Below are 144,179 nucleotides of genomic sequence, written 5' to 3' on the forward strand. Positions count from 1 at the left end.
TTGGTGGTAATCGAGTAGCGATCCACAACTATGCGCTGCTAGGCCCCATGCAAAACTGACTCAGACATCACTTCGTTAAAAGTTTAATAACTTCTTTTACCAAAGCCGGAAAAGTTGTAGGTAATTAAATTATTTTTCTTATTTTCACTTACAGTGATAATACGATTCATATAGTGCCACCTAGCGGCGAAAATGCGAGTTAGTGGGTTTTCTCCATATAAATTGTCGAAAAATCCCATACAAACTTCAGGCACGTTGGTCCGGTAGCTAGACTTGTCCGATTTGCTTCAAATTTGGAGCAAGTACTCCTGGTGGGACTAGGAATCGACTCAGGGGCGGGCCGATTGAGTTTTCAAAAATTAGTTATTTTTCTGGGCACTCAACTGTACATGTATGTGTCAAACTCGGCTGTTCTTAGGTGGATTAATTCGGTCGATTTCTGTGATTGCATTAGTACCGAGTCAAACCAGCCTGGCTAGTTTCTGCCGAATTGCAGACTGGAACCAGCCGGAATTTCGAATTTTTGTCTGAGTAGGTCGGATTGCGCAAAATTTTTTTAAAAATCTATGTGACATTGTCGGATACGTGGATCCAAACCGTACACGCAGAAAAAAGATTTGTAGGTTCAATAAAAATATGGATTAAATTCAATAAATAAAATTATTGGTCGGGAGACAATAAATTTATTTATTGAATTCAATAAAATTTATTTATTGTTTCAATAAAAAAGTTTATCGTTTTGCTTTCTAATAATTTTTTTTATTGAAAATAAAAGAAAATTATTGAAATTAAAAATGTTTTTATTGAAAGCAAAAATACATTGTTTTTCTAATAAAAAAATAATGTGAAATTAATAATTTTGTTGGTTAAAGTGATAAACAATAATTGATTGAATTTAATAACACATATTTTTGGTTTAAATATGCTAAATTTTTCTGCGTGTAGTTCTTGCTTCCCGTACAGAACGGGAAGGATTGTTTATATTTTGTGCAGTCGCTACTTTGCTATGGATGTTCGTATAGAAAAGCGATTTCAACTCAACACGACACGAAACATTCCACCACTATTTCGAGTCGGTTTTTTGTTCAACTGTGTTTTATAGGACCGAGTGTGAGCCGATCTGCAAATACGAAAACGTATCGTGTAGTGAGAAATGAAAACCTTCATTGTCCACAACGTGGACAATGAAGCCTTTCATGTGGACTCCACATTATGTTCGTTTTGCATGATGCGCAATACAAACGAAATGCAAAACAAATTCACACTTCGAGAAGATCCGAAGCGTTTATATGTATTGAATAAGAATTGATGAAAGGCGAAGCATCTCATAGTCCATATGAGTGCGGATGCGGTTGAATGCGTTGATATTACCGTTAAGAAATTTTTTTCTTGGTACCATTTTAGTATTTAAGGTCTTGAAGTTAGAGATTTTTTTCTTATTGTTGTAAAGGTACTACGGACTAGTTTTGGGCGCACAGCATAAAGTTATATCCAATTTAACATATTATTAGCTAACAGTTACTAATAAAAGTTGGGTATTTTTGAAATTAGGTTGAAGAGTACATGACAAAAATCGATGCCTGAAGCCTGAATTTTGAAATCCAAGATGGCGATTCTAGTTTAGAGAAAATCTCTATAACATCAACAATATAAGTATTTCCTGGGATGGGGCTGCCGAATGCATGACGGAAATCCATGCCCGAAGCCATTTTGAAATCCAAGATAATCAATAAACCGAAGCTGTTGAAATATTATTCTTTAATCCCTAGACATTGCCTTATAACCTTTTCCGATTATTTAGCATAAATTTCTCCTAAAAGCTTTTATTTTTGCATCTTTGAGATTAGAAAAATATGCTCAAGAAAGGATTTTCGACTTGGCACAAAACATCCATTTCCATCATCTACTTGTCAAACTCTTTGCAAGAATACCCATAATGTTAGGATGATTAAAAATATTGCTCAAGCAGAAGTCGCCATCCTGAATTCCAAATGGCACAACAAATACATTTGCATCATCTAATTTTCAAGCCCATTCCAAAAATATAAATATTCTTTGGGATATCGCTATCTTGATTCTCAAAAGGGTACCAAACGTCCAGTTTCATCATCTACTTGCAAAGCCCGTTCCAAAAATATTCATATTGTTGGGGTTAACGAGAATATTACCCAACCAGAAGTCGCCATTTTGATTTTAAGACAGGTACCAATAGTACACCCAAGCAAGCAGAAGATCGGATAATACTTAAAAAGCACACTTCAAAGTTCACATAAAGTTCTTAGCGAGCTTTCAAGCTGCTTGAATGGAACTTGGTTTAAGTTTTAATGGAACTTGGAAGCTGCATAAGCCGCTATTAGCATATAAAACGTTTTGCAAAATTACCTAAAACGGGAAGCTTATGTAACTCCCTTATACGAACTTTTGGTTGATTGGGCACTTTCATTATCTACTTGTCGAGCCCGTTGCAAAAATACCCCATTGTTAGGGTTATGGAGAATTTTAATCAACCAACAAATTTCAATAAGGATGTAAATGTTTTGCGAACTAAATCCCTAATAAAGAACACTCAACCCCGGTTTGGTTCGTCAACGGAGATACCAGTGCACAGTATTCGGAAACGCCAAAAACGTGAACTTAATTCACTGGAGGCCGAACCATCAAATATATTAACAGGGTGTCTTTTGAGGAATTGTTCGTATGAATATTCCCCAGAATGTGATAAAAATTGAAATTTATGGAAAAAGTCAAAAAACATGATAAAGTAAGCTTACCCTATTCATAGGGTTCTCGAGTGCCACGGACCTTTATTGTGCATAGTTTACACAAGTGAAAAAAGTGCATGTACGTGCATTTTGGTTTGCACCTTTCCTTCTTATATGTAGTTGAAGTTGGTGTAAAAAATGTAAAAATCTTCAATAACTTTGAAACGCATGAGTATTTTTACATGCAGCCTTCGACAATATTATGTAGTTTTGATACCTCCATATTTGTCTTGAAGATTGTTTTCACGAAAAGTCACAATGAAAAAAGTTATATTAAAAAAAACTAGATTTAAGGGGGTTGCCATAGAAAACGCCTTATAAATCGATAACCTCTAGTCCTACAAAGTCAAGTTCTTCGACAAAATTCTTCCCTATGAGCATTTCTAAAACTTTGTCGAAGACACTAACTTTCTACCTTGTCAGTATACAAAGTTAATTTGTCTAGCTCGGTCATAGTAAGCCATGCCAAAATTCAATTTTTATCAGATTGTAAGGAATATTCATACGAACAATTCCTCTAAAGACATCCTGTGAATATATTCAATGGTTTGGTCTCTAATGAATTAAGTTCACGTTTTCGGTGTTTCCGACCACTGTGCGTACTCACAAGTTTCCCATCTCATGCCTCCACATGAGTCTATTGATAACATTTGGTCATCAGACCGGCAGGGGCTGGGTCCTATCAGCCTTTTGCTGTGGCAGCGTAATGAGAGGATGCCAATGGACGGGCCTGAAAACCATCCGTATTACGACCCAATCAAAGGTGTGACGCGAATCGTACCGAGAGATGAATGGCGATGAGAAAAGGGAGGAAATCAACACATCGAATCTCAGTGATAGTTTTAAGTGGAGCCAAGCACGCACGGAGCCTGTGGGGCACCAGAGCGCAGCCAACATCAGGTACAATAATACCCTGTCAAACGGGGCTCTGACTTTCTTTCCCTAGCTTCCCTAGCTTCATGACAACAAAACGGAAATCGACTTTAGGAGAGATTGCGGTGATGGAGGTGGAAGAGAAGAGTTGCGCAGAAAGCAAGCTAGTGGAGCTGCTGAATAATGGCTCATTGGAGGATGTTGAGTCCTGCACTTCGTTCATCCACAACTCTTAGACTGCCACAAAAAAAAAACTGAGCAGCGTCAAATCTTCACCGAAAAGTCGAACTTGATAGACATTCCAGTTGGGTACACTTCGAATACCCTGGGCCATGAACCGCTGAATGCTACTCGATGGGCACTGATCGATAGCGTATCTCGAAATCGCCTGTGCAAACAAGGAGACGGCTGAGAATGCCACAGCTGCGATCGACTTCTGGTAAAGCACTTCATTGGAAGCCGTTGAAGCATCGCAGATTCCAAGCAGACACTGTACATCGGGTTTGATGGAAAAATTCTCCGCCTGGTACAGAATCAGAACAATTTCTGCACAGAACGATGTGAAATCGTGAAGAGAAGGACGGTCCTCAAAACGGTAGAGCTCCTGTTGGCGGTATATGAGACTTATTAGAAATTATTAGAAATATTAGCCCTTACATTATTCAGCGCTCAAATAACGGAAAAGATAAATTCAATGGCGAATATTGTGTGTCTGTGATCTGACAGACTAGGTTCATCAGAATCGTGTCTCTAACGAACCCATCCAGGTAACCAAAAAGCACGGAAACAGTCCGTTATCAGCTGCATATGCTTCTTTACTGCAGCCTTTGTAATGCTATTCAGCATTTAAGTCACCCTTGATGCAAATTAGGCAAAATATACGGATGCAATTTTGCGCCGCTAATGTGCTGAGATTTGACACATACACTCAGGTTTTTTTTTACGCGGGGGATACGAGCCGCGTAAATGAAAACCGCGTAAATGAAAACCGCGTAAATTTCAAAATCCGCGTAAATGAAAACCGCGTAAATTTCAAAATCCGCGTAAATGAAAACCGCGTAAATTTCAAAATCCGCGTAAATGAAAACCGCGTAAATTTCAAAATCCGCGTAAATGAAGACCACTTAAATTTAAGAATCCGCGATAAAGGGAACCTCATTGATGGATACCGCGTAAATTTCAAAATCCGCGTAAATGAAAACCGCGTAAATTTCAAAAACCGCGTAAATGAAAACCGCGTAAATTTCAAAAACCGCGTAAATGAAAACCGCGTAAATTTCAAAATCCGCGTAAATGAAAACCGCGTAAATTTCAAAATCCGCGTAAAAAAAACCGCGTAAAAAAATACCGCGCAAAAAAAACCGCGTAAAAAAAAACTTGAGTGTGTTGGTATCCCTAAATGGTAACGATATAACATTTAACTGGCATTTTAAATGCCAATTTAATGCAATAAAATCCTGCATTCAAAATGCTATATTATACGGCTTTGAACAAAAATATAAAAAACGCTTTTCGCTATGGTTTTTGTGACACATGTTTTCACATCAGCCAGCAATGTTGTGGTTTTAATAACCGCTCGAACAGGGATCTGTTTTCACTCGGAAACGCAATCTTTGTGTGTTGCGGATGTGAAGACAAATTGAATGGTCGAAGTGTTTCCTCCTACATCAAGGATTCACTCGAATCACACAAGGCCCAACCGTCGAACTTGACTAATCTTCCTGCTCCAGTACGCCAGCTTTTTAATCTGATTGAAGCACTAGACAAGCATGTTGAAAACATTGTATCTGAGCGCCCTGTTGGTGGACCACAAGTAGTTTCTGATTGGCTAAAATTAGGTGTAAAACGGCGCCGTGGTAGTAATGGTCAACCGATGCAAGCTTCTGCCGAACGTGATACGAAGCCTACTGACTTAAGTGATTTGTCAGTTCCGTTCGTTGTCACACCTCCACCACCATCACCGAAGTTTTGGCTGTACTTATCGAGATTTCAACCATTGGTAACAGTCGATGACGTACAGAAAATATTGTTCGCTGCCTTGATTTAACCGATGCGCGACGACGTGGTTCATCTAGTTTCGAAAGAGGCGAATGTTCCTAAAATGTTATTCATTTCGTTCAAAATGGGACTGGATCCTGTTTTGAAGGAACAATCCCTCGATGCTTCAGCATGGTCAAGCGCACTTCTATTCAGGGAATTTGTGGAACAGCCCATAAAACGTGTTTCAGCTGTAACGACAATCCCTTTAGGCGCAGCAGCAGAGACGAAGCAAACATCTTCAGCGCAGCTTCGGATACGTGACAACCAATAACAAGCACGCCACTCGCCCGAATCGTGCTCTCCATCTATATCCCTCTTCAAAATCGTCCCGGTCCTGAGGTCGGAGATGGCAGCGGGGGCTTCCTACCTGCTATCCCAGGTGAGAATAATCATACTTTTGAACCTGCTGTTCCTGACGATTACTCTCATTCCAGTTGTGCGGCTTCTAATAACCTCCGCATATATTATCAAAATGTGCGTGGATTAAAGACCAAATTCGACACATTTTTCTTGGCTGTTTCGAAAGCTGAATACGACATAATTTACCTAATTGAAGCGTGGCAAAATGAGCAAATCTATTCTGCTCAACTTTTTGGACATCAATACGCCGTATTCAGACTCGCGGCTGAAGCTTTTTGGTGGCAGTATCACTTCAGTATTAAATTCCTACATTAACCTAGCAACCATATCTAATACCCTTGAACAGATATGGGTTATTGATTTACCACAAAATACACTCAGCTTCGGCGTTATATACTTGCCACCAGGCTGAAGATTTGACGCGCTATCAATGACCACAGAATCAATGACCACATAGACACTCGCTTAGCGCTTAAGCCAGATTTAAACGTACTGGAGAACCTGGTTTAAAAGTTAAGCAAAGGTGAAAAAATCGGCCCTTAGCATCGTTGGGTACGGTATCATCCCGATTTAGCTCCCATATTCCCGTTATTCTATTTGACACTATTGAGTTGTTTGACATCTAGGACATCAACACAGTTGTAATGTATAAAGACAACATACACATAACGCTGTTTACAATTCGCCATCTGATTTAGCCTCATTTGGTAAAAATTCCAACCGATTTAACCTCAATCTCGCACTAACACAACTGCACATGGATTAGTCAATAACCAGTCAAACCTGCAGTAGCGTTTTCCTGAGACTTACCATTAATTGGCTCACTGCTCTCGCATATGCCGGCCAATAGAGCAGCTGGGCTAAGATTAACACTTTCTTGAATCGGAACGAACACTTGTTGGATCTTGTTCTTGCAAATGATACTGCTTTAACAGTCACTACAATGTCCTCGCCCATCGAACCTTCAATTGATTTCGATGCTGATCACCCTGCTCTTACTGTTACATTTAGTATGCCCAGTCAAATTATCTATGAAGAAATTATTGTTCCGAATGCTTTGCAGTTTCGTCGAGCCGATTACGCTGCATTGAAGGCTATGTTATCAGTCATCAATTGGCATTTCATCGAATCGTCCATCTGCATTGATCAGGCCGTAGAGCATTGCAGCGCCTCTGACGAGCGTGCTGTCTTCAGTGTTTTTCCACCTAAGCCACCCCCGAAAAAACCAGCGTGGTCGAATCCACGATTACGTGCGCTCAAGCGAGCACGATCAGCCGCCCTTCGGAAATAGTGCAGTTCTCGTTCGCTCTATTTCAAACATCACAAGCATCCGGTATCGTCACTACAACCACCACCTGTGCAATCGACACGTGAAGCGCACAGAAGACAACCTTCGTCGTAACTTTTTTTGGTCGTTTGTCAATTCAAAGCGAAAGGAAAGGGTCTGCCACACTTCATGTTTTTGGAAAGCGTAAAGTGCAATTTTTTTCGCTGAACATTTTAAGCAGGTATTCCGCGATAGTTCCGCCAATTCCGGTCCTGATGGTATACCGTCGTCCGTGCTACAGCGCTGTGCAATCGCTCTCTGTGATCCGCTGGCTAGGCTGTTAAATCTCTCGGCTCAGCAGTTTGAGTTCTCCGCACGCTGGAAATGTTTTCACTTATTCCCAGTCCCAAAAAAAGGTGACGAATGCAATATTTCTAATTATTGGAATTACTTCTTCCTGCGCCTGCTCAAAATTATTCGAAATAATCGTGACACTCTGTAAAAGTTAAATTGTCAGTGAACAACATGGCTTTTCCCCAAAGCGTTCCGTATCCACCAACCTTATGCAGTTTACCTCGAACTGTCTGCGGAACATGGATGCTGGTTGACAAATCGACACGGCGTATATGGATCTCAAAGCAGCATTTGGTCGAGTGTACCATAGAATACTCCTGGGAAAATTACTGCGACTCGGCGTCTTAGTGTTGGGTGTGACTTAGTTCCGATCATATCATATGACAACCCATTCTGTACGGGTTCAAATAGGCTCAATAACTTTGGAATCATTCACAAACCGGTTCGGAGAGCCACAAGGCAGCAACCTCAGTCCGCTACTGTTCTTATTTTTTATAAACGATTTCGCATCGCTACTACCATCGGACGCTCGTCTATTTTATGCAGACGATACGAAAATTTTCAAAATAATTAAATGCCTTCTCGACTGCATGGAGTTACCAAGAATGTTGCATCTGTTTGAGGAGCGGTTGATTATTTCCAATCTTTATGCTTTGATATAAAAGTATTTCGGCGTGTTGGATCTACTCTACTGGCCGCTCTCCACTGAATGACAACCATATTTATGAAGTTTTTAAGTACTTTGTTATCGTCAAATTGGATTTCAAAAGGGCTTCAATCATAAATTTCCGAAAGTTCCGAAATCTTACTAACATGAAACACAATCAATAAAATAGTTGCCAACCAACCTTAGTCACTGTAGTGGCTATGAGAATCGAAAGATGAGAAGACTGTGAGAATCTCGGGTTGTTCGATTGATCCATTCGAATCTCATCGGGGACTCAAACAAGACGACGGTATATCCCGTCTTCTTTACAATGTCGTTCTAAATTGTGCAACGCGAAAAGCTGGGTTTAACATGCAGGGCACCATTTTCAACAAATTCAAGCGATGCCGATATCGAAGTTATTGATGAGCCTTTTTTATTTCGACTATGTTAGTCACATTTTCTTTTTTACGTTTTAACGACATTCAATTAGCTAGAGATTACTGGGTAGGGAAAGTTATGAAACTTAGAGCCATAGTACTCAAGTGAGAGCAAGGATGTGAAGTAAACAGATCGGAAAACTAGAAGTGGCAGGGTCATTAGAACAGGCTTAATATCGTGCGGGCTTAATTTTTGCCTTCTGATAATGAGGGTCGAGCTTAGGCAGAATAACTACGAATCACCCGAGTTCACTATCATGTGTCCTTGATAAAGGTAGACGTATCTATCTTTACCGTGACAACCGGCCGGTTGTCACGGTAAAGATAGATACGTCTACCTTTATCAAGGACACATGATAGTGAACTCGGGTGATTCGTAGTTATTCTGCCTAAGCTCGACCCTCATTATCAGAAGGCAAAAATTAAGCCCGCACGATATTAAGCCTGTTCTAATGACCCTGCCACTTCTAGTTTTCCGATCTGTTTACTTCACATCCTTGCTCTCACTTGAGTACTATGGCTCTAAGTTTCATAACTTTCCCTACCCAGTAATCTCTAGCTAATTGAATGTCGTTAAAACGTAAAAAAGTTATTGATGAGTTCATGTGTTTGAACTTACTGGTGACCACCGATAACGGTACTAGCAGCGAACACTACAGCATGGTGTCTATTCACTACTCGTCGTGTTGCAAGTGGTCTACTACGAGGTGCAGATGAAAGACGCTTATAGACGGTAAATTACATTTGTAGAACCACCTATCGTTCGCACAGTGAAAATTGAGCGATAAGGGTGTGCTGGGCATGTCGCCAGAATGCCGAAAAACAAACAGGTTCTCGAAACTGAACCTACTAGAAGCGAAAGAGCCGTAGCAAGCAACAGTGAACCGAGCTTTAGGAGACCTGAGAAACCTTTGTACCCTGAGAAGCCAACGACGAGCAGATCAAGTGAACTGAAGAGCATTGTGAAAAACACTGGTTATGCCGGAATATGGTAAGATAAAGGACCTCTGACCTCTGCGGCGCATATTGCCTTGTTTCTTGACAGCGTTTTCTTTACTTGATTCAAAATAAATATCAATACCTCGAGAGAAGTTTTTCTGAGAACATGCCACCACTAGTTATTTCGATGAAATTTCACGCTGATCCAGAAACCATGTAATACAGCTACGTTAATTTGTCCTCAATCATCCTCATTCTTGTTTACGACGAATGCAAGATGCGTTTAAAAGTTGTTTATATTCCCGTTTTCGACAGTAAAATCAAATGGATTTACTATTCGAATCTCGCATTGGTCGTCAACAAAAATAAGGGTGAATATTTCTGTAAAAGAGAACGACAGCCTTCCAGACAGTTGAAACACGGAACCATTTCGTAATGCCCAACTTATTTAAAAAAAAAACACCACTAGGCATAACCGATAAATATCACCATATTGGAACTGACAGACAAAGCACCAACATAGTGAAGAAAGGTAAACACTTGTGGCTGAGCTCCCAATATAGTGGATGCTATACGAAAAGTAATATAAACTAAATAATATCAAATACAAAATTAAATATAAAAAGAAACACCAAAATAGTGAAAACGCAAACCGCCACATATAATGGCAAAGAAAAGGTGTTATCGTATGAATACAGAAAGCGATTAAAAATCATCCTATAAAGTAGCACCCCAAAAACCGAACTCGCGAGAAACATGCTAGCCAAGAACAAGCTTAAAAGAAGGTTTCTAAGATCATTGAAGCGCCAAAAATTAGAAACAGGTTTCAGAGTTATAGTTCAAGGATATTTCTATAATAATCCAACATTTCCGCTACTGATTATTCAAGCCAATATTAAAATCAATAAGTGTTAACGAAACCACTAGCAGCCACTTATAATTAAAAAAGAATAAAAATACCCTTAAGTGCTGTTCTATACATAATTGTCTCCTGTTTAAAGGGACTCCCATATAACGTGGAACAGTTATGCGTATAGCGACAATAAAGAGCTAGAATACATAACACGAACAATATTTTGTGTTTCCTTTATACCATTTTAAATCATCTAAATACGATTTTTACGCAAATAATAGTAGATACATGCGCACTCCTTAGTCACATTTCCACAAAACCCAGTTATGTTCGAAGGGAATTTGAGAATCCCTCTAGAATAAAAATCTACAGCAAATGTATTTGGTAGAACCGTTTACTCTCCTTTTATTTCGCAACACTATGAACTGACAGCATCAATACGGTAGACCTAACAGCCATTCCTCCAAATTGATTCGAATTATGCTCAATAGAAAAACAAAAAATAAACTAATGCACCAGAACAGATTTTTGAACAGCTTGTGCTTATCACAATTCATTAGAAATTCGCAATACGATATTACATTTGACACTTCCGTAAAATTAACACAGTTCGATGTCTTAAGTATCTGCCCCTGTGATGTAAAACAAACCAAAAGTAAAACAAGTAGGAAAATAACGATTGTCAGACGACTCGTCGTCGAATGGGGAAAGGTTTACTAAACCGATCAATTCAACAATCAACAACAAAACAGCAATCGGACGTTCACCCGCAAAAAACTCCCTACTCCTAAAGTGTGTGTGGTACATCCGATCGGCCTGTTTCCATAACAAAAAAAAAAACTTGAACTGGTAATATTTAGAAGAATCACTCCGCGTGTATTTGTGTATACCCGGGTCGCAGTTTAATACATTATTTTTCGCTTATGAATTTTCCTTGTCCCATTTCTTAATAGATCACAGCTGTTGGTCCCGATCCACGCACGTGTGCCTCTAGGAGGCTGTTGCCCGCTCGGACGACCAGACTATTAGGTATTTTCTTGCTCTTGCTTATATATCATCAATGCCAAGCACGATTCTCGAAACACAATTTTTATATCTTTTTTGTTGTCGCACTAGAAAACTAAAAAAAAGATAAATCAACTTGACTACTCTTGCTTTAAAATCCACTCCCTTAACGCGCTTCTTGCTAGAGATACAATAAAGATTTGGATTCGTCAGGGTTTCATCTGTAATTAAATACTATTTCTTCCCAGAATCGTTCCGTCGTCTCTCTATCTGTTCTTTTTATGTAACATTTAACAGTAATATAGATATATCGACTTTGTCATTTACTCCATCCACTGTTGGCTCGCGTGTTATATCTGCTTCGGCGTGCGTAGCTGCTAGTTCTGAACGTTGTTTACCATTGCTCGAAGAGGGACTGGTTAGATTCTAGTTCTAGTTCTTTGCTCCCATCTAGAGGATTTCAGTAATAAGGAAACTAAATATTTTACACACATACGCTCGCCTCTGTATCTTTTTTGTTTGTATGGTAGGCTACTGTAATTTACATTCAACTGCCTACCGGTTTGCTGGTTTATCTCGTTCAGTATCCACTCGAGTTTTGTCCCACTATTCTCTTCTTCGTTTGCTATGCTTTTAAAAGTTGTTTTTGCTTTGTTCTGGCTTCAATTTGTTAGCTAGCTTCTTCTGTTGTTTCGGCTACGTTCAACTTAGCTTGTTATATCTCTGTACTGTGTTAATTTTGCAAAATCAAACAAAATAACGTGTCGCTGTGTGACAGATTGGACTTTCAGTTAGGTTTGAAGTTCAAATTGCAAGAATTTTCCGATCATTTCTCACTCATCTAGATCCGTTCCGATATAGAGGCTTACTTGTAAATGCCAATTGACACCACTGAACGAACACGGATACGTGTGAATCAGATACTTCTCCACAATTAAGAACCGATTTCAAGCAATAAATTAATCAATTTACACAAATCCTACAAAAGGGACAAAATTTCACACAGTCTTATTCCACGCCTGACTTGACTGGGTAAATAAAGCGACCGCTCATTTTGTAATGTGTTCTTATTTTAGCCGTTTGTGTTTTGTCCTTTTTCTGCATTAAATTTAATTTGTTAGATTTTTTTCCTTTATTTAAATCTTATAACTGTGATTTATATTCAGATTTAATCTGATCCATCCTCTTTTTTATAACTCTATATGTATAATATATTTTATACTCTTCATTCTGTTTTTTTTTTATAATTTAGCATATTATCCATTCTTTCAGAAGTAAACAAGTGGGAGAACGTAACAAAGAAAAAACATAAACGATTGAAGAATTATCGAGAATACACAACAATCATAATCAATAAATTGGGAAACTAATCATGATGGCAAGCGGAAACGAAGCCAATAAGGGATCTAAATTCTATCTCTCTCGTCACTAATTTACATATTATTTGATGTTTGCTTCTGCAATGGGTTATCGGCAGTGATCGACGATGTGGTTGACTCGGACGTTTTCTTCATTTTATCGCAGTAATCGCTGAGAATGTCACGGAACCGTGACCAGCACTTTTCCGGAACGGTGATTGCGGTCCGGAAGTTGCTTTTCACCTCCGACACCCGCATATAGATGCCCCGACTATTCTGTCCGATGTCAAAGTAGAAGTTTTTGTTATCGACACGCATGTGGCGACCCTCCGGCAGTTCGCCCTTGAAACCGCCATCGTTCGTACCGAACTCTTCCAACAGATCCGTTAGCGCATCACGAAACTCGATCATCCCTTGCGCTGGGATGGCGATCTGCGACCGAGGACCGCCACGTGTAATCGTCTGCGAGACGCGCAGAAACCGTCCCCGCACGTTCTCCTTCAGATCAAGGTAGTACCGTCGGTTGTCCTTGATCATCATCTCCGACTTTAGCTTGCCATCTTCAGGCACATTGTCCGGGTTGGGTGGCCCCAATGAGGCGTAGTAATCACTGAACGCCGACAAGTGATCCCGAAACTCAGCCGCCGTAGACAGAGCCAGAAAGATCTGACTGCGTCTACCGTCCGCGCCGATTTCAGCTACCTTAATAAACCGACCGCGTCGGTTCTGTTTCACGTCCAGATAAAACCGCTTCGATTGGATCTGCAGCATCTTGGTGGCCAACTCCTGCTCGGTCTGTTGACTCTGTTGCCCAGAGTCAAAGTCGCCGCCACCACCGCCGTCCATTTTTTGCGAGTAGTCCTTCTGGGCTCCGTCGTGTCCACTGCCGGTGTCGGACATTTCAGAAGCACCACCGAACCAACCGAGCGTCAGATTAAAATTTATTTTCTAAGCCGCTTCTGAACCGGGTCACAAAAGAAAATATCCTCTGTTAGGACACGGAGGAGAGTGCTACTGCCGCCGTACGCACTCTCGCTGGGCTATCCTACCAAGTGGGTGGGGGCCGTTGCGATGCTCAACAACAGTGTTGCCAGTCAATCGGTTGATCTGGAAGAAAATAGGAAACGATAGTAGCACATTAATCGAGGGTGAATTTTGAGACGCGTTGGTTTACAATGTAGTGGGTTCATCATTCATTATAAATATTACAAAATTAAATACACGCACGTAGGATATCAAGCGTGTGACGTTGAGGTTCAGCGTTCCATAAGCAATGAGCTTAGCAGCACGTCTATGCGGTTGAGATTTTTATCAAAATCGAATTTTTACCTCGAAAAATAGTTTGTTATCATTTGCTTAAACATAAGGGTTGATTCCTTTTCCGGTTCAAAGTTTGAGAACATCGATTTTATTGAGTTGAAAATAGAGGCGTGTGCCGCGCCGCCGCCACGCCACCGATTTCATGTAAAAAAAGGGCGCCACGCCTGCGCGCTGACTACTTTTTTTTTCTTTGTGGTGTCAGAATGACAGGCTAAGATCATAGTTGATCCATCTTGGCCGACTACTTTTACCTGAAATAGGCCGGTGGCGTGGTGTGACGGCGAGCGGCGCACGCCCTTGAAAAGTTGATCTGGTAAAATCGATTTTACCTTTAAAATTTCCATGGAAAACGGGTTTGATGGTATTGCAAACATCTTCAAGCATATTTGTGGATCAGTTTTAAATAAACTCTGTCAGACAACTGCTTTAAGATGGTTATTGCATTACGCCTCGATAGTGGTGCATCGAGGAGACCGAGAGGGCTTAGGGGCCTTTTTATGTTTTGTTTTTTCATACTCTGCACCAGCCCAAACTAACGGTCAGCCCAGAACTTGTACACACTGGCGTGGCCAATTGGCGGATCACCGTGGATTGATTTTTTTCTGTGGGCTTTGTTTACAGACATTGTTCAACAGCTTAATGACAGTGTTTGTGAGTACGGCTCGCAGTGGGAGCCATTGTGTTTCGATTTATCGGCCTCGGCAACGCGAACAGGCGCATTAAAAAATATAACAGTTGAATTTTTTTACATTTTAACGACATTCAATTAGCTAGAGATTACTGGGTAGGGAAAGTTTTGAAAATTTAGAGCCATAGTACTCAAGTGAGAGCAAGGATGTGAAGTATATAGATCGGAAAACTAGCTGGGTCATTAGAACATGCTTAATATCTTACGCGCTTAACTTTTGTCTTCTGCTGACCCTCATCTAAAGGCGAAAGTCCGGACGCAGTGTTGGGCCACAAGTAGGTACCAGTCAGTCGGTGCCATCAGCACAAGAGGGCGAATGGCTGCTGGTCAGTAGATCTAAGCGGAAGTCGAACGCACCTCGACCCGCGAAGAAGGTCAAGGACAGAGGAGAGGCCTTGTTGGTGAAAACCGAAAAGGACAGTTATGCCGAAGTGCTCAAATCGATGCGGGCGGCCGAAAGCCTCTCGAAACTAGGACAGGATATTCGCAGCGTTAGACGCACAAGACCGGCGAAATTATCTTGGTGCTGGAACGAGGTGCACAATCCAGCGGGGTGACGTACAGGAAGTTGGCTCAAGAGATCTTGGTCAGATGAGGTCGTTGGGTGCGGAAGTGACCCTCCAGTGCAGGCAACTGGATGAGGTTACAAACGCAGAAAACTTCGTCTCGGCCGTCAAGGAGCAGTGTGGCGTAGAGATCGACCGGACCTCTGTACGCCTAAGGGAGCGATTGCTTGGCACGCAGGTAGCCTATTTCAAGCTACCGGTTGCGGAATCCAAAAAGGTGACCGAAAAAGGGAAGCTGAAGATCGGCTGGTCGGTATGCCCAGTAAGCATACCCCAGCCACCTTCAGTGGACAGGTGTTATCGGTGTCTGGAGCCAGGCCCCAAGTCATATGACTGCAAGGGCCCAGACAGAAGCAAGTTGTGTCGTTGCTGTGGTGAGGAGGGACACAAGGCGCAGACATGCCATAGGGCACCAAGATGCCTTATCTGCGCCAGCAAGAAGCAAGGTCGTAACCATGTTATGGGCGGACCTGTGTGTCCCTTCGGGGAGGCCGGTAAGAAGAAGCCGTGAACGTAACACAGCTAAATCTCAACCACTGCGTACCTGCTCAGCAGCTGCTGTGGCAGTTGGTCTCGGAGTCGAGGACAGATGTCGCCCTCCTATCCAACCAGTACAACGTCCCTGCCGATAACGGCAACTGGGTGGCGGACGGGTCTAGGCTGGTGGCAATCTGTACAACAGGACGGTTCCCGGTCCAAGAGGTAGTACACTCCTCTGCGGAGGGTGTCGCGATTGCCAATGATGTGTTCTATTGTAGCTGCTATCCCCCACCAATGTGGCCCATAGAACAGTTCAACCAGATTATCGATAGGCTTTCGTCCGACCTAGTGGGTCGGAAGCCGTTCGTCATAACGGAAGATTTCAACGCTTGGACAGTGGAGTGGGGCAGCCGCTATACAAATAGCAGGGGCCAAGCGCTACTGGAGGCGCTTGCGAAACTCGCGCAGTGCTAGTCAATGAGGGTACCACTAGCACATTCCGTAGGAATGGGGACAAGTCATGGATTGACGTAACGTGTGTCAGCCCGGGTTTGGTTCCAGACATGGACTGGAGGGTAGACGAGGGCTACATCCATAGTGATTACCAAGCAATACGCTTTAGGATCAACTATGGTGTGCAGCATCCGAGGGCGGCTAATCCCTGCCAGGTACGCGGGTGGAAGACAAACCTTGGACAGCGAAGTTTTCACCGCGGCCCTGGGACTGGAGGCCGACACCAACAATCTAAGCGGGGATGCGCTGGTAGCTGTCCTACCACGCGCGTGCGTCGCCGCAATGCCGAAGAAATCCCTTCCAAGAAATGGCAGACACCCGGGATATTGGTGGAGCAATAGCAATGAACAAAGCTCCAGGGCCTGATGGAGTTCCAAACAGCGCTCTCAAGGCAGCAATCATAACGAACCCGAACATGTTCAGGCTAGCTATGCAGAGATGCTTTGACGAGTGCCGTTTTCCTGATAGACGGAAAAGGCAGAAGTTGGTACTGTTGCCGAAGGCCGGGAAGCCGCCGGGCGACCCATCGGCATACATACCAATCTGTCTGATCGACACAACGAGCAAACTGCTTGAAAGGATCATCCGCAACAGGATAATCCCGTACGCAGAAGGTAGGGATGGCCTGTCAAGTAATCAGTTTGGTTTTCGAAAGGGTAAGTGGACGCTATCAACTCAGTGGTGAAGACCGCCGAGATAGCGATTAGCGATCCAACGGAAAAGGCGAGATAATCGATACTGTTCGTCAGTGACATTTGATGTGAAGAACGCATCCAACAGCGCAAGCTGGGATGCCATCGCGCTCTCGTTACACCGGCTTAATCTGCCGGTGGGCCTGTACCGGAGCTTGGAGAGCTACTTCCAGAACCGTGTACTATTATACGAGACCGAAGCCGGTCAGTGAGGTGTTCCTATTACCGCAGGAGTCCCGCAAGGCTCGATTCTGGGCCCGGTATTATAGAACCTTATGTATGACGGGGTTCTGAGACTAAAGTTCCATCCTGGTGTGAAGATCGTCGGTTTCGCCGATGATGTAACCTTGGCGGTCTACGGGGAGCCAATCGCCGAGGTAGAACTGACAACAACTGCAAGTCGGTACAACATGCAGTTATCCATGTGGGAGAAGTCGCGAAAACTTCAAGCGAAGATTCTTGGGGCCATCATAGATGACAAGCTGACCTTCGGCAGCCATGTCGACCATGCGTGCAAGAAGGCTTCGACGGCTGTTGCGGCATTATCGAGGATGATGTCCAACAGCTAGCCATAGGTACGGTAGCCCGTCCTGGGCGAGAGCACTGGAAGTAACAAGTTACCTTTGGAAAATGGAGAGCACCTACCGCTTGATGTGTCTCAGAGTGATATCTGCCCACTGTACGGTATCACGATGCATCCTGCGTAATGGCGAGCATGATGCCAGTCGGACTGATCATCCGGGAGGACGAAGAGTGTTTTAAGTTGCGTGGCAATAGAGAAGTCCGCGAGCGTACCAGGGTGGCCTCGGTTGCCAGATGGCAGCGCGAGTGGGATAACTCCTCGAAAGGTAGGTGGACTCACCGGCTGATACCTAACATATCGGGCTGGATGGGTAGACACCATGGGGAAGTTCTTTTCCATCTGATACAATACCTGTCAGGCCATGGCTGTTTCCGACAGCACTTCCACAAGTTTGGGCACTCGGAGGCCCCAGTCTGCCCTGACTGCCCAGGTGTCGACGAAACTGCAGAACTCGTACTGTTCGTATGTCCCCGTTTCGACGTTGAAAGAAGAGCAATGCTAGACGTCTGCGGCTGGGACACAACCCCTGATATCCTTATACAGAGGATGTGTCAAGCGGTGGAGAAATGGAACGCAGTCTCGACCAGATTGCCTGCAGGTTGCTGGGAATATGGCGCGCCGAGCAGCAGATGACAGATGCTATAGCGGAAAGGGTTGAGCGCGGAGAAGTGAGTGAATGGTCTGCTCATGCTGAGGCAAAGGTGGCACAGCGATGGCAACCGCGATAGCCACGCCGAATCATGGCGGAAGAGCGAGTGATTAGACGTGTGTATGGACTGCCCATGCAGAGATTGGAGGGTCGTAGCGTAGCGTAGATTGTTGGTACCTATCGCTATTGATTCGTCGTGGCGTGGCAGAGGAATGTAGGGTGTGCGTGAGTGCGAACATCAAGCGAGAGTGAGACTCACTCACGTTAAGTGCTGCCATCCCCCCAGAAGTAATGCCAGAAGGTAGTTCCTGGGGGAAAGATGGCGGAGCACAATGTCGGTATGGTATGGTAGCTTGGTAACTACTAAGTACGTGTACTGGAAAAGTGCGTAATTGCATTCTCCATTGTAAAAAAATGCGTCCATTATGCCATATGGGGTTTAAAAGGTTTTATGCCAAATAGGCTACAATCACCAAACGTGTCCAGAGCGACAGGGGTAAATAATGCTGGGGAAGTTGAAAATTACGGGACTGTGTTGTCCTTCCGAAAGTCAGAAGTATCCGACTAAATTGAAGGAATAATACACAAGGTGATTGGAGTGAACTCAAAACAAGCATCTTGACTAGTTAAATGGGTTCTAGAAAGGCCACATACTCGATTGTATGCCAACCATTGGTGTAACTTACAAACTTGCATACAAGCAAAAAGCATTCTACCGGGTGCTGTTCCGACATTGTCAAAGAATTTGTTGTATTTTTCCAAGCACAATTGGGTAATTGTTTACTTTAACTACTTCTTCCATTATAAGTGGAAAACAAGTTTTTCTATTAGAAATATGCTAGTTTACTGTTGTAGATTCTTAAAAAAAGGTGCAGAAAGCAAACATTTTAATAATTCGTTATTAAGCTTAAACAATAAATTGTTCCTACTAACCTTGATAGGGTCATTGTTCTCCCGAAAGTAAGGTTCTATGTGAAACTAGCCAAGACAAGAGTCCAAGAAACTGAAGTGACGCAAAACCACTGAGGATCCACCGGGCGAGGTGGCCGCGTTCTTGTCGTCGGAAACGTAAGCAAACCTGTGATCCATTCGTTTTCCCGGTATACTCAAACTAAGCGGCAGTGAAGTCGGACAGCAGTAGCCACATCACTGCCATTATAAGCATATTTGTCCCATGTTATATGGGATTCCCTATATACAATTACGCGTAGGATTATGCAGAGAAAATATTTTATTTTAGCTTATCAATACTATCCTATTGTTACTAAATAAAACATTGTTAATGCCTAATGAGACTAAGCCGCATCGTTTTTTTATGCTGTCCGACTTCGCAGATTCTCAGCGCCTTTGTGCTTCTTCGGACGCTTGGATTCGTCTATGCGGCCAAGTCGTATTACTCCAACATCGCATAAAACCTCACTTTCGGCAGCACAATATCACTGTGAGCTAAGTTAGTTGGTACAACCTATTTAAGTTCATGAATAAACTATAGAAACTTTTGTCATATGGCTACTATACAGCGTGCTCAGTCTTATTCGTGTGATCTTTGTAAAGCCGATTACTTCATATCATTTGATATGTACCTGCCCAGCAGCAATGAAATTGCATATCCACATGGTTCTCCATATATAGATGAATCCATGTACAGCACTCCAGGGTATGCTATTGTTCCTTACCCAGTGTTGTAAAGAGCTATAAGCTTTATCAGTAGGTTTCCTTCTGGAGTAAAGAATCCCGGCAGTTTATTGTTTGGTGTTGTGATTATATTGCGTTGTCATGTTTTATTCATCTTGGGTTACTGTGCCCTAATTCATCTTAGCTCCTGTATTTATCCCACCCATTTGAATACATTAGTTAGAGCAGTGTCTGCTATCTCTATTCGACGCATTAGGTCAAATGGTAGGATGAATAAGAGTGTGTTGTACTCGCCTTTTGTTTCGCTCAAACGCGAGTATTTTACAAGCCAGATTTTTTATGTCGCTGCTTCTTAGGAACGAAGCAAGGATGCTAATACCTATTTAAACGCAATCCAATCACTGTAAAAGACTAAAACAACTATAAAAATAATTAAGCACAGTTTGTGAATAGACATGGTAGTGAACACCTCGCGTGCCTCTCACCTCAACACACTTTCATCAAACTGTAACTTTTTGTCGTGTTTTAAAGACTCTTTTGAACCCGGCATATAGTTCAGCGAACGACGATATAAGTCACCGCATCTCCGGTGCCGTAATTGTACAATTTCGACCGTTTAGTGACCGGAATTACATTCAACAAGCGTACCTATTGTAGCCATAGCAGCTTCACCGGGTGAAGTAGCGATAGTGTCAGCAGTACCATATACCTACGTCTTCCCACTGTGTGCGGCGGTGTGAGTGACCGAAGCTATTTGAGCGGCAGTAACAAACGATCGTTTGCATACAACGGGGTAGGTAACAGGTGATTGTTACCCTTCACAATTTGTTTAATTTTCGCAACCTACAACGAAACTATAAGTGGGTAAGAAGCAAGCAAGCTATGACAACCCCCATTGGGGTAGACCCCGGAGGAACCTGGGGTCCAAAACTTCCAAGCTTCATGGACCCTCGAAATGAATTTGGTAGACTGACGATATTGCAAATGACAGGCAAGTGTGGTACTGCGCTGCCAACTAATCCGTTTGTTATCGGAAAGAGCATTGAATCAGTAGTACGCGAAAGAGCATTGAATCAGTAGTAGGCGAAAGAGCAATAGCAATAGAAATAGCAATCGGCAAAGAGCGAAGAGCAAGGGTCCCGCTACATTCTCCATGTACGGAACCAAGCCCATGTAGAAAAATTGCTCAAACCAACCACTCTTTTAGATGGAACAGAAATCTCGATTACCCTGCACCCTCGCCTCAATATAAGTAAATGCGTAGTATCTTCATATGACGTCATCAATTATACCGAAAATGAAATATTGGATCAACTGAGCAACCAAAAGGTGGCAAACGAATCACTCGTAAGGACAACGGAAAGCCAATAAACACGCCAGCACTGATTCTAACATTCAGCCAAACCACCTACCCAAATCACGTGAAGATTGGCCTGTTGCGTGGTAGTACCCGGCCATTCTACCCTAAATCACTTCTTTGCTACTCATGTTTTTAGTTTAGTCATACTAAAATGCGATGCCCTGGACCAAATAGATGTCACAATTGTTCGGGGGAACACGAAGACGTTATCTGTGTAAAGACACCCTTTTGCATAAATTGCAGCGGAGAACATCATCCTGGAAGCAGAAAATGCCCAATTTACAAAAACGAGATGGATATCGTCAAAATGAAGGTAGAGAAGAATTTGACATACCCCGAAGCTAGGAAGCAGATCGCAGAAGGAAGGGGGACATACGCACAGGTCGCGGCTCAATCCCGCATAGATGCCATCAAAATCGAAGCGCTAGTGGAGGAAACCAAAAAGAAGGATCAATCGATTTCTAAACTGCTCGACGATAATAAGCAGAAGGACGAGGTGATAAGAAAACTCTTTGAAGACTCCAAACAGAAACGGTTACAGATAGAATCCCTCGTACGAAATGTAGAATCTCTTCAAGGAAAGCTGGACAGAATGGAAAGCAATAGGCAAAACGCACCAGGAACTCTCCCTTCACCCAAACCTGGATTAAACACCCCTACTCAATCGCAAGATGCCCCGCAAAGTGAACAGCAAATAAATCTAAATGTTTTGAAAAAACGCAAAAGCAATGGTGAAACTAAAGCTAGCTTCACAAACATCGCCCACAGTTTATCACCAGATGGAGCAAGGTCACCCCCAATAAGACAATAAAAGCTACAACATCGGATTTGGAATTATACCCTATAACAGAGTTTATATACGAAGATGTTGAATCATTGGAAACTTCGGATGGTGAATCACCGCAAGACGTGAATATAAACTAACCCCCTTATGGCTCATTCTCACGAAAATTGGACCCAGACGAATAACGCTCTCAATACCTTCACCATTCAAAACTTCAACCATCACACACAACCAACTGTTAACAAAAGTGACAAGAGGCTTGGGAACGGGGAATGTGAAGTACCCCTCCCACTCCCAAAAACGGAAGCGCAACTGATAAGAGGATCCGTCCGGGACGCCATACCCCAACCCGTAGACGGAGAATCTATCAGTTCGGCCTCCGAAGACCGCTCAATTATACACCGAAGAAACTCTTCACAAATAACCACTTCTACAACCGATCAAAGATGGAACTCAAACCGGAGTTACAGCGACCTACTCAGCACAACTACTACGTTCAATTTCATGGGTTTGCTAAGCCCTAGGCATTTCCCCACACTGACCCTGACCGGGGAAGTTCCACAACCATATGACGATCCTCTGGCAGTTTTTGGTGTGGGGGTCTTTTAATTCAGGCAAGTACTTTAGATGAATCTCTTGAAACACCAATTGCATCTTCATCAAACAGTTCGACACAGATCTTTCATTAGGGCCTAAGTCGCAATGTACTCAAATGGAGAAAAATCAGTTTCAATATTCGGCTATGCTTTTTTAAATGTAACTTTTATTGTAGGTATATATTATTTTATTATCATGTTTTTTTCTAAAGCATCATTGGTTAAACCTTATAACAATATCACAAAGAATTTGATTCCTATGTGCTTTTAGTGGAAAGAAACTAAAAGAATGTTTACGCCCCATTTGCATTCCAGTCGTGATTTCGCCCTTCAGCAACCACCATTTGCGAAAGGGCTAAACTGTGAATATAATTTTCAGAAGGGCGCGGCAAATGGGCTAAACTGACTCTGTCTTGCTGGGTAGGGCTGGGTAAATAGGCGAGCTTGACAGGATATTTTAATAGGGCTCAGCAAATGGGCGCATAGAAACCCAATGCAAATGAAAGGGCGCGTGCATCTTTTCTTCAAATTTCATGAAAATATCGAAATATTCGAATGTTTATGTGCAACAACCACCGAGTAGACATGATCACAGTAGATATTAATTATCATTTATATAATAGAACCGCCGTTTACAGAATAATTTTGTGAATAATAACCATTCGCCGCTGTTCTGTCAAAAAATCTTGGTTTAGCCTTTATATTCCATATGAGAAGAAAGGCCTAAGTCAAAACCTCGAAGAAAATGAATGTTTCGCCGTTTTGTTTTCTTTAATTATAAATCGATCTATAAACTATTTTAAATAATTTTCAACTCAATCTTGTAGTATTTTAGTCGCATAATGCCATAATAGCGAAAACGCAGTTTGTTTACATTTGCGATTTACGCCCTAATGAAAATTCTATGTCGATTTCAGCGTTCACACTATTGAGCAATTTATTTCACCGGAAGAATGCTGACCGAAAACCACCAACCAAACCAATCCACCCAGTAGAAAGCGACTGTTACCATCGGACTCAGCGGCATATGATCGAATGTATCAAATACAACCAATCGCTTCCTCCAGCCGATCAACAAATCCATCATTTGCAATAAGTGCAGAAGAACCAGACCCTACCCACATACATCATTTGAAAACGAATTCTGCGAATCTACACGTTCATCGACACCCACTACAGACAACTACAAAAACAAAACTCGAGTCGCTCTACAATGAAACATCAATGGTCTACTCAACAACCTCGGCCACAAACACTGGCTCTTCAGGAAGTACATTGCAGTGACTCAAAAGGCCTAGATCGACTGTTGCAGGAACAGTACCAATGCTATGTGAAGGCAGAATCAACGCGCTTCCAAAACGTGGCAATTGCTGTGCACCAATCTACCCCCCCATACACCAGTAAAACTCGACACACCCCTCATAGCTCACGCTGTGAAAGTCGAACTACCTTTCCAACATACAGTAGTTTCCCTACCCGATCAGAATGAAATAACAAGATTATAACAGAACACAATTTTTGTAACATATTGTGGTATAAACTAGGTCTCGTTAGTAGTTAAAATAACAGAAATTTATAACAAGTAACAATGCGAGATATAGTTTTGGAATATTCCTGTTATGTATTTCTGATCGGGTATACCTTCCCCAACATGGTATCACTAATCTAGGTGACCAACTGCAGAGACTGATCGTCCAGTTGGAAAAACCCTACGTATTACTTGGTGATTTTAACAGTCACCACTACGAATGGGGCTCCTCAAGAACCGACGGCAGAGGCGCTACAGTAATGCATGTACCGGAGAAGAATGATTTAATCGTGCTCAATGATAGGAACACAACTTTTTTCCGAGGAAATTGCAGATCATGTATTGATGTGTCCTTAGTTTGCAGCGAAATAACCAGACTGGACCATACACACCGATCAAATGGGCAGCGACCATCACCTCATCGAAATTAGCAGTACCAACACACCTCCAGAGACCACCAGGCGTCCCAGGTGGCGCCTCGAAGATGGTAACTGGGACGATTTTGAAAATGACATTCTTAACTCGGTGAACCCGAATCGAAATTATGACCCAGAGAAACTGTGTGAGCTTATATTCGATGCCGCAAAAGCCAACATCTCAAGAACTCGTCGCTATCTTATGACAAACGCCATTTTGGGGTGAACTGAGTTAGATATGCCATGTTACCAAGTTTTAAAATCTCCATAAAGTCGCGTTTTCAGAATTTTGAAATTCTGCTGGGTTACTGAGATATAGCGAAACACGATTATGACAAGCGCCAATTTCTCGAGTGATCGAGTTGTGCTATCTTATGACAAAGAAAAAAGAGACAACATTCTAGGTTTGTTGGCTTGCTATAAGCCGAAAAGCTTATAGCAAGCCAACAGATGTCTCTGATGACATAGGTAATTCCTATGCAGATCAACCATAACCATTAGCTAGGTTCTTGTCTCGGGAGCAAAACTTTTCCTACCATAGTTTTTTTTTTGGGAATGGTTGGCTTATATATTCATGATTATTGAACAAATTTCCTTTTGAGATTTCCAATTGTTTTGGAAAGTATACCGAAATGTAGTGATGGATTATGCAAGAAGACCATTTGTTTCGTCTAGTCACCTGTCAACAATAACATTGTTTGATATACATTGTCTCTAAATTGTCAATGAAACCAATTTTTGTTCATTGTTTTTCCTGAATAAAGGAGGAAAATTGGAAAAACTTTGTGTTCTAATACCATCATTTTGTAACCTGATATTGCTGCTATCGCATGGAAAAGTATGATATTGGACATAGTGATCTATAACGCATAATTTTACGAATCAGTTATAAACCATTTTTATATGAAATCTTCAGTACACATTTGTGACACGTCATACATATTTTATCATCAAAACACACTTATGACACGTATGTGAGCGACTTTGGTTTACATTTTAAGCAAAAACTGGTAATATAGTCAACCGATCTTCGCACAAATCGAGAGATTACTTCAGAAAAGATAGAACCATCGAATGCCTTCTCCGAAAAGCTTCTAACATTTATAAATTTTAAGATATTCAATCTCAAACTTTAAAAATCGTTTTTCTCGAAAAGTGCTAAATGGCGCTTGTCATAAGATAGCACAACAGCGACGAACTAGCAATCGGCCAGGTAAAAAAGCAACACATTGGTGGAACGATGAGACAAAAGCAGCGGTGAAAGCACATCGAAAAGCACTTCGGAGATGCAAACGTACTTCTAAGCACGACCCTACTTGGAATACAATTCACGAGGAGTACCAACGCCTACGAAATAAGTGCAGAGACATCATCCGAACAGCAATCATGGCAAACATTTTTAGAAGGCTTCGACAGTGATCAATCCACTACCGAGATGTGGCGGAGAGTAAATGCACTAAACGGTAAAGGAAGGTTTAAAGGTATCAGCTTCCGTCAAGGTGACATAGTATCACGGGAACCAAATTTTGTAGCTAACAGCCTAGGGAACTTTTTTGCAAAAATATCATCAAACTCTACATACCAGCAAGAATTCCTTATTGCTCAACAAAAAAGAAGCTGTTCGATAATAAACCATACAACACCAGATGATTTGGAAAACTGTACCATCAATAGTCCGTTTACCATTGCGGAGCTTCTTTTTGCACTAGACTCCGCCAAAGGAAAGTCCGTCGGACCGGACGACATCAGCTACCCACTTTTAAGACGCCTTCCGCTTCGAGTGAAATTATCTTTCCTTGACAACCTCAACCATATATGGACCAACAATATTTCTTGAGCGTTTTTTCAAAACGTCATATCTGCAATGAGTTACTCTCTTTGTTAACTTTCTCTTCTGTTAATAATTCGGTCATTTTAACATTTATCCCTCAACTCTTTGCATAATATGCTAGTTAAAATCACCGTCTTTCGATCTGTACTGTAAAATAAGTGAAAAGTGTTATAGTGACGCAGTAAAAATCGAAAGAGAAAGAAAACAAAGAGAGTAACTCATTGCAGATATGACGTTCTGAAAAAACGCTCAAGATTTTTCCAAAGTGATGGGGTCATAGCCTGATGATACCAATACCGAAAAAGAAAACTGGTTCGACGGACCCAAACGATTATAGACCTATCGCGCTTACCAACTGTGCCTCGAAGATCATGGAACGTATGGTGAACAGACACCTCACTGCCGCACTCCAAGACCGCGAATTACTAGACCATTTCAAAAGGGCAGAGGAACAGGAACGTATTTGGCATCTCTAGGTCAGATAATTGACGACGCTCCTACATGCAGACCTCAAAGCCTTAGACCTCGTCAAAGCATATAACAGAGTATGGCGCCCAGGTGTTCTTCGACAGCTCGTAGAATGGGGGTTCGCTGGCAACATGTTAACGTTTATTCAAGGATTCCTACAAAATAGGACGTTCGAGGTTCTGGTAGGCAATACGTAATCTAAAACGTTTACGGAAGAAACAGGAGTACCGCAAGACTCTGTACTAGCCGTAACATTATTCTCGATCGCGATGAACTCGGTCTTCGCTAAGCTATCGAAAGGCATCTTCATATTCCTCTACGCTGATGATATTGTTGTAGTCGTGATCGGCAAACATCCCAAACTAATTCGACGAATACTCCAAACAGCTGTAAGAATAGTGGCTAAATGGGCGAAAGACGTTGGTTTCGACATGGCTTCTGACGGGTCGAGGCCGTAAGGCTGAAAATCATAACGCCGAAATTACATAAGGGCGAATTCAAAAGGCTGAAAAATCAATAGGCGAACTTTCAAAAGGCAAACTTTCTGGAAGGCGGAATTTCAGAAGGCAAACTTTTCAGAAGGCAGAATTTTGAAAGGCAAACTTTTTTATAGAACGAAACAAAACAAAATTATTTTATCCGAGGCATATAATTTAATACTAAATATATAAATAATAACTAAGAAAAAGTTCATTTTTTGCTGCATCGCTTCGAAAGATTCGTGGCAATACCTTCGATGAAATCTAGATTGTTCCAATCATCCACCGTTGAAACATTTTGCAATATATTTTTGTCTACTTCTTTAAAATGATTTGAAGATATATTCGAACTTTCTCCTGCAAGGATGCGCATGATTTTTCCGTCTATAGCATGTTGTTCTTTCCTGATTTCTTGAATCATTCTGGTTACATTAAGGTGATGGGTTTCAGCAAGGTTTGCCCACCTGTTATGCCAGCTTTCAAGATGGTTTGTGGTTCGAGGCATCTTTTCCATCACGGTTTTATAATTTGACCATAAAGTCGGATGGTACCTTGGGCGACCCTTGTTGTTTCTTCCCATTAAATAAGTTTCTTCAAAGCTCTCCAGAAACTTATCAAGGGTGCTCGGCAAGTTTGGCTTTAATTCTGAATATGCTTGAAGGATTCTGTCGGGTGGCAAGAAACTCAATGCTTGCATTTTTTTAACTGCCATGTAAATATTTTTATTGAGAATGTACTCTCTTTTGAGACCAAGAACACCGAGTTTTTTTATTATGTTTTGGGTCCAGTGAAAAAAACATCCAAATGGAATACATGCAGGGAATACCTCCTTGACAGAATTGATAACAGCTTTCTCGAAATCGGTGAGAGTATATTTCGGACATAGGCTTATGTTATGCTCGTTCCCCAAATCTACCAACAATTCTAGCGCCGTCGTGTATATTTCTTGAGTTTTTTTAGACAGTAGCATGTACACCAACGGTGCAACTCTTTCCGATTCGTCGTGACCTACGGGAGCATGGATGGTATACAGTTGTCTGTACTCCAACGGTACTGTGGAAAACGTTCCATCCATGATCCAATATTTTGATCTCGATAGTCGTAGTAAACTAGTAACAGTAACAAATATTATAATATGGATATCTTCGCTTGAAAATGTTTTCCCAAGGAAAGGTTCATTGTTAATCGTTTTTTTAAATATTCTGGAATGGAGAAATCTTCACTCTGTGCATGATCTTCTTCGTGTATTCTTAATTTTTTTGCCCTTACACGATCAATTAAATATTTTTGAGCCTGTTTACCCAGCCTCGTTTGCACAATTGAAGAGCTTTCCGCAGCACAATCGCGAACAATTTTGGACGGGATATCGTCACTCAGATCAGCTTTTCGTTTCAATGCATTTCGATATGCTATTTCTTCCACATCGATCGGATTCGAATCGTGGATTTTTTTTGTGTAAGACAGTGTGGTTGTTGCTTCTTAAAATAGTTACCAACCTACCAGGGCAATTGTCCTATGCTTTGGCTTTGTGCTCTCTATACGCACACTCCCAGTAATATTTTTCCTTTTTCTGGAAAGGAATATTCTTGTAATTTATTGGCTCAAATTAACTCGAAATTATCATTATTATTCTTAAGACCTCGAAAAGTTTATATTTTTCTCCGAAATTATTAGTTACTAATTAAAAGCAAGTATGGAAAGAATAGAAAGTACATTAACAATTCTAAAAGTCCCAAACATACCAATACCAATGAACACAACAAAAAATACCAAATTGAAAAAAGTAAGTTTAAGATCGCAAAGAAATTTAAATTTTCAAATATGCCTATTTTATATAGAACAAGCTCTTACCAGTGTATTCAGTCTATATAAGTATCCCTCGTAGCTCAGCATATCCTTGCCCTTCTGGGTTTTTACAATTTTCACTACTTTGGGTGTTTCTGGATCAGAAAACCCTTCAAAATCCGACGACGTGTTAGCGGACATGATAGAGCGATCGGTTGTACAGTTAAATCAACACTGATAAAGTTTAAACGATCAGGTATCAGAACAAAGGGTTGCTGTTGAAGGTCACCAGAAGTGACAATAGCGAACTTTTGAACAAAGCAATAAAGGAGAGGTTTGCACAATAATTATTGACATGTTACTGTTAGCTTTGTTTCTATTGTGTTTGAGCAAGACAATTCAAATCGAGTATACCAATTTTCACCATACTGTCTGAGTCAATGCATTGAACAAAGATGTCAAATGCTGCTCTAATGAACGTTTTCAAATGAAAATTGGAATATGGTCAAAATAGGCTTATTGCCCTACCACACCACAATTCCGGCAATGTGTTCCTATGATTTGACTAACGCATAGGTGTATAGGTTTACGGGCATGTATTTAACTGGAGTGAAAAATCTCATGGCGAGTAAAAATATAAACCACGTGTTAAATGGAGGAGCGGGCCGTTTGGCGTAGTCATTTGGCTTAAGGTCATTTCGCATTATGGATTTGGCATAACGTTAACGTTAAAGCTGCACTAAGCAATGATAATAATGTGTTATTATCCATTACCTGATATTGATTATATTTCGAGTGAATACATTTTATAACTGATTTTGCCTTCTTTTAAATATGAGCAGTTCTTTCGAATCAAATACTTCATCATTTGTGAATTTCGCTAAGTTTTTCAAACGATGATTTATTGAATGAACTTACATATATCTATTCAACCATCGGTTGTTACACTGCTCTAGCACTTGGGGCGAAGCTAGTGTAATGCGGCTTTGCCGCATAACCGAGACCGGGCGAAGTGGCCGCCGGGCGAAGTGGCCGCCGGGCGAAGTGACCGCCGACCCGGCGTCAGAAGTACTATACTATAGTACTATTGGTAAACAAACTCATTTAAAGTTATGTAAATATTTAAGTAGTTGCCGTTATGCTCAAACATTTGAGCTACATGCCAGCTGCTTACAACTGCATAACTGTTCGTATTCCCGGATTACTCGAACATAGGGATTGATTCCTTCTTTCAAATATTAGCAGTTCTTTGAATCTGTATGCCAAATAACTCTTGCACGCACACTTGTGATCACTTCGGCTGCCCGGTTTACTCAAACATAGGGGATGATTCCTTCTTTCGAGCATTCTTTGAATCTGAATTAAAATCGCAATGAATGCACATTTTGACAAAGGATTTTGTGGATATTTAGAGCATTAATCCTTTTGTATTGGAAATGTTTCGTGCGTAAACGTGCGTTCTGCTCGATTGCTCAATTTACTCAAACATGAGGCAATTATTCAATCAGGAATGTGAAATAATCGAATAATAAAAAAAGTTTGCCTTATGAGATTCGGCCTTTTGGGTTTTCTGCTTTTTGAGTTTTCGCCTTTTAAGTTTTCGGTCATTTGATTTTTGGACCTTTTTAGCATTAGGCCTTTTGAATTTTCGCCTTTTGAAATTTCGCCTTATTTTTTTCGGCCTTTAGATTTTCAGCCTTTTGATGCTAGATCGCTGATGACAAATAATGCTCAATTTTACACTTCTGCACGCCCAAACACCATCCTTGGAAGAACCCCGTCACTGTTGAAAATATGGAAATCCCATTCAAAAAGGCAGTTCCAATACTTGGCGTTACAATAGACCGAAAATGCAATTTTTAACTTCATCTCAGATTTGTCAAAAAGGAAGTAGATAGCAGAATTCGTTTACTGAAAGCAGTCTTCGGCAGGCACAAAACAAATAACCGAAAATCGCTCTACAATATCGGCCGAAGCATAGTGATAAGTAAACTCTTTTGAGGACTGGAAATTACGGTTCGCTCTTGGACAGCTATGATTCACTACTTTAGTGCAGTGTACAATAAAATGATACGACTCACCTCCGGATTACTTCCTAGTTCACCCACTTTGGCTACGTGTACAGAAGCTGGCGTCTGGTGCAGCAGCTAGTAGGGCTATTAGTTATCTCGAGAGAACATACGGAGCGAACTCGAATGTTTTTATCTTTGACAAGGCCAAAGCCCTCGTTAAAGAGTACGCCAAAATAGATTTCCCTCCGGTAGCCCAAGTCTATCGGGTTGGAGATCGCCGGTGGAATCATTCTGGACCTAAAATAGGCTGGACGATCAAGAGCATGGTCCGCGCTGGGGACCCCTCCCTGAAAGTTGCTGCTATATTCAACAATCTGATGAACACCAAATACAACGACCATATAAAATTTTTCACAGATGGCTCCCGAGCAAACGAAATGTGTCAATTCCACTCTACAATACCACGACATTGCGGAATCCCGGGTAACGAAGAAGCAGACCGGTTAGCATGCCTTGGAAGAAGCTCAGCGATGTTGGAACTGAAAACCCCAGGAACCGATGTACGCAGGATAGTACAACAACGTACCCATCACGATTGACAGCACCAATAGAATATGAATCGACAAGTATTTTTTAGAAAAATAAAAGGTGACATCGGAAAATGGATAGACCGAAAAAACCGCAAGGAGCAGCAGATACTTTCCCGTCTTAGAATTGGACACACTCGGATAACACACGCACACTTCATATCAAATGCACCTAAACCAACATGTGAGATCTGCCAAGTGCCTCTAACAGTGGAACATCTGCTGATTAATTGTCCACAACTAGAAATTGCAAGGGCAAACTTGGATCTTCACTTCAATATACGAGACATTCTTCAGAACGACCCGGTCGGCGAAACAAAAATTGCTTTTTTAAAATAAAACCTATCTCTACTCAGAAATCTAACTTATCTAATTTAAAATGTAAAAATTTCTGCAAATTAGACCCAAAGAGGTGAACCAGCTCAAAGCTAAAAAAAGCCTCTAAAATAAAGATACAAAAAAACTACAGAAACACTTAGATGCTTTTTGTTGTTGGTGTAATCGCAACTTGCTGGCGTGTCCAAATGCTCCATAATATCTTTTACACGTAGAAAAAATCCAATACTGTGGAACTACACCATTTCCGGGGAATCGCTAGAGAGAATGACAGTTGTCAGAGACCTCGGTGTACTTCTGGACTCACAACTGACATTCAGAAATCATTACTCTCATGTTACAGCACAGGCAAATAGAAATCTCGGTTTCATTATAAGAATCGCCAAAGAGTTCACTGATCCATATTGTTTGCGGGCACTCTATTTTTCACTTGTGCGATCTGTCTTGGAAGCTTCAGCACCCATTTGGTGTCCTTACACAAGCATTTGGATCAACCGAATATAAGCAGCGCAAGCAAGATTCCTCCGTTTTGCTCTTAGAACTCTGCCGTGGCGTAACCCAACAGAGCTACCACCGTACATCGATCGCTGTCGTCTGCTCGATATGGAAACCCTAGGCAAAAGGCGGAACACATTTAGAGCAGTATTTGTTGGGAAGATATTAACTGGCCAAATAGATGCTCCACAAATAAATGTCAATGTGCCCCGGAGAAGTCTCAGATCGCATAACTTTTTAAGACTCGAGTTTCAACGCACCGAGTACGGTCAAAACGAACCCATTTGGGCGATGTGTAATGCTTTTAATAGTGTTTATGGCCATTTTGACTTTTCTGTATCTTGTGATGTTTTCAAAAATAGACTAAGAAGGTTAACTTAGATTTTAAGATTCATTTTTTTGTTATATTTGTATTTTTTATTTATGTAATGTTGTGTACTATGTTATTATATTTTATTGTAGTGTGAATCCATTGTAATCAGGTGTGAATATATGAAAAGATAATGGGTTTTTACGCCCATTTGAGGATTGCTTCTGAAGTATATCCTGAAATGGGCTTTTCCCATTCAACTACATTTCATGTAGACCAACATAAATCAGATGAAAAATAAGAATAAATAAATAAATAAATAAAAACAAATTAAGCGCATCTTCGTTTATGAGTTTGATATGCCTGATATGAATGAACTGCATCTTTTTTGGTAGTAAGGTGGGAAGTGATCCAGCAACATAAAGCTTTCCCAAGCCGGATTTATTGAGAAAATGTTGCGGTAATTCGAGGTAAAATTCGACTGAAGCTAGTAGGGTGGGTGCTCCTATAGTTGAGGTGTACCAATAGTTGCAGTAGTGGTTTATACGCCTAAGGTACCAACCATTAACAAATATTTTTTTGTATCGATTCATCGCACTAAAATTTTGCGACAATAAAAGCTGAAATTTGCTCAAATAACTTTCTTCGAATTTTGAGCTCCCTTGCACCTATAGTTGATCAAATGTACCTATAGTTGCAAGTCCCATAAGAAATCAATGGGATTTGCAACAATAGGAACCGAAATTAGCGATTGCACCACTATTGGTACATGTGTTCCTATAGTGGTACAATTGCTTTTGAATACATAAATTGGTTATTAAACCATCTTTATGTTTTTCCTATGAAGTAGGGATTGAAAGCTTTCGTTAATGTATTAACATTGTCCATAGATCAAAGGCTCAAAAAGAAATGGTAATAACGCAGTCCATTACTGCACAGCCACTATACGCATAATTGTACCATGTTCTATGGGATTCCCTATATACATGGGACACTGTTGCGCAGAACAGTAGTGTATATCGGGCCGGTACCGGTATGTATTGATCTCCAATGCTTATGCTCATGTCAACCAAATATTATGGGAATCAGATATGTATTTGAAATAATGTAATACAACTATTATGTCAAACAATTATGCCAAACGAAAGCATTTTTACACTGGCACTTGTGTCGTTATAGCAATCAAAACTATGCCGAAATCCTCTTAACACTAAACAATTGCTATAGGAGCATTTTTTTTATAATATTCAATTAAACCCCGATCAGGATTTTAGAAAAATAAATTTGGATTTAGCTTTGTCCAACTGTCTAAAAAAATTGTCCTTGATTTATATCACAGTGCAATCTAACAAAGTCCTTGCATGAAGAGAATAAAATTTAAATGCAAATCCATAAAATAATTTGAAGTAATAGTAATAAACACCTCTGAAGTAATTGCTATCTTCGTTGAGTGATAATATGGAACATGTTCTTTTTGTTTGGCTGATTTGACTACACAAAATTATGATCGATATTCTCAATGGCACTTATTTCGACCTTTCTCTGACAACTACTTAAGCATGGCATTTGACCGTTTGTAACCTCGCCAAAATACACGACGAAACCATTGAACCCTCCATTGATTTTGAGAAAATTACTGCATCTACAGAAAATTAATACACCCCGCACGATTAGCTGATCGTATTTTTTGTTCTCTTATAAGGAAACGCACATAACGATACTTGCAGTCGAGCCATTATACGCTGATTATTTACATGAACCATTATATTAAATTTTCTCCCGCTTGAAGATCCCCATTATTTTTCTCCGTGCAATTACCTGGCAACGCTGTCGTTAACCTGCTGTGACTCGGTCGCTCTTCTTCTTGATTGCTCCCTGACGGTCAATTCTCTCACTTCAAGCTATTGGAACAGATGTTCGACTCGCGTGCGTGAGTGCGTGAACTTTCCCACCTACTGCTTTCGCTCACTTGCTTCCTTCCGTTATCTTCCTCCAGAGTATGCCTGCTATCAGCCTATTCTTTGTTCCCTGGCTTCAAGCTTCGCGTACCAACTAACCAAAGACAAATTTTACACTTCGTAGCATTAGTTTTTCACGCTTTGCATACCCACCGCACAAACTGCTGCTACCGTGGATCGAGTCCCACACTGCTTTTAGCCGTTTTCTATCGCGTCTCAGCTGTTATTTCACACTCTCTTTCCGACGCCTTCTTTGCTGGATCATGAGGAAAATCGATAGCACTACCGCTCAAACCTTCCTCATTGCTCCGTGCTGTGGCCTTCTCCTGCTTCTATTGCTTTTCCTTTCGTTTGGTCATTCGCGAATCATTCCTAAGCTGCCCCTTACGCTTTTCGATCATATGAGATTCTCACTTCGATTCGGGCCTTTTTCAATCAATCACCTGCACTTCTACCTCTTCTATAGTGTCTCACTGACTGTGTTTTTATAACACACATTCAACCGTATGGCGTGCGCGAGTTTGACGTGTATGACGTTTCGGTCGACGTTATTGTTTCGTTGATAGTGTGTAAATCACCCCGTACGTATGGGTACGCGATTACACGAAATAATGTGAATTTTCAATATTGAATTTAAATGCATATGTACATCACCATATCATCACGATTGTTCCGACCATTACAGATTTTATCCATCCAAGACACCAAGCACGGCAGTGTAAGAAACGGCAGGAACAACCATCCAGTCGTCACATCCAGATTTGATAGAAACAAAGAGAAAAATATTTTTTTTTACAAAATTATGCAGATAATTGCAATAAATGCACAGGTATAGTGTATGATAATCAAATCTCTACTAGCTTCAACTTAATGGGATGTTACTAAACGACCTGTTTTTTTTTTTCTGTTTATGCAAAAACTTCTACGTCATTCACTGTTTTTTTTCCTCCTGTCACTATTTTTTCAACTAAACGTTATGCTCATTTAATTCGTTTCTTGCTTTACCAATAAAATCGAACCATTATCCGCTCACTTTTCGTTTATCACTGCACCGATAGTCTCAAGTGGATACGAAACAAATCCTCCTGGTTCCAGCAGCTGCCCGTTCGAATCGATTCACCTTTCGGATGTTCCATTAATTTTTTTTTCACTACCAAAACCGACAGTAGTTATGTCTGGGTCGAATTGCACGAGAACCTTTCGGTAAATTCAATTACTTCTACCGCGAGGATCACTTCCTATGACTTGCTAGTGGTCTACTTCCAAAGTGAACGCTCAATTTTGTAGGAAGGTCTGAAAGAAGAAAAATCTTTTCAGAAATTGGCAAAGTTCAATCATTTTCCATCTTTTCTTCTTTATTTTCTGTCTTTTTTTGATTGCGTACACTCACAACAATTCGCTCTTTCTCGCCCCACTCACTCTCGTCGTGGAACACTCACACCAAAAAAGCTGGCCCGCGACTAGCGTACGCGGTTGCTAACTACAGTTTAATACCTAAATTCTGAATCTTCGTGCCTGCAATTTGCTTCCATTTATAGCATATAAACATACTTATACATCATATGATGTCAGTAGGATACATGGGCATGGTGTGCAGAGATGCCAGGTACTTTTTTCAAATGTCTGCAATAATAATTTTAAAAGTCTGGGAAGAACAAAAATGTCAGGAAAGCTAGTGTAACCAAAAGCCTTAATATTCAAAAATCTGCAAATATCTGCAACAAAACTAAAAAATCTGCAAATATCTGCAACCAAACTAGAAAATCTGCAAATATCTGCGTCATCGAAAAAATCTGCAGCCTAAATTAAAATCTGCGAATTTGCAGACTTGTCTGCAAATCTGGCATCTCTGATGGTGTGTCTTTTGAATCTGTTTGAACCAGTGAACACGATAAAAATATTACAAACATTGAGATACGACCAGTCCAGTGATGCCATATGAGTACATCTTGGAGTTATACGTCTTATGACCCAACTAGAACTAAATAATAGTATTTCTTGAGCGTTTTTTCAAAACGTCATATCTGCAATGAGTTACTCTCTTTGTTTACTTTATCTTCTGTTAATAATTCGGTCACTTTAACATTTATCCCTCAGCTCTTTGCATAATATGCTAGTTAAAACCACCGTCTTTCGATCTGTACTGTAAAATAAGTGAAAAGTGTTATAGTGACGCCGTAAAAATCGAAAGAGAAAGTATAAACAGAGAGTAACTCATTGCAGATATGACGTTTTGAAAAAACGCTCAAGATTTTCGTTTTTAGCTGTGCACTAAACCGGTGTAGTCGGTGCTACACTCATTCTACCTTCGGGTATACTTACGGGAGCGGGACATTTGGCATGAGGTCATTTAGCATAATGATCATTTGGCAGAGCGGACATTTGGCAAAATTCTGATCTCACTGAAGGCTACTTGACATTACATTATCAGCGTATGAGCCATATGGTTGCTGCGCTAAGCAATAATAATAGTGTTAGTCATATCACTAAGTTAGTGTCGGATTCTGATGAGAGTAACTCTAAACGCCTCTCTAATAACAAATTTAATAATGTGAAATTTTTTAAATTCTTGTGTTTGCTTACTTTCCCAATTATGGATTGTTTGTCTACTTACGTTGTAGTATAGTGCAGATTTTACAGGTTTTTGTTGATCCAGCCCACTAGAACTGCGATCCACCAGACGTGTTTTGTTTTTGTTATCATTATTATGACCTCTAGTGAGATTTAGCTTTCCATACAACGTTTCAACAATTAAAATAATTCGTATTACCCTTCTTTATGTCATGAGCTGTTCTTTCGAATTGTATACTATTCAATCCAGACGACAGTTAATTTTATCATTTCTGAATATCACAAAATTTTCAAACGACGATTTGTTGAATGAATTTACATATATTGAATCCTCGGTTGTTACACTGCTCTAGCACTTGGGCGCCAGTGAAATGCGGCATAACCATCCGTCCATCGGAAGCAGCGCTCCTCGCAAGCAAACCTGTGAACCACTCGTTTGCACGGATTACTCAAACTTAAGGGTTTTGAATTAGTTTAAGTCCGACGGAGCGACAGCGATGTCAGACAGCACATCATTTGAAAGAATGTGGCGTAGCTCAAAATTACACCGCCCTGTAGATAAAAAATGGCAAATGACCTACAGAGTGATCACTTCCCCCAAACTATGCCAAATATCTGTTATGCCAAATAATCCTCAATTTACGATAATTTAGAAATTATGCCAATGACCGTTAGCCTGGAGATAAAATAAATTATGCCAAGTGACCTTCAGTGTGATCAATTTTCCAAATCATGCCAAATGACCATTATGCCAAATTACCCAAACCCGTAATTACCCTATTTTCTACTCTATATTGGTAAAGCGAAAAATGATATCAAAATTCTTAAAAAATAGGAAATAAATAGCTAAACAAACGCGGTAATCATAGTTTTTGATTTTTAATTACATTTGAGCAGCAACTACAAAATAAGTAACGTGTGAAAAAAAATTTGCGCTGCATTTTGACTAAAATTGAAATCTGAAACTGATTAAAGTGTGGTGATGATGATTGAATCGTTTGCGATCATCGGAATAAAATACAATATCTCTGGTTTCGTTCTATGGCAACTAATCCAGAGTGAAACGCTGGAGATCAGTCCCGAAATATCGTAGACATGAGGAGATAGGAACATCGCTAGCAACGCTCCCAATGCGGAAAGAGGCTCCTTGCAGTGAATTAAATATACACTCTAATTAAATGATCAGCCATTCGGCTTGAAAATGGGAGAAAATGAAAAAAACGAAGATTAAACGCAATAGCGCAAGAACTTCTAGTTACGGTGGACCTAATACTGATCCCACATCACTAGTTACCTCCTAAGATGCAAAATGCCTATCTTTTCTACGGCTGTAATATTTCTGCCTTTCTCATACGACGCTGCTGTCGTTCACTAGTGCAGGATGCCCAGCGCTGTACGGCAGCCTATGTGCAAAGCAGTAACATGACAAAAAAACTTGCCTCCAGTACAGCCACCAGACGCAAGCGGTATAGCTTCTCTTTCCTTGTTTTACCTTTTTCAATATTTTCAATCTATTTAATATCTTTAATCACAAACGACGACAATGAATGCGGTTCATTTGCGCCACGACCGGCATGAACGCTTTCGTGTGCGGGCCTCTCACTTTGACTAAGCAGAGAAAGGTGTACAAAGCGAGCGCAAACTTTACTACACCACACCCTCACCGAGCAGTCGGAGTACAGCAGCAAAACAAAAATGTATATTACTGCTGTACGGAAAAATGTACTCGGTTTGGCTACTGTTCTGGCAAGAGCAGTAGTGATGCCTCGTTGTAGCGGGCTGTACGGTTTGTACAAATGGAAATATACTGCCAGTATGAATCGACCCAATCCAGAAAAGCGAGTGGCTATCAATAACAGTGCTTCCCCGATAGATGCAACTGGAATCAAGTTGAGCGGCATAATAAACTCCAAACTATTTACAGGTGAGCTCGATCTATTTTTATTTTACCTTTAGTCATTCAAATTAAACACTAAATACGTGTCAATCCCTTGAACACGCATTCGTGGCAAGGAATCGAAAGTTTGATTATAATACTGGTACAATTGTGGAACACGTATTATATCTAAGTGGGGCTTGCCGACGGGAAAATGGCCTCGGAATGTACTGCTAGGTCTCTGTTATTCTGAAATGGGCCATTGGAAAATCGGTAGAGCTAACACCTACTACATCCCGAGATTAAGTTGTTCGCAGGGGATGATAGGATCACATGCAGAAAAATTCTTTTCATAATACCACTGCCGGCCAGTGGGATTTAGAAGGTTAACACACACGACTACAAAATAAGTAGCGTATCACATTACTACATCTACTATGCGCGCTAAGCCAATATCTACTTCGTTTTTAAGAAAGCAGCATAATAATTGAACTGGCGTGAAACATATGGAATACTCGTACTTGAGCTGCAGCACTCTAATTGTCACCCGCCCATTGGGTGTTCTGCTTTAGGACACAAAAAAGCTGTTTTTACATCTCATACAAGGGAAACGAACTCTAAACTTTTGATATTTTTTGTACAATAGATTTGAAACGTTCAAATAATTTTTTTCGTTGAACAATGTCGCGCACTGTCACACTAATGGGTTCAACTAGAAAAGTGCAGCTGTTTATTCTGACTTAAGGTACAACTGAGAAAGCTTGGAAAAGCGGCCATTTTGGAAAACAAGAAAAGCAGTTTTTTTCTCACAGTTGGAAAAATCTTCATGAAAGTCAATCAATAGCACTCTACCAATGCCCCGAATACATTGAAACATTCATGTAGATTTTTCCAACGGTGTGAGAAAAAACTGCTTTTTTCGTTTTCCAAGATGGCTGCTTTTCCATGCTTTCTCAGTTAAACCTTATTTATTACCTATAGATAAATAGAAAAAATTGTGAAATCGTAATTTTGTTCATAATTTCTTGGAAAATAGATTTTTCGATTTCAGCATCATATTCTGTTTACCATACAGTATACCAGCTTTTTTAAATTCAAGTGCTGAATCCGGGCAAAAATGAATGAGGCGTGGTGAAAGACGGACGAGTTCATATAAATTGGGACTGTTATGACCAGGGCCTAAAATTCTCGCATCCTTTAATTGAACCAAATACAAATTATTAACATATTTGTATTTGATTGAACGATGAAACCCACTGGATTCACCTTCGTCTTTTTGCTGTCTCCTTCATTACTAAAATACATACAAAGCAAAATACAAAAAGATAAAACCGACTTCTTCTGTCGATTCTATGAAAGAGAGTAGCTGAGTAGCGACTTCCGTTTTCCTGACAATACGAAAATTCAATCTTGTTTTATTTTTAAAACAGCATTTTTGTTTCTCATTTTCATGTTCATTAAATGAAATAATAGCAATGTGCGTCATAGAACTGTAGCTAGAACGCGGAAACAACGGGAAATATACACGCTAATAGTGCTTCAGTCGTCCAATATCTTCGCTAGCTCCGCTAGCTCCTAATTGCATATCGTAAACAGTGTATTTGCGTTCGCCCAGTACTAGGTTCAATATCGAAGGGACTAATGTCGCTCTCAATCTCAAAGCAAAAATGAGTGTGCGGAGCAAATAATGAAATTGAATTTACGCGTATGCTTTGTCCTAGACCGTTGTCTCAATTTCGTTTTCGCAAAGGTCTGGTGCTTAGAAAGTAGCGTCGCTGTCTCGTCATTTTCGCATGGTTTTGGTGAATAAAAAAAAATATTTTTTGGCTCCGGTTGTGACATGTACTAAAGACGTTAGCAGCGAGATTGAAGTCGTGATGCAGTTGCGAATAACTAGGCTTAGATGCGCACAAAACTGACTCTGAGCAAATCACTGTTATTGTCTGCTGTTGGGTATGTCAAGGATGTTTGGACAACACAGTTGAGCTCAGCAATTTTCGGCATAACCAAGTAATCAGTAATTATGTATACTAATATCTAGGAAAGTCCTGTTTGCTGATTTTCAGCGAAATACAGCTAACGATTGCAGTTTTTAGTGAGATCTCAACAAAAAATGAATTTCAAATTCCGGCAAGTTGCAAAAAATGGTGAGATTCCGCAGATAAAATTAAGCGTGAAATTTTCATAAAAAATTAGCTAATACCCACCGCGCGTTGCTGCGACTTTCAACGAAATAGGAATAAACACAATTTTATTTTCAATGAAAAAAACATCGTTCACTATTCAGTCAATTTCCATACAAAACTGCAACATTTGAACATTTTTCGAAATCTTTGTTGCAAAATATTGAAAATTGACAGTGAGTTTTCAGGAGGCACCTCGAAAAAGTTGGTATGCGGCATAACTCAAAATCTCCTGGACCAATCGTTCTGAAATCAGTTCTTTTTCACATCGTTGCCTAGGTAAATAAAGGAGCTTTTCGCAAAATTTTTGGTATTATTTTCATTGCTTTTTTATGGCTAAAAGCGGGCTTTTGGATGCAATGTGCCACAAAAAATTCAAAACTCGAGCAGAAAATAAACGCTCTTGTAGTTACCTGATGAACGATGTAAATAACTGCGCAAAATTTCAAAACGATTGATCTAGTAGATTTTGAGTTAGGATGCACACTGCAAAACAAATTTTCGAAGATGACCATTCGGAGGTTTACTGTCACTTGTTCAATTCTCATTATATTGCAATGAAGTTTTGAAAAAATATCGTTCAATTGCGGCATTATATAATTTTATGAAAATATAATTATATTAAAATCTCGACAAACATATGATTACGGCTTAAAAGCTGTCAAAATTCTCTTTGAAAGGAAATTCCGGAAAAACCGTTACTGGCTAAACACAGTTCATAGCAGTTAATGAAAGAGCAAACTTCTCTTTTGTTTACTCCCAACATCTGTGATTGGCGAGTAACGGTTTTGTCCGGAATTTCCTTTCAAAGAGAATTTTGACAATTGGCTTTTAAGCCGTAATCATATGTTTGTCGAGAAATCTACGATAAACTTAATTGGATTACTTCGATCACTAAATTTTGCTAAGAGCTATTACATTTTATAACACATTTTTAAATACCCCCAACTCCAAAAACTAGCAACACTTTACATCTGCTTCACTCCTTCTCTCACCACTTCTGAGTGGCCCACTCTCACCCTCTCCGAACATTGCGTACTACCACTCACATTTTCATTTCACCGCCAGCCAGCCCCCTTTTCCAACCCGACACACTACTGCCAGCGATGACCGACACACGCCATATGCCCCGCATAGACACAGACCTTCTTCTTATTTTTCTAAGCAGCCAATCAGCCGAGAGGCAGAAAAACTTTTTTCATCCAATTTCATAACTTTCACAAGCACTACTACCTACCAGTTTTCGGGCCACATATTCCAATAGTCCACCTGTCCACCAGCGTTGCGGGTTGTAATCCTCATACAGCGCGTTGCGGAAAAGAACTCACAGGAAATTGGAAATTTCATCCACTATGGAGCACACAGCAGCAGACTATAGCTTTTTTCTGCTTCTTTTCAATCCGACTACCAAGCTTCAACCTTCTTCCGAACTTGACACCGACGGCAACGAGAGTGAGAAGCCAGTAGCTGTCGTAGTTGCTAGCAGCCAGAAGAAGTATAGCGAAATCCGAGTGCTTTTTGTCCAAAATTCGATGATGGGAGATACGGAGCACTCAGTGAAACAATACGCACACACGGGAATGGTTTTGCACAAATTAGCCAAGACACAGTTCAGTTTGTATAATAACTGTCAAAAAGTCTACACGTCCGCGGTTGAACTTGGACTACACGGAAATAAAACATAAATTGAGCAACCATGTTCTCTTTATAGGGTGGTACACAACTTGTGTGAAAAAATTCAGTTTGAGAAATTTTTTAGTTAAATTTAGTTCTCAAAGTAACTATTTTTTCAACTGTGAATTTTGAATAGTTTGAAGCAATTAAAGCTGAACTAACGATGTCGAGTTTCCAAAAAAGCAGCCCAAAGCATTCATCAAACCAAACGAATGTGGAGGAATTGGCAGTAAAGGCTGGTTTCCACTTCGGAAAATAAATCACAGGATTTGTGCTGGAATTTGATCAGGGATGGAGAGATATCGTCCAAACTGTCAAACCAAAAATTCTGTTGGTTCTAAAAATATCAACAGTATGAAAATAGCACCGAATTTTGAACCTGAAAAAACAGCATATTCCTCATCTGGAACAATTTTTGTTGAATTCTTCCCGGACCGATCTTTGGTGTGGAGAGTTTTAAAAGCCCTTAAAGTTTTCCGCGGCTGGGTTCAGGCTTAATGAAAACTGTCATTTTTGTATAGACTTATGTCCCACCGCGAGATTTGAAATCTAGTGATGTTTGATTTTTGCAAATAATCGATTATCCATTAATCGAATAATTTTTGAGAGCTTGATTAATTCATTCGATTAATCGACCAAGATAATCGATTAAAATCAATAATCGATTACTTCGTAAATCTTAGGTTGCCAACCAAAAAAAAAGGTCATTGGATACATTTTGTAAAATTTCGAGAAGTCATTATTTTTATTTCTGCGACTTTCATTTTCAACGCTCACCTTTCATTAATTATGCTCTCGATTAATTGATAGCAGCTACTCGATTATACCGAAAGCTTGTAATCGATTATTGATTTTTCGATTATTTTAGAAATTAATCGATTATTTGCGTTAAAAGACTATCACTTTTGAAATCCCGGGCCTCATTTAAAATACATAAGAACCCAAATCCCGTGACACGTTTCCCGAACTGTAAACTATTCTAAAGGGAGACGAATTTATAAAAAGAATCTTATATATGTAGGAATCCAAATTGTTGGAAACGGCAAACAGGTTATGCAGCGGACATCCCGACAAATGGGGTAACAAAGTGTATACAGTGTACACAACAAAATCAATACATTTCAACACAAATAAGGTTTATTACCTTATATTGTAACATACACTATGGCAAAAATGTAATGAATTTCATTAGACTATCGTATACTTTTTAACCAAAAGTACGATGTATGTAAATTATAAGATTATCTTATGAAACGGCATTTATTTTAGCAAACCAATTTGTTAAAAACTAAACCTCAAAAGTTTCCGTGGGAAAATGGGAAACCGAGCAAATTTTTTCCAGCACATGGAAGACACTGATTGGTTGAAAATTAGTTTCAAAGGTGTACACAATACACTACACATATTTGCAGTTTTACTGTGCTTCTGGGTTTTTAATTATAAAGTTCTACAGACTTCTATCAGTTTTACTCCGAACATGGTAAAATTGAAAGTATTTACCAGTGTTTTTAACTGAAACTCAACCTAGAAAATCCTATAAATATGGTCTTTTACCCAGTACTGTCCGCCATGTATAGAGAAAAAAGTTTCTCTCCGCGTGTAAAAATATTTCTGTTTTAGTTTATTCCACGGAGCAAGATTTTTGGAACGGCGAATGAAGTGAATATAATAATAATCGAACACGTTTCCTGCGTGCGTATTATCCTCAATAAGAAATGGATGAAATAATTTATGAAATTAAGATGAATTCTTGAGCACCGTTCAAAAGCGACGGAAATTTGTCTCCGTCGGTATCAACGGGACGGCCATACTGCATCATCTCGACACCGCCAGCGATATAGCGGTCATCGGGAAGCAGATTTGGAGGCAAGTGGGAAGCCCAGGCGTAGCACCAGCAACAGTAAAGGCAACTACAGCTTCCGATAACGCATTGCAGCTCATATGCTAGTTTTCCTGTGATGGTCGCATTCATCGAGAGCTGATCCGTGTCTCCGAACGACCATTACAGCTCTTCGGATCTGATCTTGTAGACAGCTTTGGCTTGTGATCCATGCCTATGGACAAATTTTGCTGTCACATTGCCAGCTCGCCAGCATCACTTACTCTACTCAGAAGCTGTTTTCCCGGAGTTTTCAGCCAACAGCAAGGTCTGTGTACAAAAAATGCAGGTCAAATTGGAATTAAAGCCCCAGTATAAGTTCTTCTTACAATTAATACCCATCGTTGGCTGTATCATTACAATCGTCTCCTGCCGGGTGTGAAAATCGCACCAGGTGCCATCCAGCAGATCATCCACACGATGTTAGCCGGTCATAAAGAAACTTGCGGCTATACATGAACGACGTCATTGTCGGTGGCGAAACCGAAAGAGAACATGATTGCAACCTCAAGGCAGTGTTGCAGCGCATCCAATAATTTGGATTCACCATTCGTGCTGAAAGATGCTCTTTCGGCAAGGACCAGATTCCCTATTTGGGTCACATCATCGACAGCCGTGGACTATGGCCTGATCCAGGAAAAATCGATGCAATTACAAACCTACCGCCTCCCACAAATGTTTCTGGTGTCCATTCCTTTCTCGGCGCGATAAATATTTATGGAGAGTTAGTGCCCAAGATGCGAACACTGCGGTACCCTCTCGACTGACTAGTGAAGGCAGATTCCAAGATCGAATGGACCCACGAATGCCAGCAGGCATTTGAGCGGTTCAAACAACTACTCTCATCGGGGTCGCTATTTCTCCCATACGCTTCGAGTGCACTCACCAAGACCGGGCAGAATTACAGCCAACCAAATCGTGAGGGTCTGGCAATCATCTTCGCGGTTGATAAGTTCCACAAAATGCTGTTTGGTCAGCGTTTTCAACTGCTCCACTGCTGCGTATCTTTGGGTCAAAGAAAGGCATACCGGAATACAAAGCCAACCGGTTTCAGCGGTTTGCTTCAACGTTGCTGCTCTACGATTTCGGAATCGAGTACGTGCCGACTGAGAAGTTCGTCAACTGGTACAACTGATGTTCTATCCCTAAGTTTCAGAGCCGTCGAGCAGGGCATCCAAGCTAATTCACTTCTTCGCCACATCTGTCGGTACGTCAAGGATGGTTGGCCTGAAACGAAAACCCTCAAACCGGAGATAAAGCGGTCCCACGCTAGGCGAGATTCACTCTGCATATAGTAAAAGGGTGTCTTCTGTTTGCGTACAGGCTCATTTTTGCTGTCGCAGTACCAGAAACGGTGTATGGATCAACTACATCATGGCCATTCCGATATCCCGCTGATGAAGGTCATCGCCCGAAGCTACGTATACTGGCCGTTCCTTGATGACGACATCGTGAGCTAGACTAAGGCTTGCCAGCACTGTGCCTCAGTAGCAAAGTCACCCCCACACTCTTCTTCTGTGCCGTGGCCAAAATCGTCTGGTCTATGGCAGCGAGTACATATCGATCTTGCGGGTCCAATCGAAGGCGATCACTTTCTCATCGTGGTAGATTCTTCCTCAAAGTGACCCAAGGTTGTTCAAATGCGCACAATCTCCGTCACCGCCACGATCGCTACTCACGTGGTGAACGGCATTCAGCACGTGACGACTGCATTATACCATCCACAATTCAACGGCCAAACGGAGCGATTCGTGGACACCTTCAAGCGGGCCATTAAGAAGATCAGAGGGGAGAGATACAATAAATGCAGCTTTGGACACTTTCCTTCTCACTTACCGAAGTACACCAAACCATTTGGCACCGAAGGGGAAGTCACCGTTGGAGATAATGTTCGGTCGCAAACTCCGAACTTGTCTCGCTGCACCCGGCCGCAGTGTGTGCTCCAACTACCGAGCCAGCCGATAACAAGTAAGTTCTTCAACCGAGCTGATCCTGTCTTCGTTCAGGTGCACGTGCGAAACAGCTGGAGATGGACTTGCGCCGCCGTGCCGGTCTAACACCATCCGTCGGGCGATATCCAAGGCAAACTAGCAACCCGTTGCCCTTGGACGTCCTTATGAAGGCGTGGAATCTGCCGTAGTCACCACAAGTGCAACCTTCTTCACCGTCAGTATCGGTAAGCACAACGTCCACGCAGATGTCGCTCGATAAATCCACCCTCTGGAAGCGTCGTCCACACCGTAACGTGAATCGCCACCAGAGTCAGAATCATCTTCATCCTCCAGTCCAGAAGCATCAACATCTTCTTCATTATCGACCGTCACGCCGTTCAACATAATCGAGTCAATTTCAAAAGCAGAATCGATGGTTGGTCTACCACGCCATTCTCGCGGACTTGAAGAGCGCCTCAGTAGTTCTCTCCATATCACATCTTATAAGAGGGGGAGATGGTACGACTGGGAACACTGGCGGTTTTCCACCGCTGCCTACCAAGAGGCTCCCCAGTTAAACTCATTCCGGAACCGGTTCGGATTTCTGAATGGAGCCATTATGGATTCCAAATCAAATGCAACAACCGATTCCGACTCAGAATCGGTTGTTGCATTTGATTTGGAATCCATAATGACTCCATTCAGGATTCCAAATCAAATTCCGAATGGTTTGACCGGGTCGACCTTGATAGCAGGAGCTGCCAGGAAAGCGACATCATCGAAGTAGCACTTGTTGTTTCCGGTTGTCAGTAAGCAAGTCAGTCAGATTTTAAGGCTCAAGTTACCTTTTTGAGCATGTGTTAGAATTGAACGCTTGATAGTATGGGTAGGAAAAATTATGTTCAGCTTTGCTACCGGATTATCCATTTAAACCTTTTCAAAACTCTAAAAGAAGAATATCAGTCGATTTATTAGATCATCACGATTCAAATGATACAATGTAGCTGCTAGAAAAACCATCGGTTTAGCTTAATGGTGCTTTTGAAAAAGTGGCTGTGGGTTTTTTCATTGCGCAGCTGTGTTGCATAACCCAGCACGGTGTGGTAGTGTGACAAAAAATCACAGCCACTTTTTCAAAAGCACTGCTGAAACGCTCGAACTCAAAAATTGAACCACTCGAACGGATCACCTCAAGCGCTGCTATGGTTAACATTTAAAAAGAAATGTTTGCAAACAATAAACGACAAAGAATGTTCTTTCGAGTGATAATAAAGATTTCACGATTTAATTAATTTTATTTTTTGTTGTTGGCTTAAAAAAACTTCATGAGGATCACCCTGTAGTACTGTAATCAGCAATATTTGCATTTCCAATAATTCTGGGGTCCTTAATTGTAATAGAAGGGGGTATTATACCCTCTTACTTCATGTCACCTTTATCGTTAACCTTAACGTTCCACTGAGAAGGCCTCGAAAATCGGCCATCTTTAAACGGAAAAGGCAGATTTTTTCGTCATCCTTTACTCAATCTTTTTGAAAATCAAGCAACGTAGGTATTCGAGACAATGTTAGAGTAGACTGCTGATTGATTTTCAGGAAGATTCCTTCAACGGTGTTTTCAATGATGGCGCCCCTTGAGGCTAAAATATAATATTAACGTAATTATGTAAGCTCTCTCTTACTCGATTACAACCCCCAAACTGTGCTGGTGCAGTTTCAAAGATAATCTCACCGTAAAACTTGTTTGGCTAATCGAGACAACTATACGTACTGGATTGTGCGTACCAGAAAGTGGTAAAGGTCATTGACCTAGTCCCGCCGTCTCAATGCCATTGTTATGCATGCGTGGACATATTTTTCTTTGCATACCTACTCCATTTTCGGAGAGCGATCAGAGCGTGGCCGGTAGACTGCAGTGGAGTGAGTAAGGCAACGTGATGGTAACCCACAATTTGCGAACAAAGCATAATGGGTGGTAACTCACGCATATTTTGGCCCCCAAACCTTGATTGAATGGGTGGCAAAGACTGTGATGCCATGTGAATATGTTGCTATGATGGAAGTGAGTGCGCTTGATTCTATGTAGCATTGTGAAGGAATGAAAACAAAGAAATTCGGAAAACGAGTTATGTAGTTTTGTGAGTGACTGTGATTTTATACCTGCTCATGGTAGATCGGGCTGCCTCGGTTATGTATGACTGTTTTCCTTTTGAATGACATTAATTACACACTAAAATTACTGCGATGTGTAAACTAATGTAGAAAGGTATGTTTCAAAAGACTAAATCGTCTACAGTACTACAAAACAAGTCATTTTTATTTCGAATTAGGATTCGGATTTATAGATAATAGTCAAATTTTACATGCTAAATATATAATTGTTTCTTGGAAAAATATCTTTTGAAAAACTAAAATGTTATTTTGTGTTTCATAAGAACAGAGTATCACGAGTAAAACCAAACTTCAACAAACGGTTTTTTACTGCCAAGATAAGGTGAATAATAATCGCATAAATTCGCTACAGTTCCATATACAGAACTAGTGATGATAATTGGTCAGTTTCCAGCGATCAACCTGTTTTCCTACATTGATCGCCATATTGATATTTTTTAATCAGGAGATCCCAATGAGATTTTTATTTATTTTCGTATAAAAGTTAAACAATACGCTATCCCTGTGTGCACACAACGCACCTGTTGCTTCTAGCTACTAAATCGTCGACCAACTGAATTTGAAAATAAAACGAGTGCTATTTCAATTCACCGCAACCAGGTGATGCAGTACTGTTTGATTACGAAGAAATATGTACTGCTTACATTAGTTTCTTATGTCGGTATAAAAACGGAGTCGATACGGAGAATCTGAATTCAATGGTGCCATTAAGCATTAAGTATTCGTTCAATTCAGTACTTATTAATTCCAAACAGTCGCACGCCATGAAGCTGGGGTAATTTTGGAATCAGTACCACCATCAGCGATATGAAATTTGCCACGAAATGATCAATATCATTCCTTGTATAAAGACAGGTGAGCAGAAATCTAAAAAATAAATGCGTTATTCAGAATCAGCAAGTGACTCTTCTAGTACTTACAGTATGATTGGTGCGGCGGTTAAAAATTTCCTGGTTGTCGTAAATTGTTCTCCATGATTAATCTGTTCCCAGTGCGTGTATTTACGAGAATCACCCGTATCTATACTCATCCAAGGGGCACCCTTAATCGAATGTAAAAAATACAGATGGGCCTATAAACGCGCAGAAGAAAAACAAATGTAATATTCATGGAGAATTTTTAAATCTAATCTAATGGTACAATAAGGAAACAAATGATAGATTTGTGATCAGGTAAAAATCATAGTAACCTTACCAAATTGTGGGTAATGTTCGTGATCGTCCAGGCATAAGGAATATCAATAAATGGCACCGCCAGGGTAATTATGTGAAATATGATAATACCCAACACGTACGCCAGCCACAGCCCGCGTGAATCCATCCACGAGCTGTTTGGGTTCGGATCACCGTGACCACCGGCAATCATACTTTTTCACTATTTCAGAAAACGTGTAATAATCGCAAATTTTTACGAATGCAAAAGATAATACTAGTATTATTGACGTTTGTTTGTTTTGAATGGGTGTACTCTCTCCAACACTGGTTGAGTTTGTTTTCAGTAACTGTTTCGTTTCAATTTTTCATCCGAATACAACTGTCTAACCAATACATGCTCGCGTTATGGGAATATACAATGCAATGGGCTGAGAACTGAATTTTGACTTTATTTTTTTTTTAGAATACCAATCGTAGCTTTCGGAACTTCTGAAAAAAATATTTAAATTGTTTTGTATAGAGTTTCAGTTGATTGCTAGTGATGTCAATTATGGTCGATAAAAACCCTCCAAACTTGCCAGAATTCCACCCAATCAGAAAACATTGGGGCATTGGGCAGTCTTCAGACGGAACCAAAAGTAAACTCAGAAAATAGTCGACAACGAGAAGTTGTTTAAAGAAACTTGTCATTCAGCATCAAATAAAGAGAGCATAATAGTGGTACAAAATGTGATAGTAGGTGTGAAACGTTCAACCTAATAATTCGTAATCCTTTTGATTGGAGAACAAAATAAGTACACACAGTACAATGTACAATGTTCTATGTCATAGAAAATAGTTTACTTTACAAGTCGGAAAGTTGAATTTGAGTAAAAAAAAATTCATCTGTCAGAATATTCATCTTTATCAAGGGGTAAGGGCACCATGCAACCTTTAAAAAATCGATTTGTTTTATATCACACCAAAACATTTGTAAAGCCCTCCAGAATAAGAATAAAATAGGTCTTGTGGTCAGAAACAATCTCAAACCGATTGTTTACTGATTTACAGTAAATGTATTTTCCTTCACACACCATTTCACACGCAGAAAAATATAGCATATTTAAACCAAAAATATGTGTTATTGAATCCAATCATTTATTGTTTATCACTTTAACAAACAAACTTATTGGTTTGAAAATATTTTTTTATTAGAACAACAACAAATTTTTGCTTTCAATAAATACATTTTTAGTATCAATAATTTTCTTTTAATTTCAATAAAATAATTATTGAAAAACGGAACGATAATTTTGTTTTATTAAAACAATAAATAAATTTTATTGAATTCAATAAATAATTTTATTGTCTCCCGACCAATAATTTAATTTATTGAATTTAAAATTATATTGAACCTACAAATCTTTTTTATGCGTGCACAAGTATGGAGGACCGATAGCGGCTACAATTCTTTATCAAATGCTTTCAAATTTTGAGGGCATCTTTATGAATAAATACTTGAAAAGTGCATTATTTTTTTTATTGTGTAGCACCTGCTATTTTTGTACTGCAATAACCACTAACAAATTATTGCTAAAATTCTTATATTATGTGAATGAAATTCCGCGTGAAGCTCCACGTCCAATTCCGCGTGAAATTCCGAGTGAAAATTCACGTGAAATTCCGTGTCAAAATTCCGCATAAAATAAATACCGCGACATTGCGCGTGAAATTGCGTCTACAATTCTATGTGAAATTCAGCGCGAAATTTTGCACGAAATTGCGCGTGGAATTCTGCGCTAGATTCCACTCGAAGCTTTGCGAGAAATTCCGAGCAATGTTTAGCGTCAAACTCCGCGTGGAATTTCGCGTTAAATTCCGTATGAAATTCCGCTCGAAATCCAGCATGAAACTTCGCGCGAAATTCCATGTTGAATTCCGCGCGAAATTCGTAGTGAAATTCTTCGTGAAATTCCGCCCGAAATTCTATGTAAAATTCCATATGAAACTCCATGGGAAATTTCACGCGAAGTTCCACGTGAAATTCCACGCGATATTCCGCGTGAAATCGCGCGGAATTTCACATGACATTTTGCGCGGAATTTCACGCAATACGCGCTGATTTTCAGATGGAATTTCGTGCGGAACTTCACGCAGAATTTCACACGGAACGTGCGGAATTTCACGCGGATTTCACGCAAAAGTCCCCACTGAATTTCACGCGGTATGTCGTGCGGAATTTCACGATAAATTTCGCACGGTATAGACCTTTCTCGTCAAAAATTTTTATATGATAGGATGCTTCCTTTTTTATCCCCAATTCGTTACTTCCTATTGCCGCGATGATTTGGTACCTCTAACTATTGAAAAAATCAAAAATAGTGCAAGCTGCTCATTTAACCCCATATTCTGAATACCTATCTTGCCTTGTTTCCCTGTATTTTTTCACCATTTGGATGAATTTCCTGTGGGGAATACTAAAAGGATGCCAGATCTGCATATATATTAGTAAATCTGTAGATTTTGCGTTTTCACTGCAGATCTTTTGCAGATTACAAATATTTAGCAGAACAAAGCCTATGCCAGCCAATTTATACACCAACCTTCAACATTTTTGATCATTTAAATTATATACATACTACATTTCTACGTCGCATTTATTGAAGATTTTTGTAGCAATCTGCAGACTTTTATATTTTTACTGCAGGCTATTGTTTAAATAGACCTGGCATCACTGATGCTGAAATGATTCATTCATATACCTGTCAAAAATATAGCATTGTGTGAAAATGTATAACCTCACTTTTCTGACAGTTCGGTGTGCTTGTTTACCTAAGATTTGTTTACACGGACTTTTAAAATTTACATTACTTGAATACTTTCGATGCTCTTTGAAAGAATATCAACTCAAGAGGGATGAGGATTGGAACAATGGTAACCTGGTTCATACATTGACCAATCGGCGCTGGACGTAAAACCCGGTGGCATATGCTGAATCGAAAGATCAAGCATTGGGCTATAAAACGATTGCTTTCTGGATGATGGATCCTTATCCTATTTGTACACATTTGTTTGTTTGCTCGTGGGTTAATTCCTAACAAGATGATCCGATTGATTATTCATTTTTAGGTGGTGAAGTTTACCTGAACTTTATAGGTAACGAATTCGGTCGATGATAAGTTGTTGAAATGATTTTGATCGTTCAATGCTCATATCGAAGAACGTTTCCATTGGTCAGAATGCCTACCAGCGTATAGAACAATAATTTATTATTCGGTTTCAAGTTCCATTACAGTAAAAGTTTCGTCGATTATCGCATTGTCGTTGATTTAGCCGGAATATGTAAAATAGCGCTCGGCACTGACGACAAGGAGTAAGAAGGATTTGATTGGAGTAATAATAATGCAGAGCATTATATATTCTGGTAGAATATCAGGGAGGAGAAATTATATGTAAATTTATATTATATCCCGAGTTGCATTAATTTTGGCACCGCAATAAAGCTATCTGCAACTGCTGTCTTGTTCAAATTGGCACGAAATAACTAGGCAGCGAATGATAGATTTCATAGTCAATTTATTTACTTTTTCTGAAAGATAAGTAATTAGTATGTTGTGAATATATGTGTCGCCGGGGCCGTGTGTTATGGTGGTACCGGACGGAACCGTTGGTCAGATCTGTCTTAACGCTCTCTACTTAGCGCAGGATACGCGAAACAGCTGCTAGCTTTCGAAAGAAAATTCCTAGCTGCTGCTACTCTATCAGTCTCTCTCTCTCGACTGAGGACTACAATTTCGGTCGATTAAATTATTCTATGAAAATTGTACTTCCTGGAATTTCATCTAACGAGATCAATTCATTGTGAGGAATTTCGCTGCGTTCCAATATTGCTTGCCTCTGTAGGTGACGATGTGTGTGGATTCACTTCGGCAGCCAGGTCTTATGTTTTTGGTAATTTTGCTATCTTATTCTGCTGAATAAATCATCTGCCTAAAGCCTCTACGTTATACTACGGTCACTTTAAAAACGCTCTGCTATTTAATCTTGTAGCTCTCGGCAAGTCAGTCCTGGCACTCTCCTCGACTATTCCTGGCACTATACCGCTGACGTCGCACTAATCACGGTGATCAAACTTGGCGAGAGCGGCAGTGGTTTCGTCGGAATTGTTCACTCGACAAGCAGTAAGTGCAAGGACTCTGCTACTTATGCCTGAGCCCCTCATTGAAACCTTCGTCCTGCCGGAGTGTTAGCTTCGCCCGATACCGGAGCGTATTGTTGAACCGAAGCAGTCTGCTACTGGCGCTGCTTCCTTCGAATTGGAATCGCTGAATATTCCCGTTAGCCGAATGTCCAACGTGGCCGAAGGCAAACCGATTGCAGCAACACCACCAGCCGTAGCTGACATTTTAGCCTTCAATCCAAGTACCTGCCATTGGCATAGCGACAGACGAGTGCGGTGCAGGCTGGACATCGGTTGACTCGGTGCCGGACGGGGCGAAACAACTGCAACAGGAGCGGACCTAGTATGGGGTGTAAAGGTCATCAATTGCCATAGATCACCAAAATGCTCTGCGACTAACATTGTGAACAAAACAAACCAAATGAAATTGATCGCAACAACGATAAAATAATCTAAATTCTACCCAAACATTTGAAAAGGGTCACTGCCAAACGTATACCTTGAGAAAAAAGTAAAAGAAGTTTTGGTCGAATTCATTATAATTCTATTTAAAAATTTAATACTGTTTTATTTAGTTTGATTGCGCAAATTGTTTACATCAGACACTCCCCTTAATTCATTGTGTACGTATTTCACTACCTTTATAATCCTTTTGGAATCAGTTACAATAATCCTTTATAATCATTTTATAATATGTGTATTGCTAGTTAGGACTTTTATATCAGCCGGGCCCTTTTATAATTTGTTATAAAATCATTATCAAAATTCTTCATAATCCATTGTTGCGTTATGTTTATGCACATGGTCAGATAGATAGTTTTTAACTGGGACGTGACGTGTGGATACGAAAAAACCTAATGTCAATTGCAGCCAGGGGGAGCTGTCAAATGCAGCCAAAGGGAACCGTCAAATGCAGTGAGGGGAACTGTCAAATGTAGCCAGTCCATTTAAAATATGTGAGGAAGAAAGAGTGGATATGCAAGACAAGAGATCAAATGAACAGAAAAAATGAAAAAGAAAACATCTATCCACAGGTTTTGTCCCAGGATTTTAATAGAGAACATGAAAATTCGATTTGTTTGCATTTGGCAGTAGGCCTTTTTCAAATGTTTGGCTAGAAATTCCTTACTTCTTCAATGAACCAAAAATCAAAATTACAGCTGAGCGACCTTGTTTGGAAAGTGTTAACATTTGGCAGCGAACCAAACCAAGTTTCTCATACTATGATCGAATCAACAAAAATTCCAAGACTATGTAAACAATCTCTCTGAACTGTCAAAAAAGTGAGGTTAAACATTATCATGCAATGTTCTCCACCGAGAGGTTCACTTTAGTTTGTTTACATAATCAATGAACTTTGTACCGCGACTCACCACTTCATTTGCCGCGTTGCCAGGAACTCAAGCAAAAATATACAAAACAGTGTTGCCCAAACACACATTTTGAGTCCCACCATTCTTGCAAAGGTGAAAAAAATACTCAACATTCTTGCATTTTTCAAATTTAAAAAAATCATTAAAAAATCACGATAGCTCCAAATAGTCTCATTTCAACGGCAATATTCTTAAAAATGTGTAGTCTTTTGAATAAAAATAAGAAAAAAGGGGGTTAGGTCGGACGAGAAAGGTCTATTTCACGTGGAATTTCGCGAAGAGTTTCGCGGTATTCACGTGGATATTTCTTGAGCGTTTTTTCAAAAAGACATCTGCAATGAGTGACTCTCTTTGTTTACTTTCTCTCTCGTTTTGTACGGCGTCACTATAGCACTTTTCACTTATTTTACAGTACAGATCGAAAGACGGTGGTTTTGACTAGCATGTGATGCAAAGAGTTGAGGGATAAATGTTAAAGCGACCGAATTATTAACAGAAAGTAAACAAAGAAAGTCGCTCATTGTAGATATGTCGTTTTGAATAAAAGGTCTAGATTTATGCGCAATTTCGCAAGGAGTTTCGCGCTGAAATTCATGTAGGATTTCGCGCGGAATTTCAGAAGGAATTTCGAGCGGAATTTCACGCGAAATTTCAGAAGGAATTTTCCGCGGAATTTTAGAAAAAAAAATTGTGCGGAATTTCACGCGGAATTTTGCAAAGAATTCCAGGTGGAATTTCAAGCGCAATTTTGCATAGAATTCCAGGTGGAATTTCACAGGAATTTCGCGCTGAATTCCACCAACAATTTCATGCGGAATTCCACGCAGAATTTCACGCGGAATTTCACACCGAATTTCGCGTGTCGCGTAGAATTTCACACAAATTTGACGCGATATTTCACACAGAATTTCACACGATAATTCACATGAAATTTCCTGCGGGATTTCCCACATAATTTCACGTGGAATTTCGCGCAGGATTCCCGGCGCAATTTTATGCGGAAGTTCACGTGGAATTTCGCGTGGAATTTCAGGGCGAACTTGGCGCACAATTTCACGCTGAATTGCACGCGGAATTCCACACAAAATTTCAAAAGGAATGTCGCGTGAAATTTCAGAAGGAACTTCGCGAGGAATTTTACAAACAATTTAGCGCATAATTTCACGCGAGATTTCTCGCGGAATTTCAAACATTTCACTTTAAATTTTACGTGGAATTACGCACGGAATTTCACACGAAATTTCACGCGGAATTTTACATGGAATTTTACACAGAATTTCACACGACATTGCACGTGAAATTTCACGCAGATTTTCACGCGAGATTGCACGCGGAATTTTCTGCGGATTTTCATTCGGAATTTCGCGCGATATTTCACGCGAAATTTCACGCAGAATTTCACAAGGAATTTCACACGACATTGCACGTGGAATTTCACGAGGATTTTCACGCGGAATTGCATGCAGAACTCTAGAACGTTGCACTGGGGTCAGTGGCGCAAATTTTCATTTTCAAATGCCAACTTTCAGTTCAATCAAACCCAACCGTGATTCAAATTCGAAGCCTCCCTCAATCATTCACTTTCAAGTTGGCGGGGTTTTCATAACTGAATCGTACGTCTTCATTTCAAATTGATGCTTTGTCATTCACCAACCAAAGCTGTCATCTGCTCTGTAGAGGCCATTTTAGGTTAAATGTTGACATGTTTTGCGTTTTCAAGCTTACATGAACAGTAAGAAGAATGTTCAGAGTAGTTTTGCTCGAAAAACCTAGTCAATACCCCAGTAGAAAGATATTCACAGTGTCAATGAAATTGAAAATGAATGGAAAATGATTGAGCAGATCAGCTGTTTGAATGAATGATGTAATGCTGTTTTCGGTTTTAGAATCGAGTCGCCCTAGGTTCGCTCTAATGTTTACAGTTTCCATACAAAAGTGACAGCTCCGAGCGAACCTAGAGCAACTCTGATCTAAAAACGAAATCAGCATAAACCAACAGCTGCGAATTGAACATAGTAGGACATGATTTGAGATTTGTTCCTCCTTCAAGTTCAAAACAACCTGTTGAAAATTTGCAGCTCTGACTGGGGTACAAATGTACACCACGCGTTTGATCGCAATTTTCGCAGGTAAAAATGCAAGAAAAAGAAATGTATAATACATCATTTTCTTCGTTTTTTAATTGCGAAAACAGCTGCGTAAGTGAAAGAACAGAATTTATTGAATCAATGATACATAAACTGGTTTGAACAAAACAAAATTGAAAGAATTGCGGTTTTGATTTTTTTTTTACAAAAAATGCTGTAACTTTGCGAACTTTCAACCGATTTGAAAAAAATCAAATGATTCTAAAAGTTGAAAGAATGGTTTAGAAACGGTATAAAACGGAATTTTGATATTTTTGAAAAAGTACGATTATTTGGAAGAGTGAAAGTTTGAAAATGGGGTTTTGGAAAATACCACGAAATGGGGTGGAAATTGAAATGAAAAAATATTTCTGACCAGCAATAGATTTTTAACACGCAACGGTACTGTTACAGCAGTTACTGTGCGCAAACTATACTTGCGCAGCATTGTTTTGAAAAAAAATATAAAAAATAAACGATAAAACAATAAAAATCAGCAAAAATGAGAACGATTTTTTTTCTATTTCAAAATTAAATTAAATTAATTGAATAAATGATTAAGAACGATTATATAATACAATTGTTACTTACGTAGTGAAACAACCAGTATTTAAACTGGTATTGGCACGAGTCACATTTGCACTGACAAAACGAAACCTGACGAAACGCTAACGGCAACTGTACACTGGGGTACAAATGTACCCCACGTCAACTTTGACACCTGCTTTCACAAAAGCCATAAGCAAACTGGCCATACAACCTTATCCTACTCTTACTAGGAACTCTAAATTGCTAACCATAAGCAGAGCTGCAAATTTTCAACAGGTTGTTTTGAACTTGAAGGAGGAACAAATCTCAAATCATGTCATACTATGTCCAATTCGCAGCTGTGGTTTACATCATTCATTCAAACAGCTGATCTGCTCAATCATTTTCCATTCATTTTCGATTTCATTGACGCTGTGAATATTTTTCTACTGGGGTATTAACTAGGTTTTTCAAACAAAACTACTCTGAACATTCTTCTTACTGTTCATGTAAGCTTGAAAACGCAAAACATGTCAACATTTAACCTAAAATGGCCTCTACAGAGCAGATGACAGCTTTGGTTGGTGAATGAAAAAGCATCAATTTGAAATGAAGACGTACGATTCAGTTATGAAAACCCCGCCAACTTGAAAGTGAATGATTGAGGGAGGCTTCGAATTTGAATCACGGTTGGGTTTGATTGAACTGAAAGTTGGCATTTGAAAATGAAAATTTGCGCCACTGATGGTTAGGGTCTCAGGTCGATAAATGCCGAATTCTCGTCTTCGCACGGCTCCAAAGAAGGCGTGGGGTACATTTGTACCCCAGTGCAACGTTCTAGGGTTAATCTACCTTTAGTTCACGGGGCACTCTATAGCAGTTTCAGTTCCAGCTCCATAAGGATATGATGAAAATCAGTTGAGCATTCAAAATAACGGAAATCTTTCCCGCTTCAGTCTGGTTTCTATTTTAATTTATATAATATATAATTCTGTTACAATTCGATCCCAAGTTCTTTAGATCACATGTTTTTTGATTTTTTTTTATTCATTTCGTTTATTTGATAGGCACAAATGCGTTAGCTTGGCGGTGCCGAATTCTTTTGTTTTTACATTTTGAATATCTTAAAACTAGGAGGTTACAATGTTGAAATATTTTTTTTATAAAAGAGAAAAAAATTACAGCTATCTTAAGACTAGAAAAAAAAATTCTATATATAAGAGAGGGGGCAAAAGATTTTTTTTATGAAAAATTTTAAAACAAGAATTCAATAGTAATAGTTTTTTAGGAAATATTTACAGTTATCTTAAAACTAACAATATAGTTTGGTACACAAAAGGGGGAACAAATATTTATGAAAAATTTCACAGATGTTTTAAAACTAGGGATACAATTCTATTTACAAGATGGGGGACAATAGTTTTAACAAAGAGTAGAAATTACAACTATCTTAAAACTAGGAATACGGAATACAAATTTGATTTTTTATCGGATACTTATGCTTGGTCATTTCCAAAATCGGTGTAGAAGTAGTTGTATCAAGGACAGGGGAGAGAAGGCGTAGATGGTGACCGGTAGAGAAGAGCAAAACTTGCAACTTTCGGGCAAACGGGAGATCAGCGAAACAAATTTGCGCCTCAGTCTAGTAGGTCGGATTGGCGGATGGTATTCTTCGGACCCGCGGGGAATCCTTCAAAGGGAATCCTTCGGACCTCGAGTCGCTCTCGCTTCCGATTCCGTAGTGATAAGGGCGACGGCGGTTACATAGTGGCAGTCTGAAGCTTATCGGTTCCACTTGGCAAGAGGAAACTTCTAAAAACGAGAAATAAAAAGAGAGGGGCTAAATTGGGATATTTATTGTTTTTATGAAAGTATAAATAAGGGACATATAGGGGAAATCACGATTTGCCAGCATATCTCGGACTGGGACATTGGGTGGTCTACCTCGGGCCCGAAGGGAATCCTTTAACTGAGACCTGGCGTCCAAATACCCGGCGCATACCCAGACAACGTGCTCGATGTCATGATAGCCCTCGTCACAAGCGCACAGACTACTCTCCGCAAGCCCAATACGCCGCAAATGTGCATCTAAGGTGTAGTGGTTGGACATAAGTCGGGACATTACACGAATAAAATCCCGACCCACATCCATCCCCCTGAACCAAGGCTTCGTTGATACCTTTGGGATAATCGAATGTAGCCATCTTCCAAGTTCACCATTGCTCCACGAGGTTTGCCAACTGTTGAGTGTCCTCTGACGACAAATACTAAAAAATTCGTTGAAGCAGATTGGTCTTCCGTATATGTCACCATTTAATGCGCCCACCTTTGCTAATGAGTCGGCCTTTTCATTGCCCGGGATAGAACAATGAGAGGGGACCCAAACAAAGGTAATCTGATAAGATTTTTCAGATAACGTACACAAGGACTCCCGTATCTTCCCCAGAAAATACGGGAATTGCTTTTTAGGCTTCATCGCACGAAGAGCCTCGATAGAGCTGAGGCTGTCCGAAATGATGAAGTAGTGATCTGTGGGCAGAGTGTCGATGATCCCAAGGGTGTACTGAATTGCAGCTAACTCTGCGACGTAAACTGAAGCGGGATCATTGAGCTTGAATGAAGCGGTGATAGTATTGTTGAAGATACCGAAGCCAGTGGACCCATCGAGATTTGATCCGTCAGTGTAGAACATTTTGTCACAGTCGACTTCTCGGAATTTATTATAAAATATATTGGGGATCACTTTAGGGCGTATATGGTCCGGGATTCCACGAATCTCTTCCTTCATGGATGTGTCGAAGAATACAGTAGAATCAGAAGTATCTAGGAAACGAACACGGTTGGGAGTATACGTAGAAGGATTAATGCTCTGTGCCATGTAGTCGAAGTACAAGGACATAAATCGGGTTTGAGAATTAAGCTCGACGAGCCTCTCGAAGTTTTCAATCAACAACGTGTTCAGAATGTCGCATCGGATGAGCAATCGATATGAGAGTTCCCAAAATCGATTTTTTAGCGGAAGAACGCCCGCCAGCACTTCGAGACTCATCGTATGGGTCGAATGCATGCAACCCAAGGCAATGCGCAAGCAACGATACTGGATTCTCTCCAGTTTGATGAAGTGTATGTTCGCAGCGGAGCGGAAACAGAAACACCCGCACTCCATCACCGACAATATCGTTGTTTTGTACAACCTGATCAGGTCTCCTGGGTGAGCACCCCACCATGTTCCAGTTATTGTTCGGAGAAAATTGATCCTTTGTTGGCATTTCTGTTTCAGATACCTAATGTAACATCCCCAGGTACCTTTAGAGTCGAACTAGACCCCGAGATATTTAAATGTGAAAACCTGGTTGATCGTTGCACCCATTAATAAAAGCTGGAGTTGCGCCGGCTCACGCTTCCTAGAAAAAACAACCAACTCAGTTTTCTCCGTGGAAAACTCAATACCCAGCTGAAGAGCCCAAGCAGACAAATTGTCCAAGGTATTTTGTAATGGTCCTTGCAAGTCGGCAGCTTTGGGCCCTGTAACAGAGACCACCCCGTCGCCTGCAAGTTGCCTTAGCGTGCATGAATTGGCAAGACAATCGTCAATGTCATTCACGTAAAAATTGTAGAGCAGGGGACTTAGACATGAGCCCTGGGGAAGACCCATGTAGCTAAATCGCGATGTTGTTAAATCGCCATGCGAAAAGTGCATGTGCTTTTCAGACAACAGGTTTAGCAAAAAGTTATTTAAAATTGGTGAAAGACCATGCTGGTGCAGCTTCTCTGACAGAATGTTGATAGAAACTGAGTCAAAAGCCCCCTTAATATCCAAGAAGACTGATGCCATCTGCTCTTTGTTAGCATAGGCCATTTGGATTTCTGTAGAAAGCAACGCAAGGCAATCGTTCGTCCCTTTGCCTTTGCGGAAGCCAAATTGTGTATCTGACAGTAAGCCATTTGCTTCAACCCAATTGTCGAGGCGAAACAAGATCATTTTCTCGAACAACTTCCGAATACAGGACAGCATTGCAATCGGCCGATACGAGTTGTGGTCGGAGGCTGGTTTTCCTGGTTTTTGAATGGCGATGACCTTCACTTGCCTCCAGTCATGAGGGACAATGTTACCCTCAAGAAACTTGTTAAATAAGTTCAGCAAGCGCCTTTTTGCAGTGTCAGGCAGATTCTTCAGCAAGTTGAATTTGATTCTGTCTAACCCTGGGGCGTTATTGTTGCATGATAAGAGAGCAAGTGAAAACTCCACCATCGAAAACGGTGTTTCGTTCGCGGTATCGGGAGGAGACGCGGCGCGGCACGTTTTCTGTACCGGGACAGAGTCCGGACAGATCTTCTTGGCGAAAGCGAATATCCAACGGTTCGAATATTCCACGTTCTCGTTGGTACTATTACGGTTACGCATACGTCGAGCCGTACCCCAAATAGTGCTCATCGCTGTTTCTCTCGTTAACCCGTCGACGAACCGGCGCCAATAACTGCGTTTTTTGGCTTTCATTAGACTCTTCATTCGCTTTTCTAACGACGCGTACTGTTGATAGCTAGCGGGTAACCCGTCTTCCCGGAAGGCCTTATATGCAGTGGACTTCTCCGCGTACAGCTCTGAGCACTCTTTATCCCACCACAGTGTGGAAGACCGTCCATGGGTATTCGCGCTGGATACTGGTTTAGTCTGAGCTTGATTCGCACTGTCGAGAATCAAGCCAGCCAAAAACCTGTACTCTTCCTCCGGAGGAAGTTCTTGAGTGGATTCGATTTTAACGGATATCGCGGTCGCGTAACTCTTCCAATCAATGTTCCGTGTGAGCTCATACGAGGCATTGATTGTTTTCGATGGTCTTGAACCGTTAGCAATTGAAATCACGATAGGCAAATGATCGCTACCGTGGGGATCAGGGATCACCTTCCACATGCAATCTAACTGTAGCGATGTCGAGCAAAGCGATAAATCCAACGTGCTTGCGCGTGCTGGTGGTGTAGGAATCCGCGTCATTTCTCCCGTGTTTAAGATGGTCATGTTGAAATTGTCGCAAAGATCTTGGATTAATGTTGATCTATTATCATCATGAAGACAACCCCATACCGTACCGTGCGAGTTAAAGTCTCCCAGAACTAGCCGCGGTGCCGGTAAGGATTCCGTGATATTACAAAGCGTTCGGTGCCCTACCGAGGCTCTAGGAGGAATGTAGATGGAAGCAATGCAAAGGTCTTTACCTTTGATTAAAACTTGACAAGCGACAATTTCAATGCCTGGTGTTGAAGGGAGGTTAATTCGGTTGAAAGAATAGCACTTTTTGATCCCCAAAAGTACTCCTCCATAGGGGTTTTCTCGATCCAGACGAATTATATTAAAATCGTGGAAGTTGAGATTTATATCGGAAGTTAACCAAGTTTCACATAATGCGAAAGCATCACATTTTAAACTATTTAGTAAAAATTTAAAGGAATCGATTTTCGGGAGGATACTTCTGCTGTTCCACTGTAGAACAGTGATCGAATCGGTGACCTCGTTCGATGACTTAGCCATCGAAGGATACGATCGCTGCAAGGAGGGGCCATTTAGTAGTCAACTGCTTCAAAAATGTTTGCACTATAGGAAGAAAACGTATCAGAAGGCTTTTAAGAGGATCAGTAACATTGAAAGCTGTGAAAATTAAGTCCACTATGTCAGAAAATTTCATTAGTCCGCTACTGGACTGAGTATCTGTTTGAAAAAAGGGGACACTTGGGGTTTTTGGTGTCCCTGGAAGTGGTGGGTACTCCTTGTTAGAATTAATATTTCCAAGTCCTGGAGCAAATTGCTTCGGCTGTAGTGAATCACTTCCGTTGGATTTATTGATTGTAGTTGGCGCACTCTGAGGGGACGACACCTTGGCACCCTTACGAGGCAATTTAGGGGAGGCTAGATTTCTCCTCTTCCTGGATTCCCCTGGGTTAACCAATGATGTTCCCTCTTGTGGGTCGTCAGATTCTTGCTCAACGCCAGCCAAAAGAGGAAAGGAATTTTCGGAAGGGACAGATGGCGAAGCATTCTTTAGCATTTCTGCATAAGAGTGCCTCGAGCGATCCTTAAGGGAGCGCTTAATTTTATCCCCGCGCTGCTTGTACGCCGGGCATGACTTGTAACCTCCATGATCGGTTACATTATAAATCTCGACCGACGGTGTAAATAATAAATAACTTAAATATATAATATGTACATATACCCTAGATACGTTTTGATTTGTTTACCTTTTTATAATATTTTGAATTATTTTTATTTTTTTTAATTAATAATTATTAGTATCACCCTATTGAAAATATTTATTTAAAATTTGAATTTGCTATAAAAATACCGAATGCCCCTCGATCCTTTGCGTGTCCCAATTATCCCACCGATACAATTGCGCCCTGCGAAAGACTGTTATCTCGCTCTGATAGCTAGAGTCATCTCGCTTGCTATGTACCGTGAAGAGCGGAAATATCCACCACCCAGGACTTCGTGGGATATATAAGCAGGAGCCGACAAGCATTCGGTCTCTTTTTTGGTAACAAAGTAACTAGTTTAAAATTCGGTATAGGTCGTTTTGGTTACCAAGTATTTTTTCAACAGTGATAGTGTTGGTGACAGTACGCGCTGTGTGCGGTAAAACTGTTAGTGCCAGTTGTTTCGCCTAAGTGGAAGAATCCTGACCGGCGATATCGGATCGAAAAGTTATCGAGGCCGGTACTGTTGAAAGGCCTGTGCATTTTACATTACCGACGGCTGATTCAGTGCAACATACGTTCGGTCTGTCACGACCGGCCCGTTCCGTCAATTAGCGGAGACACCACACCAGTCGGCGCAGCGTAGTTGACCCAATGGCAGTAGATACAACATGCTCAAGAGGAATGAGCGAATCAGGTGCCCAATATTGTTTCCTTTGTTTTCCTTCCCAACATTATTAACCCTTGATAGCACATGTAAAATTAAATGAAATGATGAACTAAATATTTTTCTTATGGTGTTGTTTTTATTATAATTATTTCTTAAGATTAATAAAATGTAGTGATCTAAATATTTTTCTTATTATATTTAAATATTATATGAGCCCTTTCCGCTCTCTAGTACTTTTGATTTCCGCTGTCGATATTTATATGGGAAGTGTTTCCGCAATTTTCTCCCGGATAGACCCTAGCCGAGCACGTGTAAAAAAGTAGTGCAAAAAAAACCGATATTGAATTGTTAAATTGTAACAAATGGCGCCCAACGCTAAATAATTATAAAAAGGTTTTCAATTTTAAACAAAATTGCAACCCTTTTTTACCAGGCTCCGGGAGGAATTGCAACCAATATAAAATTGTTTGAAATATTTTTACCATTTGCAGGTTATATTTATATGATTATATTTGTGATTCAAGTGATTTATATAAAGTGCAAAAAAATCTTTCCGGGTGATGATAATTACTTTAGTGATAAATTTTACCGTCTCTTTTGTTTGACCATTTACCAGAATTCAGCCTTTTTCATTTAGACTGACGGGTGAGATTAATTTCCGGGGATTGAGTGATCGTTACCTAGTTCTTTTGTTCTCATTTGAACGCTTTGTTTCGAAACCAATTGTTCTTTTTTTTCGTTTTGAAAATGGCAGAGGTTAATCTAAATTTTGATCAAGCAGTGGAATGGATGAAAACGTGGTACTACGAAATGAGGATAGATCACTTAGAACAAGATGAAATAGTTTTTGAAACTACAGTTAGATCCATCGTAATTCGCGAGGATCCCACGTTTTCCCGAAGAAAACGTAGCTTACGGGACCACCTAAAAATTGAAAAAGAAGAAAATAGGTTATACGATGCTCAACTGTCAGTTGACATTGAAGAAGAAATTCTTTTATGTCAGCAAAAATGTGCTGAAATTTGTGGTAGGCTAAAACGAAACGATAGCACCATAATGAGCCGGTGTAAAACACGATTGTCACACTACGCTCACCGTAGTTATCAGCTCCTTAACCAAACAAATAAGACTTCGGAACTAGAAAATACACTTAAAACATTATTTTTTCAAATCGTAAATACAATTAAATCAGAATTTCACCCTGAACTGGAACGCGACGGGAACGCAGACAGTGATCATGGAGATTTACTCGATGATGATACACCAGCTGGCGATGAGTCCGAAAATTCTTCGTCACCTGATGAATCGCAAGATCGAAAAAAGAAACGTAAATCGGTAGATATTGAAATGATAAATTCTCTCCAAGGTCGAATCGAGCAATTAGAAAACGAATTGGCAAGTATGCAGTGCCCGCGTAATACAGCCTCACCAGGGCCCTCAAAAAAGCAACCCTCCATTTTGAAATCAAAAGCAAATAATAACGCGTGTCTTGACCAAGCCGGTACATCATCCAACACAGCTAGAAATGCCACTTTTCATCCAACCCTCGATAACAATAACCCATTCTTCGTTTATGCGAACCCGTACCAATACTGGCAACAGTCAAGCAATCACAACCCAGTTCCAACCGATCCTCGGGCATGTAATCACGGTAGCAATAATTGGCAAGAAGTAATTAATAACCATAGGCAACCTTACAATCATTCTACGACAAAGTTTATTCCCACTCCTCCGAGTAATCACTCTCAGCAAAGGTTACCGGTGTCAAAATGGCCCATTTCTAAATATGATGGCGATGATCAGGGACTTAAACTTAACGAATTCTTAGAAATTATACAAGCATTATCTGTGGCGGAACACGTTTCCGAAACCGAGTTATTTGAGTCGGCGGTGCACTTATTCTCAGGTCCAGCACTCAAATGGTACATGACTATGCGTAGTACCGGTCGCCTTTTAAACTGGCAACATTTGGTGCTAGAATTACGACGATCATTTATGCATCCAGACTTAGACGCACTTATTAAAATGAAAGTCTACCAACGTAGACAACAAAGAAATGAAACTTTCCTTGAATTTTACCACGAAATGGAAAGATTATTCCGTACAATGAGCACACAATTGCCTGACTACGAGAAAGTTCAAATTCTATTGCAGAATATTAGAATTGATTACAAAAAACAAATAAATTTTATTCCCATCGCAGACTTGGCAACCTTAGTAGCGGCAGGCCAAAAGGTGGACGCGTTAAATTTTTCAGCCTATAATAAAGTTTTTGGAAACGAAAAATCACTAGCCTCGCTAGAAAATTCCAACTCCACCAAACAAACGAGAAAAGACAGGCAGCAATCTCAGCCTTCACAACAGCAATCGAGTTCGCGTAACGCACCCAAACCTATTACCAATCAGTCATTAAACCACGCGTCCCAACGCAATGAATCTCACACTCAATCTCTCAATGCCAATGCCGCTAGGAATTCTAACAGGTCTTTACTTACCCTCGAGGCCCTAATAGATGGCCATTGTCCACCACCCTCCAACAATTGTTTCAATTGTGGTAAATGGGGTCACAAAATCCAAACCTGCAGACTACCGAGAGGTGTGTTGTGTGAAAACTGTGGTTTTCGCGGATACCCTTCTAATAACTGTCCTTTCTGCATAAAAAACGGCATGGCTGCGAGCGAAAATCGCCGTCCGCAAAGCCAGTAATTGCGTATAAATTCCAATCCACATTTTTGTCTAATTTCCAAATTGCTCCAGAAAATGTTTATGAAACTACTCCATCAACATTCTCCATTTCATACCCTTATCCCAACGATAACCGACCGTGTACCACCGTGAGTTTGTACGGTAATAAGGTTCGCGCATTATTAGATAGTGGCAGCAATTTAACCATAATTAATAAATCGGTATATACACAATTAAAGTCTCCCAAAGTATCACCCCTACAAAACGCTATTTTACTACGCACGGCGAGCGGAGAGCAGCTTGATATTTTGGGACAATTATATCTCCCATTCTGTTTTAACGGGATGATGAAAGTTATTCCTACGCTGGTAGTCCCCAACCTTGCCATAAACTGTATTTGTGGCATGGACTTTTGGAAAAAATTCAATATTCAACCCCAGATTCACGAATGTCTCTCAGTGGAAGCCGATGACGAGTCGGCTATCAGTAACCATACGCCCCCATCAACAGTTCTCAATGCCGAGGAAGAAATTTGTATTGCAGAGATAAAAACCTTATTCTTATCGGCAAAACAGGGCGAACCACTTACATTGACTCCCCTAGCTGTTCACCGCATCGAAATCCAAGATGAGTGGAAGCGAAAACCTCCGATTAGACAGTTCCCCTACGTAATGTCTCCTCGAACTCAAGGGCTAGTCGCGGGAGAATTACAGCGGCTGCTTAAAGCAGGCATAATTGAACGCAGCAATTCTGAATGGTCTTTAAACTGCGTACCCGTTATCAAACCGAACAAAGTCCGACTTTGCTTGGACGCACGCAAAATAAACGAGCGCACTATTCGTGATGCATATCCTTTACCACACCCTTGTCGCATATTGGGGCAGCTTCCGAAAGCGAGATATTTATCTACTATCGACCTATCGGAAGCTTTCCTTCAAATACCTCTCGACCCACACTCCAGAAAATTTACGGCATTCAGTGTGCAAGGAAAGGGTCTATTCCAATACACCCGAATGCCATTTGGTTTAGTTAACAGTCCCGCCACGCTTGCCAGACTGATGGACCAGGTTCTTGGCCACGGCATTTTAGAGCCAAATGTCTTCGTATACCTCGATGATATTGTCGTGGTAACGGAGACATTTGAGCAACACGTGCGCTTACTGCGCGAAATTGCCAAGCGCCTGAGGCAAGCAAATCTAAGCATTAACATAGAAAAGTCCCAGTTCGGAGTCTCTGAAATCCCATTCCTAGGTTATCTCCTTGGTACGAAAGGTCTGCGTACTAACCCTGACAAAATCAGGCCAATTGTCGAATACGCAAGACCGGATACCGTAACCAAACTGAGGAGATTTCTAGGAATGGCGAACTATTACCGTCGATTTATACCAGGATTCAGTGGCATTACCTCTGCACTGACAGACCTTTTGAAAACTAAAACAAAAAAGATTATATGGAACGATCATGCCGAGAAAGCATTTTGTGACGTCAAAGAATTACTGATCTCCACTCCTATTCTCGGCAGTCCAAATTTCAACTTACCTTTTTCAATCCAAACTGATGCCAGTGACGTAGCTGTCGCTGGGATTCTCACCCAAAAACACGAAGAGGGGGAGAAAGTTATATCTTACTTCTCTCACAAGCTCACTACTCCTCAGAAAAATTATCATGCCGCTGAGAAGGAGGCACTAGCCGCTCTTCTAGCAATAGACGCATTTCGGGGCTATATTGAAGGCTATCATTTTACATTAGTCACTGATTCGTCAGCTTTAACACACATTCTCAACACTAAATGGAAAGTTGGGTCCCGATGCAGTAGGTGGAGTTTGGTTCTGCAGCAGTACGACATGACGGTGGCACACCGGAAAGGTAAAGACCATATCGTTCCAGATGCCTTGTCCCGAAGCACTGCTGCGATCCAGCCTTCCCCTGCCGCATCGTGGCGCAATTCATTAATAGCAAAAATACAACTTAAACCAGACGACTACATAGATTTTAAAGTTGACAACGGTCAACTCTACAAGTTTGTGACATCAAAAGGCGAACCCTACGACAGTCGCTTTGAGTGGAAACTAATTCCCGAACTGGATGAGGTCACTCAAATCATCAGGGAGAATCATGATGATGTATTCCACCCAGGCTTTGAAAAAACCCGCTCTAGAATTCAAAAGCGATACTACTGGCCCCAAATGGCCACAAACATTCGGTCTTACATTCAAAATTGTCAAACCTGCAAAGAAGTTAAACCAGCCTCCGTACCGGTGGCGCCCGAAATGGGTAAATTTAGGGAGGCCTCTCGACCGTGGCAAATAATATCTTTAGATTTTGTCGGTCCTTTGCCACGCAGTCGCAAAGGTAATCAACATATGTTAGTTATAACCGACTATTTTTCTAAGTGGGTTATGATACATCCCTTACGAAAGCTTGAGAGCTCAGCCATGTGTGCGATTCTTCGCGACCACTGGTTCTTTCGAAATTCCGTCCCAGAGATAGTAATTTCCGATAATGGAAGTCCTTTTATCTCTAAGGAATTTAAGAACTTGGTGGATCGTTTCGGAATAACACACTGGCTGAACTCCAAGTATCATTCTCAAGCAAACCCGGTCGAGAGGGTGAATCGAACGATAAACGCTGCCATTCGGACATACGTTCAAGATGATCAGCGCCTATGGGATACAAAACTACCTGAAATAGAATTAATCTTAAACACCAGCATTCACTCTGCTACTGGGTTTACTCCGTATTTTGTGACACACGGCCACGAACTTTCGGAAAGGGGGGCCGACCATCGCCTATTTCGTCACGGGAAAAATTGCTCAGAGGAGGAAAGGGAATCAAAGCGTAAACAAATGTTTACAAAAATCTACGATTTGGTCATCAAAAACCTGGCCAAAGCACACGAGACCGCGCGAAGGCATTATAACCTCCGACACAAACGGTTTTCCAAATCCTTCTGCCAAGGTCAACTCGTTTTCAGAAGAAACACTAAACTGTCTAGCGCGATCGAGCACTACAACGCGAAGTACGGCCGACAATACCTACCGTGCAAAATATCTGCGAAAGTCGGATCCAACTCATACCGACTGGAAGACCTATCAGGGAAAGATCTGGGGGTTTGGCCGGCCATTCATTTAAAGCCGGGGTAAAAAAAACACTAGGTCTTAATTTCATTCTTTATTTGGTTAGGCTGTATCCTTGTATCGGGGTGGGAAACTGAAAAAAAAGAGCTTTTTAATTGTAAAATATATACTCACCTGAAGCAATGAACCCCCGACGATTTCCCCGGTAACATAATCTAAAAAAAAGAGGTCCAAATTAGCCACCAAAACACCTTAAAAAAACATTTCCTCACCTAAAATAAGCAAACCTACTTTCGGTCATCCATTCTTCAACATAATGTTTTGTATTTGTTGATTCTCTGCTGTCATTATCGTTTTGACGTCTGACATTCTCCTCCGTTCAGGAGTTGACCTAACGGGTGGCACAAAAGTGGGTTCTATGAAAAAGAAAGGCAATCCGGTGCATTCGATGTTATATGTGAGGGAACACGGAGCACAGTGGGTCAAACCTGATCGACTATGGAAATTTATTATTAATCTAAATTCGATCAGTTCGTCGACAAACTAAAATGATCATAATTGAGAAAGCCTATAGAATAGGCATAATATTAGGGCGCCCTAGAATAGAGATAGATTTTTAGTTAAGGAATGAATGTCTGAGGAAAGAATGCGTGATGTGAAGCATGAGAGATAAGTGATTGATGTGAATGAAATGCCTGAATGTAAGATGTGAATGTGATATGATTGAAAGCGGACGAATGTAAGAATGAGCGAAAAAAAAGAACAAGTGGGTTTTAATAATACTTAGAAACTTTTGGTTTTAGTTTACATGCTAACGACCGGATAAAAGGAGAAGGGAGATGTTTTCTCGATATCTTTGAAATCTCCTTCCATGAGTAATTCACCTAGTCAATCTAGTCCACCTTTCTTGGCAGGAATTTGGATGAGTTCTGGTATTATGGTCAAATGAGGGAGTGGTATGAAATACTATTTTATCTTACGGATCCTGAGATTGCAAAATAGCACAATTAATAAAAATCACCCTGAATCACAAATATACTCTTCCGTGGCGAGTCTCACCAATTGAAAATCTTATAATACAGCAGAAAAGATCCTTTGGGAAAATCATTGTTCTGTATTAAAATGGATATTCAAAGGGCAGTAGGCCCACGATTTATAATCTGAAATTGGATACCCCAAATCAAACTTCTTTTGAACATGGCGAGTCTCACCGCTCTAAATTCAAATAATGTGGTAGAAAAGAGCTCCTTATGGATCAATCATTGTTCTACATTATCTTGGAATTGCAGTGGCAGCAGGCCCATGGCTTAGTCAACATATTTTAGATTTTTTTTATAAACATGGCGAGTCTCACCGCTCTGAATTCAAATAATGTGGTAGAAAAGAGCTCCTTATGGATCAATCATTGTTCTACATTACCTTGGAATCGCAGCGGCAGTAGGCCCATGGCTTAGTCAAAATATTGTCCCCAACATGGCGAGTCTCACCGCTTTAAATTCAAATAATGTGGAAGAAAAGAGCTTCCTATGGATCAATCATTGTTCTACATTACCTTGAAATCGCAGCGGCAGCAGGCCCATGGTGGAGCTTAAACACAACCAAAAAAAAATACTTTTTTTCTAACCGGCTCTGGGAGGATTGTAACCTCCATGATCGGTTACATTATAAATCTCGACCGACGGTGTAAATAATAAATAACTTAAATATATAATATGTACATATACCCTAGATACGTTTTGATTTGTTTACCTTTTTATAATATTTTGAATTATTTTTATTTTTTTTAATTAATAATTATTAGTATCACCCTATTGAAAATATTTATTTAAAATTTGAATTTGCTATAAAAATACCGAATGCCCCTCGATCCTTTGCGTGTCCCAATTATCCCACCGATACAATTGCGCCCTGCGAAAGACTGTTATCTCGCTCTGATAGCTAGAGTCATCTCGCTTGCTATGTACCGTGAAGAGCGGAAATATCCACCACCCAGGACTTCGTGGGATATATAAGCAGGAGCCGACAAGCATTCGGTCTCTTTTTTGGTAACAAAGTAACTAGTTTAAAATTCGGTATAGGTCGTTTTGGTTACCAAGTATTTTTTCAACAGTGATAGTGTTGGTGACAGTACGCGCTGTGTGCGGTAAAACTGTTAGTGCCAGTTGTTTCGCCTAAGTGGAAGAATCCTGACCGGCGATATCGGATCGAAAAGTTATCGAGGCCGGTACTGTTGAAAGGCCTGTGCATTTTACATTACCGACGGCTGATTCAGTGCAACATACGTTCGGTCTGTCACGACCGGCCCGTTCCGTCAATTAGCGGAGACACCACACCAGTCGGCGCAGCGTAGTTGACCCAATGGCAGTAGATACAACATGCTCAAGAGGAATGAGCGAATCAGGTGCCCAATATTGTTTCCTTTGTTTTCCTTCCCAACATTATTAACCCTTGATAGCACATGTAAAATTAAATGAAATGATGAACTAAATATTTTTCTTATGGTGTTGTTTTTATTATAATTATTTCTTAAGATTAATAAAATGTAGTGATCTAAATATTTTTCTTATTATATTTAAATATTATATGAGCCCTTTCCGCTCTCTAGTACTTTTGATTTCCGCTGTCGATATTTATATGGGAAGTGTTTCCGCAATTTTCTCCCGGATAGACCCTAGCCGAGCACGTGTAAAAAAGTAGTGCAAAAAAAACCGATATTGAATTGTTAAATTGTAACAGACTTAAGAGCATGCGGAGGGCCCCCGCAGTAAATACACTTCTCAGTTTCTCCACCGCAAGCGTCATCCTCATGTTCTCCCTCGCATTTGCCGCACCGTTTTTTATTGCCACAATAAGTGGCTGTGTGGCCCAGTTGCTTGCAATTGCTGCAGTTCATTACCCGCGGTACAAACAGGCGAACGGGTAAGCGAACCCTATCCAGGAAGACATAGTTGGGAAGAGCAGACCCGGAGAAAGTCACCCGAATCGAGTCTGACGGAGAATAAGTTGTCCTATCATTTTCTGTTTTTGCGGAATACAATTGCTTGCATTCCAGAATCTTCACCTTTTGAAGTGAAGGGTCCTTAAAGCAGCCAACCCTGTACTTCAACAGGTCTTCGCACTTTAGACCCGGTTCGGCAACTATTCCATCGATCTCCACTGCCCTACAAGGCACATACACTCTGAATTGTTTCGTAAAACGCTCGCTGCGAGCAATCTGGTTTGCCTGATCGAGGTCATTTACTATAACGCGTATCTTATTAGCTCGAACACGTGTTATCTGAGCTACGGCCGGGTAGTTAGCAGTCAGCTCCCGTGATATTTCTAGAATATTGGGCGATTTCGTGTAGGGCCGGAAATACACCACCCAGGGTCCATTTGAACTGGCTGGGTATGTTTTAATACGGGGAGGACTGGGGGAATCAGGGGAGGGAGTAATATCGGGTTTATCCGGTAAATCCATGGGAATATCATTCCCATCCAATGTTCCTTCGCCCTCGGCCATTAAGGCACGAGGATAGCACGTGGTGTAAACGAGAGATGAAACTTGTATTCAGGGGAAAGGGAAAAGTAGAGACCGATCGGGGAAAGGGAAATGAAAGAAAGAGAAATAATACTTAGCTTATATAGCGGCGTGTCCGGTTATTCTGGTATTCACTTCACCAGCCTGGGCACCGGCGAACAAAGACCGCCTCAAACAATGGTTGACCTTCACTGACAATATATATTCTTGTTCACTTTATGCACAGCACCAGAAAACGAACTGCTTCGATCGAGAGCTCGGAGAGTTATGACATGTTTCTGATGATACCATCTGAACTATATTTCCGCTTTACGCCAACGCTATAACTGGTGACCACAACAAATACGTCAAGGTTCACTTGATTGAAGGTTCAATTCGCCGGGTAGTCAGAGACAGCACCATTTTCATAACTTCCAGGGCAACGAAAGTTTAGTTTTGCAATAACCCTCCCATTGCTATGACGTGTCTTCAGAAGAAGTTATTCTACTTGACTGAATCTAGTTTTTCAGTTATTCTACTCTTTGCGGCATCATAGTACTTAAGAATAGTATATAGTACAGAGTATATTATATAAGCAATTAATGTTTGTGTAATGTAGTCTACAATTGATTGACGAATAAATAAATAAATAAATATAGCATGTGGCATACAATATATTTTTCACGGGCACCAGGCGACATATTTGTGATGTGATGTTAATGAAAATGCATTGTTTTCTCATAGTAAACTCAATTCAAACTTAGAATCGTTTGTGCTAAAACATGCTCCAACAGATTTGATTCAGATTTAGCGTAGGAATTCGTTGAAGAATAGCGAATTTTTCTAACTTGGCTCTGCGGTATTTAATTTTTTTCATAGATCCTTGTGCTACCCTAATATACAGTGTATATAGTATACCCATTAGACCGGCAACAATTTCAATCTGTTAAATAAAACGGTAATTGACTTCACATACCACTCGTCAAATATGAGCTTTTTTCGAAAACTCTAATTCACTCACAAGAGTTTTCAAGTTTGTATGTGAAAATATATGAAAAATAGGCAATTGAAACAATAAATTCAGTACAAAATGCCAGTATCATCTTGTGCATCTCAAAATTTGCAGATATATAGCTTAAGTTGTAAGGATCAACTTTGCCGAAGACTGCAAATTGATCCGATTTTGCAGTAAAAAGATATTCTCATATAAAGCAATGTGTTGCCTATCTTTCTCGCACATGCTTAGAATAATAAATTTAAAAAAAAATGGTTGGTCTTCAAAGTTAAATAACTTTTTAGGAAAACCTCCAACCAATATGCGATCTTCAACAAAGCTATTTGTTATAAAATAAACTACGTGAGTTTTGAGGTACACAGAGTTACTGTGAAATTTTTTATTGGAATTTAAGTTTTTATTTCCGAGTTTCCATATATATTAATATTGAAACTTGAAACCTCTTGTGGGTGAACTAGAGCTATCGGAAAAAGCTCATATTTGACATATGATTATCATTACCAATTACCATTCGAATTAGCAGTGTTCCGAAAAAAAGTCAAAATTGTTGCCGGTCTAATACCCATATACGGCATGTTTTAATGCTTCATATTTGTAGTGCTTAAAAGTTAAATAACAAAGCTTGCTTAAAGCTTATAGACACTTTCAAAGCTTGTATAAAGCTTGTAAAGATTTGTAAAGCTTGTATAGAGCCTATATCGAAAAGCTGTTATATAGTGAATATAATGCTTATTACAGTACTTAGTGGTTTCCTGGGTAGGAATCGACCCAGGAGTGGGCCGATGGGACTCATATTTGCTCTTGTCTCTTTAATGTTCGTCTTACTCACAATCAAAACAAAACTGTTATGGTCAAAACATCCAAAACGCGACGAATAAAGGTGATGCTTTAAAATAAATTGCTCGTCTGAATTCTAACTGATGTAAACTTTACTGTCATCGTCAACCTCATAAGGGTGCATGAACATTAAAATACAGCTTTTACAGAAGTATATAATTTATTATAGAGTTTTATTTACGCTTGATGCATATAGCAGTGAATTTCTAGTCAGTTTGCGTGTTTGTGATAGCAACATGTATGTCTGAATGCGTTTGGAACGTGACCACTGTTCATCCATTCTGCTCTAAATTTTTAAAAATTCATGCATTCGCTTATATGATATTATACGATATTTTCTAATAATTGATCTGCAGTTTTGCTGCATTATATCTGAGTCGGGCAGAGACAAAGTAGGTGAACTCAAAGTGCAAGGTGCGGAGCATATTTCTTGCTGTAGTATTTTCATCCTTTCTTATAATATGCCGATCCCATAAAATGTGTTTAAATATTCTCACGGATAATGTTTACTTATTATACTGTGTTGAACCTTCTACTCATTTGCTTAGGGCAATAAATAATACTTCTCCATAAACACAGAGCTAGGAGGGGAAAGTTAACTGTCAAAATTCACCTTCTCCGTAAAATCCACACAGTTCGCAGCAATCATCGAGAAAAAATTCTCTGTTGTTTATTACTATCAACAGCAGTTCTTATTCTGGAAAGCCAGCGGTTCTGAACCTTTTTCGTACCACGGACCCCTTAAAAATCACCCTGAGTTGCTGCAGATCCCCACGGATAAACATCGATTTTGTATGCTATCAATATGTTATTTTCAGTTTGTTGGGAAACAAGACTTGAATTTCAATATGCACTCAGAAAATATATTTTTCTTCGCGGACCCCCAGCAACGACTTCACGTAAACCTTACTGTTTAAGGATCCGCGGACCCCAGGTTGAGAATCACTGTGGTAGGCGATTAATTCTAATAGCGAATTATGGCAGTTCAAGTTTATGCCCTAATCCTAAGTTGTTCAAAAGATATTTTGAAAATCACAGGCAAATTTGAATAGCTTCAAAATTATATTTTGATGTTGAAGAACTTCTTTGTCTCTGTTCGAATCTTCCCAGCATTGTTTGGGTGTGCCCCTTGTTCGTTTTATATCGTGGTTACCGTTGTTCAATCATAATTTCATTGCTGGGAATAATTTAATGCTATGTTACTTTATCTTTAGTATTCTCATATTTGCTTTTACGATCATGCACGGAAATTTGATAATTTTATTGTTATCATCAGTTGTGTGTATATTATACTATTATAATCAATATGAATAATGTATTCTCGATCATCTAAATAATTATTAGCTATATATACTTCAGACTCTCAGCTGACAGAAACATACCCATAGAAAGCTACCAGTCACGATTAATATATTACTGTTTATAACCTTAAATAGTTTGTGTTTCATTGGAAATACAACGGCATCTATCGATTATTGTATCATTACTATCGTGTATTTGGTTCTGTACTGTTAGGAGCATTAGCGCACACTTGTAAATGCAACGTTTGTAGAAAAAAATTAAACAATCTGCAATTAATCGTTGCATTTTTTGAGGTACACTTGAATTACTGTCTATAGTTTGGTGGTTTCGTAATTCTTATAAGAAAAGGTATTGAGATAGTGTAAATATATAAATCTAGTCTAAACTGTGACGGAATCATTCATGGGAATATAGGCACCGCGCAACAATACATATATGTCACGTAGTTATACAGTGAAGACCCGATTTTATCCGCTCCCGATTTTGTCTGCCCCTGCTTTTGTCTACACCACGATTTTGACAGCTTTTTGAGCGAATCTTGTCAGCCTCATATATATATATATATATATATATATATATATATATATATATATATATATATATATATATATATATATATATATATATATATATATATATATATATATATATATATATATATATATATATATATATATATATATATATATATATATATATATATATATATATATATATATATATATATATATATATATATATATATATATATATATATATATATATATATATATATATATATATATATATATATATATATATATATATATATATATATATATATATATATATATATATATATAGCAGAGGTACCAAATCGAACTCGAGTAAATCCTTTCTTTATGTAAAAACGCTTTTAATCCACCTAACAGTGTGATGAGACATTTCTTATAACTCTTATCACTCTCTTCGGATATTATATCGTTTGAGAACATTTAGAATTTGATGTTTCGCGATGTTTTTGATAACACATACTACATGGGATAGTGGCAGGACTCAGAGAATCGCTCAAATCAGCATAGGACAACATCAGTGCTAGAAATCTCAAACCAAATCAATGGGAAAGCGAAAAATGGTCCATGGACAAGAATTATCGTTAATGCTCTGTTAATAAAATATCTAAATTGTGGTGGGAAAACTGAATTTTCCTAAAGGGGTTATTTATTTATCATTCGCATGTATGAAAAAAGCCTTATGTTTACATTTGTGAGTATCGCCCTTTTCACAAAAAAGCGTTGAAATGAAATCGCAGCTCCTGATGTCACGCTATCTCTGAAGTGCATGCGTGCATAGTTCCAAATTTTACTTCGACATCGACTTTTTCTAAAGGTGACTTCCCAGTAGTATCCTTGATTTGAATTATTATCGCTAATCCTAATGCCAAAGAACAAATAAAAACCTCTCGAAAACGAACCGTTTGGGGAAATCATCATCATTACTGGAATTTTCATTTTCACGAAACTTTTCGATAGCCTTCCGTCACTTGCGTTAATGCACTGGGTGCACAGTGCTCCGAAAATCTAGCGAAATCGTCTTAGGGCACCAGCGGGTCTAATACAAAGCTATCTACGCGGCGAGTTAAATCTGTAAAGAACACTAAAAATTATTTTCTATTCCATAATTTTCATTTCAGCAATTCGAGAGATCGTGCTCACCGCAAGCCATGAAAAATAGACTACGTAGTGAAGCGACGGTCACTATTTATTAAAAAATCACGGTTAAATAAAAAATTAAACTATTAAAAAATTTCAAATAGTTTATAATTTTCACAAACTTATTAGGAAAAATTGTTTAATAAGCTTTCGTAATATTGTGTAGGAAAAAAGCTGAAAATTTCAGTATTTTCTCTATCTGCAACGAAACGGTATACGAATTGGAATAGGTTCGCCAAATTTTGGAAGAAGTCTATAAAATAACCCCTTGAAAGCTACCTAAAAATTGTTGTAGTTCGATGCAATAAAAAAAAACATATTTGGCAATTCATATTTGGCTGATAAAATTGGGGTGTCAATGTATTATAATAGATATTCAGCGTTCGAAGAAGTTTCTGTGAACGAGTGTAGAACGACTTTGTTTCTACTTACTTGAAGTCAGCGGCGTAGCCAGAAATTCGGTTTGGTGGGGGTTTGGTGAAAATCGATCTTACTGTCCAAACGGCATAATTCCGAAACCATAATTTTTGAAGTTTTAAAATTATGCAGAATTATTTTCCAGAAAATAGTTACAAGGTTCGTATCTTTAGCGAATTTGTTGAGACTTTATTGTAGTCATGAATATTAACCTGAGAAAATTCACCATGCATACTTCTTGGACGATATACCGTCAAAATTATTTTATCAAATGATGCGCTGTTTAACGTTTGTAAAACTCATCGAAGATACTAAACCTCCGAAATTGGCGGTTTCAAAATGATGTTATCTTGACCTTAAATTACTGTTTTTAAACATTTGACCTATACATACAATTGGTCATACAACAAAAATCAAATGCTCATCAAAATCGATCAGAACCTGCTAGAGTCGAATGGAAATCGTAATTTTTCATAAATTTCTCTCTACATTCGGAAAGTGTTATCCTCGTTATTAATCATATTACGTTTTCGTCTCAACTCGACACATTCCCAAAATAAAAACCTGTTTTAATCCATCTAGTGGTGCAATTGTGCTTGTCTTATTTGTCCAGACTACGATTCCATGGCTGGTTATGTTCAATACAATGGTGGAAATGAATATTACATGTTCAGTACGATTTGCACATACATACAATGGATCGACAGCCACGATCTTGAGATACTATGTGATACTGAAACATCGCTTGAAACCAGCGGCGGCTCATGGAGAAAGATCCGGGAGGTCCAGGTCCTGCCGAAAATTTTCAACTTGTTAAGAAATTTTAAATTAGTTTTAATTTTAAAGTAGCAACCCCTCACTGCATACTCTCTCTGGGCCGGTATGATTAACGATTTTTAGAGTGATTGCATAACCTTTCTATATGAGAAAGGCAAAAATGTACCAAAGTCCAAAGAAGTCAATTTTTGTCAAACATCTCAATGTTTCATGCATTTTAAAGTCATTTGGCATCGAAAATACAAATTTGATTTTGAAAATTTTTCATTTCAGTTTATATGGGAATTTGCTGTGTGATTGCACTCTTCAACTCGTAACTCCGGAACCGGAAGTCCAATCAATAAAAAAATTCAATAGCAGCCGATGGGAAGGTTGTACCTTTCATTTGAGACTAACTTTGTGCAAATCGGTCCAGCCATCTCTGAGAAACAGAGGTCACATTTTTTCCACATACACACACACACACACAGACATTTTCCGATCTCGACGAACTCAGTCGATTGGAATATGACACTCGGCTCTCCGGGTCGGGATTAGATTGACGAATTTTAGAGTGAATGAGAAAGGCAAAAACATTTTTAGCAAATGTTGAAAGTTATGCATTTTTTGGTGAGCAGTTCTATGTTTCATAGACATTAAATCAATTTTAACTTCGCTTCCTATTAAATAAAGACCCTTATTATAGTACATCTCTACAAAAGCGAGTTCAATTTGGAAAGAAATCTGAGGATTATGATTGATTACAGAACTCTGGAATTTTCTAATGGAATGTTTTCAGGCAGGAATTTGATATTGATGCAATTAGACAACTGTGAAATCAAGACCAATAGATCAGTTACATATCAGGACCCCATTCCGACAATTTATCAAAAGTCCTAATGATGTTAACAACAACAGGTTATCAATCTACGGATCAAATAATTGTTATTGTAATATTGAATTAAATCAGTCTGCATCAATAAATTTTCAGCTTCAATCCAATATTTTTTGGGTGTTGTGGGGGGGGGGGGGGGTGTTGTATGGTGTTAAACCCCAAAACCTCCTCTTGGCTACGCCGTTGCTTGGAGTTATTTTTTTCGCTTTTCATTTTCCGATATGTTTCAGATGGATCCGATGGTTATAAGTTAGAAAAATTGCAGTCAGAAGGTTCGCACAAATGAACATTTTTGTACTGATAAGTTATCAAGTTCCTTCCAGACAACTTGGAAGTGTTCGGTGATTATTTCTAGCGGTTGTAGATAGTAAAATAAAATACAAAATTCGTTTTATCGAAATAATGTTTGGCTTATTTCAATGGATTATTACTATATTGAACAATAACTGGGCGAGAAAGAGTAATCAACAAACAACAAGCCATAACTTTTAAAGTATTCAAAATAGATATTTAAAGTCTTTAGTAAAGTTATTCGCAAAAGTAAGAGCTACAAATTTGCTGAAGACATCATTTCGATATAATCACTTCCAAGAAAATTTGTGCAAATATCTCACTCATAGGGGGATTAATCAGCAAAAGCACAATTCCAAAAGAAAGGCCATATTACCTCCATTAAATTCTCTGAAGATACTATTGACCTAAAATAAGCCGTTTTGCCGTTAATTATAGATTATATGTTTTTGGTCATATTTCTGGCAATGGGAAATTTAATTTAATGTTAAATATCTCTTTTGATAATAGTCCGATTTCTACAATCTATAGCTTGTTCGAAAGGTATTCGTTAAATCTGTCTTAAAATATATAAATTGTTAATCTATATTATCAATTTCGGCAGATAATTTAAAAAAACTGAAAAAAACGCCATTTTCACGCATTCAAACATTCATATCTTGGAAACTAACCATCAGAATCAAAAACAAATTAATAGCGTTCATACTGTTTTTTAGTTCTTTCATTTAAAATTGGTTTGGATAAGATCGGTTCAGCCATTGCTGAGAAACACGAATGAGAATTTGTCCGTTACATACACACACACACACACAGACACACACACACACACAGACATTGTCCCAAATCGTCGAGCTGAGTCGATTGGTATATAAGACTCGGCCCTCCGGGCCTCGGAAAAAATCTTGAAAGTTTGAGCGAATTATATATATTTCTTTTATAAGAAATGTAAAAATCTATTTTTTTTAAATTTTCCCTTGATAGATCCCCTTAACGGGAGGTTCTCATTCAAATGACCAAAAAGTAAGTAAAATTTGGATTTTTTGTGGGCCAATGAAAAAAAACAGAGAAGGAAACAGTTTTAGGAATTAAAACTTATATTTTCGTCTTAATTAACAATTTTTTTCAAGACGACAAAATAAAATGGTTCCCGTTGTGACGTTCTGTCTAAGGTTAGGTGCGCGTGGAATTACAAAACTGCGTACAGCCTGCTGCCTCAGGATCAATCTGAAACACAAAACTAATAATAAGGCTCTAAAGTAAACTAAATTTATTGGAGAAATGTCCTAAGAACAGATAAAATACTCCAAATTTGACGCAATGGGGCGATTTCAAACTTTGAGATCGTTTTTTTTAGCCTTTTTTCCACCTTAAGGCTTCACCTAAAATAGTGAATACAAAAAATTTGCAGCTTTTATAGGTCTTTCCTCCAATGAAAAAGATTTTCTTTCGAGAGGTCAAAAGATTAAATCTTTAAATGGATCCGTTTTCAAATGAGATTGCACGTAGTTTTTGAAAATCCTGTTTCGAGAGCACGATGAATTATTCGTGGTAGAATGTCAATATTTGGTGCCAATTACATGGAATTATAGGTTTTGGAAATCACCGATTACGAATCTGAAGTTAGTTTTTCGAAATTCAAAAGCTGATTCAATATGGCGGAAATTCAACCAGAATCAAGAAAAAAGAAATTGGGATTTCTAAACACGAATTTGAGTTAATATGTATTAAAATCAAGAAAATAAAAATGGCGATTCCAATAAGTCGTACTAACAATTATGACCAAATTTTTTCCCTTTTTCACCATTTTCTGTGTTTGTTTGATAACTCGTGACTAGTCTGCGATGGCTCTACAGATCAAGCCGTGAAATAAATTCTCCAGACCTCCACACAAGTACAGTGCAACGCGAAACATTCTGGGAATGTGCATAATGCCATGAAGATATCGAGGAATTCAAGGTAATGAATACTTTTCTTTGATTCGACATAAAGTTAATATGCTTTGGCAACAAGTATGGGATCTTAGTGATATGGGACGAATGTGCCATTCTATTTTACCAAATGTTAACCGTAAACCTTGATTTTATGGATTAAATGCAGGAAGATTTTTTATACAAACTTTCTCTCGTATAATATCAAATCACTATTCATGTAAAAGTCGTTTATATCGCATGAATATAATTGATTCAAATTTATGTGAATGTTTATAGTCATATGAGGATATTGATCATATAATTTTACATTGTTCACGGTTTTCAGAAACAAGACAACATTTTATTTCTGTCCTCTCTTCTGTAGGAAAACCTATCCTTCATTCTGTTAGAGATGTATTAGCTAATAAAGACTTTGTTGCCCTTAAAACCTTCTTCGAATTTCTTATGAGATCCAATCTTAAACTTTGATATTTCATAAAATTTATATATTTTCAGATATTTGAAGACGACTCACTAATCGAAAGAATTACACAATCAAGCATTACATTTCACATACATAGGAAGAATGAAGCTTAGCTCTGTTATGGTTTTATTTAACCGAGTGAGCTAAATTAATTTAAGAATTTATTATATTTATATATTTTGAAAAGATAAATAGTTTTTCATGCCTTTTGAGAAGAGATTACAAAATGAAATTTCACTCAAAAAGGCTTTTCCCGACTTAAAAAAAAAACTATCAAGTAATCATAAATGCCAGAGAGCGATCCATGGAGGCCAAGACGCCGCTTCGAACAATGGCCTGCAGAAAATTTTTTGATGCGCGGATCGAAAAACCCGTTTAACAGAATGTAGTAGACACTTATACCTTTCAAAAAATGCAAAGAAGAAATATCATCTTTTCTAAAAATTTTGAATGAGAACCTCCCCTTAAGGAAAATTACTACTAAATAATCAGAAAGAGTTCTGAGTCTACGGTCTTAAGAAGACTAATTCATAAAGAGAAGAAAAAATATGTCCCTATTTTGTCGAAGTCCCCATTTTTCAACCCTAATATAAACCAAGGAGCTGGTTAGAAAGAGACTTCACTGTATAACATAAGTAACAGCAAGCAGAAAAGAACGCTCGTACCTCAACTAGGACCAAACAAGATTGTAAAACGATCACTATAAATAATATACTCTGGATAAATAAAACAGGAATTTCTCACTATATAATCTGTATTGATGCAAGCTAGTCAATACCGTCGACGAATACATCCTAATTCAGAGCTGCTGGGGAAAGGGAGAAACATTAGTCCGATACTTTCGTGTTTATTGTGTTCGTTATTGTGCTAATTTTACTACAAATACTTAATTCAACATGTGAAAAAATACAAAAATGCCACACCATTTTATAAACAAGTCGCAGCAATTTGATCGCTTCGAAAAAGTGGTTTATTAGACAACCCATGAAACGTTTCTGATCAGCTAATTATTTCTTGTTTATTTCTGCTGATGTTACTTCGGTGGGCGCGACGACCGATAAAATCGTTGATTTGATCCACGAATCCGACTAACGAGAGACGCTTGTCGGACGGGTTTTTTTTTCATAGGAGTATGTATTTCATAGACTTATTGTTTATCCCGAGATAAACTAGCATTTCGTCGATTTGTTGGTATATGTTTCACACATGAGTGTGAACGAAACAAAAATAAACGTCAAATCGTTTTTTCGCTTGCACTAATGCAAAGTGAATAGGCGCGTGATTCGGCGCACGACTTGTCGGCGCATGGCTGATATGTCACGATGTGGATTTTAGAAAAGATTCGCAATATCCAGCTGCGTTGGTATTGTGCCCTTTTGACGTTTGATTTAGGAGGAAAACAAATCGTTTACACGGCGATTTGGGAGGAAAACAAACAGCTTCTGGGCTTAAGGGGAGGGCGATAGTATAAAAATGCGAGATCTCAGCGTGCGTATTTTAAACGTCAGATATCTGTCAGAGCTGTCAAAAACCATTTATTTCAAGTTATAGAGATGGCTATGAGAAGAATTTAAAAGAATAATGGTAAGTACGCAGTGCGGTTAGAATCCAGTTATTAGTGCCATAAGCAATAAGGTTATAGCAAGAAATAAGTAACAAAACTGTTAGAAGTAAAAAGTACAATTTAAGTAGATTGCCATAGAATACATTCCATAGGCCGATAAGTGTCACTTTGTTTTAATTGCCGCAAAGTTCTACTGATTTTTGTTGGTTATTTTCGGCAATTTTAAGAGTTAAAGAAACAATAGATAAAAAAATCGAACGACAAGTAGGTATCGGATCCCGCGTGTTCCACGAAACTTACGAATGTATCGTCGGATACACTTTCTTCAGAATCTTCTGTATTAGCAGTGATGTCCACATCTTCATCATCGTTTGCAAAAACTCGAGCAGTTTGATTCCAGGTCTGGCCATTGCCCTCGACGGAACACTTATCCTCAACGAAATCCACATCACGCTCTACCACAATTTGATTTTACACGGAGTTCCAAAGTTCCGTTAGAACCGTATCCCAGCAAACTATCCTTCCAGCTCTTCGAATCTAGCTTTCGTCTCAATTCATCCGGAATATTGTCAAAAACATTACAACTCTAACGACCAATTTCTTCACTGGATGAAAACCGGTTTTCGCTGAAAACTAGTTTTCGGGTTGCTGGTGATGAATTAGCCGAAAACCGGGTTTCATCCAAGTGAAGAAATTGGCCGTAACATTCAACATATTTGACTTCCGGTTTTCGCACAACTCAAACGGAGTTTGCTTCGTACCAAGCGCATTCGTTGGGCTTCTGTTGGTCAAAAAGATCGCAGTTTGCACAGCCTGTCACCAAAAACTCTTCTGGATTCCTGAATCCTCCAACATCGTTCTGGCTTTTTCTACGAGTGTCCGATTCAGTCTTTCGCTTAGAGCATTCTGTTGCGGGGTGTATGGGACAGTCCACTTGATTTGAATGCCTTTACGCTTACAGAGTTTCACGAACCGCTTGTTCTTATACTCCCCTCCGTTATCAAACAAGAAATTTTCTGCCCAAACTTTGCAGTCACCCAGACTTCGTGAACTTCAAAAAGTGAAGTGACTCTAATCGTCCGTAAATGTAACAAAATATTTCACTCCAAACAGTTCAACTGACATTACAGAACCACACACGTCTGTATGCACGAGTTCGAGTACACGTGTCGAACCTTTGTCGTCAGACGAAGTGAACTGTTTTCTCGTCTGTTTGACTGCAACGCATGAATCGCAAACAATCGTCACGATTAACACTTGTGGTACACATGTTCATTCCCAATACCATTTCATACTGGACCAACTTCTTGAGACTGTTTTCATTTAAGTGACCGACCGAAATAATTGTTGCAAATTTCCTCCTAATCGCAGTTGCAACATCTCCCGTTTTAAATGCATTCGGCTCGCGATGCTACGGCGCTCGAACGCTCGAATTGCTTATCGTGTATATACTCGAGCTGCGAGTCGTCGATCCTTGAGACTAGCAGTGATTTATATTTGCGATCTTTCTTGGTGCGTTTTCCATTTTTTTTTCACAGTCGCAGCTTGCACCTCATTTGTGTCACCACCCAACGGAACCAAGTTCTTCGACTTGACCGAATCGTCGGTACCATAATTCAAAACTTTTCCGAATACGACCGCACGTCAACAAAGCTTCACCGACACTGTGCTTAAACGAGAAAAAAACCGAGTTTGTATAGCTCCTCTCGGCGAGACGCAATCGCGACGATTTCGGTATACCGATAGATCTTCGCCTTTCCAGATTCAAACAATATCTTCTTCTTTAATGCCGAGAACAAATTACCGCGCAACTAGGGAATAAACAAAGCATCATTGATCGTACATTCAATTTGTTAGTCTCTCACAACCGATACTACCTTCAGTGTACCAGAGTGTTCAGCAATAATCTTCTCGCCGTCCTTTGCATAGGGTACACTGCTCTTCCGAAAATGGCATATCACCACTTAAACCGACACAACAAACTTTATCTGCATCTTCTGTTTCGGCAACGTTTGCCTTCGATTTCTGCATTTCCTTTCGGTCCATTAGCTTTTTACGGTCAGGGCAATCCATGTTTGTATCCTTCCTTCTTGCAATGAACTTTCTTTTTCTTCACTTTCTTCGTTCCTAGGAAAACTGCATCTCCACTTGTCGAGGGTGACAACTCCATACCTCGCCGCTTGGTTTCTTCATCGAGCAATCTACACTTGACAAATTCGATCAATAAATTTTCTTCAGGCATCGTCTACTCCCAAGTATAAAGATCCCAATGTTACTAGAAGATTACAAACCAAATTACGTCCAAATCCTCTAGCGCAGCACCGGTCGATCTATATTCACGCACCAATTTGTCATACGCGAGAAATTATTGTTACAAATTTCCTCCTAATCGCAGTTGCAACATCTCCCGTTTTAAATGCATTTGGCTATCGATGCTCCGGCGCTCAAATACCCGAGCTGCTTATCATGTATATTCTCGAGCTGCGAGTCGTGGATCCTTGAGACTAGCAGTGAATTTCATTTGCGATCTTTCTTGGTGTTTTTTCCATTTTTTTCTCTTTCGCAACTTTTACCTCATTTGTGTCACCACCCAACGGAACCAAGTTCTTCGACTTGTGCTGCATACACCTGAGCGCACTCCACACTCTATTGTCGCGCTTACAATAAAATCTCACATTGCGGGCGTCTGAAAGGCGCATCAAATATAGCCGCAGTTACTCCGCAAGCCGATTTCATTGGAGCCACTAGACAATGAACCAGTCGAACATAAGCGAACTATAGGTGAGATAATCAGTCTCTATTGCAAATGAATGTAGAGGATCTTCTCATGCAATGTTTATTTTTCTGGAGGCTTTGCGCTTTTCAAAAGCTTCAAAGAAAAAGCTGCCTATGAATTTATATAGACGGCTGCCACAGAGAACAGACGTCTATCTTCAGCATTCAACTTGTGTAAAATCTCTAACGATTTCGAAGGTAGTTGGGATATCCAAACCAGGTGCGCTGCTGTCGTTATGTTTTTTGTGGCTGAGCTCGACAGAATTGACAGCGGTTATTCCTCTACCCAGTCAAACTAGTCCGGAACCGGTTCGGACTTCTAGCATGAATTCCAGCTCAAATGCATCAACCGATAGAGTCGGAATCGGTTGTTTTCTTTAAGCAAGGTTCCATACTGAATCCATTCAGGGTTTCAAACCGATTCCGGAATGGATTTGACGGATAGTTGGGATAGGTTGGTGTGGCGGCGCTAGTGTTTATCGTATATTAATTCAAATGTTTACACACGTTTTTTAAATATTTTTGGTCGATCATGGATGTCTGTTCTCTGTGATTGAGCTTTCATATAATCGCATATCGAGCGATTATCCTGCAAGGCACAATACCAATGGCAGCAATGTACGATCGTACCTCTCCTCCTGCATGCCATTAACACTCCGATTCTCACACGAATTCTCCACACGAAACGCAACCTGGACCCATAACCTGAAGTGGTTTTGGGCAGGTTCAGAGATAACAATCAAAAACAAAATGCGAATTACCGAAAAAAAACAAAAGGTAATTGATTCAAAACGTGTTCGTTGTTTTTCTTTAATGATGCCAATACGTAAATGGGTTTTAAGATGCATTGACGTACCAAAAGTGGGGGCAATTAGAGTATAGTGGTTACACACTCAACAATTGTCTCGATTAAAATTCACCCCCAATTGACAACTAATGTGTCGAAATGAAATGAAGTTAAGAGCATGTACCACAGACTATTAACTCAGCATTAATTGTCGATTTCAGACAATGATAAATAGGTGGGACAGAACACATGGTTGTCGAAAATAATGGTTTGTTTAGGATTTCTAACTGTAAAGCCCTGTACATAATAGCAGAGTGTATGTAAGGAGAGTGAAGACAACTGACATGATTATCTGTCAGTAATATTCCAAACGAACAAACCGACACAGATTTTTCATTAGGGCCTGAGTCGCAATGTGCTCAAATGGAGAAAAATCAGTTTCAATATTCGGCGATGCTTTTCTAAATGTAATTTTTATTGTAGGTATAAATTACTTTATGATCATGTTTTCCCTGAAGCATCTTTGGTTAAACCTTATGACAATATAACAAAGAATTTAATTCCTATGTGCTTTTAGTGGGTAGAACCTAAAAAAATGCTTACGCCCAATTTTCATTCCAGTCGTGATTTCGCCCTTCAGCAACCACTATTTACGAAAGGGCTAAACCGTGAACACAATTTTCAGAAGGGCGCGGTAAATGGGCTAAACTGACTTTGTCTTGCTGGGTAGGGCTGGGTAAATGGGCGAGCTTGACAGTATACTTTTCAATAGGGCTCAGCAAATGGGCGCATATAAACCCAATGCAAATGAAAGGGCGCGTGCATCTTTTCTCCCAATTTCATGAAAATATCGAAATATTCGAATGTTTATGTACAATAACTATAGAGTAGACATGATCATAGTAGATATTGCTTATAATTTATATAATAGAACTGCCATTTAAAGAATAATTTTGTGAATAATAACCATACGCCTCGGTTCTGTCTAAAAATGTAAGTTTAGCCTTATATTCCATATGAGAAGAAGGGCCTAAGTCGAAATCTCGAAGAAAATGCATGTTTCGCCGTTTTGTTTTCTTTAATTATAAATCGAATTAAAACCATTTTAACTAATTTTCACCTCAATCTTGTAGTATTTTTGTCGCATAATGTCATAATAGCGAAAACGCTGTTTGTTTACATTTGCGATTTAAGCCCTAATGAAAGATCTATGTCGAAACGACCTCTCAAAATACATGGATTTGACTCGTTTGGAACGACACTGACAAATAATCATTGTTCCAATTTTGACAGTATCGTCACTCTCTTTATATGCACTCAGCATAATAGTATGTCGCTGTCAACCTAGGAGCTCCATATGTTGAAATAGGGCTGCCAGTGGTATGCGTAAAAGAGCCCAACTATTCACAAGGGTGGGGCAAAATGATCGTTTTTTCAGCACAGCACTTTTTTGGTTCCTTTTGGGGTCCTAAACAACTGTGCAAAATTTGGGGTCGATTGGTGTTGACCCGGCGTAGCGCATTGCGTTTGAAATTTGTATGGAGATTAGTATGGGAAAACATACATTTTTGCATTTTTAATTCTACAGACTACAATTCTTCCTTTAATATGCAAACAAATAGATAGAAGTGTAGTCCAGGATATGCTGAACAACTTTGCCGAAGGATGTATGGTGTTAGAATGTCTCTAAGCCATGTTATAGCTGTTCAAAGTTCGATACATCGAATTAAATGCCAAAAATCATTTTTATTGCCAACACTGCGGGTGTACCAATGGTATTTCACATAGCATTCCAAAATAACATTATATATTTTAGTTTTACCACATTGATATGTTTGGATGAATTATTCAAAAGTCTTAGCTCAATTTCGTGAGCGTAGGTAGTTGAGCAATAGGGCGTAGTGAGGGGGGATAGGGGGAGGCTTTAATATGTAGAAATTCGAACTGAAATGTTGTCGAGTTGGAATGTTCAGATGAATTATTTCCAAACAATTACACAATGTCCTACGCATAATAGTAACGATGAAATAAAACATACTGTATCCCTTTGCCTTGACTTTTATCAATAGAAGTTACGTTGCAGACTGAATCAACTGATGTCGAGTTGATATGTCAGAGGATTATATTTCGGTTTAATACGCATTATGATTTGATAGCATGCTCATTTCTATGCTGTTCGATCACGAGGCGTGAAGCTAATTTCTGGATTTCAACATGAAATCCACCAGATCCCTACAACAATTTTTGGTTCAGGTGATCTAACAGCATCGAAATGAGCATCCCATCAATCATAGTGCCTATTAAACTGAAACATAATCAATGCAATCCTCTGACATATCAACTCGACATCAATTGATTCAGTCTGTAACGTAACTTCTATTGATAAAAGTCAAGGCAAAGGGATACAGTATGTTTTATTTCGTCGTTACTATTATGCGTAGGACATTGTGTAATTGTTTTGAAATAATTCATCTGAACATTCCAACTCGACAGCATTTCAGTTCGAATTTCTACATATTATAGACCCCCCCCCCCCCTCACTATGCCCCATTGCTCAACTACCTACGCTCATGAAATTGAGCTTAGGCTTTTGAATAATTCATCCAAACATATCAATGTGGTAAAACTAAAATATATAATGTTATTTTGGAATGCTATATGAAATACCATTGGTACACCCGCAGTGTTGGCAATAAAAATGATTTTTGGCATTTAATTCGATGTATCGAACTTTGAACAGCTATAACATGGCTTAGAGACATTCTAACACCATACATCCTTCGGCAAAGTTGTTCAGCATATCCTGGACTACACTTCTATCTATTTGTTGGTACACTACAGGAAGAATTGTAGTCTGTAGAATTAAAAATGCAAAAATGTAGGTTTTCCCATACTAATCTTTATACAAATTTCAATCGCAATGCGCTACGACGGGTCAACACCAATCGACCCCAAATTTTGCACAGTTGTTTGGGACCCCAAAAGGAACCAAAAAAGTGCTGTGCTCGGTTGATGTGGCTATGATTACATTTTTCCATATAACAATGCCCCACCCTACTATTCACATCTTTCTGTTCGGTCGAAAAATATATGACCATTTATATTTTAATTTTACGATTAAAAAGTTGAAGTCGGCCAGAAACTTTGAGCGTAAAACTATGAGTGAACTCCTTCGGCGTAACAATCACATTCGAAATTCTACTACGAAAAATTTACTCTACCCTCTACCGGTATTTGAAGGATAAAGCTGTCAAAAAAGCACACTGCTCCGAATACATTACTAAAATACATAGATTATAATATAAAAAGAATTGATCAAATTGAAGTACGAGCAGGAATGGCGAAATGTTGCGAGTGATATGTTTGCATTACGTAATATTGGGATAGTTACATACACCTACATTTTAGAACCTAGCCCAATTCGATTCCTGTGCTGAAAAAGTACAGGCATTTAGAGTTCTCCCGAAACGCACTTATTAAAAGTTACTCAATACAACAAATTAAAAATCGAAGAATTGTAAAGCACTAGATAGGGGATATAACATAATTACATACTAACGATAGCGCAGGTATTATCATTTGTTCTAGTTACATATTCAAGTATACTATAACTAATATACATTCTAACAGGTCTAGTATATAATAGCTTGACTATCTCTAGCTTTGGTAATTGGTTCTTATCTCCACAAAGATTAATAAAAACAAATTTTGGAAGCACAAATTAGTAAGTGAATAATAAATGAATACTTTGATCTTGTGCCTCATGAAACGATCTATGATCTTTGTAAATGTTATTTACATCTACATTGCATTGCTAAGCGCTGAAAATACTGCATAATACTTTGAACCAACTGTGCAACCAATAAGCGTAACTCAAGATTTTCCCTTATTCCTGCATTGGTATAGTTTTCTTCGCACAACTTACGAATCGTCATCTTCATCATCAACGATTGCCTGCTTATCGACACTCTTTCGACTAACGCGACCTTTCACAATCTTCGTAACGGTAACGCATGAGCCTCCGGTAAGGCCAGCCGAGTTTGTGGCACCCCAGCCGCGAATCGCTTCCTGGGTGGACATCAACATCGAATAGGAAGTTCCCAACTCGCCTTCCTTGCTGTTGTGGATACCATACAGGAAGTAAACTAACATTCCGATCGTAAGCCAGATAAAGAATCGCAGCCACGTCAGGAAACTCAAATGTACCATTAACTCGATGTTGCAGAATATGCTCAATGTTGGAATGTATGGCACCAGCGGTACCTTAAATTGAAGTCCCCGGGTGTTTTGATGGTGAGCACTGATGACTACGACACCTTTAAAATGAGAGACAGAGTTGTATTCGATTGGCTACAAGAATAATGACTAGTATACTCACATGCTACCAAACAGAACAATAGGAAGCCGTACAATCCCAAGGCCCACCAGGTTCCGTTGTACAACTCATCCCAAGAAGCTTGAAGCTGAAAGCAGACCGCCACACTGAGTACGCAGAACAGCAACACGGCACCTGAGCAAGCTACCCCTGGTTCACATCGTCCCAATACAGGCTCCAACCATCGAAACTGAGGCCGCAGCCGTCCTGTCAGAGCTATCTCAAGCATCTCGCTGGTGGGCGAACACTGGTCTACAGCACTCGATTGTGACGAAGAAGAGACTCCCTCTTCCTCGTCCGTGCCTGGAGTATCGGGGGCCAAATTGGCTGTTTCCTCTACGGTGATTGGGCGGTAACGGAGTACGATTACGCTAGCGCTGACAATAGTGTACGCCAGAAGGGTCCCAATGGACATAAATTCAACGAGTTTCTCCAAATCGAATATTAAAGCCAGCAAGGCAGAGAAAAGTCCAGAAATTGCTAGATTTAGCAGGGGAACCTGAGTTTTAGTGTTAACCTTACCAAAACAAGAAAACAATAAACCATCACTGGCCATTGCGTACAGGCATCTTGGTAGAGCGAAGAGTGAGCCAAGCAGAGTTGTCGTCATACCACATATAGCGCCAGTAGAAATTGCATACTTCGCCCAAGAAATACCACGTATTCCGAAAGCATCTGGAAGCGCAGCTGCTGGATTAATTTCGTTGTATGGTATCATAAGTGTCAAAGCAGCGCTCACTAATACATATCCGATGGTAACTATACATAGCGACAAAATTGTGGCCAGAGGGATCGACACGCTAGGGTTTTTGGCCTCCTCACCGGATGTCGCGATACTATCGAATCCTACGAATGCATAAAAGCAGGTTGCAGCACCTGCCAATACACCGCCGAATCCATACGGCAGATATCCCTGATCTGGTAGTGCCCAATTCCCAGGATCAGCGTACCAAAATCCAAGCACGATAACCAATGACATAACGGCAACATTTACCATCGTGAGAACACTGTTGATCATTGCAGTGGCTTTCACGCCAGCTGCCAACGCAATAGCATAACTCAAACATACAGCGAATGCCAAAAAGTCCGGATACTTAGCCAGCAACTGTTCATGCATTTCCCCTGTTATCTCCATTGTCGTATTGGCCACAATATTCCCCAACATTGAATCAACATACCCGCTCCAAGCACGTGCAACCGACGCAGCACCAAGCATATGCTCCAATATGATGTTCCATCCGATTACGAACGCCCAAAACTCACCAACCGATACGTACGTATAAACATACGCTGATCCTGCCTTCGGTACTCTGGTTCCGAATTCGGCGTAGCATAGCGCGGCCAGCATAGAAACTATTCCGGCCAAGATGAAGGACAGGACAATTCCCGGACCAGCCATCTCACGAGCTACCGTACCCGTTAGCACGTAGACACCGGCGCCAACCATATGGCCGATTCCTGTGAATGAGTTAAGAAAAATAAATGTTAATACAGGTAAACGCTATTCGACCAGTTAGAATTCGGAACCAAGAAATTGGTATTCTTTCGAGAATGACCTGACATAAGAAAATAGTCAATCCTTTTGGTCATGAATTTATGAACGGATTTTTTTCCGTGTTGCTGTCTTAATTATCGAAACCGCGATTCAAGCTCAGACTGAACGCGTACCAGGCGTGAGCTCTCGCGGACGGCTTCCCAACCATGGTGGGACAAAGAGTGCTCAGACGTATACGCGAAGAAGGCTACAGTGTATGACTTTCCGGAACGATGGGTTATCCGCTAGTTATCGACAGTACGCGACGCTATACACGCAAAGTTAAAAAAAGCTGTTTTAATTTTCTTAGTGGTGCGATTTAGCCCTTTCCATTTCTGTAATTACTACGACTACACGCAGAAAAAAGATTTGTAGATTCAATAAAAATATGGATTAAATTCAATAAAGAAAATTATTGGTCGGGAGACAATAAATTTATTTAATGAATTCAATAATATTTATTTATTGTTTCAATAAAAAAAGTTATTGTTCCATTTTTTAATAAATATTTTATTGAAATTAAAACAAAATTACTGAAATTAAAAACAGTTTTTATTGAAAGCAAAAATTTATTGTTGTTGCAATAAAAAATATTGTCAGACCAATACGTTTGTTGTTTGAAGTAATAAACAATAAATGATAGTATTCAATAACACATATTTTTGATTTAAATATGCTTAATTTTTCTGCGTGTACAATGTAGGATGTTTTTTGTAAAAAGACTTTGATAGTGGATAGTGCAGGACATTTTAAGTAAAAAATATGGGTGGGTAATGTCAAAGACATAACCGGAGTAAAGTAGAATACACTTTAGCCTGTTAATTCGAATACAACAATTATTTCTATGCTCTAGATTCAGTGGCCACAAGTCTAGTATAAAAATATACTCCAGCATGTGTGCCAATCTACTAAAACATGCAGACCAAGATATCGCCAGTTCGGGGAAGCACTCATTCCTACATTATAAGTCAGGGGCCACGTTTGGCTCGTCAGAAAACGAAAAAAAGTGCCACATCACCAACACAACATACACACATACACTGGAATCTTACACTCTGCCAAAACTAGTCATTGCAGTAGTAGACAAACCGTCCCCAGTGATACTAGTGGTTCTTTCTCGCAGATGTGTTGGACCAAGATAACCAAGCTTGAGCTTAGCACATCAAATCCATTTAAAATTTCGACACAAGAAAATGTTATTAATTTCGTTCATCTCTAAAAATGCATCACAAGTTTCTCGACAAATGTTCTTTAGTACTTTTTTCTAAATGCATTATTTTTCTCTGAATTCGAGAACAAATGCGAATTTACATTGGTACGTATGTCACTACTAAACCGCATTTGTTCTCTAATTCAGAAAAAAATAATGCATTTAGAAAAAAGTACTAAAGAACATTTGACGAGAATTTTGTGATGCATCTTTAGAAATCAACGAAATTAATTACATTTTCTTTCCATCATAATAGAAATTTAAAATATATTTTGCATTGCTTGTAAGACGTCAAAGCCCAGCTAGAAATTAGCTCTACTAGCTCTCTAATACAATTCTGACTTCCCTTTGAAAGACCATCACCAAAGACCAAAACGTCCAGTGGTATAAGAAACCCTTGTTTTGTTCATCAAGACTGAGACAGCCTATCAAAACAAGATTGTCCCGTCCGTAAGACTCAATGGAAAGGTAAATGAAAATGAACACGTTATACGCAGTTTGCAATTATGATTTCATAGGCAGTATATGGAGTCACTAAAATATACTTCTTATGAAATATGTTTTGATAATTAGTATAATCTAGGAAACGCGAAACAATTCTATGGCTGCAAAATACAATCTGAGCAATTCAATGTTACACAGACAAAAATATTTTGCAATTTTACAAATATTTTGATGCACATGTTTGGAGTGCAAATACATACGCAAAATTGAATCACATCACAAAACACACGACTTGTGCTTTCGTCAACGGATTTTATTATAATTTTACACTTTGATTGAAGATTACAATTTCATTATACGAAATACCAATACATTTTTATGTATTTTTATTCTATTATTGTTGTAAAATAAGTGGCATGTAACTTCACACGAATTAAAGTGTAAAAACATATGAATTTTGATGTTCCAATTGAGTGCATCGATTTTAACTTAATTTTAAATCAAATTTTTTATTCAATTTGTGTGTTTACATTCGAAATGATTCACATGTCGTTTAAATTTCATTATTTTTTTGGCGTCTACGAGTACCAGAGATACGGCCTAATAGAAGTGTTTCTGTTGAACATAAAACGGCTAAAATCATTTATTTGTAGGTACCGCAAACTGCGAATAAGGCTTACCTTAAAAATGCTGATTTGTTTGTGCAGTTAAAAATATAGATGTTCTAAACATACCGAACCCTCTAGTAGAAGGTTCGGCTGTCGTCATCAACACCCTCGTCGACCACTTGTTCGCAATAGAAACATAATATTACTGCTCTCCCCCTACTATCCCACCATTCACACTTCAGATAGATGGTCATATTATTAGGGAATCATGTGTACATGCATATAAGAAAATGCGTTCCTCCATCATAGCTGAGGTAGAAGGTAGCTCACCTTTTGATCACACGTCAATACATAACACGCAAAATAAATCAAACAATTTTCACCTCCCCCGTTTTTTTACCTAGCAGAGTGATGTCGAAGGTGTTGAGACATCGATTCAGCGGAGTTTCCATCAAATCTGCCGGCAGCTGCTTAGTCCGGTTCATTTTACTGCACAAACCGGACATTACATGACCTAGGATCATTCTTCTGGCGCCAGGCATTGCGTTTCGGCGACCTGCCTTCCGTAAAAATTGTGTCCATATGGAAGCAATGAAAAGAATGAATAGGAAATGGTGATATAAAATATTAAAAAAGCAACAACAAAAAACAACGGCTGACTTTTAGAAACGTACTTCACGTTTAACGTGAGACTGATTGCTGGATATATGACGATTTTATCACAGGTATACTGCAACAATCCACTATTGGGTCTACCAACTGCTAAACCACTGGATTACACTTCCACAAATGGACTTGCGATTAAAGTTTCAATCACACAGCTGATACGTGTGCGAACTTTTCCTCTTGTCAGTGCCGTCTGAATCGGGAACAACTTGTTCGATTTTACCGTCTCGCTGAATCAATTTCGGGAATCATCCGGTGGTCATGCGCACCAAAGGCGGTCTGTGAACTTTGCGATGCACGAAAACTAATAACAAAGGACACGTTCATACATTATGACCAATTTGTATGGATCTGAAGGTCTAATCATCTTGTATAGATGTGTACACACGCATCCGTGGCGGAAGATCTACGGTTTTGAATATTCGGACGGTTCCTGATAGAAGTTTTTAGTCTTGAATATAATATAAATTTAAAATCGACTGAAAAGGTAAAATTGTATCCCAACAAACATTAGGAGCTGAACTATAAGACTACTTGCTGATTAAAGGCTAAATAATACTTTCGCTGAACTATTTAAACATTAACAGTTTATTCAGCCTATTTAATCTCCAGTATTCGCCACTTCAAACTAGGCTGAACTATACTACTAACACAGCATTAATGCTTTTATTCAACCATCTTAATTAGACTGAATTACGAGTTGAATAAATGATGCTGTTACCAATACTATTACCTTTAATCATTAAGCTGCACTACATGTCTTCAAAAGGTTGATTCTACCTATACATTTGCTCTTATACCACCTTTGACTTTTAGCTGAATTATGTGTTTAACAAAGGTAATTGTACCTACTCCAAAAATTGACACGATTAGCGAACCATGACGAATGGTAACCGACCTGGGTTCGAGCCCCAATACACGCACATTTTTTTTTCCTTTTAAGTGAAATACTTCTCACTTAGAACCCTTTTCTTATTCTATTTGTTGTTTCAACGGTTTGCTCTAGTAACATTTATACAGTGTTTTTTACAATTTCATGCAGTTAATTTGCAATTTCAATTTCGGCCTGAAAAAATGTCTGCTAACAAAAAGAATCTATCAAGTTGGTTCGATGCATTAGTAAACCTAAAGATAATTCATACCAAGGACTTGCATATACATAAACACTTAGTTGAACCCAGCCAAATCCCCGCACAGTCGAGTAATAAGTAATGTTTTATGCTGATATCTCGGAAAATTCTCGATTTTTCGAGACAAAAAGGTCGATTGTAAGAAACAAAAAAAATCAAAAAAATTTCGATTCAATGACAATTTTAAAACAAAAATCGATTTTACCGAATCAATTTTTTTAAGTTAACAACATCGATTTTGAAAAATTCGTTTCTGCGTCGCCCATTCCTATTTCGAAGGAAGTGCCTATCTGTGGACTATAAAGTCCCTGGAATAACATATGATTATTACATTGGCGACAACTGTACTCGTAAATCTTTCAAGCGAGAAAACAGTATATTTTCTAAGTGTTTCGGTATATTCCAATCGAGATGTTTTCATATATTATGGTTTAGAAGCAATAACAACAGCAAATTTATTTTGTTGTTTTATATCTACTGAGTTTTCAGCATGTGAAACCAACGATTTACAGTTTTTCAATGTAAAAGCTTGCCAAATCATACGCGCCCTTGTTTACGTAAATTTACGTTTTAATTCAAAATGGTCTATTTACTTATTGAACACAAGAAAAAAAAAATTGTTCGAACGATGCTGTAAATTTTTGACACCAGAATTGTTTCTATGGACCATTTGCCAAATGGTATGGCAAATAAATCAAAGAGATTGCCACCTTAGAATTATAAATGGCTTCAATCCATCATTCAGTTACCACCACTTTCATATGACACTCATTTTTACTTGTCTAAAAGTTTTGTGACATCCGTAAGTCCTCATCTTGAATATAAACACGTCTACAATCATTAGTTATTGAAATTAGTAAAATTGTCTAATTTAAATTTCCGAATGTTCTAAAAATTATCGCATAAAAAAATTATCGTAGGTTGGGATTCGAACCCAAGCCAACTAGATTCACTCAAATCTATAAAAGGCTAGTGTAGTCTTTGTACAGACTCTATTCAGCAGCCTAGACTTTTCGGTACATCGGTGAAATCTTAAGCATTCGATGTATGCAAGATTGGTGCAGACAGTGAGGTAAGTGCTTAGTATTCAACAGGTTGCTGGTTCGGATCCAGGTACGTGATATGACTTCCAACAAGGTAATACGATTTTTCTCTAATTGTAACGTAACACTAATAAAAGTATATGGCTTCCAAAGAGATTGATAGCGTGTGTAACTTGAAATAAATGTCTTTTTTAATAATTTTTCTATGATAATTTTCTCAGCTGAATAGCGGTAACGAAAAGGTTTATTGATGAAGCTGAACTGTGGCTTTCTTCAGGCTGTATACTAGAGTGGCTCGAAAATGACATTTTTCAGCACAGCACTTTTTGAGTTCCTTTTGTGGGGAAATCAATTATTTTGCATTTACGTTAATAAAGATCGCTATTTCACTCAATATGAAAAACCAGCTTTATAAAACGATAATTCAAACCTTGGTTAAAAACTTTGTCGAAGACGGTAATTAGCTACGAGTTTTCAAAAAATAGTTATAACGATTTTAAAACTAATGGTTCAATCCAAAAGCAGAAATTAATTATTTCTTCCAACACTGTCAGTACACCACGACACCGATACTTTAAACTTGAATAAATGAGAAAATATTCATCGCAGAGACTTGGTACCTTTGAATGAAATGTTCAGAATGAATTGCTGAATAACGTAGACGTTGTCAGAAAATGAAAACAAGAGGGGTTGTGGCTTGTGTACTCCCCAGTTCCCTGTTTAGATAGTTTAGTATAATATAAGGAGCACATCTCCAACGCAGGCTTAAACCGCCGAATTAAAAATTAATCTTACGTGTTTGAGTGCTACTATTTAAGGGCTCTTCTGTTATCTCATTTAAAATGGTACAGCCCTTTATAAGTTTTACATATTTTAAAACCCTATTTCTTAGCCGTTCAGAGTCAGAATTTTAAAAAATGCATATCCTTAGATTCCTTGAAGTCTCGGAATTGTTTCTATTGACGTTTTCGTTTGAGAATCTAGGAACGAAACCAGGATAGTTATTTTAAACAAGCGTTTTTTGAAAAAGTTAAGTTAGGTTGACGCAAAACAGAGGTGATGTTGACGAACCAGAAATATACTTCAGGTTAGAACCAAACGCGATTTCCAGACCTGGGTTAGTTTTTGCCCCAAGCAAAAACAACTCATAAATTTGTAGGTGTAAATTCTAAATATTGTAAATGTTATTTCCCACAACAAAGATTACAATCTGATTATGATTTATATTTGGTTCTATTAAAATATTAAGAAAGTTCAGTCGTTGACATTTACAAGGTCGTAATGATTCTTTATCTTATACAAAACAATCTAAACAGGGACTGGGGAGTACACATGCCCCACCCCCTTCTTCTTTTCATTTTCTGACTACGTCTATGATATTCAGCAATTCATTCTGAACATTTCATTCAAAGGTACCAAGTCTCTGCGATGAATATATTCTCAAGTTTTTAATGTCGATGTCGGTGGTGCACCGGCAGTGTTGGAAAAAGTAATCAATTTCTGCATTTGTATTTTACCATAAATTTTAAAATCGTTATAACTATTTTTTTAAAACTCGTAGCTAGTTACGGTCTTTGACAAAGTTGTTAACCAAGGTTTGAACTATAGTTTTATAAGGTTGGTTTTTCATATTGAGTGAAATAGCGATCTTTGTTAACGTAAATGCAAAATAATTAATTTCCCCATATAAAATCCCATACAAACTTTGAACGCAATGCGCAAACCCGGGAAGCAACTAATCGCTACCAAATTTTGCACAGGTATTTGGGACCACAAAAGGAACTCAAAAAGTGCTGTGCCCGCTAGTTCAAATCATTTTGAAATTTCCCCATACAACCGCGAGCCACTCTACTGTATACATGCTGAAGAATTGTTCTTTAATGTGTCTTAATCAGACAAGCTGAATAAATTCTCCAAATCCCAGATGCTTAAGGGTGGAATAAACGATATATGATTACACGTATACCTCCAATGTTCAGCTAGAGCTGAATAAAGCAACTGTTAAAACGTTTAAAAAACCACAAAATGTTTGTTGGGTATGAATACCAAAAGTAGCAGAACAATATGATAATAACAAACAATTCTCAATCAGTAACCGAAGATATAGGGTATCGCGTATAAGCGAGCTTAAAAGCTGTGCTGTTGTTTCCACTACACATGAAAAACTCAATAGAAAGGAAAGTTATTTTACTGCGAAAGAAAAAATATCAAAACTAAGGTTAGTAAGGTTATATAAAACGCAAAAAAACAACATACGATGATCATCCCATATCGTACTGCGAAACGTACTTTTCGTATTTTTGTCGTGCCTCACGACTTACCTTTCAATAAAGAGGCCCTTGTTCAAAATTGCGGAAGAAAACTTATGTAAAGTTTGGAACGCTTATATCTTTTTTTGTACTGCATGCATTTAATCAATTTCTTCGCCATTTTGTCTACAATATGTTCAGCAATGTTGTATTAAATTTTGGAGTATGCGTGACATGAATTAATAACGAAAAACTGTTTTGAAAAATCTTTCGAAAACTACTCGGAAACAGGGACGCCTTAAGACTACTCGGGGCCCTTGGGCATTATTGAACGAAAGGTCCCTATAGTTGAACAGACGTAAACAGATTAAGGTTCAACTAAGTAAACCTCAACAAGCGGCCATCTTCGAAAACGAAAAAAATGGTTTTTTGTACACCGTGCACCGTCTTCAAGAAATTATTCTATACTTTTCTAACAATGCTCTGAATCCAATGATTGATTTTCAAGAGGCTTGTGTAAAAGGTAACACAAAAATTCATTTTTCGCTTTCAAAAATGACCGCTTTTTGAGGGTTTCTCGGTTGAATACTAAGAGTAACATTTAATGAATATGATAAAGCATCACATCACTGAGATGAAATCAGCATATCGTATTTTACTTCAAGGGCTTCAAAATGGGACATTTTGAAATGGCAATTGAAAAGAAAGAAAGCAATTTAAGGCTAAAAATATGCGTTACGTTTTTCTAAATAGCATCCGTATATTTGAATACGCAGTTAGTAGTATACTGCCAGAATCAACAGTAGTAATTTGACCTCCTTAGGTCCCTTACATTGTTTGAGGATGAAGAGATTCTTGGCCAAGCAGCAGGAATAATGGAGTTGGTCAGATTATGTTATGATATGTTAATAGATTCCAGCCTTGACTGATAGATGGGCGAAAATTACTAGTTTAGAAGTCTATCACTGAAGTATAACAATTGTTGACACATGAAATAAGGACAACATACGGGAAAAATTTATGATGTTCTATTTTTATTCTTGTGGGAGCACACTGTCATCAGATTTGTTGGGTTTCTCACTCTTGATGCTATCCACGAAAAAAATTCACAAATCTTTCTTCGAAAAACGCCAAATTTAGTTGAAATATACTTTAATGTGTAATGTTCATATTTTGTAAATTTGGTGAAATTTCTTTTGTATAGTTTGGTAAATTTTATGAGTTTTCTTTCTATAAATAAACATAACTAGAAAATTTGTTGTTGTTTTAGTGTTTCTGATTCTGCTCGTCAATAACTAGCACCAACTGGGTGTCTAGTTAGACAATGTATCTAAACTAGTACCCAAATTAACACTAGTTAGGCACTACCCGATCAGAAACACATAACAAAAAATTTCCAAAACTTTATCTTGCATTGTAACTTGTTATAAATTTCTGTTGTTTTAACTACAAACTAGACCTGATATATAACACAATATACTACAAAAATTGTGTTCTGTTATAATCTTGTTATTTCATTCTGATCGGGTAAAATCCAAAAAGTCACACGTCTTACGTGAACACTAAACAACTGGCTTATACCGAGTGATGTCTCGATAGTAAGCACAGAGGTTCTGTTTGCCGACGAGGAATATGAACCGAAACTGTCATTTGGTTTAAGAACCAAACGCCTAGAACTATGCAAATTCCCAAATGTGCTAGTTTGGGTACTAGTTTAGATACATCGTCTAACTAGACACCCAGTTGGTGCAAGTTACTGACGTTGAGAATCCGAAACACAAAAACAAAAACCATACTTTATGTAAGGTCTTGTGTCTTTATGCACAAAAATTTAGTCTTGTCCAAAATTTTCCCATTTGAGAATTTGCATAACTAGAAAATTTGGCATAGCAATCGTAAAAAAATTCAACTCACTCGCAATAATTCGAAACTATCCCATAGAAAATTTAGAAACGATTCGAGGAAGTGCACGTCACAGTTTCGAGAGTGTCTGATATTTACCGCCAGAGGCTAACTGAAAATCGCCGAAATATACAATAATTCGGAATTGGCCAGAAATTTTTTGTCTGGCAAGCAATTTGCAGTTGCGACAAACAAAGTCAGCTTTATTTCACAACCGAAATCATGAATCAGCGCAGGGAACTAACCTTAAAGAATGCCTTAAAAATGCCGACTACCTCTTTTAGGTAAGACTGTGGTTCTTCAGTGTTTTGGTCTGATTTGACATTCTAAAGCCGCATACAGTCATCAAGATAAATTTTGCGCCCAAAGACTACAATACGCTAAAATACCCAAATCAAAAGTAAATCGAAAGATACTGGGCAATTACGAAGTAGCAGCTTAAAAAATCAGATGTTATTAAAATGCAATGAAAATATAATGAGAGCAGGAGCAGTAGAAGGGTCTATCGCCGTGACTCGCAATTTATCTTTACTTTACTGAGCAAGTCGTCAAAAGAAATTACTGAACAGGTTTGGGCTGGGTTAGTGTGTACCCAGAGGACGTGTGGTATCCGGCCGAGAATTGAGCCACTATGAGCCCTGCTCCCATGTCGTAGGAGGCAAATGAAAGTAGGAGTCCCTAAGTCAAGGTGTAGTTCCGTGCCGAGGAATTGATGACTGGAGGGTCTAAAATATGCTAGTCGCGCACGGAGCATTTTGGGTTTTGCCCTTACTGTGTTATGCGAATCTCTGACACAGTGGACCATTATTTTCTTCACAAATCGTAGGAATGAAATGATCGTATCTCATTTAAATCTGATATGGCTCGCTATAGGCGTTAACATCCCAACTTGCTTGGTGGCCTCTACTTGTTGTGCAATTTATGTTGGAAATGAAATGTACAGCTCTCTAATCAACAATGGTTAGAATAGCACAAATCAATCTCCAGCATAAACGTACAGCAACTATGAATGTATCTCGACTAATGCAGGAAGGTAAAGCTTACATAGCATTAGTCCAAGAGCCGTATTTACATAAAGGAAACTTCTATTTTGGAAAGTTACCTAACACTGCCTTCACTGCTTACAACAAGGCAGGCATGACTAACCCACATAAAATGCCTCGTGCTTGCATTCTTGCAAATAAGGCTATGGACGCGTGTCTCATTTCGAAGCTCACAACTCGCGATATCTGTGTTGTCACAGTTACACTGACTGTCGGAAACGTAGACAAAAATATATATATTGTTCAGCATATCTACCGCATAACGAGTCATCTCCTTCTGATGATTTCAAAAGCGTTGTATCATTGTGTAGCAGAAATGGGCTTCAGCTCATTATCGGCAGTGATGCGAGTGCTCATCGCATAATTTGGGGCAGCTCAGACAGAAATCTGAGAGGCTCTGAACTGATGAGTACATAAGTGGTACAAATCTCCATATTCTGAATGTGGGAAACCGACCAACTTTTGCGAGGTCTGGGAGGGAGGAGGTGTTAGACATAACACTTTGCTCTTATAGAATTTCGCATGAGCTGGGAAATTGGCAGGTTCCAAATGAAACTGAACCGTCTCTATCCGATCATAAATATATATTTTTCGACCATTTTGATGTTACCTTCAAGGTGGTAACATATCGTAATCCTAAATCTACAAACTGGAACCTCTTTTTGGAAAACTTGGCGACTAAATTTCATGGATATTTTCTAACAATTAGTCAACTAGACGACTTAGATGACGTCGTGGATACGACAAACTCATTCATAGTAGCGTCCTACGAAGAAGCTTGTCCACTTCGTACTGTTAAAACGAACCCCGTGGTGGAAGGCTGTGCTTGAAAGAATGAAGAAGGATATGAGCTTGGAACCGGCGTCAGCCTGATGGGCATATAAGAAATGTCTGCTGGCTGGCAAAACCTATGCACTAATGTCTCTAGTCTGAACGAGCCTAGCAGGTTAAATAAAATTCTCTCGAAATCGGAAGATTTTCAGATAAACACATTTTCCAGGTTGTATCGATCCGGAGTTGAACAATGTTCACAGATCTCATTCTGGTGATTCGGACTCGTGGGCGTTAGCACGCACAATGGTTCCCACTGAATCGGTCAAGTGGGCAGTTGACAGCTTTGCTCCATACAAAGCACCCGGAAAAGATGGGATACTTCCCGTGCTACTGCAAAAGGAATTTGATATTCTTAAACATGTCTTGAAAAGGATTATGTTTCCACTGGTAGCACTGGATAAAGAATATCGTCAGCTACATTCGACTTTTGCCAGATTTGAAATATGTAACAATAAACAAGAATTATGGAAAAAAATTAATTTCCAATCATAATGTAAGGGATGCAGCGATTCAAACTTTAAGGTTGCACAGAGAATGGGCAAAAATTGAAAACGAAAAAAGCAGTTTTCCTCCACACCGTTTGATAGATCTTCATAAAAATCAATCGGCTTATGCAGAATCTTGTTACAGTACTGCCGATTAATTTTTATGAAAATCCAACACACGGTGTGGAAAAAACTGCTTTTTTCCGTTTTCGATTTTTGCCCCTTAAACTCTGTGAGGTACATAACGTTGGCGTATGCCTGTATCCTGGTTTCTATTCTGGCGTTTACGAAACTTGCCATCAGATACGCTGCGCCGTTGTGAAACTGCAAGGGCGCTAATACCGCTCGATGTTGCATTTTCGGTGTGGTACGCCTCATCTCTCGTCGCCGATTGCACAATGTAGATAGTTTCGTGCCCGAAGGTACGAGCAGCTTTCGCCAACTCCCTGTTTGTCAGTCCCTTCAGAAGTTGTACCCGCACAAATCGCTCTTGATCGTTCGGGCTGTATCCACAAAGCCTTACTTTTTCTTGTAACCGAGCGTGAAATGCAACCGCTGACTCATCCTTGCTTTGCCGCATATTCATAAATGCCTCATGCTCAGCTGCCGTATCGGTCATTGACTTGAGATGAGCATCAATATTCTTCACCATAGTCGCGTAACATTGAGGGTCACGAAGATCCGGACGAAGCTTCGCCGCTCTAACTATTCCTTGGAGGTCCTCCCCCATGGATAAGAACAGCATTTGAGCACGGCGAGCGGGATTGCTGATGTTGGAAAGTGATGCTGCGATCTCAAAATTTTCTAGGAATCGATGCCAGGCTTCCCAGAGCTTGTTTGCCGGCACATTTTTTGGAAAAGCAGGAGTTTCCCAACGAACATCTGACTGGCTCTCTAACGGTTTCTGCGTTCCACCGCTATTTGTATATCCCCAGCCATTTTCGGTTCCATCTACTAAGTCAATTGTCGATCGCTGTTGAATGCCGACCGAGTTAGAATTCAGCATGCCTTTATCCATTGCACGTTTCATTTCAGCCAGCAATTTTTCCATGTTGACCAAACGTTCGTGAAAGCCGCCGCTATCTTTCACTACTTCTATATTTGACTCAACACTTTCTTCGTTATCGCTCTCAGTCGCTATTTGCATTGAATCTGGGCTACAATCGCTGCTTGTCCCAGTGGCCTCACATGCACCAAGTTCCAATGACTCAAGTTCGTCATGGTACACGCCTGCAGACAAGTCTTCGACCGAATCTGCCTCCGAGTCGACGGTATCGATCGGAGCTCTTACGTATTTTCCAGTATTTGGCATTTCTGAAATTTCCGAAAAAAACAAAGCTGTTTTACAGTAATTAGATGCTTTCGCTAGTTTCGTAAACTGATCGGGTGAAAGGTACCCTCAACTACCAATTCAGGAGCGATTTTTTTTTTTGCTTTCGACTGCGTTTACAACTTGTGAAGATCTTCACAGCACTCCTGTGTAAATTAGTCCTTTAAGAAAATGTTTTGCACAACCTGCATGCATTTTTTTTTGAAAACTATTCATGACGAAGTCAACTCAAACAATTTTTCCTATTTGACGGTTGTTCAAACACGTCCGAAGTTTTACGCACAAGTCCATGTGTGGATTTAAAATCTTGGAGAAGCTTCTGTTTTCTCACTTTTCTCAACGAATTTCGGCGGTTGCACAACGCGTGTGAATCTTCATACTTCTTGTGCGTGGAATTATCTGCCGAAAAGCTTTCGAGTCAAGCGAATTTTTCGACGGTTGCCACAACGCGTGCGTAACTTCGCGCACCATGTACGAGAATTTATGGAAAAGTTTCCAACCCAAACTTTCTTTTCGACGGTTGTCACAACTCGTGAAAAATTTTACCCAACCTGTGTGCAAATTTTCTACTAAGGAAACCATTCATGCCGAGGTCAACTTTAGCAATTTTTCTATCTGACGGTTGTCCAACCACGTCGGAAGCTCTACACGCAAGTCCATGTGTTTTGACGGTTGCCACAACGCGTGCGAATCTTCAAACTACTTGTACGTGAATATGTCTGTGGAAAAGCGCATTTTTCGACGGTAGCCACAACACGTGCGAAACTTTGCGTACCATGTACAAGAATTTATGGGAAAGTTTCCAAACCAAACTTTCTTTTCCACGGTTGTCACAACTCGTGAACAATTTTACACAACTTATGTGCAATTCATACTGAGGTCAACTTTAGCGATTTTTCTATCTGACGGTTGTCCAACCACGTCGGAAGCTCTACACACAAGTCCATGTGTTTCGACGGTTGCCACAACGCGTGCGAATCTTCAAACTACTTGTGCGTGAATATTTCTGTGGAAAAGCTTTCGTGTCAAGCGCATTTTTCGACGGTTGCCACAACGCGTGCGAAACTTCGCGCACCATGTACGAGGATTTATGGAAAAGTTTCCAAACCAAACTTTCTTTTCGACGGTTGTCACAACTCGTGAAAAGTTTTACCCAACCTGTGTGCAAATTTTCTACTAAGGAAACCATTCATGCCGAGGTCAACTTTAGCAATTTTTCTATCTGACGGTTGTCCAACCACGTCGGAAGCTCTACACACAAGTCCATGTGTTTCGACGGTTGCCACAACGCGTGCGAATCTTCAAACTACTTGTACGTGAATATGTCTGTGGAAAAGCGCATTTTTCGACGGTAGCCACAACACGTGCGAAACTTTGCGTACCATGTACAAGAATTTATGGGAAAGTTTCCAAACCAAACTTTCTTTTCCACGGTTGTCACAACTCGTGAACAATTTTACACAACTTATGTGCAATTCATACTGAGGTCAACTTTAGCGATTTTTCTATCTGACGGTTGTCCAACCACGTCGGAAGCTCTACACACAAGTCCATGTGTTTCGACGGTTGCCACAACGCGTGCGAATCTTCAAACTACTTGTGCGTGAATATTTCTGTGGAAAAGCTTTCGTGTCAAGCGCATTTTTCGACGGTTGTCACAACGCGTGCGAAACTTTGCGTAAAACGTACGCGAATTTATGGAAAACCTTCCAAATCAAGCTTTCTTTTCGACGGTTGTCACGACTCGTGAAAAAAACTTTATACAACCTGTGTGCAAATTTTCCGCTTCCATTCATGCCGAGGTCAACTCTAGCAATTTTCTCATCTGACGGTTGTCCAACCACGTCGGAAGCTCTACACACAAGTCCATGTGTGGATTTTCAATCTTACCAAAGCTTCCATTTTCCCACTACCTCAATACATTACGACGGTTGCCACAACGCGTGCGAACCTTCGAGTAACACGTGTGCGGATTTGTTTGTGGAACAACTTCCAATTCAAACGCTCTTTCCGACAGTTGTCACAACTCATGGAATAAATTGCACAACATGTAGGTAAATTTTTGAAAGAAAACTTTCATGCCAAGGTCAACTCTAGCAATTTTCCTCATCTGACGGTTGTCCAAACGCGTCGGAAGCGCTACACACAAGTCCATGCGTGCATTTATTGTCGCAGAAAAGCTTTCGTGATTACGAGTAGAGGTATTTGTGGCGTCACAGTAGGCGTTGAAAATGGGCAGAGGCGTGCTCTTCTAATTTTTCTTTCTTTATTTTTACTTACTTTTCACTGCTTGTTGAGCGATCTCCACAGTTTCGATGAAGAAAAAAAAATCCTATTTTTCCTAGGTTGCGTACTTATGTTTAGAAAATGGAAACAGCAAACCTGGCAGGATCGCCAATGTGGAAATCTAAATGCCTGCCGACGAGATCGCTCTGTCTGCTTGACTGCGGATTAGAAGCGTCCGTTCACCGCGGGAGATGGAATGCGAAAGAGGACGAATGCCGGTTTGGGCTATTCTCGTGGCATGGCTTGCTGTGTCCGGCGGTCGTTCGTAACCATCGCATTTTTCCGACTCACATCTCTATCCATAGAGTGACCTACTTATACCTCACAAACTCGTTTTGCTGGAAATCAATATTTTGTCACTTAGCCATCTGGCTTAATACCGACCACATCAGGAACGTTAGTTTAGTTGAATATCCACTGCACAAAATGCAACATGCATTTCAGTGTGGGAAATCCACGATCACGCTGCTTCACGATGTTGTTTACAACACTGAGAAGCTCGCTCAAGCAATCTAGCATGGGTGTATTCCTAGATATTGAGGGTGCTTTTGACAATGTTTCCTTCCAGTCTATTCTGGAAGCGACGCGCGGTCATGGGATACCTGCCTGTATCTTAGGTTGGATAAACGCAATGCTTAGTAACCGCATACTTTGCTCGTCACTGCGACAGACTGATATATGGAAGTTGAGTATTTGCGGTTGTCCTCAGGGCGGCGTTCTGTCACCTTTGTTATGGAACTTGGTAGCTGACGGCTTGTTAAAGAAACTCAATGAGCTTGGATTTCCAACCTACGGCTTGGCTGACGATTGCCAAATACTAATTGCTGGATTTTGCATCGGAACTGACTTAATGCAACAGGCATTAAGAGCTGTCGAACAGTGGTGTCGACAAGTTAAACTATCAGTTAACCCAAGCAAAACTTCAATGGTTCTTTTCGCGAATAACAACCGGGGTTCGTCCCTTGCAGTTCTTTGATTCTGAGCTACTGTGTGCAGATCAAGTCAAATACGTTGGAGTCATATTGGATTCCAAATTGAATTGGTCTGCTCACATTGAGTTCAGGGTCAAGAAAGCGTGCATGGCCTTCGACGAACTTTTTGAAAGACCTGGGTTTCAAACCTAAATACATCTGTTGGATTCACACGACAATTGTACGTCCAATACTGTCATACGGATGTCTTGTGTGGTGCAAAGAGGAGAGAGGATGATAGTCAAGTCAAAGCTAAATCATCTGCAAAGAATGGCGCTCATGACGTTGACTGGTGCTTTCAGCACAACTCCAACTGCTGCTCTTGAGGCACTTCTAAATATCCAGCCATTACACATACACCTTAAACAAGAAACACTGCAGGTTACTGGGCTTTGGAACAGTAACCATGTTGATCATGCTACCAGTCATACGCGGTTGTAGTCAGAAATGGTTACATGGGGTGAAGATATTCTTGCTCCCAGCGATATTACACTCACATGTACTTTTCCTTACAGGACATTCCATGTGAAGATTCCCTCTCGAGAGGAGTGGTTGTCTGGCTATTTGGAAAGACAACAACAAACGCAAGTAGTCTGTTACACTGACGGTTCCCTGATGGAGGGACCTGCTGGTGTTAGTGTCTTCTGTCGTGAAATAAGATTGGAACAATCTCACTAACTAGGTAGATACTGTACTGTATTCCAAGCAGAAATCTTTGCGATTATGTGCGGGGTACAATCGGCCCTTCAACTGAGTTTGTACGGCAAAGTCATAAACTTCTTCTCCGATAGTCAGGCTGCAATCAAGACCCTTAGCTCGGACAAATCACGGTCCAAGGTAGTGATCGCGTGCCGAACCCAAATCGAAGAACTAAGCATTGTCAACACTATCTATCTTGTCTGGGTGTCCTGACATTTTGGTATTACTGGAAATGAATGGGCTGACGAATTGGCCAGGGCAGGTTCAGTGATTGACTTCGTTGGTCCTGAACCCGCCCTGCCAATTTCGACAAGTTGGATAAGGGAAAAATGCGTTCCTGGGCTTCGTCCGAGCACCGTAATTATTGGAGAAATCTACAAACGAGTCGCCAAACAAAGGCATTTGTAGAACAATCGTGCCCAGTGATTTCGAAAAATCTCCTACATTTTTCGAAGCTCCACTGCGGCATGCTGAGCAGGGCTTTAACCGGCCACTGCAAACTCAATTATCACATAGCAACTACTCAGCGCGCTGAGTCTTTTTCATGTGATCTTTGTGAATCCGACTACGGAACCTCATATCATCTAATATGCAACTGTCCAGCAGTATGTAACTTGCGTATCGCTACTACCCAGCAAATGTGTGACTCCCTTTCTCAACGCCTCAGGGTCGGCATACGCTAGTGACTAATCGCGGTCAAGAAAACACCTGATCTGTATCTTCAAGCAATCACAACTTTTTATTTCCCTTCTTGTCGACACTTTTATTCGTTCTCTCCCACTTTCTTACTGTCTATTTCGTACCATAGCACTTGTCTATTCTTCGATTTTCTTCGGGGCCCCTTTTCCAGTCCAGTCGTTGTCGCTGCCACTCCAACACCGTACTCCCCTGCTTTACTCCGTTGATTCTGTAAGTATTTGACGGTCGGACACGGTAGGGTTTTGTTTTACAACAAAACACACAGCTTCAAAGTAAAAACCACGGGGTCCTGTGAAGACAATTGGGGATGTCAAAGTGGCGGATTGGCTTTGGGGGACGGTCGAGGCTTCACATTGGTTAATTTAGAGGACGGTCAATTACCTGGGAATCTGGATTCTCCGGTTAACTATCCACTTTCTTAATTCTGCTTTTCTACCCGCTTCATTCGTTTAATTTCCTACACCGTTTCACTTCTCTTTACTTTTACTCTTCTGGCTTGATTTGATTTGACCCTCCTCTTCGATAGTTACCTTCGGTTTTGGCGATTATTGACCTTATCCCCTCGACCGGCGTTGACCCTTTGGTTCGCCAATGATTTCCGCCCAAATCCTCTATTATCGCCTATAAAAAATGGCCCAATGGCCGCCTGTTTGCTGAATCCGGCACCTGGTGGTGGTTGACGGAAATTGTGGCGAGTTTTCCTGGCTGCGTTCTGGCCTTCTGACGTTGTTCAACTTTTAGACACTTCACAGATCCTTTCTTAACATACACAGATTTAATAAACGTAAACTAAACACGACAATCCCACAAATCTTGAACAGAAACAAATACACTGGTTACAAGTAGCGCAACTGCGATTTCGAGTTTTCGACCGTCCTTACATAAACGACACCATGCTTGGACGACTGAAACTCAGGTACATACTAAAGTTTCTTATCCAATGTAGTAAAGAGCTTTACGCTTACTCGCAGGCGAGTTGAACAACTTGTGAGATTAATTCACCATACTGTTTGTTTTTGTGCTGTTATATTTCCCACACTTCCAATTCTACTTCCCCATACCTGCTTCTCCTTTCCTTCCGCTCAGGAAATGATGAAAACACATGGTAAGGCACAAAACTCCGACTACATCCGGGGAACGTGTCATTTAAGCCAATATATTGATTCCTGATTCCACATATAGTCTTTAAGATAAACCTCCACCAATCGACTTATCAATGTAGCCGCATGGTTGATTGTGATCATTTTGTTTTATGAAAACGTTAATCACACAACGGTGCATTTTCGAGAATGATAAAACAAAACATGTTAACAGCAACCTAGATGTCCATATATATTTACAAATAATCATATAGCGATTTCTATAACACGTGCGAGCATTTGATTGTTCCACAATGAACATAATAACAAATCATGATACTAATATTCATATAATTGCACTTTTATTATTTTTTTACACCAATTACACTTGACAGGTTTGCTACCCACTGCACCTACAAAATGACACGATTCGTTTTTTTTGGCTCAATTCTGGTTCGAATCAGTTTGCGTTTCAGATCTCTTAGTTTGCTCGGCACGATTTTTCAGTATGCTGGTGATGAAAAACTCCCCTGCTTTGTACGAGCTTCGCACCAAGGGACCACTGGCGGTGTATAGAAAGCCCATTTCATTGCCCCGTTCCTCCCAGTGTTTGAATTTCTCCGGTGTAACGTATTCGATCACTTTCAAGTGTCGCTTGGTAGGCTGCATGTACTGACCGAGCGTAAGGCAGTCCACGCCCACGGCACGAAGATCTGTAAACAATGTGCGGAATTATTGGCTGATAATTCCATGTGTTGAAACTCACCTTTCATTGTTTGCTCAACCTGCTCGTCAGTCTCTCCCAATCCTAACATGATCGATGTTTTAGTAATCATGGTTGGGTTTATGTCTTTTACGCTTTGGAGACACTTTAAGCTCTGCCTGTACTGCGCTCTTCGATCTCTAACAAATGGCGTCAACGCTTCAACCGTTTCGATGTTATGAGCATACACATCCAAGCCCGAAAGAGCAACCGTTTTGACGTGTTCCAAATCACCTCGGAAATCCGGAGCCAAACATTCGACGAAAATGCGAGGATTTTGTCTCTTAATTTCTCGAATTGTTTCTGCTATGTGATGTGACCCTCCATCAGTCAGGTCGTCCCGATCAACTGAAGTAAGTACGATATAATCCAAACCCCAAGAAGCGATTGCACTCGCTGTGTTTTTAGGTTCTGCTGGATCCAATGGAGGAGGGGTACGTGCTGTTTTGATACTACAAAAACGACAACCCCGAGTACACGTATCGCCCATCAACTGAAAATTAATATGAAGTAATACGCGAATAAAAGTGATCCCTCTTAGTAGCTCAAATTTATCTATAGCATGCTTGACCTTACTGACCCCAATACTATAAAAATGATTTCTTATCAAGTCGCTGCCCAGTAACTTACCATTATAGTGGCCGTTTGCGTTCCATGTTCTCCTCCGCCCCAACATTCGCCAATATTAGGACACTTGGCCTCTTCGCAGACGGTTGCTAATTTAAGCTCCCTAAGTTGCTCCTTGATGCGACTGTAGTTTTTTCCCATCGGGATTTTAGTCTTCAGCCAGGGTGGCAATCGAAGACGATCATTTTCACCTTTCTCCCGTTTTAACTTTCCTTCATACTCACTCCAATCGTCCCGATTATAGGATGGATTCTGTACAAAATCCTGAAAGTTAGGACCGCTCTCCAGCCGTTCGCGTATTGTCTGCAGTGGAATGTTGGCCGTGTGTTTACACTGCACATGAAACTGACAAACGGAAGAAAAATATTTCATAATCAATGCGGAATGAATCTTTCGACGGTCGAAATCTCCAAGAAAACAGGGTTATTGAACAATTTGTTTCGGTTAAAACCTTCTGCTTTCGCCGTTCTTACCTTCAAACAGTTCATTTTTCCATTTTGAACAGTTATTTTTAAGAAATTAGACGACAGTTGAGACATTTTGCAACTGATATGAGAATCGTCGATTATTTTTTTTTTTTTTTTTGTTTGGAGTGTCTGAATTGACAGACGGCTAAGACCGTTCACGGTCCATCTTGCCAGAGTTGTCTTGTTTTTTCTTCGTTTATTTAAATTCCTTAATAGTTTTTTACCGTTATTGGTGTTTATTTATCGAATGTCGCTTTTTCTATGGATTAAGCATTATTTTTAGATCTGTGTCCTGGTTGTTTTTAGGAATTGTACTATTTGTTTCATATCCATTTCCTCGTTATTTTTTAGGATGGTTTTCAGTGGTTTACAGTACTCCAGGGCTGGAAAGTCGTTTCTCTCGATATTATAACGTGGGCAGATGAACAATATGTGTTCCAGGTCTTCTCTTTCTTCACAGAGGTCACATTCTTCTTCGTCTTCCCATCCCCATGTGTATCTTCTTTCTTTTGTGAGTGTATGCCCTGTTCTTATTCTGTTTAGTATCCTTTTTTCGTCTGATGTCAGTGCGAGTCCTCTTGACCATATCGTTTTTCCGGGTTCTTCCATTATTTCGAAGTGTTTTATTCCTTTTTCCGTAGATGTAGCTTTGTATTTTGTTTTCCAGCTTTCCCATATTTCTTCTTTTGCCAGTGCAAGGGCATCTGATAGGACCAACGTTGTAAAGTCTGTTTGGTTTCCGTGAGTGGTTGATACTGCTAGCCTGTCTGCTCTTTCGTTCCCTTCTATTCCTTGGTGGCTAGGGATCCACTGAATTTTGATGTACGGGTTTCCTTCGTGTTTTAATTCCTTTATTATGTTCCAGGCTATGAAATTTTCTTGTATTGTATATCTGTTTAGCAGGATTTGACAGGCACTTTTAGAGTCCGTAAAGATGACTGCCTTGGTGTAGTTTTGTTCCTTAATTATCCTTACTGCGTTATCTATTGCGAGTAGTTCTGCGTTTGTTATTGAGTATTTATCGCTGATTTTTTCCTTTTTGCAGATTTCTCCTGTGCCATCCGTTATCCCTATTGCGGTCCCTGCCTCGGTCTTTGAGGCATCAGTGTAGATCTCAGTATATCTTTTATATTTGTGTTCCTTTGTCTGCAGGAATTGTTGTTTCCATATGTCGGCATTCCATTGTGCTTTTCTTAGCTGGTCTTCTGCTAAATTTGGCTCAATTCGAAGGCTGATTTGTCTATCCGTATACTGTTTTCTACATAGATATGGCGTATTTCTGTCTTTCTGATGTACTTGGTGTATTACGTCTATATGTTTTGATGCTATGGACGTTAGGTACGATCCGTTTCCTTCCTCTTGTCTCAATGCTTCTTCGATGAATGGTTGCAGTTGGTTTTTATGGTATGAGCTTTTTATGGCGTCCCTCAAAGTGAGCCATTCTATCCGGTCCTCGATCAGTAGTTGTCCTGTTTCTGCGTGAATCACATGGATTGGCGTTGTTTTTAGGTAGCCCATTGCACTTCTCAAGTATGCATTTTGAACTGTTTGTAGTTTTTGAATATTTGGAATCGTCGATTATGCTATCAAAACAAATTCTTCAAATCGACTGATTTGCTAATGAGTCAGTGATGACGGTGATGACAGATAACATTTACACATTCAATGAGAATTACTCGAAATATATGATTTCTTTGTACTAAATTTCATGTGGGGTTTGTGCGTCATAAATTATGCACGGTTAAATAAAACAACCTGCAGAAAAGTTCTTTTAACTTACTTTTGAGTTGTGCGTCGCTTTCGCACTTATTAGTGTTGTCAAAAACAAAACGAGAGGTTCGACTCAGTAGAGATCTTCCGTGGGGGAAGTTACTTTTGAGTTGTTTGGGGTGAACTCAAAATTAGGTAAATTCAACTTAAATTTGAGTATAAAAAACCTATCAATGAGTTGTAATTTTTGCCGTGGTTAAATGGAAACTACCTTCAACACGGTTTACCTAATTTTAAGTTCCCCCACGATACCACGAGATTGAGTCAAAGGAACTCAATTTTAGGTAGTTTTTTGTTTCCGTGTGTATCACTTTTAACCTAAGAGAAGAGACGACAACAGGCTTCTTGCTCTTCTTAATTTTGTCTACCAGGCCCTGTTGTAATTCCAAAGACAACAAGCATCCATCGTTGCCAGATTCAATTTGCATGTTTTTCACAATTGCTGAAAATAATTGCACATCAAAAATCGACCCTCAAATTCACAATACTAGCTGCAATGAAAAAATTGAATTTATGTTTATTTGTGTCTCTCAACAATCCACGTATTTAAATCGTCATTCAGGGTATTTATTCAATTTGCATGAAATGTTCATGTGTATGAAAAGTAGCCAAAGTAAATTCAGCAGCACTGTTTTTCATCCCGTTTGAAAATATTATGAACGCTCTTGACTGGCTAAACGACCAATCAGAAGCTGGTTCAATATTGAGGTTAAGGACTGGATCAAATTGGCTACGCGATTGTCTTCTCTTCTCTTAGCTTTTGACGATCGTCGGGGCAGATCAGAATGTCGTTTTTGATTGAGAACCTAGAAAGTAATCCAGGTTAGTTGCTTTAAACGAACGTTTTTAGTAGAACTTAGTTGGGTTCTTGCCAAACAGCGGTGGTGTGAACGAACCCGCAATATATTTCAGGTTAGAACCCAACCCGGTTTTCAGTTCAGTGGCGGATAACCTAGGTTGGAAAATGGCTTCAAACCTAGCTTCAAACAAACGGTTTGACAGCAGTTAGGTCCGAAACTCCGAGTTAGTTTCTGCTTCAAGCGAAGACGATATAAGGAATGTATAACAAATTTGCATCAAATTAGAAAAAATGCATTTAATTTCCATTTTTGGATCAACTTTGCGCTCCCTCGCAGAAAAGTTTGTTTAACAAACGTCCTTCGCTTCTCCACTATGTTCAAAGTAAAGGCTAGTTTACAGTTCGGGAAATGGATCACGGGATTTCGCGCAGGATTTGTGTCGGGATTTGATCAGGGAAAATTTCCCGCCGAGATCTCTCCAAACTGTCAAACCAAAAACTCTGCTGCTTCTTAAAAATACAAACAGTATCCAACTTGCAGCAAATTGCAAACCTTCTAAAAATACTATTTTCCCCGTCGGAAATAATTTATGTTGAATTGTTCCCGGCCGGATTTCTGTGTGGAGAGTTTTAAAATCCCGTGATGTTTCCCGCGGTTGGGTTTACACTTCAGGAAAACTGTCATTTTTGTGTAGACTCAATTCCCGTCACGGGATTTGAAATCCCGAGCTCCATTTAAAATACACAAGGACCCAAATCCCGTGACACGTTTTCCGAACTGTAAACTAGCCTTAAAGACGCCGAATTCCTCTGGATAAAGACTCGCCATCTCTATCTTATCCTTATTATTTATCTGTAAGTCTCATTCCAATCGAGCACGATACCTATCAAAAGCCCTCAATCCGAAGAAAACCGCAGGGTCATTGACAGGTCTCGTGCTCGATTGGAATGACACTGACAGAAAATGGTAAACAAACGATAGACGTGTCGAGTCTTTATCCAGAGGAATAAACGTCGCTGAACGTCGTTTAATTCAATTTTTTCTTGAATGTGGGGCTAGTTTTTTCTAGGGTTTTGATGTCTCATACGCAACGCAAAATACATTATGAATTTCTATTTTGATGGATAGAGATGTATTTAATTTCGCTGATTTTTAAAAATGCATTACAAGTGATCTGCCCCTAGATATGAACTATTTGCTGATTTTTGATTCTTTTGAATTTAGGCAGCAAATAAAAGTAAGGCGACAAAAGAACAAACGTTTGAAAACCAAGATACTCAAAAAGATACTGTATCTCACGAATTAAATTTCATATTGCATAAATAGTAGTTTGGTTAAAAAATTGTAACAATCGTAAACGGAATGATTAATACAAACAGAAAAATATTTCTTTTTCGCTGATTCCCCACAATTTCCTTGACCAGATATAAAAAAAACTAGCAGATTGTCATATCATTGCAGATTAAAATTACAGATTTTTTGTTGTATTACAGATAACCGACATTTAGGCTTGTAACCCGCCAGAGTAGCAATTTAGGACTGGGTAGAAATATACCTATTTTTGCGTACTCTCTCCGTAAAGTGTATTTGTTTACGTAACATTATGCTCAGCGCGCCGCTGTGATGTAGCGTTCACATTTAATTGTAAAATTTTGTTCATTTTCGCGTTTGTGAACGGTTATGTTCGTGTAGATGGATGTAGTAATTTTTGATGTGTAATTGTAAATGAATAGCATAGGGTTTAGTTAAGTAACCGCTCTCCTCTCGCTGCAAAAGTGGGCTGACTATGCTGTGCCATGGTGATGACAGCTATGCGGCGTTGTGTTTTTTGGTGCTTGTTTTGGTCATTGAAAAAAACCAAACGTTAATTCTATTTGCTTCAAACCACTTAAAAGCCATATGAATTAGAAATGCTAATGTTATCCTAAGACAAAAACGCCCAACAGGGGGGGGGGGGCGTTTTTGTTTCAATTTTACGTCAGAATGGTCCAGCTCCTGATTGGTTGATTCTGACTTTTTGCACCGTACGCAATGTTACTGCAGGGATATCGAAATGATGTTTGGCAGTGTTGCTATATTTATAGGTAAAGATTGTCATTACTTTTGACAAATAAAATTATTATCGTTAAAAAGTAAAAATGACTAAATTGAACTAAAATTATGCGTCAAAGCGAAACAAATGATTATCATGCATTTACCGTATACGTGGTTAATTAACTTTAACAAAAATACGACAGAAACCACACTAGAATCTAAAATTATTCAGAAAATGACTTCATCAAACCTTACTAAATACCCATGACATAGAAAATCGGTTCCCTTCATCAATATAGTGGATTCAAGATATAAAATATTGTCGGTATAAAATAAATTAACAAGACTCCATTTTCATTAATAAAAATAGCAACGCTGTTCAGAAGATTTCGGCAGGGTGAAAATATACAAAAAAGAATGTCGAAGGAAAAATAAGAAGCCGATTGTCACGTCTTGTCTTAGATGTTATCACGCGCAAACATACCTTCTATGTGTCAACTGTATAAACTATGTATGCGCACACATAAGTTATATGTGCGTATTGTTATAGAATCGGGTTTTATGCGCCTTATGGTTATGAAATGTGAATATAAGATTAATATGTTTTGTAAATACACACATTAGGTTTATGTGCCAGCAAATAGTGTCTATCTGCCTCCGCTAATTGCAAAAATCTATGTGTAAAATCAATAAGCATAACTTTTACATTTTTTTTGAGTGGTGGAGTGCAGAAAGTGGCCATCGTAGATAGTGACGAACCACGGAAACGAAAAGTCGTTTAGAAACTTGTGTTTTTTTTTTTCGGGAAAGTTTCCCGCTACCGTGACAAACGTTCAGTGCGCGTGTGCGACGGTAGATTCCCGTCGAAAGTGCCGGCCCGTGGTCCGTGTGCTTAGTGTTTTGTGGTGTAGAGTCGCTGGATATAGGAAGCTAATCGCCAAGGAGCCGCTCGCTTCCCCAGTTAAATAAATACACGCTCATTCAAAACTACTCAAAATTTGAGTTCAGAGCACTCAATTTCAAAAATAGAAGCAGTCTGTCAAAAAATGAGTTTCAGTTTGAGTAGAATTAACTCAACTGGTGAGTAACCATTAAATTTTTAAAGCTTCGGGTGAAAAAAAAAGTTATTCTCAAGTAAAAGAGCGTGGAGTTTAACGCCGATTAAAACCATTATAAAAGATCATGCCTCGGAACTAGTAGCTGTAGAGTCTACGCGGAACATTCAGGAAACTAAAAGGTAGGTTTCTCTGAGTTTTGTTTTTATTCAAATCTAAATTTCTTTCTTGTTTTTATAGTTTAAGCCATTACTACGAAGTGCCGATTGGCATGAAAGAGATGTCCAAAACGTCGTCGGATTATATATCCGGACATCGCTAGCGCCTGGAGGTACAGGTAAATGATAATTGAAGTATCGTTATCATTCTTTGTAATAATAAGAAAAATAATAAATGATTATTTTTCACATTTGATTTTTGAGTAAAATGTACTCAAATTTGACATTTGCATCCCAAACTCAAAACTGAGTAAATGAGACAAACTCATTTTTTGACTACGTGCAGTTTTTATGAAATAGAGTGGCCAGCCACTCAAATTTGAGTTGCTATGAATGAGCGTGTAGGACCCAAGTGACACCAGTACCGTTCTCACTGTAGAGGAACAGTCGAACGAGTGCAGTAAATTTTATTTTCACGTTTCCTGAGTTGGAAATTGTTGTAATCACGAAAATCAGCTTTATCGATGTGTGTAATAAAAAAAGATTTTTTTCTCATTTAATGACCCAAATAAATTACAGTCAATTTGCCATGTACTTTTTAAATATTGGCGGTGCTTCATGTACTTTCTGGTGCTTAACGGTACTTAAAGTAGCTAATTAAGTTGGACTTTTAGCACTGCGTCGTATTGAAGATTTAGTGCTTGCCCCTCGTATTAGGCCTGTTCTAATGAACCTGCCACTTCTAGTTTTCCGATCTGTATACTCCACAAACTTGCTCTCACTTGAGTACTATGGCTCCAAAACTAACTTTCCTTACTCAGTAATCTCTAGCGAATTAAATGTCGTTAAAATTTCGGCAAACATATGATTACAGCTTAAAAGCCAACTGTCAAAATTCTCTTTGAAATGAAATTCCGGACAAACCGCTACTGGTAAAACACAGTTCGCAACAGTTAATGAAAGAGAAAATTTTTCTATTTTGCTTACTACGAACATCTGCGATTGGTGAGTAACAGTTTGTCCGAAATTTCCTTTCAAAAAGAATTTTGACAGTTGGCTTTTAAGCCGTAATCATATGTTTGTCGAGAAATGTACAAATTCTATGTTTGCTTTAATTTTTTATATAATCTATCCAACACAGCAATATTATTCCTCTCACTGAAGTTGATTCTTTCTTTCAAACATGAGCCAGTTCTTGGAATCGTACTTATTTCAGTGTATCAAACCACCATAAAAATTTGAACGAGTGTCTTCCTACTTTATGCCAAATGACCCTTGTGCCAAACGGCCGTTATGCCAAACGACTTTTGTGCCAAAAGGCCATTATGCCAAACGACCTTAAAACATTCAATATCCCGTACGTTTTATCCCAAATGTCTATTGTGTGAAATGATCCCCTATCAAATTATTTCTAGTGCCAAATGGATATTATTCCAAACGACTTTATGACAAACGACGTTACGCAAAATAGCTTCAAGCGTGACGACAACCTCGGGAATTTTATATTCATGATTAAACGGGTTGCAGCTTCAATTTATTGCAGAATCCGTCTACAGAAGTTGCATATCGAATCCCTCTGAGGCGTACTAAAGTTGTACTAAACAATCCGAAACGTCAACCCAAAAAAAAGATTAAACGCAGTGAAAAATAGTGATGGCGATAGGTTTTCGTTTGTTTATAAAGAAAAATCTTTAATTTCTCTTCCGTTCTCAATGTGTTTCTGACGAAACGTAATACCAGATTGTAGATTGACCTGTGTTTCTTGCTTTTGATTAAAATATTTCTTGGATTGGCTTCACTTCGCTGTGAAATTGGTGATTGTTACTCAGGAGCGCCTGCCAATTGGAAACTCGGAAGGCATTTAAAATTTCACTTGACTGAAACGAGCGGAATTTTATATTGACAAACAACGAAACTGAAAATGGGTATGTATAATATCGTTATCAGCCATAAGTGACAAAAAATCGTTGATAAGATAACAGGCAAAATCGAGTTAGCTATTCTATTATCTAGTCTTGCTCCAACAGTCGATCGATTAAGGTGGGGTCTCCGCTCGCGAAGTAGTGTGCAACGTAATGTATAGATTGTTCTCCGTCCCATTCATACACGTAGATCACTAGCAGAATTAAACTATCTCTTATGGATATGAAGGAATTTTAATTGAATGAAAGCACCATGCAAACACACATGAGATTGTGTATGTAGTAACCCCAAATGATATATTATAATCGCTACAATTTGCATTAACCGCAAAATTCGGTTAATTGAAGCAGTCATAGTGACAGTAAAAGTGCAGACATTGTGTTATAGTTAATTATCACGTTACAATCCAGAATTGTCTTATAATGGATAAGCATGAGTGACAATTGTGCCTCTACTTTTTTGTAATTAGTGAAAGATTGTCGTATCACTTAAGGATGATAACCAAGGCATGACACTGCACCAACTAAAAATCGACAAAAACCTAAAAGACCAAAGAAAGAAGAAAAAGTGATTAAAGTTTTTATAGCTACTGGATCTCTAAATCTAGGTTAAACTTATGAGTATGTATACCAAATAAGCGCCGATTGATACGCTTTCTCGTGTTCGTTTTCTCTTCGACTTCGTTCGTCACCATCCGCGTATATTACTGTCTGATCACGAAAACTACGACGAGAAACAACACACCGCCGTATTCGCTTACAACGGTCTTGGTGTGGCGCACTTGATGGAATTCTGGAATAACACAACGACCACGCAACAGTGCAAACAGTGAGTGAATATTTATCGAAGAAGCAACAAGCTTCTGTCAGCGTCCGTAGCTACGACGACCCAACAATGGGATCACGAAACCGAGTGCCTTCGCAACAAATTCGCGACGATTTTCTGCTCGAGACGAACTTCGATGATGACGGAACACTAACCCGGGCCTATAACACCTTGAACAATCAGAATGGTCCCCACGGGAATCGAGAAGCCGGACAATATCCACAGCCGCAGCAGCACAGTATCAGTCGGAGGAGCCTCGCTTATCGGTCTAACTTATCGGTGGATCGGTACTCTGATAACACAATACACGGCCGCAGGTCGAAAGGTTTGAGTTTTCACATTGCTAAAATTCATATATGTTTGTAAAATGTTGGGCACATTAGTCATCGAGCTGATAGCATCGCATAAATATCTTCTTTCGTTTCGTATCTATAGCTATACCTGGATTTAACTTTTAATCATGCTTCGCACAAAATGCGTCATTATTTGTTTCGTTCGAGTATCATCTTGTTACAAATCGAGTGTTGAAATAGATGCAAAGAATCAACAACCTAGTGTCACTAATCACGATCTACTCTTGTGTTTAATAATTTATTTCAGTGCAAAGAGCAATATTACAATTAGAATTTAAGATAGTACCAGTTTGTTCGATTAATGCACTGCTGCACTGCATCACATATCTTATCAGTAATATAAAATTTCAGATAAACTGCTACTTTATTTCGATAAAAAATAAAAATTGTACACTCTTTATATTTGAAGGTCAAAATTAGAGTGCTCTGATCTCTGATCAAGTTCAGATAGTTATCGTTACGAGAAAGCAAATTGCTCTCGTGTTGATGGTAGGTTTGACGCAAGGAATTTTTCGATTCTTTATTTGTTTTGGGATTTACTAGCCTAGTTCATTTGATCCGATATTCTCTGTGTGGTTTTCAGCTTCGCGAGACTTGCCTAGCTTATTTATGGACTGGCTTCCTTAAACCGAGGCAATCACCGAAATGATAGGTTCCACGTGTGAATTTACTTGACCCAGTCGCCCATGTGTATGTGTGTTTTTTGTTTCCATCGAGGGCAGTTATCAAAGGATAACTGCCTACAGGCTCGTAGGACTGTTGGATTCTTTCTGCGGTAATTTCCTGTAAGCCGCCCACCAAATAAAGCAACACTTCTTAAATCCGGCACAGGCACCATGCAGGATAATTGTTAACATATTAACCCTTAAATGCATGAATTTTATTTTTCTTTGGTACTCATTTTTCTGAATGGATACGATCTACATCTTGTTGAGGCTTTATAGTTTATATCATAAAATTCGGTATGTTGCCAAATGGCAACAGTATGCATATAAGAATGTTGGTGTCCGTGCATGGCACTTAACCAGATCAGTGTGAATTTTGCTTAATTCTTCCAGGACCACAGGTATTATTTCGCAAGAAATTGTGCTCTTGAACTTCTATTGGGTCAATCATTTGTATTGTATTGTTCATCCACAGTCGTTAGTTCGATGTTCAACCTTTGTGGTATAACTGACCTGCTCACCTGCGAAAATTGTAGCCTGTTGAAAGGTGAACCCCTTGTGCCGACCATTATGACCTACAAACACCTTCTGCTGTCTTGGCAATGCACGAATCTATTGATCTGCTGCTGTTGATAACACGCTGTCCTCATTTCACTGGGTTATAGGGCTCTTGCTACACACACAGTCAAAGTATCTGTTGGGCACACATTACATGTTTGTATTCGATGGACTAAGATACAAGTTAAATTAAAATAAGATTCTTTTTAATAATAAATCCACCCAGTTTCATAATAATAAATTACGATTCTATAACTATATGTAAAAATGATTATTTGAACATTTTACATATAAGCCCCTGCTTAGAACGTGCGTAGTTTATGGTGGCCGCGTGGACAACCGTGGTTGAAGAATTTTTTCGCTTTCCACAGGGGGATAATTGTCCAGAGTTTATAGTTACATGAATGAAAAAATAATTATCCAGAACCAGTGGAGAGTAGCAGCTCTTGTCAATTATACGGCAATTCACAATTCTAAATGAACTGAAGTAGACCGAACTGACATTTAAACATACTTCACTAAATCCAATGTTGGGTTATTCCTGTGGGATCTACCTACATCCAGGCTTCAAATACAATTTAGGTTTACCCATGAAAATAATCCTTAAAATATTACACAATTAAGTTTTATAAATATTGAAATGGAGCAATAATTTACCCCACTATCTATGATAAGAAATCCAAATTTAACACTTCTAAAACCTAAGATTAGTTTGTATAGGGATTAAAACCATTCTTGAAGCTTTCTTGTATACACGAACTTTCTCGACATACAAGATATTTCACAATTTTAAGGTGAAGACATGCGGAAGCCACGTTGCTAGGCACCGACTCGCTTGTTTACATTAGGAAAAACTGAAATCTGAAGTGAAAATTCAAACGCACAAATGAGAGTTTCCGAACATTTTCCTTTGGTCATCTGCACATTGGCAGAAAATTTAAAGTTTTGTTAGTAAACGATTAAAGTTTCGCGAGTGTTTTTGCAGTGGTGTGTGAAAAAGTGCATTTGAAAAAGTGCAATGAAAACGAGTGTTTCGAAAAGAAACCCCAAGTGAAGAGAGGCGATATTTTCGCACAAAATAGGAGCTACAGATGGCATTCCGTTAAAAACTCGGATTGATTGTATAGGAAAATATTCTAGCTTCCTTAAGTAGCAGTTTCGTGGCACACCAGCAAGGTTAGTGTGTTGAAAAACGTATTTTTATATTTGCTCATGTCAGATACATGGTTAGGCAGGGGAGAGGGGTATGTGTGGCGCAGCAGCTATGTTGTGGCTCGCATGTATAATGTCCTTAAAATAAGATGCATTTTTTGGCACGAATCGTTTGGAATATTCGTTACGTTTCCATGGGCATGGAGAATAACTTATTAAAATATTTTATTTATTTAATCCGCTTAAGGCGATGCCAAAATTACAAGAAAGGTTCGGTTATGTTCGGCTATGTTCGGGTTACGTGCAGCATCTGTGTGCGGCAAGAACGTACTATACCAATAGGATAGGTCAGCAATCAGAAGACTGATTTTTGCACCACGCGTTTCATTTGTTTTGAAAAATAAAAAGGTTCAAATTTCCCAAACGAATCAAAATTCCGTAAAGAGAACCTATTCACCTGCATGAGCTAACATGGTTACATACAGTGATACAATTTCTAAGCAATCTGAGATAAGACATTTAAGTTACAAACGATTTTGTCTTGCGCGCCAATGCAATGTTTTGATTTTGACGATGAAATAAAAAGAAGAAGCAGAAATGACGGCAGCCATTTTAGCTGCCACCTTGTGACTCTATTCAGCATGTCCTTAACTGGCTCATACGATTGAAAATATCATGGTACGCAAATAATGTATATTGGTGCATCGTATATAGAATTACATATTGACTTATTTGCTCTAAATAAAATGAATTCGTTATTTAAAACAAAATAATCCCGCCGATCCGTATGCATTATATGCAGCTGTCATTTTTGTCTGCCCAACGGTTCACCAATACATATACGCTCTGCAAGCACCCTATTCTGTGGTGAGCCGTTCATTTCCGGGCTTTGTCATGATCTATTTGTTTATTTGTACGTACACCAACAGGCCCCTTGGTCACAATGGTGTTTACATAGACTAGTTACATTTAAGGATTGATAAAAACTTAGCTTTAATAGTATTCCTCTTCCAATCGAAGTCGAAATGCCGTAGCAACACTGTTGACAATACGCTGACGACCGGTTACAGCGCAGTGGTGACCGTCGTTGGTTATCCTGAAAGGTAGTCGCAGTAGGGCGGATACTGAGAGTGTCTAAGTGTATTTGTTTGACAATCAACAATGGGAGATATCGCAGTGCAAAGCGAATAAACCGGCGTTGGACAGTCTCAATATTTTTTTATTTATATCTTTAAGCTGGTTCACCTCTTCTAGAATGTTGTATAAATTTGATTGATTTTTTGTTTGGTTTGTTAAGGAGTGATTTTAAATAGTGAATTCAACCATCACTCCTGGATTTTAATTTATAGCATATTGTTACTTATTTTCATCAAATTTGTTTGTACAGCTGGGCGTTGCTCTATACATCTTGAATATGGTATACTTCTCTTAAGTCATTATATTCAAGACATTTGATGATGAAGTGTTCTACTGTGAGTGGTACGTTGCAGGGTTGACAGTCGGTCCGGTTTCCTCCCTCATATAACATTTTATGAGTCAACATCGTGCGCCCATAAAAAATAAAACATTCTCTCCTTGATTTGCGATCACGCCATCGCTCTAAGTTTCCCTTTATGTTCCGTAGGAATAGAGTCCGTTAGGTCTTCCATTTGTCCTCTATTTCATTTCGCAGTAGTTTTATGATGTCGTGTTTAATGTACGTTCGTTCGGAACGTCGTTGGTAAACATTATACTTCTCTGGTCGAGCGCTGCGGGGCGATCTGCTACTTGGTTACCTTTAATCCCACAATGACCCGGAATCCAACAGAAATTTATACTTTCATTGCTTGCGCTCCCTATCGCTTGGTTCCATGGCTGTTTTGAGGACCCTTGTTCCAAGGCAGAGAACACACCGGCAGAGTCGGTGAAGATCACTGTCGGTTTGTCGTTTGACGCGTTATAGCCGTGTTGATAGCTATATTGCTTCAGTTGAAAAAACAGATACTGGGTAGTTTGTAGAATATGTCTTCGTTGGAACTGAAGATGCCAATTCCTACTGAACTGTCACACTGTGACCCATCGGTATAGTTCACCGCATGATTTTTATATTTTGTGTTCAGAGCTTCGTTGAAGATCGTACTAACTTTATGAAACGGATCTCCTGCTTTTACCGTTCTTTTAATTGACCAATCGATTAGTGGTCCTTCGGGGTCCAATTGCCGATCCCAAATGGTGTGGAGTTGGGAAACAGCTTGAATATTTTTTGGGTGGCTGTCGTCGTAGGATCATAGTTACCTTCTGCTTTTTCTAAAAAATACTTACGGTTTTACGGATTAGGGCTACGAGAGCTTCGCAGGATAAAACCCCTGCTTCAATGCAACTGCTAAGTGCAGAAGTACTGGGCAAAAGGCCGGAGCAATTCCTTATCATTTTGTCGAATTGCATCACGCAAAAAACACTGTAGAAAGTAGCCTAGTTGACTAGCAATCGAACCCTCAAGCAATGAAATATAACCCATTGGTAAATTTTCGGCTTATTTATTTCATTCAACTTCAATGCCATAACCGTACGTTCGCACATTACGCTTAATCCACTCGTTAGGTTCTGTACAACATCTGGCTGCAGCTTCTGTACGGAAACCCACTTTTTCTTCATGTCTTCCTCAAATTTGACCTTCTTGGGATGCTTCCGTACTGCACGCTTCATAATTGCCCGTTATTTTTCGATGGCCCTTAGTTCTGGTGCGTTGGAGAGGTTCATGTCCTTGGGTACGAAGGTGACCCCGTTGGTTTCGCACCACTCCAGGACAACATTTGAATAGTGGAACGAAGCTAGATCCGACCAGAAGATCGTAGGGACCTCGTGTTGCTTCAACAGAGGAAGCAGGCGCTTCTGTAGACACTCCTTTAGGTAGATCTCCCTGTTTACTGTCCCGGTAGTCGTGAACGGCGCACTTCATTTGCCACATGAGCAGATCGCTTGTCAAATCTGAGCGGCGAACAACAGTAGCCCCGGAAACCGCCAAAAGTCCGCCTTAACGTAAGTCTCATCATCCATGATGAGACAATGAGGCTTCGTCAGCATATAGGTATGCAGTTTCCGGGTCCGTGACTTTCTCACTGTATGTTGCCGTTCGTCACGATTTGGAGCCTTCTGTACTATGTACGTATGCAGTCACTCCAGTTCCGGTCCTTGGCTCTCTGAACTTGGACAGATTCAACTTTTTGGCCAAATCCCTGACCGAAGTATTGGGATACCGCTTAAACGCTTTCACTACACGCTTGTAATCCTGATCACTAATAGAACATCCATTCTGAGTGGATTTCTCCTTCCGTTCTATGCTCAGAGTTTGGTAGTAACGTTTAATCACACGGCTCACCGTTGATTGCACGATTCCTAGTTGTTTTTCGATGGCCCGAAGAGAGAGTTGAGGATTTTTCAGGTGCTTGCGCAAAATTAATTCGCGGTGTTGCTTTTCGGGTGACGCCATTTTTCTAATTTTCGAGAAATGAGCATAGCATGAACATCTGCGCAAATCGTAGGGTGGAGTTGCAGAATTGAGCGTATCTATTGTCGTATCAGTTGTCACCACGATCTACAACGACGTAGACCCCCTTATTTCCACACACTTGGCTACGTCCTTACAAGCGTTTTTTTTTTTGATAATAGTCCGTTCATCTACTTATTGAAAACGCTCGGAACCGAAACAGTTTTCATAGATGACGGAAATAACAAAAGGCGAATCGAATGTACATAAACATATATTGTTAGTTATATCAATACTAATAAAATTACCAATGCATACGCAGCTCTCCTGAAAACAATATAATCAAAATAACATGGAAAAATCTCACCGGGAACTCAGAAAACTGACAGCGAAAAAAACTTTCTACTCCAGACGAGAGCTTGCCTACTTCTCCCAATTTTCGAGAAATTAGCAGCGATAAAAAATAATGTGTAAACAATACACTTTATACTACTTCTACCCAAATTTTCAAAAGAAAAAAAGAAAGGTTCAAAAAGAACCAAAGTATGTCGATCGCATAATTCAAAAAAAGGTTTCCCGTTGGAATCAAACGAACCATCCCAGGTTTAACTACAAACCCAAAATTAAGTGGATTAAAATTTTATAATTCGATTCGAAATTAAAGATGAATGGCGCTTTTTATCCCGTCTCCCCTAACACAATCCCGATCAGGATCCGACTACACCTACATGGTGCAGAACCTTGGTGCGAACATGTGGGAAAGTTGCCGATTGCGACTAGTTTTCGCGACTTTTTCTCCGTTTTGGTTGATTCAAGCGTTTTCTCGCGATAGTGGTAGAGAAATAGTAATTTTGTCGGTTTGTTGCCCTAAACTACAGCCACTTTATACGCAGACTTGCGGAGACAAAAACAGTAAAACTAGCAATTATGAATGTAAACTGGCATCACAGAAGTCCCATAAGCTTTGCATGGGCTTCCTCCGTTACTTCCCCTCAAAAAACCCTCATGCTCGTCTGCGTTGTTGCGATGATTTTGGCGGATTGCACACTGACTTCATCATGTTTGACTGCTGATTTTCTAGTAAGAGTAGCTAAGGAAATGGTAAGTAGGAATTCATACCAATCCGACCCATATTAAAACCTCAACAACATGAAAGCCATCATTCGTAACCGAACGCTCTTTCGATACAATCGAGTTTGTTGTTGTAACATTACCTTGAGTTAGGCGATATCGGTGAAGGTGTTTGTCCCAGCAAGGGCTGGAGTATAAGCATTATAAACGTTGAATTGTGTCAGGCAGTGCAGTGTAGAGCGGTTCTAAACAGTTTTCTTACCTGAAAGACGGCTTTGTTTAGACGAGCTATACCAGCTCTCTACTGTTTGAAGGTCACGCGGGCGACGGATAAAAGAAACGAAGGATCAATTCACCTACCAGCTCATCACCAGCTGGTGAAGTGTTTCGTTTTTTACTTTTCTTATCGATATTTTATATTTTTTATTCCTTTTATCGTTTTTGATTCTTTTTTTTAAATAAGTTGAATAGTACGGCCGAGCGTGTTGCTCCCGCAACAAAATGGAATAAACAGAAGGATCACCCTCCAAAGACGAATCTTATGGGGGAGAGGAACGTGTATCTAATTCGGAGACAAATGATGTTATGGACGATCCACATCCCCCAATTTCCCCCAATGTCTCACAGCCTTCGCGCGGATAAACTGAAGCGATTTGCCAAAGATCGCTCCAGACGCTCTTACGCAGAAATGTTTAAGAGAGCTGTTCCACTTATCTCCGAAAACTCATTCGCTCTCTTGCCAACTGACGATAACGCCTCTAACGACCCTTGCGTGGGGCATTATTTGGCTCTGCTTGGAAACTCTAGGAAAAGACCTGATCAAAACTCACCTGAACATCTGTAACGCGACCTTTTGCAACCGCGTGACTGTCGTCGCAGACGATACGGAACACACGAAAACAAAAATGGCAACGCAATCACGGGGTTGCCAATCCCAGCCTATATGCTGAGAAACTTCGCTTAAGCGCCATTAATCCGCTTGCACGAATTAATGCGAAGATGCATGTTCTGTTTTACCGGCTAGTCTTTCAGGGCGGGTTTTGCGGACTCAAAACACTCTCGTTGGCTCAAACCCAACCGAACTATACTGCTAAAGAAAACGAAATCCAAAAAAACTGAAAACTAAACCGACGGACCGAAACTCAAGGGATTCCGTACAAACTTCGCTTCATCCTATCTGGTCATAAAACTCACTGACCTTGATCAAACATTTTTGCTTTATTTTGTGCGTGGTAATTGTAAAAATATTTTGGTGCAGAACAATGTTCATATATATATTTTTAATAATTTTAGAAGAAATTTAAAGATCTGACCTGTCTATACTCTCGCTTCCACATATTATTGCGAGCTCCGTGGTTCGTGCGAACGAGTTGGCGAGCGGTGGTCTGGATCGTCGCTGAGGTGTCACTGACATGCAGGCAAACGGCCGGCGGACGTAATGATCTGACCGGGCTTTTCCGGTTCACGGTTATACTGGAATTACAGCTTTAGAATAATCAGGCACTGAACGGTGATCAGGATGTGAGCTTCGCTTCTAGGTGATCCACGCGGTTCCAAAACACGTGGGAGAATGCTGAGAACAACCGCCGTATGATCGTCCTTTGTCTCAGGGCTGGTAGTGTGGGCCCCTACGGACCGATCTCGCCGGTGAGCACGGCCGATTCACAAAGGTGACCTTGCGAACGTTAACGGTTGCGTCCCATGGCTCAGGGCAGGTAACGAGGGTGCCCCTACGGACTGCAGCATACGCGAAAAAACGATCGTTTACGTCGGAGATCTTAGCGGTGGTCCACGATGGTTGACCGGTATGTGCACGCAATTTAGCACCGATCAAAACTGGTGTGCTCGAGACGTAGAGATCGCGTCCAATTGCTCATGGAAGTTGGCTTGGTTCCCCCTACGGACTGCCACAATGATGGCACTTCACGCATATCAGTTTGATTTACACTTACAAAGCACTTACAGCCTTTAGAATCTGCAACGAAAAAACCTTCGTTTGAAGGTTTTTCTCCTGCTTCAACTTTACAATGCCTACAGATCTTTGTTTTCTTGCAACGAACTTTATTACTGCACGAGAGCGTTTTGAAATTCCTAATTATCTTACTCGCACATGTGGTGATGGCACTTGAGGGATATTATAATTTTCACTCGCTAATTTTCGAACTGCTCCAATTGAAGCTCAGTTTGCAAGAGACTTGAGATAGCATTTCCATGTCATCCGATACCACCATTTGGTGGGGCGTGCTATCACAAAAAAAAAACAATATTGTCCGTTTTGACTGTTTGGGCGAAAGAGAGAGTCACACTTAGTGGTAAATAATCGATTCGATTACGATGCAACACCATAATTGTCGCGCGACACCATACCGTCCGCTGAGCGACGAGAAAAACATGATATGGTTACACATCCTCGTAAGGGACCTAGGTTGTCCCAAACAAGGGTACAAAATAAAAATAATTCATCAAATGGAAGTGATGGTATAAATTCGAAGATAATGCCTCCCGGTTTTAGGAAATTGAGATACAACCAGGAGTTCCCAGCACTCCCCGGGGCACCAAAAATCCCAAGTGCTCCCATTTTACAGTCAGAAACTCAACCTAAAACGGGATTCGTTAAATTTTCTGACATTGTGGACTGGATATTCACAGCTTTCAACATTACCGATCGTCTGAAAAGCTTGCTGGTTGCTATTCTACCAACAGTAAGAACATTTTCAAAACAGTTGACTGAACAATGGCCCCTCCTTGCAGCGATCGTATCCTTCGATGGTTAACTTATTAGACGGAGTCACGGATCTGATCACTGTTTTACAGTGGAACTGCAGAAGTATTATCCCCAAAATTGATTCATTAAAACACTTGCTAAATTACAATAATTGTGATGCATTTTCCCTATGTGAAACATGGCTCACTTCTAATATAAACCTCAACTTCCACGATTTTAACATTATCCGCTTGGATCGACAACTTCAATATGACAATTCTGAACACAGGGGAAATGACACGGATTCGTAGACCACCTGCGCAAGCCAGTGCACTGGACATATCTTTATGCTCGACATCACTACGGTTAGATTGCAAGTGGAAGGTAATATCTGATCCCCACGGTAGTGACCACCTACCAATTGTAATTGCAATCCCCACTGGTTCAAGACCATCGGCACCAATCATTGTTCCCTATGACCTCACACGAAACATTGATTGGAAGAACTACGTTGCTGAGATATCAAAAACGATCCATTTGACACAGGTACTTCCCCCGGAGGAAGAGTATAAGTTTTTGTCCAACTCGATTCTTGATACCGCGATTCAAACTCAGACGGAACGAGTACCCGACGTGAACATCCAAAAACGTTCTCCCAACCCGTGGTGGGACAAAGAGTGCTCAGACGTGTACGCGGAGAAGGCTGCCGCGTATAAAGCCTTCTAGAACGACGGGTTAGTTGCCAGTTATCAAGTGTACGCGATATTAGAAAAGCGAATGAAAAATTTAATGAAAACTAAGAAACGCAGTTACTGGCGCCGGTTTGTCGACGGGTTAACAAGAGAAACATCGATGAGCACTCTTTGGGGCACGGCCCGACGCATGCGAAACCGAAACAGTAATAACGAGATCGTGGAATATTCAAACCGTTGTATATTTGATTTCACCAAGATCATGTAACAATAAAGCCCAGACAATCAAAATCAACTTGTTGAAGAATCTGCCAGACTCTGCCAAAAGACGCTTGTTGAATTTATTTAATAGGTTTCTTGAGGGTAACATTGTCCCACATGACTGGAGACAGGTGAGGGTCATCGCCATCCAAAAACCAGGAAAATTAGCCCCCGACCACAATTCGTATCGTCCGATTGCAATGCTGTCCTGTATCCGGAAGTTATTCGAAAAATGATCTTGTTTCGCCTCGACAATTGGGTCGAAACAAATGGCTTACTGTCAGATACACAATATGGCTTCCGCAAAGGAAAAGGGACTAACGATTGCCTTGCGTTGCTCTCAACAGAAATTCAAATGGCATATGCTAACAAAGAGCAGATGGCATCAGTATTCTTGGATATTAAGGGGGCTTTCGATTCAGTTTCCATCAACATTATTAGTTGCACCAGCATGGTCTTTCACCAATTTTAAATAACTTTTTGCTAAACCTGTGGTCTGAAAAACAAATGCATTCCTCGCATGGCGATTTGTCCACATCACGATTTAGCTACATGGGCCTTCCCCAGGGCTCATGTCTAAGCCCTCTTCTCTACAATTTTTACGTGAATGACATTGACGAATGTCTTGTCAATTCCTGCACGCTAAGGCAGCTTGCAGATGACGGTGTGGTCTCTATTACAGGTCCCAAGGCCGTCGACTTGCAAGGACTACTGCAAAATACCTTGGACAATTTGTCTACTTGGGCTCTCCAGCTGGGTATCGAGTTCTCCACGGAGAAAACTGAGCTAGTTGTATTTTCTAGGAAGCGTGAACCAGCGCAACTACAGCTTCGACTCTAAAGGTACCTGTCATATTAGGTATCTGAAACAGAAATGCCAACAAAGGATCAACTTTCTCTGTACAATAACCGGAACATGGTGGGGTGCCCATCCAGGAGACCTGATCAGGCTGTACCAAACAACGATACTATTAGTTATGGAGTACGGATGTTTCTGCTTTCGCTCCGCTGCGAACAAACACTTCATCAAACTGGAGCGAATCCAGTATCGTTGCTTGCGTATTGCCTTGGGTTGCATGCACTCGACCCATACGATGAGTCTCGAAGTGCTGGCGGACGTTCTTCCGCTGAAAAATCGATTCTGGGACATCTCATATCGATTGCTCATTCGATGCGATATTCTGAACCCATTGGTGATTGCAAATTGCGAAAGGCTTGTCGAGCTTAATTCTCAAACCCGATTCATGTCCTTGTACTTCGATTATATGGCACAGAACATCAATTCATCTTCGTATAATGTTAACCGTGCTCATCTCTTAGATACTTCTGATCAAACTTTCGACACATCCATGAAGGACGAGATTTGTGGAATCCCGGATCACATTCGCCCACAAGTGGTCCCAAATATTTTCTATAATAAACACCATCAAGTCGACTGCGGAAAAATGTTCTACACTGACGGATCAATTCTCGACGGGTCCACAGGCTTCGGCATCTTCAACCAAAATCTTGCTACCTCGTTCAAACTCAATGATCCTGCTTCAATTTACGTCGCAGAATTAGCTGCTATTCAGTATACCCTCGGGATCATTGACACCCTGCCCTCAGACCATTACTTCATCGTTTCGGATAGTCTCAGCTCCATTGAAGCCATCCGTGCGGCGAAGCCTGGAAAGCACTCACCGTATTTCCTGGGGAAAATACGGGAATATCTGAGTGCTTTATCTGAAAAATCTTACCAGATTACCTTGGTTTGGGTCCCGTCACATTGTTCTATTGCGGACAATGAGAAGGCGGACTCTTTAGCCAAGGTGGGCGCATTAGAAACCGACACTTACGAAAGACCAATTTGCTTCAATGAATTTTCAGTATCTCTCGTCAGAGGACGCTCGAAATTTGGCAAGCTTCATGGAGCAATGGGCATCTCGGACGGTGGCTACATTCCATTATCCCGAAGGTATCAACGAATGCTTGGTTTAAAGGCTTGGATGTGAACCGGGACTTTATTCGTACGATATCAAGGCTCATGTCCAACCATTACACGTTTGATGCGCATCTCCGTCGTATACGGCTTGCTAACAGTAATCATTGTGTTCGTGAGAACGGCTATCACGACATTGAGCATGTTGTTTGGCTGTGCGCAGAGTACCGTGTTGCCAGGTCCCAACTAATAAATTCCCCTCGGGCCCGAGGTAGATCACCCTTTGTGCCAGTCCGGGGCGTCCTGGCAAGCCGTGACGACCCCTACATTTTTCTTATCTACATCTTTTTGAAAACTATTGATGTTCAAGTTTAATACATTTTCCCCTCTCATTCACAGTAGAACCTCGTCAACCTCTCGCTGTATCTACAATATGGCATTGCTTCATGAGTCTACGATGCATACCTTTCTTGATAACCGTCCATCCAGAACATCATGACACACGTCACAAGAATATCATGACAGCATCGGAGTGCCAATACAGGATGGAAACCACTACAATAAAGTGTGCATATCCCCCACAATCATCAACCAGCCAACGAGAATGTCAATTTTACAAAATTTTACAATATGTATCCCACTTCCTACCTTTTTCCATTACTAACATAAGATGGGAGCAAGCCACCCCTAAATACAGCTTTCTCTTCCCCCACTAACACGTGCGATGCACCTTTAAAAAATTAATTATCGGTCTCGTTAAGCTACCGCATATTGGCCTAAATAAACTTAGTTATATAAAAAAAGAAACTAATATACATGTCTGCATATTGGACAAATAAAAAAACCTACTAAACTAACTAGCATAAATGTGGTCCTTCATGGATTAATCTCATCAATCCGTAATCGGACAGCCATCTCACCATGTCGCACTATATCGATTATATTTCAGCATAATGTCGCTTTCTGTGATGTCCACAACATTGGGATAAACAAATTGTGTCTTTCTTATTAAACAACCAGTTCCTTTCTTTCCAGGAGACTGCTGCCGATCATGTATGACCCGAATACCGTACGCCACGCTGATCGCAACGGTCATGTGCCTTATTGGCGTGGGCATCTTCTGTGGTACTATGTACCGCGGTACCTCGCTGGCAATTATCATGCTTGATCAGGTCTTTCATCTGCGACTTGTGTGGTACGTCGGAATTATATTATATCTAGCAGCAAGGCAGTAATACCGATAATATTTGTTCTCAGGATTGAAGCAGTTCAAATGATCTTTGTCGTGATTGGCGCATCGATGGGTGCCCTCGGACTAATGATACTGTTCGTCGGATTCCTCGCTACCGGAGCAACTCGGTATAAAGTCTACCGAGCTTGGGGCTCCCGGGTTGGGGGACGTATCTCGTGTGCAGTGTTCATGGGAATTACGTACGCGCTGAAAATTGTGTGGATTTTAATTTTCTGCTTTCTGGGAATTGTAACATTCGTATTCACCGTGTTCTGGAACATGTGCGAGAATCCGAATGTGCAATCACACCGTAACTGTATTGATTTGACCCAGTTCTGTGAGTCATGCTCGTTTCGAAGAAACCAACAATTGATTCTAATTGTTTTTTGCTCTATTTCAGACTTTATGTTCCCAGCTGGAGTGAAGCAAGAAGATATGAACATTTGCGAACAGAGCAAGGTGAAGGCTTTCTGCAAGGACGGCGTCGAAAAGTGTGAAATCATGTTCATCTTGGCAACGGTTAGCTGTATGCTGATCATTCTTAGCTTGGTGCACTATTTGATGTGTTTGGCTGCAAATTACGCCCACATTCGAGACCACGAAAAGTTCCAGGAGCTGCAGGAGATCCAGAACCTAACCGAGATGGAGTATACGGCTTCGTCGAAGGATCGGTTTTAGGATACAGCCCAGGAGATTTATATTGAGCACTGCACCTGATGATGATCGGCAGCTGGTGTTGCTCTACGAGCAGCTTATGTTTAAGTTTAATTAGTACACGATCCGGTAGGTGTATAGTTCTCTAAGAGCTTTTGTTTGTCATAATTTACGCAGCGTTTCCAAATTTAGTTGTTTTGACTATTGTTTCTCAGTTTAAGTTAGAGATTGTATTCTTACTTACCGGTATATGCTTGTCCGTCCAATTTATGTCATTCCATTACCCACTTCGTTCATGTCTACTCTGCTCAATATAAGTACTCCTGGATACAATTAACGTGTTAATAATCATCACCCTGTAATGTATTACATTAAACTTAAATGAACAATTTAAGAGCATAAAAAATAAGCCAGGCACAAAAATGCTAGAAAAATAAGGCTGACAATAAACCGAATATTTAGCCGTAGCCGATTTAAGAGCATAAATATGAGAATGGCAAAAGGATAAGCCAAGCGAAGAAGCGCAACAAATGCTATAATTGGAAAATAAGGCTGACAATAAAACTGGCCGTAACCGATCATCACAATGGGTAAATTCCAGTATCAGCACAAACGGCCCTAGAGAAAAGAAAACTTTTGAACCGCATACGATGTTAGTTAATAGTAAGCTAGAATGGATTCAAAATACATCAGCATTTTTTTGTACTAAACATATCTCCATACAAACGAAAAAAAAATCGAATGGCATCATCAAAAAGCAGATAGCAGCTCTAGGAATTATTATTCTTTGAGTGATTCGTATTATCAAGATAATTCGACAATTTCTTGGTCTGGAACATTCATCTGTCTTCTCATGACAATTTCTCTAGAGTTTTAAAATGCGCTAGATTATTTCTTCGGAACGAATATAGCAGTACGATCAGAAGCAGTATTAATTTTAGTTGAAAGGCGAAACTCTCGTAACCAACAGTTGTGTGAAAGCTACTTTAAGATGCTTATGGTATTTTCAAGTCAAGATGAATTATCAATAAAAAAAATTAATTGTAGCCGCAGTTCAACCCACCTGACAAGTCATTCAGTCTAATTCTGTATTAGTGAGTAGCTATACAAATCACAAAAGCGTTCCGCCATAATGCAGAAAAGACTGTTTGTCTAAATTAACAAAAATTGGTCCATATATCATAGGCCAAGCGCAAAATTGATCTTTCGAAAAACAGAAGAAATAATTCCGAGCAGCTACTATACAAGAACACAATCCATGCATGCAATAGTAAGAGTGAAATAAACTACCAAGTTGCCCAACCTTAAACACCGTGTGATATCGTAGAAACAATGAGAGATAGTCAGAAAAGTTCATATTTAGTTCACATTACACAAGAACAGTAGAACAGAAGCTATTTATATAGAGCGCCCCATCCGCAAAACATCCTAACCCAGGCATTTTCGACAACATTACAATACTATTCCTCTAAATAGAGCGACTCATTAAGTTCCACTAGGAATCGATCTTTTCCAGTCGGTCTAAGGCGAATGCCAAAAGCACATTGAAAATGTTTCTTAACTCGTACTATTTAACATTATCTGTGCATATTTACAGCTTTGATTCAGACGTCACTATATACTAACATTCCTAGGCTTTAATATAAATATGTACAATCTAATACAAAACATCTCACAATCATATACGTCATTGTCTATAATTGCATATATCATCAAAACAATCGATCCAATAATTTTCATTGATAAACGTAGTTTACAAACATCCCACTCAAGTATTTCAACAGTATTTGTTACACCTTAACCGTCATATCTTTCCATAGGCGATCATTACCATGTTATTCTATTATTCCATGTGTGACCGCTTGATTAACCAATTATCGCGCTTGTCAACTGAAACTATTTTTCCAATGTCCATTAGATGTGAAAATGCTTTAATGTTTTTCTCTCGCATCTGCCAACACTTTACGAACTACAAGTTCATCGCTTCATAAATGCATTTTTCATTTCTGTTTTTTTTTGTTCACATTTGTTCATACTACTATTATCAACTTTGTGGAAAATGTAGACACTTTATAAAAAAATAACGTAAAACTGTTGTAAAATAAGATAAAATAAAGTTTATTTTTAGGATAGTATTCGTCCATATACCGGAAAAATTTGAATAAAAGACATTTTAGAGACTGAACTTTTTGGTTCAAATTAGATGATACTTGTTACTTATGAATTAGAAAGAAACGAACGAAGCTGCAATGTTGTTGGATACTGGTTCGAAGAATTCTGCCATCCCCTGGTTCATTATCCTCCATTCTCCTATACAACAGCCATTTTGATCAATCGTGCTGACTCTGATCCACCAGAATAAAACTAAATCATTTCTTTCACTTCAATTTAAATTTATTTAGCTTGTGCGACCACCACTGGTTATTGATTGGGACTGGCCGGAATTGCACAGAGAATCGAAAAATGATAATGCCTGAGAGTAATATATCATCCATGCCAGTTAGTTGGTTAGTGGCTGTGACAGTGTCATCTCAATGCGAGTAGTATTAAATTAATTAATCACACCCACGTCGAAAACACGACACTGGCCTTTTTTCAACTTCGAGCCTTATGATAGTTGCCCGATACTTTTCGATTAGGCGAAATTGCGGACAGATGGGTAGATTGATAATCTTTTTTGACTAAATGTATCTTATTGTCATGGTAGTAGCACCCCCAGATGTACTTACAGATTGCCAAAATAATGTTGAAACTTCATCGAACCGAGGGGTAATTCAGACCTCCTCGATTTCTCAGAAAATCGTCAGACTTCATGACTGTCGTACATATTTATGGAACCGCTATTTTAAAATATTATTCTGAGAACTAAATCTAATTCTTTCGTTTTTTAGAAAGGAAATACATGTTATGTTTTTTGGGGGGAAAGGGGTGGTTGCTTCTCTAATCTTACGGCCATCACATCAAATGATTTGGTATTCTTAGTATGTATAACAAGCATAAATATGTGACACAAGGTGCTAAAAACGCACAAAAATCCTATCAATCCTATTTTTCATTGGATTGTCTGCTTTAAAGATATTACCAAGGCCCGTTCATAAATGATGTCGCGTGTTGACAGTTCGGGAAAAGCCATAAATTACCGTGAGAAAAACTAAAAATTTGAGACGTACTAGTGGAGAGGGGTTAATAAAACCAATTTTATTAATAATATTTTAGTTAGTATTAAATTTGTCTGATTTATTTCACATCCTAAATGTATCTCTCTACAAGTAACATTTCCTTAACCTGATATAAAGCTTACGCTAGCAGGTTGTCTTTGCAAATAAACATACAAAATGCAAACAAAATACAAATTTTCTGCGAGACATTGTTTATGAATGGACCCCAAACAAAAAACATTCCATTACGAATATCACGTAACATCGATGACAGAGCAGTGGGACCAAGGTCAAGTTCCCCCTGGGTCATGCAAAATTGAGAAGCAACATCAATTTCGGCACAGAGAACAGACATCCACCTCAAACGTAAACATTTAGTAGGGGTCACATCCAAATGTAATTGAGAGGTTGCCACCAGTGGTGGTTCTGTCGTCGTTCCATTTGGTACGTGAGTGTTACTGAATTGATATCCAAGTGATCGTTATAATTATGGGATAGGCCAGTATGGTGGTCGTAATGGTCTAGCATAGATTTGTTCAAATGTCAAAACCAGCATTTTAAAATTGTTTGTTCGAAACTGGATGTTTCTTCTCTATGACTTAGTTCTAACAATTAAAATCATAAATTATTTACGTTTATTAAACCATACAATCATAATTACACACTAGAACAGGAATAATAACTGGCAGAATACATAGTTACAGGGAACTTAGTATTCGTGGACATTACGATTATCAGTGCTCTCTGAATTAGTCGATTGATCCGCTTCAGACCTAGGGCAAAAGAAGATTAGGAACAAGACAGAAACGGAATCAATGCGAAGTTTTAATTGCATAACTGACGATTTAACACGCGTCGTTAGGAGCTTGATACATTGGATTAGACAAAATACTTGACTTGACATTACACACTTCGAGACAAACAGGCGCAAAATTTAGTTCTCCTCCCGAGGACAGGTGTTTACTTGGCAGACAGTTGCTAATTCGTACGATTTTGCAAATTTTGTCTCGCGGGACGAACCGAGATCCCCTAAGCTCTAAGCTGCAGTCCTATTAGCCCGTTAAAAAAAAGAAAGAAATACATGTTTCATTTTTTGTCATCCTCAAAACAAAAATCATTATAATGGTAAAACCGCGATTAAAGCCACAAATAAAAGTGAAAAAATAACAGGTAAGTGTATGGAAAGCTTGAGTTTCCTATTTTATAGAAATGAAAACACAGATATTTTCAAAACGCTCACCACTTTTGTGCGAAATAGGCGCACGGAGTTAATCGGACCCCCTATTCCATCAACCATCGTGCAACGGCTTGTGGCTACGCACACTATTGCACATGCCACAGCAAAGTAAATACACGATGCGTCAATCAACAACTGTGACTAACCAGATTATGTTCTTGTAATGCAATATTTTTTATGGCTTCTTACGGAGTTTCTCCAATAAATATTTCATAGGTAAACATAATTCCATTGTAAAATTCAAAAAAATGAAGGTCATTGCCCCGTAGGGAGGTCCGAACCAAGGATGCAAAACGTCTACCTTTTCTACGGCTGTAATATTTCTGCCCACATTCTCCTTTTTCATACGACGCTGCTGTCGTTCGCTAGTGCAGGACTCCCAGCGCTATACGAGCGGTACAGCTTCTCATTCTTACACTTTTTAATGTTTTCAATCGGTGCTGGGTCATTAAGCCGAAAGCCGGTAGGCCGAATGTCGTTCGGCCGAATACCGTTAGGCCGACTGCCATTAGGCCGAAAGTCATTAGGCCGAAGGCCATTTGACCGAACGGCTCATTAGGCCGAATGGGTCATTAGGCCGAATGGGTCATTAAGCCGAATGGGTCATTAGGCCG

At 39.7% G+C, this 144,179-nt stretch overlaps 5 protein-coding genes and 1 long non-coding RNA gene across 13 annotated transcripts; 1 reads left to right on the forward strand and 5 right to left on the reverse strand.

Moving 5' to 3' along the window:
• Window positions 1-11,384: 11,384 nt before the first annotated feature.
• LOC131688793 (transcriptional activator protein Pur-beta) lies at window positions 11,385-43,086 on the reverse strand. 5 transcript variants are annotated; one of them, XM_058973315.1, is made up of 5 exons: window positions 42,836-43,086; window positions 36,002-36,261; window positions 35,122-35,445; window positions 34,829-35,062; window positions 11,385-14,004 (listed from the first exon to the last, which is right to left on the reverse strand). In XM_058973315.1, exon 5 carries the CDS (start codon window positions 13,795-13,797, stop codon window positions 12,973-12,975), a length of 825 nt encoding a protein of 274 aa, XP_058829298.1. In that variant the 5' UTR covers window positions 13,798-14,004; window positions 34,829-35,062; window positions 35,122-35,445; window positions 36,002-36,261; window positions 42,836-43,086; the 3' UTR covers window positions 11,385-12,972. The 5 variants fall into 5 exon arrangements, with proteins under 5 accessions (XP_058829298.1, XP_058829299.1, XP_058829301.1 ...); XM_058973316.1 differs by having other exon boundaries at window positions 35,974-36,261; XM_058973318.1 differs by lacking the exon at window positions 36,002-36,261.
• Window positions 43,087-49,438: 6,352 nt separating this feature from the next.
• LOC131692409 (ORM1-like protein) lies at window positions 49,439-50,750 on the reverse strand. Its single transcript, XM_058979437.1, has 3 exons — window positions 50,448-50,750; window positions 50,174-50,325; window positions 49,439-50,120 (listed from the first exon to the last, which is right to left on the reverse strand). The coding sequence occupies exons 1-3, from the start codon at window positions 50,616-50,618 to the stop codon at window positions 49,985-49,987; spliced, it is 459 nt and encodes a 152-aa protein (XP_058835420.1). The 5' UTR covers window positions 50,619-50,750; the 3' UTR covers window positions 49,439-49,984.
• Window positions 50,751-65,988: 15,238 nt separating this feature from the next.
• On the reverse strand, window positions 65,989-71,566 carry LOC131692397 (uncharacterized). Its single transcript, XR_009305975.1, has 3 exons — window positions 71,484-71,566; window positions 71,386-71,426; window positions 65,989-66,373 (listed from the first exon to the last, which is right to left on the reverse strand). It is a non-coding gene; the product is annotated as an uncharacterized LOC131692397 (long non-coding RNA).
• A 10,511-nt stretch (window positions 71,567-82,077) lies between these two features.
• On the reverse strand, window positions 82,078-98,452 carry LOC131688884 (cationic amino acid transporter 4). 2 transcript variants are annotated; one of them, XM_058973479.1, is made up of 4 exons: window positions 98,280-98,452; window positions 98,006-98,161; window positions 93,813-95,267; window positions 82,078-93,750 (listed from the first exon to the last, which is right to left on the reverse strand). In XM_058973479.1, the coding sequence occupies exons 2-4, from the start codon at window positions 98,145-98,147 to the stop codon at window positions 93,356-93,358; spliced, it is 1,992 nt and encodes a 663-aa protein (XP_058829462.1). In that variant the 5' UTR covers window positions 98,148-98,161; window positions 98,280-98,452; the 3' UTR covers window positions 82,078-93,355. The 2 variants fall into 2 exon arrangements, with proteins under 2 accessions (XP_058829462.1, XP_058829463.1); XM_058973480.1 differs by having other exon boundaries at window positions 98,006-98,165.
• A 15,797-nt stretch (window positions 98,453-114,249) lies between these two features.
• On the reverse strand, window positions 114,250-117,513 carry LOC131691141 (lipoyl synthase, mitochondrial). Its single transcript, XM_058977328.1, has 5 exons — window positions 117,447-117,513; window positions 115,885-115,966; window positions 115,415-115,756; window positions 114,788-115,277; window positions 114,250-114,734 (listed from the first exon to the last, which is right to left on the reverse strand). Exons 2-5 carry the CDS (start codon window positions 115,948-115,950, stop codon window positions 114,466-114,468), a joined length of 1,167 nt encoding a protein of 388 aa, XP_058833311.1. The 5' UTR covers window positions 115,951-115,966; window positions 117,447-117,513; the 3' UTR covers window positions 114,250-114,465.
• Window positions 117,514-123,322: 5,809 nt separating this feature from the next.
• LOC131688447 (neuronal membrane glycoprotein M6-a) lies at window positions 123,323-141,355 on the forward strand. Of its 3 annotated transcripts, none has more exons than XM_058972706.1 (5): window positions 123,323-123,620; window positions 124,352-124,768; window positions 138,321-138,480; window positions 138,543-138,853; window positions 138,917-141,355. In XM_058972706.1, the coding sequence occupies exons 2-5, from the start codon at window positions 124,513-124,515 to the stop codon at window positions 139,192-139,194; spliced, it is 1,005 nt and encodes a 334-aa protein (XP_058828689.1). In that variant the 5' UTR covers window positions 123,323-123,620; window positions 124,352-124,512; the 3' UTR covers window positions 139,195-141,355. The 3 variants fall into 3 exon arrangements, with proteins under 3 accessions (XP_058828689.1, XP_058828688.1, XP_058828690.1); XM_058972705.1 differs by having other exon boundaries at window positions 124,439-124,768; XM_058972707.1 differs by lacking the exon at window positions 124,352-124,768.
• Window positions 141,356-144,179: the final 2,824 nt, after the last annotated feature.

This window comes from Topomyia yanbarensis, chromosome 3 (assembly GCF_030247195.1).
Source record: "Topomyia yanbarensis strain Yona2022 chromosome 3, ASM3024719v1, whole genome shotgun sequence".
Lineage (NCBI taxonomy): Eukaryota > Metazoa > Arthropoda > Insecta > Diptera > Culicidae > Topomyia > Topomyia yanbarensis.

Bases quoted from the DNA above. Each gene is read 5' to 3' on its own strand.
- LOC131688447 (XM_058972705.1), top strand. The intron at 138,481-138,542 runs GTACGTCGGAAT...ATTTGTTCTCAG, and splicing joins TTTCATCTGCGACTTGTGTG to GATTGAAGCAGTTCAAATGA. The intron at 138,854-138,916 runs GTGAGTCATGCT...GCTCTATTTCAG, and splicing joins TATTGATTTGACCCAGTTCT to ACTTTATGTTCCCAGCTGGA.
- LOC131691141 (XM_058977328.1), bottom strand. From the start codon at position 115,950: ATGTCTCAACTGTCGTCTAATTTCTTAAAAATAACTGTTCAAAATGGA. The intron at 115,278-115,414 runs GTAAGTTACTGG...ATTAATTTTCAG, and splicing joins CGCAAACGGCCACTATAATG to TTGATGGGCGATACGTGTAC. The intron at 114,735-114,787 runs GTGAGTTTCAAC...CATTGTTTACAG, and splicing joins GGTTGAGCAAACAATGAAAG to ATCTTCGTGCCGTGGGCGTG.
- LOC131688884 (XM_058973479.1), bottom strand. From the start codon at position 98,147: ATGCCTGGCGCCAGAAGAATGATCCTAGGTCATGTAATGTCCGGTTTG. The intron at 95,268-98,005 runs GTAAAAAAACGG...ACTCATTCACAG, and splicing joins CTTCGACATCACTCTGCTAG to GAATCGGCCATATGGTTGGC. The intron at 93,751-93,812 runs GTGAGTATACTA...CTCATTTTAAAG, and splicing joins ATTGTTCTGTTTGGTAGCAT to GTGTCGTAGTCATCAGTGCT.
- LOC131688793 (XM_058973319.1), bottom strand. From the start codon at position 13,797: ATGTCCGACACCGGCAGTGGACACGACGGAGCCCAGAAGGACTACTCG.
- LOC131692409 (XM_058979437.1), bottom strand. From the start codon at position 50,618: ATGATTGCCGGTGGTCACGGTGATCCGAACCCAAACAGCTCGTGGATG. The intron at 50,326-50,447 runs GTAAGGTTACTA...GCGCGTTTATAG, and splicing joins CGAACATTACCCACAATTTG to GCCCATCTGTATTTTTTACA. The intron at 50,121-50,173 runs GTAAGTACTAGA...TTTATTTTTTAG, and splicing joins ACCGCCGCACCAATCATACT to ATTTCTGCTCACCTGTCTTT.